The 100,943-nt window shown below is 60.8% G+C and overlaps 11 protein-coding genes across 22 annotated transcripts; 7 read left to right on the top strand and 4 right to left on the bottom strand.

Moving 5' to 3' along the window:
* Positions 1–4,725: 4,725 nt before the first annotated feature.
* SLC2A4 (solute carrier family 2 member 4) lies at positions 4,726–10,723 on the top strand. The gene is given in 13 exon segments (XM_053892829.1): positions 4,726–5,002; positions 6,353–6,469; positions 6,586–6,758; positions 6,846–6,885; positions 6,887–6,971; positions 7,090–7,133; positions 7,135–7,206; positions 7,309–7,471; positions 7,618–7,805; positions 7,978–8,082; positions 8,196–8,297; positions 9,005–9,208; positions 9,684–10,723. Coding segments are annotated over 13 exon segments (1,533 nt in total). The 5' UTR covers positions 4,726–4,969; the 3' UTR covers positions 9,891–10,723.
* A 500-nt stretch (positions 10,724–11,223) lies between these two features.
* YBX2 (Y-box binding protein 2) lies at positions 11,224–16,634 on the bottom strand. The gene is made up of 9 exons (XM_053892816.1): positions 16,347–16,634; positions 15,687–15,750; positions 14,281–14,314; positions 13,331–13,420; positions 12,776–13,060; positions 12,522–12,625; positions 12,060–12,240; positions 11,671–11,755; positions 11,224–11,586 (listed from the first exon to the last, which is right to left on the bottom strand). Exons 1-8 carry the CDS (start codon positions 16,609–16,611, stop codon positions 11,705–11,707), a joined length of 1,074 nt encoding a protein of 357 aa, XP_053748791.1. The 5' UTR covers positions 16,612–16,634; the 3' UTR covers positions 11,224–11,586; positions 11,671–11,704.
* A 15,188-nt stretch (positions 16,635–31,822) lies between these two features.
* EIF5A (eukaryotic translation initiation factor 5A) lies at positions 31,823–36,568 on the top strand. Of its 3 annotated transcripts, none has more exons than XM_053893236.1 (6): positions 31,823–31,985; positions 33,882–34,067; positions 35,177–35,281; positions 35,452–35,583; positions 35,674–35,747; positions 35,907–36,568. In XM_053893236.1, exons 2-5 carry the CDS (start codon positions 33,903–33,905, stop codon positions 35,734–35,736), a joined length of 465 nt encoding a protein of 154 aa, XP_053749211.1. In that variant the 5' UTR covers positions 31,823–31,985; positions 33,882–33,902; the 3' UTR covers positions 35,737–35,747; positions 35,907–36,568. The 3 variants fall into 3 exon arrangements, with proteins under 3 accessions (XP_053749211.1, XP_053749213.1, XP_053749212.1); XM_053893238.1 differs by lacking the exon at positions 31,823–31,985 and adding an exon at positions 32,212–32,306; XM_053893237.1 differs by lacking the exon at positions 31,823–31,985 and adding an exon at positions 32,246–32,349.
* Positions 36,569–36,765: 197 nt separating this feature from the next.
* Positions 36,766–39,448, bottom strand: GPS2 (G protein pathway suppressor 2). The gene is made up of 11 exons (XM_019413632.2): positions 39,320–39,448; positions 38,997–39,159; positions 38,530–38,639; positions 38,339–38,451; positions 38,133–38,212; positions 37,959–38,041; positions 37,604–37,757; positions 37,431–37,520; positions 37,263–37,342; positions 37,071–37,166; positions 36,766–36,940 (listed from the first exon to the last, which is right to left on the bottom strand). The coding sequence occupies exons 2-11, from the start codon at positions 39,088–39,090 to the stop codon at positions 36,857–36,859; spliced, it is 984 nt and encodes a 327-aa protein (XP_019269177.1). The 5' UTR covers positions 39,091–39,159; positions 39,320–39,448; the 3' UTR covers positions 36,766–36,856.
* A 121-nt stretch (positions 39,449–39,569) lies between these two features.
* NEURL4 (neuralized E3 ubiquitin protein ligase 4) lies at positions 39,570–52,345 on the bottom strand. 4 transcript variants are annotated; one of them, XM_053893230.1, is made up of 29 exons: positions 51,005–52,345; positions 49,630–50,074; positions 49,329–49,394; positions 48,879–49,177; positions 48,600–48,711; positions 48,427–48,515; positions 47,563–47,635; positions 47,193–47,457; positions 46,748–46,929; positions 46,330–46,415; positions 46,046–46,208; positions 45,752–45,950; positions 45,585–45,661; positions 45,395–45,473; positions 44,914–45,089; positions 44,695–44,826; positions 44,159–44,304; positions 43,826–44,050; positions 43,632–43,730; positions 43,375–43,548; positions 43,016–43,180; positions 42,312–42,470; positions 41,729–41,908; positions 41,536–41,623; positions 41,343–41,450; positions 41,110–41,254; positions 40,837–40,949; positions 40,583–40,748; positions 39,570–40,204 (listed from the first exon to the last, which is right to left on the bottom strand). In XM_053893230.1, exons 1-29 carry the CDS (start codon positions 51,284–51,286, stop codon positions 40,000–40,002), a joined length of 4,698 nt encoding a protein of 1,565 aa, XP_053749205.1. In that variant the 5' UTR covers positions 51,287–52,345; the 3' UTR covers positions 39,570–39,999. The 4 variants fall into 4 exon arrangements, with proteins under 4 accessions (XP_053749205.1, XP_053749206.1, XP_053749207.1 ...); XM_053893231.1 differs by having other exon boundaries at positions 44,920–45,089; XM_053893232.1 differs by lacking the exon at positions 49,329–49,394.
* A 14-nt stretch (positions 52,346–52,359) lies between these two features.
* On the top strand, positions 52,360–54,112 carry LOC109245965 (uncharacterized). Its single transcript, XM_053893235.1, has 5 exons — positions 52,360–52,955; positions 53,329–53,436; positions 53,572–53,643; positions 53,903–53,960; positions 54,058–54,112. The coding sequence occupies exons 1-5, from the start codon at positions 52,465–52,467 to the stop codon at positions 54,073–54,075; spliced, it is 747 nt and encodes a 248-aa protein (XP_053749210.1). The 5' UTR covers positions 52,360–52,464; the 3' UTR covers positions 54,076–54,112.
* Positions 54,113–55,696: 1,584 nt separating this feature from the next.
* Positions 55,697–69,113, top strand: ACAP1 (ArfGAP with coiled-coil, ankyrin repeat and PH domains 1). Its single transcript, XM_053893234.1, is given in 25 exon segments — positions 55,697–56,548; positions 57,097–57,154; positions 61,504–61,623; positions 61,815–61,868; positions 61,966–62,024; positions 62,287–62,470; positions 62,584–62,628; positions 62,746–62,841; positions 62,957–63,031; positions 63,123–63,232; positions 64,771–64,822; positions 64,914–64,979; positions 64,981–65,015; positions 65,373–65,496; positions 65,602–65,813; positions 66,367–66,436; positions 66,579–66,673; positions 66,758–66,848; positions 66,850–66,928; positions 67,364–67,536; positions 67,978–68,013; positions 68,015–68,088; positions 68,171–68,281; positions 68,601–68,650; positions 68,937–69,113. Coding segments are annotated over 25 exon segments (2,223 nt in total). The 5' UTR covers positions 55,697–56,495; the 3' UTR covers positions 69,038–69,113.
* A 1,435-nt stretch (positions 69,114–70,548) lies between these two features.
* KCTD11 (potassium channel tetramerization domain containing 11) lies at positions 70,549–72,525 on the top strand. The gene has a single exon (XM_019413619.2). It carries the CDS (start codon positions 70,606–70,608, stop codon positions 71,302–71,304), a length of 699 nt encoding a protein of 232 aa, XP_019269164.2. The 5' UTR covers positions 70,549–70,605; the 3' UTR covers positions 71,305–72,525.
* A 324-nt stretch (positions 72,526–72,849) lies between these two features.
* TMEM95 (transmembrane protein 95) lies at positions 72,850–74,782 on the top strand. 2 transcript variants are annotated; one of them, XM_019413616.2, is made up of 7 exons: positions 72,850–73,086; positions 73,213–73,269; positions 73,474–73,554; positions 73,657–73,677; positions 73,817–73,897; positions 74,024–74,111; positions 74,245–74,782. In XM_019413616.2, the coding sequence occupies exons 1-7, from the start codon at positions 72,879–72,881 to the stop codon at positions 74,276–74,278; spliced, it is 570 nt and encodes a 189-aa protein (XP_019269161.1). In that variant the 5' UTR covers positions 72,850–72,878; the 3' UTR covers positions 74,279–74,782. The 2 variants fall into 2 exon arrangements, with proteins under 2 accessions (XP_019269161.1, XP_019269163.1); XM_019413618.2 differs by lacking the exon at positions 73,817–73,897 and having other exon boundaries at positions 72,851–73,086.
* Positions 74,783–83,479: 8,697 nt separating this feature from the next.
* On the top strand, positions 83,480–90,405 carry TNK1 (tyrosine kinase non receptor 1). Of its 5 annotated transcripts, none has more exons than XM_053892637.1 (13): positions 83,480–83,559; positions 84,838–85,064; positions 85,240–85,310; positions 85,425–85,619; positions 85,737–85,892; positions 85,985–86,268; positions 86,452–86,725; positions 87,830–87,924; positions 88,269–88,433; positions 88,658–88,737; positions 89,042–89,340; positions 89,422–89,517; positions 89,608–90,405. In XM_053892637.1, the coding sequence occupies exons 2-13, from the start codon at positions 84,902–84,904 to the stop codon at positions 89,719–89,721; spliced, it is 1,992 nt and encodes a 663-aa protein (XP_053748612.1). In that variant the 5' UTR covers positions 83,480–83,559; positions 84,838–84,901; the 3' UTR covers positions 89,722–90,405. The 5 variants fall into 5 exon arrangements, 4 of the variants coding, with proteins under 4 accessions (XP_053748612.1, XP_053748611.1, XP_053748613.1 ...); XR_008418675.1 differs by having other exon boundaries at positions 83,501–83,621; positions 89,184–89,340; positions 89,608–89,635; XM_053892636.1 differs by having other exon boundaries at positions 83,501–83,621.
* On the bottom strand, positions 90,362–95,203 carry PLSCR3 (phospholipid scramblase 3). Of its 2 annotated transcripts, none has more exons than XM_053892641.1 (8): positions 94,661–95,203; positions 94,265–94,445; positions 93,771–94,006; positions 93,622–93,664; positions 93,302–93,522; positions 92,895–93,056; positions 91,209–91,370; positions 90,362–91,012 (listed from the first exon to the last, which is right to left on the bottom strand). In XM_053892641.1, exons 2-8 carry the CDS (start codon positions 94,269–94,271, stop codon positions 90,956–90,958), a joined length of 888 nt encoding a protein of 295 aa, XP_053748616.1. In that variant the 5' UTR covers positions 94,272–94,445; positions 94,661–95,203; the 3' UTR covers positions 90,362–90,955. The 2 variants fall into 2 exon arrangements, with proteins under 2 accessions (XP_053748616.1, XP_053748615.1); XM_053892640.1 differs by having other exon boundaries at positions 94,265–94,441.
* Positions 95,204–100,943: the final 5,740 nt, after the last annotated feature.

Raw genomic sequence — 100,943 nt, 5'->3', positions numbered from 1 at the left:
TTGTTGCGTTTGGGAACCGTAGGTGACATGGGTGTTCACCAGCGGGACCTCGAGCAGCTAACTACACGTGGCGTGAGTGACACCGTGGAGCCCCCACGCAACAGACTTGGTAGTCACAGAGCATGAAGGAGGATTGAAACCATGGTGCTTACAAGGGCACCTGGGGGGCTCAGTCGGTTAAGCATGTGACTCGTCGTTTTGGCTCAGGTCGTCGAGTCCCGAGTGGGGCTCTGCACTGACCGCAGGGAGCCTGCTTGGGATTCTCTCTCTCTCTCTCTCTCTCTCTATCCCTCCCCCACTCGTGTTCTCTCTCTCTCTCTCTCTCACACACACACACACATACACACACACTCTCACAATAAATAAACTAAGAAAAAAAACATAGTGCTCCTGGTCAGTAAGTAGGATCAGAATGAAATATATAACAAGATGCTATTTACATAAATGAGAAATGTTTGCGGGAATGCCAGCTGGTGCAGCCACCCTGGAAAACAGCATGGAGGTTCCTCAAAAAGCTAAAAATAGAACTACCCTACGACCCAGCAATTGCACTGCTAGGCATTTATCCACGGGATACAGGTGTGCTGTTTCGGAGGGACACATGCACCCCATGTTTATACAGCACTATCGACAATAGCCAAAGTGTGGAAAGAGCCCAAAGGTCCATCGATGGATGAATGGATAAAGAAGATGTGGTACATATATGCAATGGAGTATTACTCGGCAATCAAAAAGAAGGAAATCTTGCCATTTGCAACTACGTGCATGGAACTGGAGGGTCTTAGGCTAAGCGAAATTAGTCAGAGAAAGACAAAAATCATCTGACTTCACTCATATGAGGACTTTAAGACACAGGACAGATGAACACAGGGAAGGGAAGCAAAAATAATATAAAAACAGGGAGAGGGGCAAAACAGAAGAGACTCAGAAATATGGAGAACAAACTGAGGGTTGCTGGAGGGGGTGTGTGGGGGGGAATGGGCTAAGTGGGGAGAGGCATGAGGGAATCTACTCCTGAAATCATTGCCGCACCATATGCTAACTACTTTGGATGTAAGTTTAAGAAAATAAAAAATAAAATAAAATAAATAATAAAATAGGATTTGTCAAAAAATAAAAATAAAAATAAAGAAATGTTTGCACAGAAAACAACTGATGTTTTGCAAAAGCACAAACACAAGTGAGCATGAAATGCATTGGAATGGCTGCCTTTTGAGGGAGGACAAAGGGAAATGGGTTGTGAATCCAAAAAAAGTTTTGTTTTCCTTTTTTTTTTTTTTTAAGTAAGCTCTATGCCCAACGGGGGGCTTGAACTCACAACCCTGAGATCAAGAGTCACATATTGTACCAACTGAGCCAGCCAGATGCCCCAAAAGAGAATAGCTTTTAAAATGAAAACAAGACGTATGGGGTGTCTGAGTGGCTCAGTGGGTTGAGCATCCAACTTGGGCTCAGGTCATGATCTCACAGTTCGTGAGTTCGAGCCCCGTGTCAGGCTCTGTGCTGACAGCTCGGAGCCTGGAGCCTGCTTCAGATCCTCTGTTCCCCTCTCTCTCTGCCCCTCCCCTGCTCGAACGCTCTCTCTCTCTCTCAAAAGTAAAGATAAACATTTCAAAATAAAATAAAAACAAGACATCAATCAACACAGATAATGCACCAAGAACTGTGTCATTAATTCAAACCTCTGCACCTCAGACCCTGATCTATAGACAAAATGCAGCGAAGGAGCGAACAGGGGAGACGGCATTGCTGAAGCTCGGGAATCCAGGTTGCCTTCCAGAAACTGGAAGCCAAATGGTCCTGTAAAGTAGGAACAGAAGGTAGTGTGTGTGTGTGTGTGTGTGTGTGTGTGTGTGTGTGTGTGTGTGTGGCGGGGGCGGGGGCGTCCTGGCTTTCTCCTGCCCCCTCCCACCTCCATCGCTTACCCATCACGGGCTGAACCCAGTCAGAAGGCAGTGGTCACAGGAGCTTTGGAAACAAAAGCCTGCAGGGATGAACTCCCCGTGGCAGAGGGCAGAGTTTGGGAAGGGCTACAGCTGTCTGTCAAGAAGCAACACACACACACACACACACACACACACACACACGCACGCACACACGCGCGCGTGTGCACTCCGATGTAAAGCCCCCCCCCCAATGTCATGTGTCTCTCCTCTCCTTCCATCTTCTATCAACAACCCCTTGCTCACCTTCCAGGCCACCTTTCTTTCTCCCCCCCCAGCTCTCCTGACTTCTCTCTTGTCTAGAAGGGTCGCTGAGAAGCATCGGAAACACAGCATCTGAATGAGAGCAGGAATGTGCCCTCGTAGAACAGAGCCCAGAAGCTCACCTGCTACACTGACTTTCCATCTGCCCCCAGTCTGCGCCCCCCTTTAACCCCTCTGTTCTAGGCACCTTGCTTGGCTTTTCCCCTCCTCCCCTTGTAGCATCCCCGAGTCCCCGGTTCCTCATTGGCCCTTCCCTGCTTCCATCAATGACTTCCGCTCCTTTCGGCTCCTAAAGGACTGGTACTCCTCAATGTTGACACTTTAGTTCTTCATCTACGCCCCCTTGGCCAGACAGGTGGAGCCAGTCCCCTGATAGTTCCCTCTTTTGTGCCGGCTCTCCAGCCTGTGCTCTTGGCCATAGGGTCAGACCTTCATTCATTTATCCATTCATTCATTCATTCATTCAACATGTACTGAGTGCCCGTCACTAAGGCTGGGTGCTGGGAGCACAGAGGGAAACAAGGTGAACTTCTATGCTCAAGGCTTAAGTACAGAGGGAAGAAAACAAATGACAATCTACTACGCTGGGGACACGAGGCTTTCTTTCTCTACCCCCGCCCCCCAGAGGAAGGCCAAGAAAGGTTTCAGAGAGGAGGTGGGCATTTTTTGAAGGGTGAACAGAAGTCTTCTGGTTTTCCAGATTGAGAGATTCGTACAGCAAAGGCACTCAGGAAAGAAATGACACCATGTGTTCTGGGTACAAGGAGTCAGGTATCGGGCCCCTGGGTGGCTCAGTGGGTTAAGCGTCCAATTTCGGCTCAGGTCATGATCTCCCGGTCTGTGAGTTCCAGCCCCGCTATGGGCTCTGCACTGACAATTCAGAGCCTGCTTGGGATTCTCTTTCTGCCTCTCTTTCTCTGCCCCTGCCCCACTTGTGCTCACTCTCTCAAAATAAATCAATAAGCTTAAAAACAACCACCACCACCAAGGGGTTAGGTATTGCCTAGAACACGAGGGAAAAGAAGGGAAGGTGAGGCAGAGATAAGAAAAGCAGGAGTTTTCACTCTGAAAGGGGGTTTGAATTTGACGTGGGGGCAACAAGGAACCAGAGAGTTTGGGGGCAGGAGTGATGAGGTTGAACTTTTTTGCCTTGAACGCCGTCCTCCGCGGCAGGGAAAGGAAGGAGCAGGAGGTTAATGGTGGTCTGGACCAAGGCGGCAGCAAGGCAGGTGGAGAAAATCTGATGAATGTGAATTTAGGAGGTCAGCGCACCAAGCTGGTAACGCACTGGATAAAGGCGGGAGGCGGGAAGGGGAGGAGGGGAAGGGGCAAGGGAGGAGGAAGCAAGCAGGACCTCCGGGATTCCCCCAGGAGTGACAGGGTGGCCAACGGGACCATCCACGGGGATGAAGAGGTCAGAAGGAAGAGCGGGTGTGGGCATGCTGATGATGCGAGCCGTCCGGCGCAGGCGGTAGCTGAATGCTGGGGTCCGGAGCTCCCGAAGGAGGCCTGGGCTGGATGTAACGAAGCCTTTCGGGGGCGGACCGGGGGGCCAGAGACGACTGTGCCCGGATCCGCTGCGGATCCTCGCTCGCCCCGCAGGTGGCGCTACAGCCACGCGCTTCGGGGACCCGAGGGCTGCGCCGCGCGTTCCGCTGAACGCGCGGCGCGCCAACACTAGGTCGCGCCCTCCTGGCTGGGGGTTCAGACCCGGAGCGGCCTCTGGAGAGCGTGTCCAAGTCGTCCACGCGGCCGGCACACTGGTGGCGGCTCGGGAACCTCAGGCTGGTGGCGTGACTGGTGTGACCAGCTGTCCCTCAGGCCGCCTCCAGGAGCCAGTGTGCCGAACGGGTGTAGGGGGAGGGCCAGATAGGTGCAGGGGTGCACGGAAGGAGGACCTCCAGGCCCACACACGCCACCCTCTAGGAGCGGAATTTCCTGTCTCCCCCCCCCCCACCCGGGCCGTCCCCGCGTGGTTAGCGCGTCTCGGACCCTTTAAGGCTCCATCTCCCTGCCCTCCCCCGCCCGGGACAGGCCGGGACACCCGGGACCTGACATTTGGCATCTCCCAACGTGGGAGCTAAAAATAGCCGCGGGGGGGGTTACTCCAGGCCATTGCTCCCCAGCCACCCCGCGCGCCACCTCGCGCGCGCTGCGTCGGGCCGCCAGACTTCTCTCCCGGGCCAGCCTACCTGCCGCATCCCCTCCTCCCGGACCCCGCGGTCCCAACCCTCGGCGAAGGGCACCCAAGTCGCCTCTACGGCCCCAACCCCGGCTGAGGGGCGGAGTCTCCGCACGCGGCGGGGCGGGGCCGCTGTGTCCTGGGACCGGGTCTCCAAACTTGCCCGCGGGAGGCGGGCGGGAACCCGCGGGGCGTGTCCCGTCGGGCACGTCGGGGAGGCGTGGTTTCGCCGGCCCCACCCGCTCCCCGGTGCCAAATTCTAAACACTAGGCTTAGGGAGGGGCGTGGCCTTCTGGGGTGTGCGGGCTCCTGGCCAATGGGTGCTGCGAAGGGCGTGGCCCGTGGGGGCTGCGGGGGCTCTTCGGGTCTCTCCCCCCAGCCCCGCTGCGCCAGATCCCGGGGAGCCCGGCCGCTCTCTGCATCCTTGGCTCGCGGCAGTGGGTCCCGCCAGGCTCGCCCTCCGCGCGGTCGCTCCGGGACGCCCGTCGCCCCGCGCCCTCGGCCCGCCAGGCCGGGACCGCCGACCCCCAGTTGCCTCCCCGTTAACTGCTCCTCCTGCGCCTCCGGTTCTTGAGACAAGATGCCGTCGGGTTTCCAACAGATCGGCTCCGAAGTAGGGTTCAGCATGCGGGGGCGGGACGGGGGCACAGGGCCCTCTTTACTCGGGCTGGGGTCGCCTTTGGGGTCAGCTAGGGGGCGGTCCCTGCGCAGGCGCAGGGGGGAGGGTGGGGGGTGGGGGGTGGGGGCCTGGCTATTTATACCCCTGCCGGGCAACCCGTGACTGTGGGATTCCAGTCCTTCCAAGAGGCTGAGTGGGTCTCGGGGACAGTTCGGGGACACGGGCCACCACTGGATTTCCCGAGTCCAGGGTTCGCTCCCTTCTCCAGTACGAGGCGCGCTGCGCCGGGATCGGGGACACCCTGCCCTCGATCCAGCTTGAGAAAGCAGATCCAGGCGAGCCGTGCCCTCCTGGAGCTGTCCGTCTGTCCCGGCTCTCTCGGGAAGTTTTTCGAGGACCGGAGGCTCTCCGTGGGCCCCCACCCCCACCCCTGGCCGTCCTCCAGGACGCTGAACTTTCCCTCAGCCCCACGGTTGGTGGAGGGGCTGAGGGGAGTGTCAGCCCCCCCCTCCCCCAGCTCAGGTTTCCGCCGAGAGACAGTCTGTACCGCCAGCGAGCGGCCACCACCGCCACCGCCCCCATCCCCTGGGCCTGGCTCCCCCAGACAGAAGCCGGGCACGGCCCCCCGCCCTTCGTCGGAGCCTGGAGGGGGAAGGGAGGCCGGGGCGGGGACAGAGAAGGCCACCCCAAGGGCCATATGCGGGGAGGAATGACCGCGATGTCCTTTTTGGAATTGTCTTTTGTTGAGCCTGTTGGGCGCCTCCGGGAGCCCGCTGAGGGAGCCCCCGGAGGGGGAGAGGAAAGAGGGCAGAGGCGGATGATAAGGCCCACTTCGCTTTATCAATCCAGCAGTGTCCGGAATACTGTTAACATTTGACTTTGACTTTCTGACTTTTACTGACAGGTAGGCAAAGCAGGCAACATCACCCCTACCCGCCCCCGCCCCCCAACCCAGTGGAAACCTAGGCTCGGGGTGGGGAAGGGACTCACCCAAGGTCACCCAAATTCCAACTCAAGTCTTAAGGCCAAGCCTGTCCCAAGGTCACAGAGGAATGGTGAGGCCCGAGGTCCTCAAACATTTCTCAGCTTGCTGGACCCAAAGATCCAGTTTTGGTGGTGGTGTTGTTTTTTTTTTTCTTTTTCATGGCTGATCACTGTTGGGTTCTTTCTACTCCTGTTTACACTGAGATCTTTGCTCCATTCCTAATATGGCCCAGTTTCCCTCACCCAACATGTTGGATAGAACCCAGCATCTTAAAGCTCCGGCTGGGCCCGGGCCCCTGGAGGATAGAAAGGAAGCATGATTCTGTGTGACCTGCCTCGTCTCTTCTTCTGCCTACCCAGGACGGGGAGCCCCCACGGCAGCGAGTAACTGGGACCCTGGTCCTCGCCGTGTTCTCTGCTGTGCTTGGCTCCCTCCAGTTTGGCTATAACATTGGGGTCATCAATGCCCCGCAGAAGGTGAGGGGTCTGTGGCTGGCAGAGTGTGGACTGTCTACACAAGGAGGGCAGGGGACAGCAAGGGACAGCAGAGGGAGACGTCTCTGCAGGCAGTCACTCTTACGCTGTCCCCCCAGGTGATTGAACAGAGCTACAATGAGACGTGGCTGGGGAGGCAGGGGCCGGAGGGACCCAGCTCCATCCCGCCAGGCACCCTCACCACCCTCTGGGCTCTGTCCGTGGCCATCTTTTCTGTGGGCGGCATGATCTCCTCTTTCCTCATTGGTGTCGTCTCTCAGTGGCTGGGAAGGTATGGGCCTGGAGGGCAGGGGTGAGGGACAGGACCAGGGGTCACAGCATGGCACCCTAACTTCCAGCCCCACTCTTTGCCCGTCAGGAAGAGGGCCATGCTGGTCAACAACATCCTGGCGGTGCTGGGGGGGCACCCTCATGGGCCTGGCCAATGCTGCTGCGTCCTACGAGATGCTCATTCTGGGACGGTTCCTCATTGGCGCCTACTCAGGTACCGACGGGCGCCACGGCCCTGCCCAGTGCCCGGCTATCTTGTCCGTTCACCATCACTGAACCTGCAGGGGGGAGTGGCCAGCTGCCCTCAGCCCTCTCTTCTTCCCTCTGCCCAGGGCTCACGTCGGGGCTGGTGCCCATGTACGTGGGGGAGATCGCCCCCCACTCACTTGCGGGGCGCCTTGGGGACGCTCAACCAACTGGCCATCGTCATTGGCATTCTGATCGCCCAGGTGACTGGGCCAGGCCTTATGAGTGGCTGGGGGGGGGTGGGGGGCTGGGGGGGGGGGCTCCGGGCTGAATGGCCTGTCCCATTGCCCACCCTCGTTCCTCAGGTGCTGGGCTTGGAGTCCATGCTGGGCACGGCCACCCTGTGGCCACTACTGCTGGGCATCACGGTGCTGCCTGCCCTCCTGCAGCTGGTCCTACTGCCCCTGTGCCCGGAAAGCCCCCGCTACCTCTACATCAGCCGGAACCTGGAGGGGCCGGCCAGAAAGAGTGAGCCTGTGCCCCACCTTGCTCGGCCCGCCCTCCCAGGCCCCCCCCCCCAGGTCCCCTCCCTGCCCTCCCTGGTCCCCTCCCCGCCCTCCCAGACCCCCTCCCCGCCCGCCCTCCCTCTCAGGCCCCACCCTCCTCGCCCCCAGGCCTGAAGCGCCTCACGGGCTGGGCTGACGTGTCTGGAGCGCTGGCTGAGCTGAAGGAGGAGAAGCGGAAGCTGGAGCGGGAGCGGCCGCTGTCCCTGCTCCAGCTCCTGGGCAGCCGCACCCACCGGCAGCCCCTGGCCATCGCTGTCGTGCTGCAGCTGAGTCAGCAGCTCTCGGGCATCAACGCTGTACGCGAGTCGCAGCCTCCGGGAAGGGCAGGGGTCGGGGCCCGGCCCAAGAGGAGGGGAGAAGAAGGGCGCAGGCTCCCTGTGTTCAAACTCGGGTCGGTCGGGCTTGGTGTGGCCACCAGGGGAGGGAGGGACACCCCTGCCATCCCCTTCTCTTCTCCCCCGCTCCTAGGTGTTCTACTATTCAACCAGCATCTTTGAGACAGCAGGGGTAGGACGGCCAGCCTACGCCACCATAGGGGCCGGCGTGGTCAACACGGTCTTCACCTTGGTCTCGGTAACTGTGGGCGCCCACCATCGCCTTCGTGTCCCCCACGAGCCCCCACCCGCCCAGTCCCTCCCGCTCCTGTGCCCGGAGGCCCCCTGCCAAGCCGTGACTCTTCCTCGCAGGTGTTCTTGGTAGAGCGCGCGGGGCGTCGGACCCTCCACCTCCTGGGCCTGGCGGGGATGTGTGGATGTGCCATCTTGATGACCATAGCTTTGCTGCTGCTGGTGAGGCCTGGGGAGGGGGAGGGAGCCAGCGGCCCAGCCCGAGGGCACCGCCCCGAGGAGCTCTGGGGCCAGCCTCGGGCCAGGACCATGGTCCGCGTTCCCCTATGTTCCTGCCCCTCTTCCTGCTCTGGGAGGAAGCTCGGGCAGAACCCTGGCAGCCAGGGAGGAGAGTCACTGTCTAGTTTTAGGAACAACAGTTCCTAAGGACGCAGTTTGAGAACCAAGAGAGAACCAACTAGCTTTTCTTTTTTCTTTCTTTTTTTTTTTTTTTTTTTTTGAGAGAGAGACGGGGAGAGAGCGCAAGCAGGGGAAGGGCAGAGCGAGAGGGAGAGAGAGAATCCCTGGCAGGTTCCACGCTGTCCGTGCAGAGCCCAATGCGGGGCTCGAACCCACAGAACCGTGAGATCACGACCTGGGTCGAAATCAAGAGTCAGACGCTTGACGGACTGAGCCACCCAGGCGCCCGGAGAAGCGACCACCTTGATAGCTGGGAACGTAGAACATTCTCTCTGCCCTGAACGGAGTAGCAGTTGGGCAGCCGGCTGGATGTCAGTGGTCAGAAATGCTCCAAGACCTGTTCTAGCTTAGGGTGGCAGGCTCTTCCGTGAGCTGCTGGGAGGGGTAGATGTCAGCTCTCTGCACTGAGAGCAAAGGAAGATCCAGAAAGACGGGACCTGAATTCCTTCCTCTCCTTGCCCGTCCCCCAGGAGCGGGTTCCAGCCATGAGCTACGTCTCCATCGTGGCCATCTTCGGCTTTGTGGCATTCTTTGAGATTGGCCCTGGGCCCATCCCCTGGTTCATCGTGGCTGAGCTGTTCAGCCAGGGCCCCCGCCCGGCGGCCATGGCCGTGGCTGGTTTCTCCAACTGGACGTGCAACTTCATCATCGGCATGGGTTTCCAGTACATAGCGGTAGGTGCCCTGCCCCCGTCCCGCCTCCTACCCGGTAGGCCAGGGTGGGGCAGGTCCCCGCCAGCCCCCTTGCTTCCTCCAGCCCCCCCGCCCATCCCCGACCCCAGGGTCGCTTTGGTGGACCACGTGGGCCCTGAAGACCACCTGCTCCACCAGAGTCGAAGGAGACGAGGGAGCTGAAGGGGTAACGACAGAAGGGCCTCCGAGCTGTGGTGTAACTGCAGAGTAACGCGCCCAGCTTCACGTCCACACTGCAGGTGGCTGGGGATCCAAGCTGAGCGGAAACGCTCTGGCCCTCACCGTGGTAAAGACGGCGAAAGATTCCGAGAGAGGCTGGGGAACGGAGAATCCTTTCCTCCCTCCATTCTCGTTCCTGGTCGTTGCCCCTGCCCCACGGAGGAACCACCTGCTGTGTGTGTAGCAACCCCCCCCCCCGCCCTCCCCTCCGTCAACACGTCTTCCTCCGCCTGTCCAGGAGGCGATGGGTCCATACGTCTTCCTTCTGTTCGCCGTCCTTCTGCTCTGCTTTTTCACCTTCACCTTCCTAAGAGTGCCTGAGACCCGAGGCCGGACATTTGACCAGATCTCTGCCGACTTCCGCCGGACGCCCTCTCTCTTAGAGCAGGAGGTGAAGCCCAGCACGGAACTGGAGTACTTGGGGCCGGACGATGAGAATGACTGAGGGGCCTGGCAGGGGCGGGAGGGCCGTGCTCTCGCCCACCCCCACCCCCACCCAGACCCCCTCCTTACCTGTGCACTTTAACCCTCTCTTCCCTGTTACTTCCAGGGCGGAGGAGCCCCTGCAGCCTGGGGGGGGGTCGGGAAGCTGGAGGGAAGGGCGGGTCTTGGCAACGCCTCAGTCCCCTCGTGTGACTCGTGGTTTATTGATGTGGTGTGATTAGGCTGTGGCCGTCAGGGTGGGCCGTTCTCCCGTCTCGCCCCCTCCTTCCTCCGTGGCCCACCCCACCCACCCCCCACCCTCAGTTCCAGAAGACGTGGCTCCCTTGCTAGAGAAGGGGGGCTGCAGGGAGGGGAGGCCCGGGGACTGCTTAGTGGGCAGACTGAAGCAGAGAGGACCGGAGCCGTGGCCCCTGCCACCTCGGACTCGCCCTCCTCCTCTGGCACTTGGCTCTGAGCTCTTGCCTCATAGACTCTGGGCCAGGCGGGTCCGGTTTCGACCCCTCCCAGAGGACGCCCCCTCCCAGGGCCTACGCTCCCCTCTCCTGGCAGGCTCAGCCCTCTGGGCCCAACCTTCTGGGGCAAGAGGGGAGCACGGGCCAACGCGCGGGGAGAGGGGGCCCCGCTCTGGTCTCTTCTCCCGTCCCGAAGGGTGTTGCACCCACAAGCTTTTGACCAACTAAGGGAAAGAGGAATTTGAAAGGCGGCCTGTAAACGGGGTGGGAGGAGCCTTTCGATATTTTTGTATATGTTTGGAAAAGGGGCAGGGAGAAGGAACCAAAGGTCTGTTGTACGACGTGTATGTAGGAGACGCAGACATAAAGTCGCCATCCCAGACGCGCGTCCTGTCGTGGGGGTGCCCGAGGACCGGCTGGCAGCGAGCACAGCCCCCCTTCCCCCGCCGTCTCTCTCACCCTGCCTTAGCTCGAGGCCAAAGAATCCTCCATAGGCAGCCATCCGCCCCCACTTCTGTTTCCAGTCATTGTTTTAAAAAACCCAAAACACACACCCGAGGTGGCGACACGGGGACTGAACCCGTGGCCCTGAGATCAAGAGTCACAGGCTCTACACTGAGCCTGCGGGGCGCCCCCAGTCATCGCTCTCATCGGCGGTAAACGAGCAGTAAGCTGGAGCCGAAAGTGCCAGAGCTGCTCTCAGGACTCTCCAGACCGTTCATCCCGCAGGAGACACGCCAGCCCCAGGTTACGGATGGGAAAGGGACTCTCATGGGCCAGAGACGCCAGGAGGAGGGCTCAAGGCCTGGCCCTGCCTCCCCTTCCACGGGGCCCTAGCAGGGATTCTCCACAGAAAAGAGGCAGAGACAAGACCACAGAAAAGCCTGTTTTCGTTTTTACTGGAGGCTCAGGTGGTACACGACGGTTCATAAAATGGCTTCAGAGGGACGGGCTGGAAGGGAGACGAAAAATAAACTGGGTGGGAAAGAAAACAACCAGGAGGAGGGAAGGGCCGGCTGGTTCCTTCTCAGCCTGATTCGGGGGAGGGCGGTGGGGCCTCTGAACAAGAAGGCTGGGTCCCTTCCCTCCACCCACGGTGGGAGGGAGAGAAAGCAAAAGGCGGTCGTTTTGCCCTCCTGAGTCTCAAGGAAAAGGGGAAAGCCGCCGTTTTGATGTCAGGAATTGGGGGAAGGGGGAGGGGGGTACTGGGGGGGGGCAGGGCAGTTGGAAAAACTGGCAGATAACCTGAGAGAGAGAAACGGATAAAGCGTGAGTGGGGACTCCTCAGGCACAGCGCCCCACCGCCCGGCGCCCGGGGCCACCGCTCACCAGATGTTAGCTCTACGTGTCCTTCGAGTGGGGGTCACTCCAGTATGGTGGTGGGGGGCTCCCCACTGTTGATGGGGGCTGAGGTCTAGAGAGAACAGGGGCGGTCAGCCCCCAACCCCAGCCTTCTCGCACCCTTTTTCTTTCCGCTCCTCCCCAGCTCGCACCCACGAGCGGCCGCAGTGGCTCAAGCAGCGCAAGAGAGGGGTCTGCAGGGGCTTGGGCTGGGGGGCACCTGGGCTGCGTGGCCTGGAGGATGGGGGGCCTTGCAGTCTGGGCTCTCTGGTTGAGGTGGGGGGCGGGGCTGGGTGAGCGGGAAGGGGAAGGGGGCGAGTGGGCCCCAGCCTCTTCTCTAACCTGCCCCCCACCCCCCAAGCGGCCCAGGTGCTCACCTCCGGGGCTGTGGGCTGCCTAGGTCCGGGCGGCGGCTGCTGCCGCCGTCGCTGGAAGTAGGGGCGGTTTCGTGGGCGCTGGGGCTCGGGCCGGGACCCGTCCACGGGGCCCTGGCTGGGCTTGGTCTCACCATCCCCACCTTCTGTGGTAGGCTGCTGGGGCGGCCTGGGGCGGAAAGGCCTGGGGAGAGGAGCAGGGGGGCCGTGGGGGGAGCAGGGACCCAATGTGTCCCACCTCCCTCCCTCCCTCCTGGGGCTCCCCCAGCAGAGGGGGACCGTGGTGCCTCCCCATCCGGCGCCCCCGCCCCAGGAGCCAGGCTTCCAACGCTCTCCCCCACCGGGACCCTTATCAGCCATCACGGAGCTGCCAGCCCCTCACCGCCAGCTCCAGATTCTCCTAGAACTTGGCCCTTCCCAATGCCGGACAGCAGAGGGAAGACAGCCCCAGAGAGGGACTCTCACCTTCGGTACCTAGGCCGGAATCTGGGTGGGGGGACCCGCTCGTCTCCCTGCTGTTGGTCCCCCTCCAATGGGGCTGTCTCTTTGGGCTCCACCCCATCGGTGCCCTAGGAACACACGAAGGCCTGGGGGAGCCTGGGGAACGAGGCCGCCCGGCGCCCGGCGTCGGCGGCCCTTCCCAGCCCTCCGGGGGTCTCTGTTCTCGCGGGCGCCCTTCCCGGGGTGGTAGCGGGTTCCACGTCCCCAGGCCCCCTCACCTCTATAGGCTGCTGCTGGTTGGGGGGCCGAGGGCCTCTCACAAAGCGCCGTCGGTAGAAGAAAGGGGGCGGGCGCCGCCGCCTGGGCCTCTGCCCGGAGTCCTCGGCGCGCTCCCCTTCGCTGCCTGGCTCCGTCCCGCCCGACGGGGCCTCGGCCACCATGGGCGGCGGGGCGGCCGGGCGCGGCCGGGGGATGAAGCGGCGGAACCGGCGTCGGTTGGGGGCGTAGCGGCTGCCCTTGACTGGCACGCCCCCCGGCCCAGTTACGTTCGCAGCTTCGGCGCCCTGGGGAGGGGGCGGGGAGCGCGCCGTGAGACCCTGGCCCAGCCACACGCGGTCCCGAACCTCCTTCCCCGCGTCCCGCTTCCCTCCGGCTCCTGCCTCCCCCGCGGAAGGAAAGAGCGGCTCCCGGACCCTCGGGGGTGGGGGCCGGACGACAGACGCCAGCAAGTGCTGGGTGCAGGACGGAGAAGCCCGGAGGTCACCGGGTGCGGGGCAGGGATGCGGTCTGGAGGCCCCGGGCTAACGGGCCCCGCCCCCCGCCGCCGCCCGAACCTTCTCTCCCTCCACGACATCGAACTCCACCGTCTCCCCGTCGCCCACGCTGCGCAGGAACTTCCTGGGGTTGTTTCTTTTAATGGCCGTCTGGGAGGGGAAAGGCCACGGGAAGGTGAGGGCAGCGGGCCCGCGGCCTCCCTCCCCCCTCCCCCCACCCCCGCCGGGTCCGCCACCCCATTTCTCGGTCTTCAGCACCTTCCTTCCTCGTGGCCGGGCCGCAGGGTGAGCGCCGAGGCAGGCCCAGCTTAGTGGGGGAGAAGCCGCGAACTAGGGCCTCCCGGCAGCCCGTGCCCTCAGCACCGCCCCAGGGCGCACTCCCTCCTCCCTTCGCCCCGCAGGGGTTTCCGAAAGGGAGGCCAGACACTAGAACTCAAGGCAGAACACACAGCGGAGGCGCCCGAAGTTGCAAAGTGGGTAAAACGCGCCGCGCCTCTCACCTGGGAGCTCCGGCCGCCTCGGCAGCGGTTCTCAAACTGGGGCCGCATCAGCATCACCTGGAGAGCTCGTTACAACAGGTGCGCGGGCTCCTCCCCGAGCCGGACTGATTGGGCACGTCTGGGGTGGGGCCCGAGAACCTGGCCGCCAGGTGATGCTGCTGCCGCGGGGCCCACACTTTGAGAACCAGCGCACCCCAGTATCGCTAGCCTGTGTCCTTTCCCTCTGAACACTGCCTAGGATTCCTTCTTGTGTCAACGCGTCCCGATGTAGGTAGTGAGCATGCCGTGACCAGAGGGCAACAAGTTGCTTCTCACAAAGACACCCTGACACAAGTGGGGCCCATGGTGGTTAACACAGGCACCTGAGGCGGGTGGAGGGGGACCATTTCCTGCGGGGCACGCTGTGCGAGGGGAAGGCAGGAGAAACGCTGTGTGCCGCTAAGGATTACGGCACGGGCCTTCCAGGAGAGGGTGGGTTCTCCCCCCACCCAAAGACGACCCAGCACTTACCTGGTGAACAAAGACATCCTCCTTGGTGTCATTCCTACAGAACAGGAGGGGTTGTTAGGGGGGGTGACCTTGGTGAGGCCTCCCGAGCTGCCTAGTCCTCAAAGCAGCAGGCCAGCATCCCCTGGCTTCTTGGGGGTACACAGGACCCATGGGGTGACAGGAGCTGGAAGCTCCAAAAACCTCCCTGAAAAGCATGGGCTTTGTAAGGGCGGGGGGGGGGGGTGCAAAGTCACCTTGAAGCAGCTGGGCCAGCTCTTACCTGCCGAGGATGCAACTCTCCACCCCAGGGGCACCATAGGACCTGGCAGGACTGGGTGTAACTGTCCCTGGCCAGCACCCCCTCTGTTCCAACCCCCATCCCGGCTGGAAAATCCCCGTGTCTTCCCTCCTACAGTCAAGGAGGAAGGTGGGGTGCGGGCGGAGAATATGTCTGAGAAGGGGACAACTTGTCAAGAGCCTGCTCTGAACATCCCCAAGACTTTATTCTCGCCCTCAGCCCAGAGGGGAACCCCAGGGTCAGGCCCCCACTCAACACACCCAGGGACCAAGGGTGAGAAACAAGATCATACTCGATCCTTCTCTCTGCCTGCTCGCCAGTTACCCCAGTTTAGCCTAGCATCCCACGGCGGGGAGGGGAGAACGCAAAGGTTTTCCTTCAGAACCTCCCGGGAGTCCTCAGTTTCCAGAATTAGGGAGGGATCCTTCCCTAGATCAAATGTTCTAGCTTTAAAGCACTGGGATCTGTACAAAGGTCAGCCTGCTAAGAGGGAACTGGGGCCTCCCAGGAGGGCTGGGCTGGGCAGGGTGCCCGGGCTGGGGAAGGGCCCGCTGGGGGAGACCTGGCTCTGCTCACAATCAGCCACCACAGTCGCTCCCAGCAGCCCAACCGAAGAGAAGCAGCAGCAGCCGCCTCTGTCTGCGGGGGCTGGCTTCCTGCCTCGGCCCCAGCCCCCAGCCGGCACCGGCCTCCGGCCCGGCCCGTCAGGTGGGGGATTCAAATGAGCCAGCAGCCCTTTCTAAGGGCCGTGAGTCAGGGGACCGTTCTGGGAAACGAGTGAGGACCCCAGCCCCGAGCCCCGAGGCACAGACAGCAGGTACATTCGGCCCCAGAGATGAAGCAAACCAAAGCACAAGGTGAGACAGACGAGCAGCGGGAGGCCCGGAGCCAGGTTGGCCAAGTTCCTAGATCATTAACTCTCTGCCGCCCTTGAAGATTCCGAGGAGGCTCCATCGCGCCCACGTTTGTGCTGTGGTTAAAGACTTTCAAGCAGCGTCAGCTGGACACTGCAACCACGTGCCTCGGCAGGGGGAGAGACGGGGCTGGGAAGGTGTCCAGCCCCACAGGCCAGTCTGGAAAACACCAGTCCCCCCACCCCCCCCCACCCCCACCTGGGGTTCTCAGATACCTGTTGATGAATCCGTAACCGTTCCGGACGTTGAACCATTTGACGGTGCCCAGGACCTGGATGGCTGCCAGGCAGAAGCGCAGTGGGGACAAGAAGATGGGGGGAAGAGAGAGAGTTGGACTCAGTTTGGAGGCACTCCAGATCCAACCCACCTCGCCATGACCTATGAAGCTCCACTTGAAGCCACCAGTTTCGCCCGGTGGCTTCGAGGCAATCCTGACCCGGTTCCCCCACATTGAAGCGCCCGTACAGCAGGGCTCAGGCTTTCATGACCCTTCTAACCCTAACCCTAACCCTCGTGAGCTACAAATCCGGGTCCTTCACCTAGAACTAGGTACTCACCAGGCCCACCAAGTTCTGCCCTAGGGGTTCCTAGCGCACCTGCTGCCCGGGCTGAGTCAACCAGGCCAAGTCTCCCGCCGCGGGGACGTGCCCCGGACCCTAGCTGGACCTACCCACCGCGCCCTTGCTGCCAGGGAGGCGCGGCAGGACTTCCCACCAGGGGAACACGCTTGGGTCAGCTGCCCCCAGCCCAGCTAGTCCTTTGAGCCTCCGGGGCCAGGCCCGCCTTCGGCTTTCTGGGTTCCGTGGGCTCCACGACACCCCTCCCCCAGCCCGTCGACACCCGCAGAGCCGCTCTGGCACGCGCCCCCCCCTCACCCAGCACCGGCTTGTCCGCCTGACTCCGGGCCGGGGGCGCGGGGGTCCCCGAGGCTGCCGTCGCCGGGTTGCCCGGGGTGCGGGGACCCTGCGCCGAGGGGGTCCCGGCAGCGGGGCCCGAGGCGGCTCCGACCCCGCCGCCTGCCCCGCCGCCTGCCTTCTGTGGCTCCCCCGCGGGCACCGGTACCACCACCGCCACCACCCCTGCCGCCGTCGCGGGCACCGTCGCCGCGGTCGCCACTGCTGCCGCCTCCGCCTCGCTCATCCCGCCGGGTCCAGTACCGGCCCCCGCCGCCGCCGCCGCCACCGCCACCGCCTCCTCCGCCGCCGCCACCGCCCCGGCCCCTCCCCCCGGCTCGCAAACCCGTCGCCCCGCTCAGTCCTCGCGCCCCGAGCCTCGCCCGCGCGCCGGCAGCGGGCCCCGGGACGAGGCCAATCGCAGCCCGCAGCCGCGGCGCGCGCCGGCCCCGCCTGCCGCCCCCGGGCCAATCCCAGCGGAGCAGCCCCCCGCCCCGGCCCGCACGCCGGCCACGCCTCCCGGGCTTCGCAAGGAGGCCGAGACCCGGGCTCGCCACCTCGTAAGTACACCTGGGCCCCGCCCCGAGGCCGTCACGTGACCTCCCCGCCCCAGCCCATTGGCCGACGGCCCCTTTCCCCTCCCCCTCCGCCCCTTTCCACCGGCCGCGGGAAATCAAACGGGCTGGTCGCGCCCCAACCGCCACCTGGCCTGTGCGCGCAGGGCGGGGCGGGGGGGCGCAGCTTCGGGGTTGCCCCTGACGACCCGGGTGCGCGGCCGGCAGCCTCCGCTCTGGCCGCGCGCCGCACCGCTCATCTCCGCCCTCGAGACGGCACGTGCCCGCACACCGCCACCTCCCGGCCCGGGGGATGCCCCGCACGCCCCGGGCCGGGGTCCCCGCCCGCCGAGCGAGCCTCCAGGCGCCGCGGAAGAACGACTCTCCCAGCTCGCAATTGCTCCCACTTTTATTTTTGAGGTGGGACGCACGGAGAGCGGAATGCACGACTCCGTTGTCCGCGCAGTCAGCGCCCTAAAGGAGAGAGCTCCCCCCGAGCCCTTTCCAGGCATCCCCAGCCTCCCCAAGGACCGTCGCCGCCGCGATGTCCGGGTCCCCGCAGCCTCCCCCGCCTTCCTTCTTTGCCTGCACCTGCGCTTGCCGCCACCTAGAACGCACCTCCGTGATTTGCAGGGCAACCTTTTCAAGTACCGCCTGACCTATCCCTCCTCACCATCACGTCATCCTTTCCTTTCCTCGGGGCGTTTTTGAAAATATGAGCGTACCTCGCCCTGTGCCCCCGCTGCGCTGGACGGAGCTGGTGGGCGTGCCTGACGCCTGCAGCACTGCCTGGCACAACGTGGACGCTCACTTGTTCCTTGAGTAATCGGATGGTCCCCGTTGCACAGATGGGAAGACTGAGGCCCCGGCGCGAAGCTTGCCCCGGGTTTCCCCGGAGCCCGGGTGCTCGGCCCGGAGCTGCGATCTCCCTCCCAGAGTAGTGCGGCTCCAGAGTCGCTCCTCCCGAGGGCCCCGCCCCCGCTGCCGGACCCGGGCAGCGCGTATTTTTAGCCGGGACGGTGCGCGTGGACCAGCCTTCGTGCCCCTACGCGCCGCGGGCCCCAAGCGCGCCTCTCCAGCCCCGGGGTCCGCGCCAGGCTCGGCGGCGGCTCTCCGGCGGCCGTCCTCCAATCCCGGTCCCGGCGCGCCCTCTGCCGGCCGCTCCCGGAGGCGCCGGCGCCGCCTTCCGCGCCGTCCTGTCACCTGCGGCTTACTCCGCCCGCCCCACCCCTCCGGCTCTGTCCGAGGCGACAGTTCTGCGTCCCCGCGCAGCCGGCACCGCGGATAGAAGAAGAGAAAAAAAGCGGGAGAACAATTAAATCAAGAGGCAAGGCCGCGAAGGATGCAGAAATGACCACTCTCCCTCGGACTGTTAAGGACCCGTGTACCTGTGTCCAGCCCCGAGATCGAGGCACGCAGAAGAGGGCAGGGCTGGAGCAAGGCGAGCAGGAGACCTCCCAGTGCCCCAGAGGAAGCACGCAGAAGGTACAGAGAGAGTGCAGGTGTGGCCTGGTTAAACCGTGACAGGAGAGGAAGCTCAGGAAAGATGAGCCCTGTTTGCGGTAAGAGTTTTTAAGAAAAGATGTCAGGAGACCCCTGGGTGAGGGCGCTGAGGGGCAGGCGCCTGGCGACCGGGAACGACGCTTACTCCTACGACAGTAACATCCTCCCTATCCCCACGGGCAGGAATTAGCTGCCACCGAGAGAAGCAGTTAATTTCCCTGTTGAGTTGAAGGGTCTGCACGGGTGATTTTCTGGGGATTTACAGACGTTTAGGGGCTTGAGGTAGCCAGGGCTCTGGGCACCCCGGCAAAAAGGGTCCTCCTTTGTCGCTCTCTCTCCGTTTGCCCCCGTCCACTTGAAGTTCACTGCCTCGCCCGTCTCGTTCTCGGGTGTAAAACCAAACAAAACGCGAAAACCAACGCCTCCTTCACTGTGGCCCTTTGCGGCTCCTGCAGAGAAGAAGATGTGCGGTGTGGAATGGAGACACCGTTTGAAAGATTTAAGAGCCGGTGTCAAATCCGCATGGTGACACACGTCTCCTCGCAGCCCAAACCAGAGCTTCCGCCCTCTCCCCTCTAACACCTGCTCGCTCGCGGTCTCTCTCTCTCTCTCTCTCTCTCTCTCCTCGGCCGCTCCAGAAAGTGCCCCAGACCCCGCGGCCTTCTCTTCGCCCGTCGACTCTTCCGCGGCCTTTGCCTCCCTCTTCCCCTCCTTCCAAGCTCTGCTAGGACTGCCAGATCCTTGACCTTTTCTCCGCCCTCTGCCTGTCTCCTTGTCCCATCTGCCGCATCGGATATTATTTACACGTCCTTCTTGAAACTTCCTCCTTGTCTTGTTGGGTTTTTTTGGTTTTGGGTTTTGTTTTTTTTTTTACCCGAGAGCAGTAAGAGTTGAGATTTTTTTTTTTTTAGCACCTAACTATGTGCGACACACTGTGCTAAGCAGCCTAGGTGACTTCGGTCATTAATTCCTCACGGCAACCCTGGGGAGGGTACTATTGTCATTATACCCACTCTTCAGATAAGGAGACTGAGGCAGAGTGGAGGTAAGCCAGCAGCCCAAGACCACACAGCTCTGGAACCGGCCAAGCGGGGGGTTCAGACGCAGAGCAGCCTGACTCCAGGACCTTTCTTCTGAGTCACCAGCCTCCTGCCACCGCGCTGGGACTACACTTTTCCACCTTCCTCCTCCCCTCTAGTACTTTCCACATGTCAGGCTCTTCCTTCCCAACCAAATGTCTCGAGAGGCCGCCTGCATCACGCAGGCTCTGCTCTTCCCCAGGCCCGGCGTTCGGGACCGGCGTTGACGTCGGTCGCACTACCTCGTTCGACGGACCCTTGCTTGCCCCCGTTCCTTCGCCTCCGTCCACGGGGCAGATGCCCACGGAGACCGTTTGGCTCTCAGATTTCTTCAGGGACTCCTCAGCCTCTCCCTCGCCCCTTCCTCAAGGTCAGAGCCCCCCAGTTCTTCTCTTCTTCTGACTCTGTGACCCCTCCCGTGGAGGCCCCTCCACCCCCACTGCTTCAAATATGACCTGTTAGGAGTCTAAGCATCTTAAGCATCGAGCTTGTGGCATTTCGTTAATGCCACCCCTAGGGAGGCAAAGACAACTCGAACCCAGTGACCCCCCCCAGCCCGTGCCTCCGGCCCGGACCACCTGAGCCCCAGACCCACGATCGCCAGCTGCCAGCGGGAAATCTCCAGGACCCCTGTCTGGGGAAAAGGCTCCACCATATCGGGGCGCAGAGATGTGAACCCCACCGCCCCCACCTGGTTCACACCGTCGGCATCTCTCACCCACATCAGCTCAGTGGCTTCCCCCCTACGTGGTTTCCTCGCCCTCAGAACTGCCCTCTCCAGTCCATTTTGCACAGTGGACCTCACAGCAGCTTAACCTGTCCCACCGCCGTCCCGCTGCCCTGCTTGATTTCCACCGTAGTATTTATTCGTACCTGACATTTGCTTGTTTGTAATTTGTAAGCTTGGGATCTTGTCTGTCTTGTCCACTGCTGTATTCTCAGTGCCTCAAACTGTACCCAACACATAGTAGGTGACCGGTAACTACTTGACTGGGTAAATGAAGGCAGCCAGAAACATCTTTTATTATTATTATTTTAAGTTTTTTTTAAATTTTTTTTAACGTTTATTTATTTTTGAGACAGAGAGAGACAGAGCATGAACGGGGGAGGGGCAGAGAGAGAGGGAGACGCAGAATCGGAAGCAGGCTCCAGGCTCCGAGCCGTCAGCACAGAGCCCGACGCGGGGCTCGAACTCAGGGACTGCGAGAGCGTGACCTGAGCTGAAGTCGGACGCTTAACCGACTGAGCCACCCAGGCGTCCCTTAAGTTTATTTTATTTTGAGAGAGAGAGCACGAGCAGGGAAGGGGCAGAGAGAGGAGGAGAGAGAGAACCCCAAGCTGGCTCTGCTCTGTCGGCACAGAGCCCGATGCGGGGCTCGAACCCACCAACCGGAAGATCGTGCGTGACCTGAGCGGAAGCCGAGAGGCAGACGCTTAACTGACTGAGCCACCCTGGCGCCCTCCGAAACATCTTTCTGAAATGCATTTTGGTTTTCGCGATGCTCAGGCACCTTCCACGTGCACATTGTCAATGGCCAGCACCTCATCCGCGGGGCACACGACACAAAGAGATTCCTTTCCTGGAAACGGGGAGGCCCCCCGGGCGTCCGTCGCCGGGCGCGTGCTGGGTAAAACGTGGTAGTTGTCCGCCCGGAGTGTCATGCAGCACTGAGAAGTGACCCCGGGACAGGCTCCGTGCTCTGTGACAACACGGACGGACCCTCACAACACGGCCCTTAGAGAAAAAAGAATAGGAAACCAAACGAGAAAGACCGCAGTCTCACTTACTTAAGAAAAACACAGCCCCACAAACAACAAGTCACATCTGGTCAGAATACGTAAAAACCAGAAGGGAGGGGCGCCTCGGTGGCTCAGTCGGTTGAGCGTCCGCCTCTCGATTTCGGCTCAGGTCATGATCTCCCGGTTCGCGGGACCGAGCCCCACATCAGGCTCTGCACTGACAGCGTGGAGCCTGCCTGGGATTCTCTCTCTCTCTCTCTCTCTCTCTCTCTCTCTCTCTCTCTCTCTCTGCTTCTCCCCTGCTTGCGCCCTCTCTCTCTTATAATAAACTTTAAAGAGATATACAACGGCACGATTCCCTACAGAAAGGCAGGGTAGAAGGGGGTGAGAGGTTAACAAAATAACCAAGCAAACTTACGAACGAATGAATGAAATACTCTATTCTGCCGTGACTTCTCATTAAAGGCTCACGGGTGACATTCAAACACCCACCACCATCCAGCCCTCTCTCTTCCTGTTGCCAATGAGTCTCTACTCACCCCGGCCCCTCACCCCCTCCTGACGGGTCCTCCCATTGTCTGAATGGGCCGATACAGCAGCCACTAGCGACCTGTGGCCATTTGAGTCCAGTTAAAATGAAATGAAATACGAAATCCACATTCGGCTCGGGGACAGGGACGGAACACGGCTGCGGAACACTTCTGTCGTCACGGAGAGTTCTAGCAGGCAACGCGGCTGCACGTGCTTCTCTGTACATCGCAGCTTCCGTGACGCTAAATCTGTCCCCAAAGCCCAGGGATTCCTGCCTTAATTTCACGGACACTTACGGACTACCTTCCTCCGGCCGCATAGCCAGGGAGGCAAGGGCACTAGCAGCTGTAACGGCGACCACTCTGCAAATCTCCTGAAGACGTCAGGTGGTTTACGGTCAAATGTGCCTCTTCATTTACGTCTTCCAAACAAACGTTTGTGGCGCACCTACTGTGTGCCAGGAGCTATAAAAAAATAAATAAAAGGTGCTGCGGATACAGTAGTGGATAAGACACGCGCGTTCCCTGCCCCCAGACAGCTCACGTTCTAGAAGGCCCCACGATGAAATAAGGAAATGGATGCACACGATAATTACAGATATGATAACAAGCCATGAAGGAAAGGCACAGACTGGTGTGATAGAGAGTAAGATGTGGGGGGGCGAATCTGGAATCAGGCCACCAGGCCCCCACCGCCAGGGGAGGTGTCACAGTCTATGCGCTGACCCGAAGCATGGGAAGAAGAGAGCCGAAGGAAAGGATGAGGGAAAGAGGGTTCCGGGCGCTTGAAGCCGCTAGTGCAAAGGCCCTGAGGCAGAAAAGCTTGAGCCCATTGGACGAAAAAGTTTAGTGGACAAAGAGGAGGGTGAGAAAGGCAAGGCCTGGGCAACCAAAGCTTTGGAAACTGGATTTTATTCCAGAAGTTATAGGAAGCGTTTGAGGGTTTTAAAAGGGGGAGTGAGTCATATGGCCTGATTTATTTATGTGTTTTTTAAATAGGGGCGCCTGGGTGGCTTAGTCGGTTAAGCATCTGACTCTTGATTTCGGCTAAGGCATGATCTCCCCGTTCGTGAGTTCGAGCCTCACGTCAGGCTCTGCGCTTACAGCGTGGAGCCTGCTTGGGAGTCTCTGTCTCCCTCTCTTCGTGCCTATCCCCTGCTTATGATCTCTCTCTCTCAAAAATGAACAAACGTTAATTTTTTTTAATAAAAAAATTGTATTTTTTAAAGATTTTATTTATTGTTTGCTTGTTTTTTATTTATTTTTGAGAGAGAAAGACACAGAAGGTGAGCGGGGGAGGGGCAAAGAGAGGGAGACAGAATCCAAAGCAGGGTCCAGGCTGTGAGCTGTCAGCACAGAGCCCGATGAGGGGCTCACACTCACCAACCATGAGATCATGACCTGAGCTGAAGTCCGACACTTAGCCGACTGAGCCCCCAGGTGGAGCCCCTGCTCCATCTGTTTTTAAAACATCGTCTGGCTCCCCTGTGGGACATAGAGCGGCCAGAGGCAGAGGTGATGGGGGTGCGGATTCGAGTGGCGTGGCGGCAGCGAGCGGGGAGGAACGGGGGCCGGTATGAGATACGTTTTGGCAACAGTGTCTGCAGGACTTGGTGAAAGGCTGGATGTGGGGGTGAGGGGAAAGGAATCAAGAAATCTGGGTTTTTCGCTTCCCCCCACTCCCACCGTGGGTGATGATGCTGATTTCACTGAGCAGTCCCGGGGAGGCGCAGACAGGCAGGGGCTTGGTTTGGGGCTTGTTGGAGACCCCGGCCAGGAGAGCAGGGGTTGGGTGGTTGGAGGAGAGTCGAGTCAGGCTGGGGACAATTCCGGCCAGAGGCATCCACCTGGGAATCTGCACACACACACACACACACACACACACACACACGCGCGGGCAGGGTCACGTGAGCTCTTTAGGAGGTAGAGGGTTCCTCTCTCTATTGTCATAGCTGAGGAAGCCGCCCTCAGTGAGTGACCCAGGAGCAGGGAAGACGTGACGCGGGCTGTGGGAGGTGCAGGGGGCCTGCACGCGCCCTGTAGGGAAGCGGTGGGCTGGGTAGGGCCCGAATCCAGGCGGGAACTTGTCCTCCACCGACCGAGCCGGCCCCTGAATGGTGATCTAAAGCCCTTCACTGGGCTCTTGGTTGAATCGAACGGTCCCAGAGGACTGACACCACTGATGGGGATGTAGGCCTTGCCGCCAGGCGCCAGGCTCCGGAAGGCACCGAGGTAGAGCAAACTCTGACATTACACCTCGGGCTGGGAGGCCAGGGGAGCCCTGTAGGGAAGCGGTGGGCTGGGTAGGGCCCGATGCGGAGCTCGAACCCACGAACCCTGAGCCGAAATCAAGAGTCAGATGCTCAAGCGACTGAGCCCCCCCAGGCGCCCCAAGAATCTGGCATTCTAGGCTGGGTCGCACATCCTGAACAGGAGAGGAGGCAGCCCGGGAAGGAGAAGGGATTCAGAACCCACCACATGCCAGATCCGTCTGTCGCAGTCCGGCAGGCTAGACGGCCACGCGCTCTGTGGGACAGGTGCCGGGTAGAGGTGAGCACGGGGGTGGTGAAGCAGGCGAGATGCGAGATGCCGTCGAAGTCAGCCCGGCGGGGGCAGGAGGCGGAGCCAGATCCCAGCTCTGGCCAGGAGGCGAGAGGGTAGCCAGGAATGGGATTGGCATCGTGTTGCATCCACACGACTCCTGAAACAGAATGCTACGGGCACCAGTGACAGTCACAACAAAGTTTATTACAATGAGAGGCAAGGCCGACCGATCGGGACCAACACTCTTGATAAGCGTGCGGCCTCGAACAGCCGGGGGACAGAGTTTTTATAACCGATCACATGGTTTTATCATCACCTGGGAACAGAACAAAGAAACAGGTTCCAGATGAGTTAGAAACAGTTGCCTAATGAGGTGTTTACTTTAGACTTTCTGCCTCTAAGTTGCAACCAGTGGATCTCCTTGACCCTGCCTCTGATGCTCTTTTCTTTGAACTTTTGTTGCCTTAATTGGTGAAGCCTAATTTACAAGGGTATGAGGCGTAGTTTACCAGAGCAAAGCAAGGCTGTTATCTCTTAACCTTCAGTGTCAACACAAAGCTGTTATTTTTCAAGCTAAGCATTAGCTCTACACTACAATTTAACCCTTACAATCGGGGTTGGGGGCAGGTGAACAGGCCTGGGACGCGAGATCAGCACGCGAGTCCCTGTCGGAGGTGAGGCCCCCGTCTGCCCTTGGACCTTTCTTCTCTTAACACGGATGTCATCGCCCCCTCACCTCCTCTCTCACATCTTGAGATATTCTTTTCTTGGGTCTAGACCAGCCAAGAAACTGGTCTATCGACGCCAAGAAGCGTTGGTACCCAGCTAAGCTTTCTTTATCCCCTGTCCCCAGAACTCGTAGACCCTCCCTCATCCTGCTGAGGGCCGGCTTCCCTCACGTTCCTCGGCTCTGGCTTCTCTGTTGCCAAAAGACCGGCTTCTGGGCTGGGTTCGGCCCGGTCCTGCCGCTCACGTTCCCCGCATTTGGTCCCCCGTCTACGGCATTTTCCAACTTCTCTCTCTAGCACCCAGGTTCAGCAAGGCCTCTGAGAATGGGGGATGAGGAGGGCTTTTGAGTAGGGCTTCTCCTCCGGGCCCAGAACCAGGCGTCTTCCGCACCTCCACTCTCTTCTTCTCAGCTTCCAAAGAGGCGAGGTCAAAGTCACAAAGATCCCTGTGGTATCTTCTTCTCAGGAGCTCCTCTGACTCTCCTAACTGCCATTCATAAGCCCATCGCTCACTGGTGGTAGACAGGTGGCCTGAACACTCGTTACATGTTATATATTTTGTTGATTCTCGATTGTTTTCCTCCCTCCCAGCTGTGGGGAAGGGGCCATACTGCTAAGGTCACCACCCCTGTGTCTCCAGTATCTGGCACCTAACAGACGCAGATATTTAAAAAAAAATTTTTTTTATGTTTATTTATTTTTGAGAGAGAGAGAGAGGGAGACAGAGCGCAAGGCGGGGAGGGTTCGAGAGAGAGGGAAACACAGAATCCAAAGCAGGCTCCAGGCTCCGAGCCATCAGCCCAGAGCCTGATGGCGGGGCTCGAACTCACAGACCACGAAATCCTGTCGTGAGGCCCCCCCCCCAGATGTATCTTTTTTTTCCCCCAGTATTTTGTTTCAGATGTATCTTTTAAAAGGCATAGAAAAAAGTTTGTAGGCAAATATGGTAAAACATTAATAGTAGCTGCCTCTGGGTCCTGGGGGTTATGTTTTTGTTTTTCTTTCTTTTCTGATTTTCCCAAATGTTTTCACAAAGACTTGTATTTTCATGATAAAGAAAACTTGACAGAGTCTTTGTTATCACGTAAAACCATTCCTCTTGATATGCCTGGAGCCCCTTTCCTGTCTGTGAGGGTCAGTTCTACTAAAAACAGCGGCCTTGTCCTCAACCCCAGTCCTACCCACCTTCCCAAGTCCAGCTCTGCTCGCGACTGGCTTGCACACCCCATCGCTCTGATGGCTTCCCAAGACTCTCAGAATCCTGGAATCCTTTATTTTTTAAACATTTATTTATTTTCTTTGAGAGACAGAGCACCAGCAGGGGAGGGGCGGGGGGGGGGTGCACCGAATCCGAAGCAGGCCCGACACCAGGCTCGAACTCAAACCGTGAGATCACGACCTGAGCCCAAGTCAGACGCTTAACCGACTGAGCCACCCAGGAGCCCCTAGTGTTAGACTAGCTTGACCTAACACTACTTTCTATATGTCAGAACCTCCTTCCCAATCAGTGCCTGCTGCTAAATGTTACCAACCAGCTCTGGGAGATGGAAAACAACATCTGCCAATTTCCGTGATGTAAACACTTCCACTGTGGTCAATTTCAAGCTTTCAGGAAGACATTATTGAATGTGCTGTTAGGAGGAGGTGTGCACAATTGCTTCTTACAAACCTACACATGCAGCCTCCACCGCACTGTTGGTTCCCATCCAAAGCCTCACTGCTGCTGCGGTGCCCGGGGGGCTCAGTGGGTTAAGCGTCCGACTTCGGCTCAGGTCAGGATCTCACAGTTTGTGAGTTTGAGAGCCCGTGTCGGGCTCTGTGCTAACAGCCCGGAGCCTGGAGCCTGCTTCAGATTCTGTGTCTCCCTCTCTCTGTCTGCCTCAGACCCACTCGCCCTCTGCCTCTGTCTCTCAATAATAAACATTAAAAATAAATAAATGAGCATTTAAAAACTTCAAACACACACACACACACACACACACACACACACACACACACACAAAACCTCACTGGTATTCCTTAAAGTATTTTTCATAGCACTGTTGCGAGTCTTCTGCATAGCAAAAACTATTCCAAAATAGAAGGTTTGGAAAGTCTACCAGAAGAGATACAAACTTACTTGGCAAACTTCTTTCTCAGCAGAACGCTAAACTCTTACCCTCTGAGAAAGAAATGAGAAAATAATGAATCAGATGGATTGCCAGGACAGTATCCAAAGGCATTGAAAATCTATAGATGGGTAGCTGGAGAGTTCTCCCCGAATATCTGAATTTTAATCTTGGTGAGTGGGTGTAACCACAGAAGGTGGGAAAGAAATGCCATCTTAAGATAGAATCTGATCAAGTGCATTCAAATCAGTTCTCAAGAAAGAAATTTCTATGTGACCTAAAGGGGGTTGCTTGGTATGTAAATCATATAAAAAAAAAAAAAAAAAAAAAGACAGAGAGGTTCTCCAATGATTTTCAGGGGAGTTCTGATCCAAGATCATCACTATTCCAGGATTCTTTTTTTTTTTTTAAAGGATTTTTAAAAATATTTATTTATTTTGAGAGAGACAGTGAGCTGAGGAGGGACAGAGACAGACCGACAGATGCAAAGCAGATTCTAGACCCTGAGCTGTCAGCGCAGAGCCCAACGCAGGGCTCGAACCCACGATCTGTGAGATCATGACCTGAGCCAAAGTTGGATGCCTAACTGAGCCACCCAGGCTCCCTTTCCAGGATTCTTTTTGAAGGGGAGACAGACTGGCCTTTTCGCAATGAGGACAGATGCACTGTGTTCTTCTGTTCTTAGAGCTGTGTGGTACCAAACGTTGGAGGACACGTAGCTAATTCCCTTGTCCGATGTCAAGGTTCCTTGACTAGATTTTGTCTTTCTACTTACATTTCCTTATAGAAAAGAACGGAGAGTTGGACCAGCCAAAATAGACGTTCTGTTGCCCTTCCCCATTTCAGTTCATTTATAGAGAAGCTGAGATTCCCACTTTTTGGTCAATCTATCGTGAGTCTGATTAGCCAGAGCCCGGTGTACCTTTCCTCCACGGTCAATTAGGATCGATAGCGTACCGTGTATTTGCCAGGCACGATCCTAGTTGCTGGGAACACAATAACGAACCAGACAGGTTCCCAACCCTACATAGGTTATATTCCAGTGGAGAAAGCCAGACGTGAGTAGAACAATTAAACAAATAAATGGATGTCACCAGTATGTGACAGGCTCTATGTCTGCTGTGAGGGCACATAACATGAGAAGCCCACTTAGTCTTGTAGCTCAGGAAAGGTGTCCCTCGAGAAGTGATCTGACCGGCCACGTAAACTGGGAGGGCTCCCAAAGCTGAGGACTCTGCCCTGGACTGTAGGGACTGCAGGCAAGCAATGCAGTGGTGCTTCGGCCGGGTACCAGGTACCTCATCACCCCGCAATACTGAACAGTATTTTGCCCCTTTCTTCCTCTGAGTATGTAGAACTCTGTCTTTTGTCAAGGTTATCTGTGCCTTTTGGGGTGCCCAGATGGCTCGGTCTGTTAAGCGTCTACCTCTTGGTTCCTGCTCCAGGCATGATCTCATGGTTTGAGAAGTTCGAGCCCTGCATCAGGCTCTGCCCTGGCAGCACAGAGCCTGCTTGGGATTCTCTCTCTCTCTCTCTCTCTCTCTCTCTCTGTGCACCCCACCCCCCACCTGCACAGTGTCTTGTCTCTCTCAAAATAGATAAACTTAAAAAACAAAATTTGCTTTATTCATTTTTTTTTTTTACATTTATTTCTGAGAGACAGAGACAGAGACAGAGCACGAGCAGGGGAGGGGCAGAGAGAGAGGGAGACACAGAATCCGAAGCAGACTCCAGGCTCTGAGCTGTCAGCACAGAGCCGGACGCGGGGCTCGAACTCACAAACTGTGAGATCATGACAACCAAAGTCAGACACTTAACCGACTGAGCCACCCAGGCGCCCCCAAAAAACAAATTTAAGATTATCTGTGCCTTTTTTGAGTTTTGGATGGAAGTTGGCGAGGGTCGTTATCACTCAGTGCCCTTGTCATATCATGGAGTCTGTGCTTTAGGTCAGTGAGGACACTTCACCAATGTCTCAGCGAAATGAATCAATTAAGACTGGCACATGACACACGGGAGGTACAGTCACACAAAGACGACAGCACTTTTTTTTAAGGAATAACTTGATTGAGATATAATTCACATATCATCCAATTCAATTATTTAAAGTGTACAATTCAGTGTTTTTTAATATCTGAAGAATGGGACCATAGCTCCAATCAGTGTTAGAACATTTTCTTCAGCACAAAAGCCATACTCTGCCCCTCCCCTGTACTCTTTAGCAGTCCCTCTCTGGGTCCCCATTTCCCTCTAACTTCTCAACACTAGGTGTCTACTGATCTATTTTCTGTCTCCATGGATTTACCTATTGTGGACATGTCATGTAAGTGGAACTCTATACTATGTGGTCTTTTGTGACCGACTTTCGTTTAACACGTTTCAATTTACCCGGTACTCCATCCTTTTTTATTGCCGTGTAATATTTCGTTGCATGGATACACCATATTCTATTTATCTATTCATCAGTTGATGGGCTCCAGGAGTTTCTGCTTTTTGGGCTATGATGAATAACTGCTTTGAACATTCCTGTACAAGTTTTGGTAACTGAAGTGAAATTCACATGGCATAACACTAACCATTTTTATTTTTTTGTTTTGTTTTTTAACGTTTATTTATTTTTGAGACAGAGAGAGAGAGAGCATGAACGGGGGAGGGTCAGAGAGAGGGAGACACAGAATCGGAAGCAGGCTCCAGGCTCTGAGCTGTCAGCACAGAGCCCCACGCGGGGCTTGACCGCAGGGACCGCGAGATCATGACCTGAGCCAATGTCGGCTGCTTAACTGAACGAGCCACCCAGGCGCCCCAACACTAACCATTTTTAGATGAATGAAGTGCCAGTTAGTGCATCGGGTGTTGTGCAACCCCCACCTTCACCTAATTCTGAAACGCTTCATCATTCCAAAATAAAACCCCCTGCCCATTAACCCCACTCCCTGGTCCCCTCATCCCCCAGCACCTGGCAACCCCCAATCTACTTTCTCCTTCTGGGATTTACCTATTCTGGATAGTTCTTGCCATTCAAATCATAGGGTATGTGACCTTTTTTGTCTGACTTCTTTTACTTAGCATAATATTTTTGAAGTTCATCTAGTCGAAGCAGGTATTAGTACTTCATTCCTGTTTTGTGACTGAATAATATTCCATTGTACACCCCCCCCCCCCCTTATCCATTCCTCTGTTGATGGATACTTGGGTTGTTCCTACCTTCTGACTACTGTGAATAACGCTGTTGTGAATATTTTCCTGCAAAGATTTAAGTAGCTGTTTTTTTTTTTTTTAATGATTTGGGGCATACACCTAGGAGAGTTGTTGGATCATATGGACAAATACATCTGTGAGAAGAGCAGGTTGGGGCTTTAAACAATGCGCCCAGACCCTTACGGGGGGAGGAGGGGAGTGGTGGTTTTGCGTTTTACAAAGGAAAAGGCGGAAACTTCAGAAAGCCGAGTGGAAGGAACGGGGAGTGATAGTGGACCACGCCGCATAAACGTATTAATTCAAGCCGGTGTTTGCGGTACGCATCTACCAGGTCACGGGATTCTAAAACAAAACAAGAGCCAGATCCAGGGTTGGGGACTCCCAGCCCAGGTATGTGGCTGCTCGTCTTCTCTACAGGACTGCTGCCCGCCTGGTTTGCGGAAGCAAAGCAGGTGGCCACGAGGGTAGTGCCGGAAACCTGGAAACTGGAAGAAGACCACAGAGTTGCGGGAAAAGCGGCAGCTTTCTTCCCTAGGAGGAGGGCCAGAGAAATAAACCGCGAGAGACGGGTTGTCCCCTGCTTCGTGGTCGCCTTCCACGACCTGGAGAGCGTCAGCGGACCGTAACACGCCAGTCTGCTTTGGAGTTTTCCCAGGGTGCTCGCAGACATCTGCTGTGGAGCAGCCGGGGGACCGGGATCGGGGAGAAATAAATGCCTTCCGAAGCTCCCTAGAGCTCAGCGGTACGGCAGCCGCCCCGGCGGCCCCGCACCCAGGGAATCGACAAGATGGTGGCCGCGACCCGGGCGCTCTAGCTCCCGGGCGAAACTCTATGGCAGGCCCGAGGCCGGGAGGTGAAGCTGAGATGGGCGGTAACCCGACCACACTAGCGCGCTAGGAAGCGTGAGCGGAAAGAGCTCTTGCGCGCATGCGTGGACGGGGGCGGGGGGGATGGGCTTTGAGACGAGGGGCCCACCCCGCAATGCAAGTTTTCTGAAACGTGTGAGTCGTTTAAGTCCAGTTAAAGCCGAGGTGGGGCGTTCCCAAGACGCATGCGTCCTAGCCGAGCTCAGCGCTACAGTGGCGTGGTCTTTTCAACGCCCGGCGTACAGACGACGTCTGAGGTGGAAGGGGCGGTCAGGATTCCCAACACGCATGCGCTCTGAGGCCGAGGCGTTCCCTTCGGAGGGTGTGGAGTGCAGGGCTCCCTATTGCGCAGGCGCGAGTCCCGTCCGGTAGGGGTAGTGGTCTATCACGGGAAGGGAAGAGGAGGTTGAAGGGCTTAAAAAACCGGGTGCGCCTGCGCACTGCCTACCGGTGGGACGCGCTCTGGGTTGGGGAGGGGCGGGGTCACGCGTACGCGTCATTGGATGGGAAGGTGGGAGGGAGGGTGGAGATCGGGGAGGGTCTGTGCGCTTGCGCAGTGCGGGGGTGGAGGGCGGAGGGGATAGATAGCACGCTTGCGCGGCTGTCACAGGGCTGCTTGGTTGGTCAGTGGGGAGTCGGCGCCTGCGTACTAAGACCCGTGTGCAGCAGCGGCGGCGGCGGTAGAGGCGGCGGCGGCGGCGGCAGCGGGCTCGGAGGCAGCGGTTGGGCTCGCGGCGGGCGGACCGGGTCGAGTCAGTGCGTTCGCGCGAGGTGAGAGCGGGCAGGGCGCGCGTGCGCGGAACCTCGGCTGGGGCTTGGGAGCGGAGATGGAACTGCTCGAGGGTCGGGGAGGGGGCAAAGGGGAGCGGCGGCGGCCGCCGCACAGGGTTCGGTCCGCGAGCGGCGCGAGGTGCGGAGAGGCGCGGGAGCGCGCCCCGGTTGGCGCGCGGGGTGACGGTTGGGGCCGGCCGGGTGACGTTGGAGCGACGCAGGGCGGGGGACGGCGAGCCGCGAGGCCGCCACGCGGGAGAGGCCGCCGGGCGGCCACGCCGGGGCGAGGGCCGGGGGCCAGATCGGCCCGGAAGGGCCAAGGTACCTGGGCCGTTGAGAACCGGGCGCCGCGCGGCCACGTGAGGTGGGGGAGGGGGCTATTCGGTGAGAGGGCATGTGGGGGGGGCTGGCGGCCGGCCGGAGAGGGGGGGAGGGGAGGCGGCGTGGCTCCGGCCTGGCGCGGCCTTTGAGGAGGGGGTGGCGGCGGCACCGGAAGTGTCCCCCCTACCGGAGGCTGCCCTCTGGGTCGGAGGCCGCATGGCCGAACGTGGACGGGGGCCGCATGGCAGCGCGGGGACCCCTCCCCCCAGATCCCGGCCACCGGAAGCCCCGGGAGGCCACATGGTGGGCGGGAGCCGGCAACCCCCAGCGCGGAGAGGGGTGGTCGGTCCTCGCGGGCGCCCAGGGTAGCTTGGAATTTTGGGGAGGGGGCGAAGGCCGAGGCCCGCACCTGATCTCCCCGGAGAGCCCGCTGCGGACATATGTTAGCGTGCCCCCACCCCATGGGCCCCTGGCGCGCTACCCCCCCCCGCCCCGACTCCCCTGGGAAGTGAGGCGGCCAGCCAGGTGCGAGCAGCGCTCTCCCGTGCTGGGTGGCCGGAGAGACGGGGAGACTGAGGGCGATTGGACGGGAGCCCAGCTCTTTTCGGCCGCGCCGACAGCGCCTTAAAGTCCCGAGCAGAGGAGCTCCCCGCTGTGATAGGTGCTCTTCACCTTGTCACGGTCTTCCTCCTTGTGTCTGATTTGCGGGCTCCTGCTTTCAGAGCCCCAACTCTGCCGGCCTAACAGAACTTCTGCTACTCACTACTCCCGGCGTTTTGCTTTCATTTTATTGTCATTCACGCTGCCCACTCCTCCACTTTCCACTGAGCGCACAGGCCCGGCCTGAAAAGCCGACAGGACCGGTGCATCCTGGGAAAAGGGGGAGGGCCCTCGAGGAGAGGCCGGGTTCCCGGGTTCCCTTTGGGAAACGAGATGGAGGTGTTTGGCAGGGGGAGAAGTTAGAGAACAGCTTTACTTTCTCTCCCTCGGCTGTGTCGGAAAAGGCCTGTTGGAGAGGCGGGAATCCCCCAAAGAGGCCTTGTGGTTTCCTGTACCAGTGACTGGCGCGTGTGGATCGGGTGGGGGGTGTAACAGACGGGTGGGGCCCTGTCCTCCGGTCTCCACCCTCCCCTCTCCCCGCTATGGTAGCCCCGCCCTTTTGCTGGCTCGCGGCTGCTCACCTAATTATAGCCCTGCTCTGTGTGGGGAAGAGGGGTGGTTGGTTTCAGCGGCCAGTAACACCTGAGTCTCCCCCCGCCTCCCAGGAATTAGGCGTTTGCCCGTCTTGGAGATTCGGCGTCCGAACTCCCCAGAGCCTTCTGTTCCCGGGCCGCCCCTTTAGCTTTCAGTTGGGCTAGGGGTCCGGCTTGTGTTCCCTCCACTTCATACACACGCCCCATCTTAAGGGTTTGTGGTCCCAACTCCGGATTTAACCTGGGCACTTTGACTTTCATTTAGGCGGGTGATGGAACGGAGGGCTGGGGAAACCTGAAGCCTGTTTCCAGAGAGCAGTGGGGCGGATGGAGAGCTCTGTCGACCTCTACCTCTACTGACTCCGCTTCTCTTTGACTCTAGTTGGAATCGAAGCCTCTTAAAATGGCAGATGATTTGGACTTCGAGACAGGAGATGCAGGGGCCTCAGCCACCTTCCCGATGCAGTGCTCAGCATTACGTAAGAATGGCTTTGTGGTGCTCAAAGGCCGGCCCTGTAAGATCGTGGAGATGTCTACCTCCAAGACTGGCAAGCACGGCCATGCCAAGGTTAGAATTGGATCTCTCCATCTCTCGCCTTCCCCACACTTCCCTCATCCGTGGGGCTCCCGGCAGCAAGGTGCCCTCAGTCCTAGCCCTCTCCGTTCCCGGAGCTCTCTTTTTACCCCCCAGTTCCTTGTGTAGTGCTCAGCCCTGGCTACCTTCCACCTTCCCCCGGCCTTCAGCCTTTCGTTACCTCCTGTGCCCCGTCATTGCCTTGTGCCCGGTCCTCTTCCCCACTGGTGTGAGTCTAACTTTGCTAGGTGGTCTGGTCAGCAGCTCCTTCCTTCTTGGCTTTCACTTGTGGTTTTTCTTGCCTGGGGTTCTAGTTCCCAGGCTTTCTCTAGTCCCACTATAGAGCAGCCTTCCCTGGAGGGGGCCAGCGTACCTTGAGCTTCCAGATCCCCTCCCGCCCCACGCCCCCGATCTCCGACGCAGGGTCACACTGTGTCTCCACCTGCCCCTCTCCCGGAGTTTCCTGAGCCCCTGCCTCGCTCTCTTGGATCTGAACACTGTTGCTAGTGCTTGTCAGTTTTTCCTGCCCTCCCAAATCTCGACCTGACTCATCCTTGCTGGAGTTCTTGTGGTTTTGTTCCCTGGTTGGTTTGTCTTCCGTTGGCTCGGGGTTCACCCTGGGTCACCCCCAACGTCTACGTCCTTGTCTGTGTTCTTTTGTGGCGTTTATTCCCTTTGCATAATTTTCTGTCCCCAAAGCCTTTTCTTTTCAGCGCTCTTCCTTTCTTGTTGCTTCCTGTTTTCCCAAGTTCACCTTTTATGCTGATGTCCAGATGCTTTTCCAAATGTTCTGCCTAGAGTCCTCCCAGTCCCCTGGGCACATCGGTCAGTGTTCTGGTAGCTCAGGGTAACTGGCTGCTTGGAGCCTGCCCTCCTGTTTTCTTTGTGCTGTCAACCCCAAAGTCAAGGGCAGTCTTTCTGCCTCCCGTTCTTAAAGGCTTTAGTGCTGCTCCTTTGGGCCGATTGGTTTAGTTCCAACTCCCCTGGTCTTTTCCCTGATAACCTCGTCGCACTTCCCTCACCAGTCAGGAGCACCTCGAGCCTTTCTCTTTTCCATCCTAGAGCTTGGTCGGGTTTCTCTTTCATGTGATGCATACATACAGGTCCACCTGGTTGGTATTGACATCTTTACTGGCAAGAAATACGAAGATATCTGCCCGTCGACTCATAATATGGATGTCCCCAACATCAAAAGGAATGATTTCCAGGTATGTAGGTGGGTTAGTGGTTTGTCGGTGGCCATAGACTGAGCGGGAGAGAGGGGAACGGCCGGAGAAGGGGTTTGGTGTTAGAGGTTTGGCACCAGTTTGTCCTCAGACCCTTTATCCTCCCCCCCTACCGGGGCCAACCTGCAGCTTCCTTCCTCCTCTGCCCCCAGCTGATTGGCATCCAGGATGGGTATCTATCGCTGCTCCAGGACAGCGGGGAGGTGCGAGAGGACCTTCGTCTGCCCGAGGGAGACCTCGGCAAGGAGATTGAGCAGAAGTATGACTGCGGAGAAGAGATCCTGGTATGCCCTCCCCCCCCCGCCTTATGCCCAGCCCCTCTCCTCCTCGCACTGCTTCCTCTGACCTCATGTCTGACCTCCCCACCCCCCCAGATCACGGTGCTGTCTGCCATGACAGAGGAGGCAGCAGTTGCAATCAAGGCCATGGCGAAATAACTGGCTCCCAGGTGAGTGTGCCGGCTGCCCGTCCCCAGCCCCTGCGCGTGCTCCGCGTCCCAGACAAAACCTGCCTCAGTCCTGTTCCAGGTTTCCCTTCCTGCCCCAGCAGGGTCGCCCCCCACCATGGACAGGACAGTCCAGTCTCACCAGGTGTCTCTCCTCCCCAGGGTGGCGGTGGCGGAAGCAGTGATCCTCCAGCCTGCAGAGGCCCCCTTCCCCAGCCTGGCCCAGCTCCGGCCCGGCCCCGGGCTGGACTCCTCCTACACAATTTATTTGACGTTTTATTTTGGTTTCCCCCACACCCCCTCAATCTGTCGGGGAGCCCCTGCCCTTCATCCTGCTCCCTTGGCCAGGAGTGAGTGACCCATGGCCTTGGCGAAACTGTCCTCCTCTTCTCCCCTCGCACTACAGTCCTGGTCGGGGAGAGGGGGCGGGTGCTGCTTGTGGTTTAGTGGGTTTTGTTTGGTTTTTGTTTTCTTTCTTTTTTCTTTTTTTTTTTTTAAATTCAATCTGGAATCAGAAAGCTGTGGATTCTGGCAAATGGTCCTTGTGCCCTTCCCCCACTCATCCCTGCTCTGGTCCCTTGTTCCCCTTGGCCCTTTACCCCAAGCACCACCCCACAGACTGGGGACCAGCCCCCTCTCCTGCCTATGTCTCTCCCCAAATCCCTTTAGCTGGGGAGGGAAGAGGAGGAGAGGGGAGGGGACCTGCCCCCTCCTCAGGCATCTGGGAGGGCCCTGCCCCCACGGGCTTCACCCTTTCCTGTGGGCTCTCTCCCCGACACATTTGTTAAAATCAAACCTGAATAAAACTACAAGTTTAATATGAAGGCCCCAATTCAGTTGCTTCTTTGAATTGAATGGGCATTTGCGGACTGGAGGGGAGATGAGAAATCCTGTCCACCAAACTCGGCCATCCGTTCACGGCAAGCGTTCACTTGCTGTGCATCTGCCGGCCACCCCGCCCCTCCAGAGAGCCCTGGCCGCCTCCGAGTGAGGCCACACAAACAGCAGCAGCAGCCAGGGGCACTGGCAGGTAGATTTTATTGGACCGGGACACACCGGGGACCCTCACACACGGCAGGGGGTGGGGGGAGGCTGAAGATAAAATCTGACGGTCACTTGTGGTAGAATCGCGGGTTCTGGCTGTGCTGGATGAAGGGGAGCCGAGGGCCAGGTTGGCTGGTAGCCGCGAAGCCCGACTGGTGGCAGTGACGAGAGGGGGGCTCGGTCAGCGAGCACCCTCTCCCTCCACGCCCTTGAGCCCGTCCCCCCCCCCCCCACCGAGAGTGGGAAGGTGGGGGTCTGGGCGCACCTGGCTCCCGACCTTACCTTTCCCGCTGGTTGCATCTGCACAGGGAGCTGGGGAGAGGCCAGCAGTCCAGGGGCTGGATGCAGAGCTTGGGGATGCATGGGGCGCAGGGAGGACTGCGGAGAGGAGAGTCAGGACCGGAGGCAGCCGGGGGCTCCCCTGAGCACAGCGCTTCCCCTGAACTCCCAAGACCCCATACTCGCCATACTCACAGAGTCCGAGAAGGCGGTCTGCTGGTTGGCATGCTCCATTGGCTTCTGTAAGGACAGGGCGCCACCCGGCTGCAGGAATCCTGGGGAGGGAAGGAGGGGGGTGTGACGCAGCCACCAGGGGCGGGGGAGGCCGGGAGGGCAGGGTGCTCGCACAGGGGTGTCGGTCACCTGTCTGGGTGGGCTGGAAGTGGCCGTGCACTGCGTAGGGCTGTGGCTGTGGCTGCGACAGGTACTGCACTGCGGGGAACGCCGAAGGTGCTGAGGAAGGGACGACGCATGGCCATCAGAGCCTCCTCATCTGGGTCTTGCCAGAGTCCCCTCCCTCTGGGCCCACCACTCACCTCTGAGCTGCTGGCTAGGGCTATAGGCCGGCTGCGTGGGGCCGTAGTGCGGCGGGGGCTGAGCGGTCCCATAGGCACCGCCGGGGCTGCCTTGGAATTGACCGTGCTCTGGGGTCCCTGCGAAAGCCGCCGCTGAGCCCACGTAGTGCCGAGTCTGAGGAGGGAGGACGAGAGCTGGCCGCTGTGAACTCCGAGGCGGGACCTCAGGGGCCCACCGTGTCCGGCTTTCCCCCACACGCGAAGGGTCCGACGCCAGTGACGCCCATCACTTGAGTGCCGGGTCACTAAGGGCGCCTGGGTGTGGGTAGGAGCGGTCGGGGGAGAACAGGGCCGGACGCCCCATCCTACTCCTTACTGTAAGCACTTGGGGCCCGAACATCTGCTTGGCCCTGTCAGCCGCCATGAGGGTGCCCGGGCGATTGTGTCCTCCAGGGCTCCCTAGGGAGGGACAGGGGCTTCGTGAGGCCGGAAGGGGTGGCTGTGACCCCCAGGAGGGCCCGTTTGGACACGCGGTCTCTCCACTCCTCACCCTGCATGCTGAGGAGGTGCGTTCCCGTGTGGACGGTCAGGCTCTGCTGGTACGCAGCTGATGTCAGAGTGGTCAGGTCACTGGGGCGAAAGGCGGGCGCGTCAGAGTCGGGGACAAGCGCCCCCTTTTGCCACTAGACTCCGGTCGTTGTCACCCGATCCCAGTTACACCCTGCCCCGATTTTATTTTTAGCTCTCCGGTCCCACCTCTGCTCCTTTCGCCTCCGTTTCTCCTCCTCGTGTAAAACTTTCTTGAGCTGCAGGAAAAGCTGGTGCTTCTCCTCTTGTAAGGCCAAAAGCTTCTCCTGCAATTTCAGGATCTGAGAAGCGAGGGGAGCAGAGATGAAGGCAAGAGGGCCAGAGGGAAAGCGCTGTGAGAGATCAGGGGGCTTGCTCACTTGCTCCTTGGTCTCCTCCAGAGACATTCTCTCTTCCATCTCCTTTTTCTTTCTCCTCTCCTGCTCCTCCTTCATCTTCTGTTCCATCATCTTGTCCACCTCTTCCTCTTCTGGAGAGAGAGTCGGGCAGAATGGGAAACCGGCAGGGTGGTTAACAGAGCAGCCTGTTGCGCACCGCGGGCCAGCGAGGCCTGGTCGCCACGATGCCCCTCGTGCCTATCTCGGCAGTGGCTCTTTCCCCGCGGAGGGGGCAGGCGGGTGGGTCCAGGAGGTGCTCTCCAAGGTCCTTCCCGACCCAAGGGTTCTGGAGCGGAGACCCGGCCTCCGGCTTCCACCACCCGCGGGGCTGTCTCATCCTTCCTGCGGCGCGGCCGCGGCGGCGCGCTGCACGGCCCGGGGTGGAGGCCTGCTCCGGGGAAGCGGCGCCGCCCCGGGGCCCTGTGTCCTCCCGCTCGGGCCCGGCTCACCTTGCCGCTTGCGCTCCCGCTCCATCATGATGTGCCGGTGCAACGCCCGGGCCATGGCGTTGGAAAGCTTGGGGCGCTCCAGGAGCGCGGGCATGGTGCCGCCGGGGGCGCTCGGGCCGTGGGCGCCCGGCTCTGTCACTGACTGCCAGACCTCGGACCGGGCCTACCGGGAGGCGGGCGCTCAGGGCGGATCGCGCCCGGCCGGCAGAGGCGGAAGCCCTCCCGCCGCCCCCCTCCGCCCGGCCGGCCCCGGGGGCCCCCGCGTGCGCCGGCGGGCCGGGGTCTCCAGCCTCGGCGCTGCCCGCCCCCCGGCCCCTCCCTACCCGCCTGCTCTGCGCTTTCTCCGCGGCTCCTGCGCGCCTCGGCCGCGCGTCACATCCGGCCGCCGGGCCGACTCCTTCCGGAGCCGGGGCGGCCGCCGGCCTCGCGGGTCGGGCGCAGGGAAGGGCGGAAGCGGCCGCGACGGGTGCCGGCGGCGGTCAAACCCCGTCGCCGCGGCCCGCGCCCCCGGCGGGGCGGGCCCGGGGCTCGCGGGGGCGGTGCGCGCGCGCGAGAAAGAGGCCGAGGCGCGCGCTCCGGGACGGCGTTTATTGGCTGCTTGGAAACCCGCGTCCGTAACAACTGTACAGAGGCCCGCCTTCCCCGCGAGCGCCCTCCCACCGCCCGGAGGCCCGGGAAGCGGCGGCCCGGAGGGGGATCCGGGCCGCTCGGGATTCACAGTAACAGGAACGAAAACGGAAATAAATTAAGTGGTACGGGGGAGGGAGTCCGGGGAGTCGTGCTCCCCAAGTCAGTGCATGAGAGGGGGGCTGTCGGGCCCGGCTCCCGCTCGCCCGCCGCGCGGTCGGGGATGGCTCTGCTGCCGCGGGCGCGGGAGGCAGGACTCGAGCTCCAGGGCCCCCTGCCTGTCCGGGCCCCGCGCGTGCCGGGGCGATCGTCGTCGGTCGTCATTCGGAGTCCCGGGCCCAGGGCCCCGCTGTGCTTGTCATCGCCAGGCCGCCCCTCATTCCACCCGCACCAGCAGGGCATAGAGGAGCGTGGCCCCCTTCTCCTTGGTCACCCACTCGAGTTCGGCTGGGCTGAAGTGAGGGTCCGGAGGTTCTCTGAGGGCGGCCGAGGGGGGCCCGGGGGTGTAGGAGCCGGGGCGCACGCACACCTGGAACGCCACCTGGGCCTGGTGCGTCCGCTGGGATTTGGGGTCCCGGAATCTGTCGGGGGGAGAAGAAATCCGGCCGTGAGGCCTCTGGCCCCTCTCCTCCCCTTGCTAACTGCACGGCCACACAGGCCCTGAGGGGGCACCCCCACCTTGCAGGGGCCTGGCCCTCCCCCCACTCCCCTCCCTACCGCCTTCCCCAACGACTGCGGGGCAGGCTCCCCGGCTTCCGCGTGCAGGCCGCTGCCCACCCTGCTCCCCGCGCCCGCTCCACCCGCACTTCTGACCCACTGCACCCCCCTTTTTGTCACCTTTAAAAATAGTAAATGCTTCTTATATAACAATGTTCTAGAGCGAGAGAAGACCCAAGTGGCACAGGTGAGAGAAGGGAAGGCAAAACGTGGAGACCCCGGGCGTGTCCCCGGGTACTCACTGCACTTTGGATGCCAGGGTCTCGGCCCCAGCGTACTGCAGGGACGGGGAGAGCAGCACCGGAGGGGGCTGCTCCTCCCGGGGAGGGGCGCAGTTCTCGCCGGGCTCCTCAAACCCCACCCCGGGCTCGCCCTTCAGCGGCCGGCAGCTCAGGATAGAGGCAGCGCCTAGGACGAGAGCTGCGTCAGGGCCGCCCTCCAGGGGCCGGGCCCACCCGCCCTGCCCCGCCCTGGCCCGCCCCTGGCGCCCCGGTACCTGCTCCCAGCTCCCCTCGGTCCAGCACCCTCCGCACCGCTGCCACGTGGCTCCCGTGATAGGCCATGTGCCACTTCTTGGTTAGCGTCCCAGCTTCCAGACGGGGATTCACCCTAGGACGTAGACAGGGCAGACCGGACAAAGGTCGCTGGCTCCCCAACACTGTCCCCTCTACGGGAAGTTCTGCCACGTCTTCCATGCACCCCCTGGGAACCTCCTTCCTCTAGGGGAAAAGAACAGTAAGGGAGCCGCGTGACCCTGCCCTGCGCACACCTGAGGTTGAACCTGCACCAGCCGAAGGGCAGGGCATACTCCCGAGGGGGCTCTCCCCGGCGCCTGTGGGCCTCGTCCCCTCGAAGCTTCCGGCAAGACTCACAGTAGCACAGGCTTCGCTTGGGCGGAGGCATAAAGTAATCCTCTGCGGGAAAGCGAGGGGCAGGCTGGGTGCCGAGGTGCCCAGCACTGCCCCGGGGAACGAGGCGGGTCCCGGGGGACCGGGGACTCACCGGGAAGCAACAGCAGTTCTTGGAAGCGGGAGCACAGGGCGTGATACTCGCAGCTCTTGAGAGGGCTGGCGGCAGGCAGCGGCCCCCAGCACACGCTCTCCTTCATACCTGCGCAGGCAGGAGGGGGCACAGGTCACAGGAGCCGGGGCGGCGCGGCACGGTGGGCGGGGCGGGGCTCTGCGGGCCGGCTCACCATCTACCATGTCCGCCTTCTCCATGTCCCCTTGGGTTCCCGCACTCTTGCCACTGGCAGCCCCTGGTTCAGGACTCACGATGGTCACCTGCAGGGGAGGGGGGCGGGAAATCAGCCGGGCGTGCCCCAGCCCCCGGGGCCTGCCCGTGCCCTCACCGGTCGCCCCCTCCACGCTTCCTCCGTTACAGCCGACCTGCTCGCACTGGCCGTAGAGGTCCACCACCGCGTGGCAGGGCTGGGGCACGTCCGGTACGGCCACCCCCTGGTCCAGCCCATTGACGTGGAGGTGCAGCCCCCCAGAGCCGTCCAGCCGCAGTCCCAGGACGGTGCCTTCAGGACACGTGTCCAGGTTTGGCCCAAACTTCTCACAGATCTAGGAGGAAAGACCTACTGTCTTCCCAGAGATCAGACGCCCACAGGCAACAGCCAGGCTCGCCCTTCGCTCTGCTTCCGGTTGCCAGGCCCCAGGCTTGGCCTCCACGCCGGCCTGCTGCCCGGGCTCCACCCCCCTCATCAAACATCAGGAGTCCACCTCCCCGCCAACCCCCCCACTGCCCTCCCCCCCACAACGTGCTCAGTGGCAGGGACCCAGGACAACGTGACAGCCTGAGCGTCCAGATAAGGCCCCCCACACTCTCGCTCACCCACCACGGGGTCCACCCCACCATGGGGCCCCTTTACGCCCGCAGTCCTACTGCCGGAGCCGGGGACCCTTTTGGCCAGACCGTCCCGACTCGAGGCCCCGGCCCTCCCTCTTCTCTCTGCCCCCTACTCACCTTGAGACCGTTGTGGAAGATGCCACGGCCCCGCAGCAGCCAGGCTGCCCGCTTGAGGGCACAGGCAGAAGCGGGGAAGTTGAGCCTCTCGGGCGGGCAGGTGATGACGCCCAGGACCAGGGAGGACGTCCACTGCCGGTTCAGGAAGTCTATCCGCACCTGGGGAAAAGGGCAACCACTCCCCAGTCACGGAAGAGGCCGCCCCCCAGCAGAACCAGGCTCCTCTCCCCCGCTGGGTGGGAGGGGGGGAGCGACAGCACCTCCCACAGCGCGGCCTGGGATGCTGCCCTTCCCTCGCCCGGAGGGACTGCAAACTACAAACCCGTTTCCTTCCCCACGTGAGCCTCGGCGCTGTCGGGACAGTAAGGGTCCCCATGCCCCGCGTTCCTAACTAAATCTCTCCGTTTGTGGCAAACAGCGGAAAGGCCTCCTCCTCGGCAAAGCCGTCCACGCACCCACGCGTAGGGCCGGTGTCTCTCTTGGCCTCCCCCAGCCCCTGCCCGCTGCCGCCGCCCCCACCGGCCGGCAAGTAAGGCTTCCTGATAAGTGACCTACGAACCCCACCGCGGGCACGAGCCCAAGCCCGGGAAGCTCATCCGAGGGGCTTGCCTTCTACCTCGTCCTCAGCTGGAAAGGGGTTCCTCCAGGAGGGCTGGCCCTGGGTCACCCCGAGCCAGAGGAGCGGCGGAGAAGGCGAGGCCCACCTGGACCAGCAGCTGGGGCACCAGGGGCTGGTTGATGACAACGATGCCCTGGTTGTAGCTGGCCACCCGCGTGGCGGTGCGGTTCCCGTTGGACAAGAGGATGTTCTTCCCGTGGTTCTCCAGGAACTCGAGGGCTGTGGGCATAATGGCCACTTGATTCTGGCCCTGGTGTGGAGGAGAGACCGAGCTGCTGGGTTGCCAGTACGAGCCACCCCCCGCGGGCGTTTACACGGGGCTCGCGCACAGGCGACTGGCCACCCGGGGTTGGGTCAGAGAGCCCCAGGACAGCCTGGTGTCCCACGGACCACCGACCCCAGCCGCCCGTTCACGGGCCCCGCCTGCCCCGCGGGGCCTCTTACCCTCGGGCTGTGCTCCTCCCCGTCATCGTCTTCCTCGCCCTCGCCCTCGCCCTCGCTGCCGGTGTCCGAGCTGGGTGAGGGAGGCTGGGTGCCTTCCGACTCCTCCAGCCTCGTGGAGCTGACCACAGACACGCTCCGTACGGGCCCGTACAGGTCCAGCACGGCCCACACGTTCTGTGGGCACACACGACACAGGAGTTGGGGGTCCGCGGAAGGCCTCGAGCCCGCTCCCCAAGCCCAAGGTTCCCCGGGTCTACCTTGGCAACGCCGGTGGCCGCAGGCCCCATGTCCTCTCCGTCTACCAAGATGTGCATCGTGTCGTCCGCCCCCCGGCGGATGCCCACGCGGCTGCCCACCTGGCGCCAAGGTGAGACGGGCTCGAGTGCCTGGCCTCCCTACTCCCGCCGCCCCCGCTCCACCTCCGCCCCGACCCCGGAGCCGGCGGCCTCACCCCCAGCCTCTCCAGGTTCCGGCCGTAGTTCATCCTCTGGAGCTGGCCGTCGCGCCTCACTTCGCAGCTGGACACCATCCAGGTGGTCTTGGTCCGGAGCTCCGGCAGGGAGGGCGGCAGCGCCGGGCCCCCGCCCGTGCCGGGCCCCATGTCCCCAGGCGCCAGCGTGGTCAGTCCCAGGCGCAGGGAGCCCGCCCACTTCTCGTCCAGCTCGTCCACTTTGACCTGAGGGAGACAAAAGGCGGCGGCCGGCGCTAGCCAGGGACAGGGGGACAGCGGTGGCGGGGGGGGGGGGGGGGGCGCCCGCCTCGCTGCGAGGGGCCCGCCGCCCACCTCGAACACCTCCTCCGTCTTGAGCTCCTTGGTGCTGAAGACCAGGCCGTGAGCGTAGCCGGCCGCGCGTACCGCCCTCGTGCCGTCCTCCTCCAGGGTGACGTTCTTGCCACACGTGCTGTGAAAGCGGTGAGCCACGCCAGCCACTGTGGGGAACAGGCGCAGCAGGAGGGGACAGTGGGACAGCGAGCTTCAGAAAGGACACGGAGCAGAGCTCTCGGTCGGGAAGCGGGAAGTTGCCGGAAAGGCCCCGTTTGCCATCAGTCCTCTGTCTGCCATCGGAGAGCCTCCCGCGCCTCTTTCCCCACGAGAGACCCGTTCCCAAAGCGGGCGTGCCCGGCTCCCGGCCTCCCGGTGGCCGAGAAGCGCCTCGGTCGTTCCAGCCAGCCGTGACCTCCTCCCCTCCTCTTGGCCGCCGCCTACCCTGGGCTCATCCCTCCCTTCAGGGGCGAGCCCGTCCTGACCCAGCTCCCTGAGCTGGCAGCGGCCCCCGCAGGCCCACGGTGAGGAAGCAGAGCCCGCCCCGCCGGCCGCACCTGGGGAGTGCAGGGGGAAGGACTTCTCAGTGGCCGTGTTGCTGGTCGCCAGGCTGTTGTCCATGGGGCCGGTGGCGTTGGTGATGGACACTTGGACACACTGGCCGTAGAGATCCACGACCGCGTACACTTCTGGGTGGGAAAGGAAGGGGTCAGGAGTCCGAGAGCCCGCGGGGCACCGGCACGAGGCGGGCGGGCCGAAAGCCACAGCGCAGTCACCTTTACCCGGAGGCAAGCCTGAGCAGGCGGCGCCTTGGTCCTGGCCGTTGATAAAGTAGTGCAGGTCGCCCTTGGCCGTTCGCATCATGCCGATGCGCGCGCCTGTGCCCAGCGCATCGAGGTCGCACCCGTAGTTGTTGCGCATCGTGTTTCCGTCTTGCATGATGGCCGTGCCACTGGAGGGGCGACAGAAGGGGCCGGTGAGTCTCCCGGCTCTTCCCCACACAGGCCCCTGCTCGGTCTCTGCTCGTCAGAACCTCCCAGCGCCTTGGATCGGGATCTCGATCCGGGGTCTGGGACCCGATCCCGTTCCCTATGCCGCCGGGACAGAGAAAAGCGGGAGCTTCCCCGAGAGGAGAGGGGGCCGAGCCGCTGCAGGGTGCGGGGCGACGTGGGAAGGCTGCCCAGGGCCACCGCGGGCCCCAAGCCTCGCTTCCCTCATCCTAGCCGGCCGCACGGCCCGCAAAGCAGGCAATCTGACCTCAGCATCCACGTGTCATAGTCGATATCCGTCATGGTGTTGGGGAACTCAAGGTCTTCTGGCCGGATAGCGGTCACTCCTAGGAGGCAGGGGTAGGTCAGAGCCAAGCCCCCAGCAGTGGGCGGCCGGCGGCCACCACCCCCGCCCCCGGTGCGCGCGCGCGCACGCACGCACACACGGGTGCCCTCACCGGCCTCGATGGAGCCTGACCAGCGGTCCACCATCTTCTGAATGACGATTTCAAATAGCTCCCCGTCGCGCAGGGCCCTGCCAGGGACAGCGGCAATCAGACAGGCCCCGCTCGGTGGCCGAGGCCGGGCAGCGGGAAGCTGGGGGCACGAAGGCCCGGGCACTGACCGATTGGAGATGACGATGGCGTCGTTGAACTCGCTGCGGCAGTTATGGCGGAGCGCGGTGCGGCCCCCGTTGGTGATCACTGCGTTACTGCCGTGTAGCTGGTGGAAACGCAGGTCGGAGCCCCCGGCCCCCGATGACGGGGAGCTCGGGGACACCTGGTTGTTCCCTTCGGGGAGTGGCTCGGGGACTGGGGGCACCTCTGCATGAGTGGTCATCGCCCATTAGGCTCACAGGGGTCTCTGAGGCCCCCCAAGGCCACCCCGACCCCCTGCCCCTGCCCGGTCCGGCCCTCACCCACGTCGTCCACAATGGTGGCCTGGGCCGCCTGGCCGTAGAGGTCCACGACTGCGTAGACACCCGGGGGCACGTTCCAGGCTGCGGGGCCCTGAGTCATCCCGTTGACAAAGAAGTGCAGGGTCCCGTCCTCCCGCCGCACCACGCCCACCGTGTCCCCTGCCTTGGAAGAAGGGAGCCTGGAGTGAGGAGTCAGGCAGAGCTCCCGCCTGGGCTGGTCCTACGGCAGCCCCGCCTTGCCCGCCTCCCGCCGCCGGGCCCCGGCCGGACGCACGCTCTCCCACCTTGAGGCGGTCCAGGTTGTGCCCGTACTCGTCCAGGATGGTCGTCCCGTTGTGCATCACCCCGTTCCCGGTCATCATCCAGGTCCCTAGGGGGACGAGGGGGGGGGACAGAGGACGTGAGCGGGGACCAGGGCTCCTGTCGTGCGGCAGTGCCCGCGTCCGCCCCCCCAAAGCCGCTGGCCGGGCCTGCCTTTTCTGACGGTCGGCTCTCTTCCCAGAGCTGAACAAGAAAACCCTGCACGTCCCAAGCCAGCCACGAGCCCCGTCCACGAGGCGGGCAGGCCTCAGCCACCGGATGAGTCGTCACAAGTGTGACAAGCGGAGAAAACGGCCGGAGCACGAGCATCCCATCCGGGCTCCGGGGGGTGGCTTCCTCCCGAGGACCCTGCCCCGGCCCCGCCCCGCTGGGGGGGCTCACCCGAGCGCAGGTTGGTCATGGTGGAGGGCAACTGGAGGTAGGCAGGGTTGTGGGTGGTGACACCGATCTCGATGGAGCCAGCCCACTTGTCCACCATCTTGTCGATGCGCACCTGGAACACTTCTCCGTCCCGCAGGGCTCTGCTGCTCAGCACCACGCCGTGATTGAAGTCATCGGTGGCACTGAGGGCACAGCACGCGGGGCCTCAGGCACGAGCGCGCGCGCGCTGAGCACGCCGCGCCCCGGCCCGGTCGGTGCCTGCCTGACTCCTGCTGCCCCCAATCCGCCTGCTGACCCTTCGCTGTCCCGGAGGCTCCCCCCTTCCCTGTCACGACGGCCCCGCTCAGAATCCCGCCGCCCCCCCCCCCCCCCCCGCGTCTGCGCCCCTCCCGCAAGCCCGTCAGAGCCCCTTCTGCGGGCTTCTCCCCACCCCCCCGGGCCATACTGGGGCCGCAGGGCGGTGCGCCCCTCGTGGGTGATAGCCGCCTTCTGCCCGCAGTTCGGGTGGAAGAGCAGGCGCTCGGGCTCGGCCTGAGCGGCGGGGGCGGCGCGGCGGAGGGCGCCCTCGGGAGACAGGGCCCGCAGGATGGCATTGTTGCGGCGCAGACGGTCGCTGTGGTTGTTATTATGGACGATGGTCACCTTCACCGCCATCCCGTACAAGTCCACCACTCCATACACGACCGGGGGCGTCAGCGGGGTGGCCACGCCTGTGGGGGTGGAAGGCGAAGGAAGGGGTCAGACCAGCCTCAAAGAGAGGCAGCAGTGTGAGGACCAGACCCCTGCACCGAGCGCCCTGGCCGCGCGGCCCCTACCCTGATCGATGCCGTTGATGAAGAAATGCAGGGCAGAGTTGGACTTCCTCGTGAGACCGATGTGGTCGCCCTCCTGGTCAAAGCAGAAAAGACGAAAGTCTGGAATCTATCCCTGCTCAGGCTCCGGACTTGTCCTGGGGACCCTGGAACAACGCGGTCCTAAAGCCTGCCCGCCAGCCCAGGCCGCAGGGGAACTGCTCCCAAGGTGCCGGAGTCCCAGAGCCCCCCGCCCCCGAACGCTCACTCTGAGGCCAGCGCTGCGTTAAGCCATCTCATAAACATCACCCCCTCTACCTCCCGAAGGAGTCTACAAAATACTAACAGGCTCGCTTTAAACGTTAGAAGGGAAGAAAAAAAAAAAAACCCACCAAACTACCAAAGAGAACGAGTTTGTTGCCTCTGGTCACCACCACAAATAGCCAAACGATTAAGAAAAAGTAAAACTCTGACTCGGAAACCCGAGTGCCTAACTACTGGGCAGCGCTGCCTTCTCAGAAGGAACCTCTAGGCAAAAGCTAACAGGCCTTGGGGCGCCTGGGTGGCTCAGTCAGTGGAGCGTCTGACTTCGGCTCAGGTCACGATCTCACGGTTCGTGAGTTCGAGCCCCACATCAGGCTCTGTGCTGACAGCTCAGAGCCTGGAGCCTGCCTCGGGTTCTGTGTCTCCCTCTCTCTGCCCCTTACCCACTCACGCTCTGCCTCTCTCTAACGTTTAAAGTAAATAAGCGTTAAAAAAAAAACAAGACCTTAAAAAAAGCTAACAGGCCTTGCTCTGGGTCACAGGGGAGACCGTGGTGCACGGGCAGGGGCGCAGGGAAACAGGGCTGCCCCACAGAGGGGCCCAGGCTCCACGCCCCACCCTCACCTGTAGCTCATCCAGACTGAACTCACAGTACTCCCGGCGGGTGCCCTTGCCGTTGGTCAGGATCCCACAGCCACTCATCATGATGGTGCCTGGGGGGGCAGCGGACACCCCGCTCAGGACACGGGCTTCCTCCGCCTTAGGAAGGTGCCCCCCGCCCTGCCCGGGGCTGGTACCTGACTGCAGGTTGGTCATGGTGGCTGGGTACTCCAGGCTGTTGGGGTTGTGGGTGGTGACACCGATCTCAATGGAGCCAGACCACTTATCCACGAGCTTGTCGATGCGGATCTTGGGAGGGGTGACGACAGAAGGGAGAGACGGGGAACGTGAGCATAGAACAGGGCCCCTCAGTCCCCGGCTCTTCCTTGGGCCCCACCCTTCTAACGTCAAGGGTCAAGCCCCGTCTCGAGCCCCCGGAGAGTGACGTGCCAACCAGAGCCCGGGATCTCGCACACCTCAAACATCTCGTTGTCCCGGAGCGGACGGTTGGTCATGACCACGCCGTTGTTGAACTCATCCAGGGGCCGGCGGCGCTCGGCCGTCTTGTTATTGTTGCTGAGTTTGATGAGGGTTCCGCACTTCTCGTGAAAGAGCAGGGCGTCGTTGGAAGTGAGGACAGGCGAGGTGGCCGCGCCGCTGGGCCCCGGTCCTTCCCCGGCCGGGGGGGAGCTCAGGTTCACATTTAGGAGCCCCCCGTTGTAGGCAGACAGGATGGCGTTGCCCACCACCTCCGAGAGCTCCATGCTGGCAAAATCTGCGGCGGCGGGGCGGGGGAGGGAAGCTGGAATGAGGCCGTACCCCCTCTGGCTCGCCACTCGCCCCCTGGCCCTCTCCTGAGGTCCCTCCCCTCGCCTGGGCCACCTCACTTCCCGCTGCCCTTCCCAGAGCCTCCCGGAAGCCCTCACCATTATGCGACTCAAGGCTGTTAGGAAACGTCTCCGGCCGGGCCTGCGCTGGGGACACCATGAAGGCTGGGGACCAGGCGGGATGGGAGGGGAATGAGGGTTCGGCCCCTGCTGCAGGGGCCCACAGCCAGGAGACCCCCTCCTCTAGCCCCTGCTTTCCCCTTCAACAGACTCGGGTGGGGGGGAAAGGGGTCGGAGAGGCCCTGCCCACACCCAGCCTCATTTGTCACTACACGTCACCCACTCCTTCAGCCGGTCCCCCTGCCCCGCCCCTCCACCGCTGCCCGAGCTGTATTCTCACCTTCGTCCCCCGGGGTCCCCTGTTCAGTCAAGGCAGAATCTTCAGGGGGCGCGGAGGGCTCGAGGGGGGGTGTAGGGATGGGAGCAGGGGGGCTGAAACCTGGCTCAGGGGGTAGCACGGTGATCTGCGTGCACTTGCCGTAAAGGTCCACGACGGCCCAGACACGCGCGGGGAGGCCCGTGGCGGCCACCCCGCAGTCCCGCCCGTTCACCCAGAGCCGCAGCTCCCCGGCAACTGTGCGCTCCACGCCCACACGGTCCCCTTCACCGAGCTGGTCCAGGTCCTGACCATACTCCTCCAGCACAGAACGTCCGTCCCTCAGCACTGAGCAGCCCGACACCACCCATGAGCCCCCCTTCAGCCCCGTGGCGCTGCTTGGGAAGTCCAGCACGCTGGGGTCCAGTGCCGTCACCCCAATCTCAATGGAGCCACTCCAGGAGTTGACCTGCGATGAGAGCGGTGGACAGGGACTCAGGAAGGGCCCCCACGGGTCTCCCACCACTAGGAAACCACACTTCACAGACCACCGTGTCCCCCCCCCCTTGCCACGTCTCAGCCAGCTGGCTCTTCTCTCTTGAGACGCGGGACACTAACCCAGAGGTGCGGTCCCACAAGCAACTTCCTGCACTCTGTCTCAGGGACCGTGGGCACCGCTGTCCCCTAGCAACTCTGCTCCCTACTCTGGCGGCTCGGTGTCTCTGACACCATGCCTGTCCCCACCGTCTGGGCTAAATTCCCTGGCTGCAGCCCCCTGCCTCCTCTAAGTGCCTGGTCTCTGTGACTTCTCAACCACCCAGATGCACAGCTCTCCAAGTCGGTTGTCCCTGCTCTTGTACACCGCTCTCCTCCTCCCCTGGCCCATTTCTCTCCTGGGCCCTGGCTCCAGTCAGATTCACTCACTTCCCAAATTCCACCTCTGTGCCCCTGGCCTCGTCACCCAACGACACACAAGAGGCACACCTCCCTCTCCCTGAGAGTCCCTCCCCACCCATCGTTCCGGCCTGAGTTTATCCTCCGATGGTTGTACTTCCCCTGGTTCTCTCTCCTCCTGTCAGGTCCCTGACATCTCTCCGTCCTCCGCCTGCCACAAGCCATTCCAGGAGACCTGTTCCCTAGCCATTCTAGCGGCTGAAGCCCGTGTCCCTTCCCTGCTCCTGGGTCCGGAGGAAATCAAGCTCTCCTTACCCGTTTCCCCTTCAGACTCAATGTTTCTACTTCCCGCTCCCCCCCCCGCCCGTCACCGGGTGCCCATAAGGTCCGTCGGTTCCCTCTCGGTGCCCGGCGATGGGGCTGCCCCGATTGTCCCCCATCCCGCCTCTCGCTCTCCCCCTCCCACCACCCTCCACGTCTCGGTTCCGCGGACCCAGCTCCGCACCTTGCGGTCGATGCGGACGGTGAAGACGCGGCCGTCGCGCAAAGGCTCCCGGCTCAACACCAGCCCGTGGTTAAACTCCTGGCCCGGCTGCTGCCGCCGCGCTGTACGCCCACAGGCCGACAGGCTCACCAAGCGCCCGGTGCGCGGGTGCAGCTCCCCGCCGCTGCCCAGACCCCCGCCGGACCCCGGCCCTGGGCCGCTCCCGCCAGGGCCCCCACCCCCACCCGGCCCCGGCCCGGGGCCTCCCCCAGAGCCCCCGCTCCCACCCGACCCCGCCGCCATCGCCGCTGACACCCGGGCCGCGCGACAGCCGCGCTTGGCGGCACCGTGGCAACCGCGGTGCACACACACCCGGAGGGAATAGGGCTCGGGGCTGGGGCCAGGTATGCTTTACGGCACTGCCGGGCAACGAAGCATCCCGGGCTGGGGAACTAATGACCACCGCGGTGGGAACAGAAGGACGACGGGGTCGGGCAGGCTTGCTTTACGGCACGGCCGGGTGACGGAGTGGCTCGGAGTGGGGTGCAGACTTGGGCGGCGAGCTTTTGCGACAGTAGAAGAAACGACCGCCTCAGGCATCTTTACGACGCAGGGGGTGCTGGCCCCCCACCTTCAGCTTTGCGACAGCGGCCCCAACGACCCCGCCCCCGCCGAGGCAGGCGACGCCTTGAAGTTTTCGCTTTACGGCAACAGAAGGAGGTGTCTTCCCTTCGCGCTGCACCCTTCGACGCCGTAAGAGCGGCGTCTGGAGCATCCAGAGAAGGGAACCGGTAGCTTTATAAATAAAAACCTCTGCCCTCGCACCGAGACCGGATATATTTTGCGACACTGTCGCAGTCCCTCCACTGTGTAGCGCACTTCTCGTGAGAGGCAAAACGCGTCGACTGGGGGGGGGGCAGGGAAGGGGCTCGTGATATTCCTAAACAAGCCCACTTGAACTCCAATCTAGCCAAACCCTTAAATTTTAAAGCCACGGATGAAGAGTCCAATGAAACCCTGGCAGGCAGATTCAAGCAATGGCACTGACGGTGCTGCCCCCAAAACCCCGAACTATCAAGCCCCCCAGCCCAGCTGTCCGAGCTCGCGCTGAGGTTGGAGGACTATGACGTCACAATTAAGGCTTCCGCCCTATGACCGGGACCCCTGACTATGATTGGATAATTCGGATGAAGGCGGTGATGGGGAAGAAGGGCGGGAACAAATCCCAGAGACAAAGAAAGAAGGCCTTTGGGTGGGGCAGCCGGAGGGGCCCCTAGCCCGAGGTCCCCATATAAAGTCTCGAAGCCGGGGCCGCGGCTCCAGGTAGCTGAGCGGGAGGGGACCCGGGCCTCAGTCCGAGCCCCCGACCTCCACGCCCCTCCGCCCAACGCCACGGTGGGGGCGGGGCCTCAGGGCGGGGCTATGAGGAACAAGGAGGCGGGGCGGGGCGGGGCAGCTGAGAGAGGTCCCCGGATGGGGCCATGGAGAAGCCCGAGGCTCTGGGGGCTGCCGGCGGCCGCAGTGGGGAATCCCCGGGAGAGGCGACCAGGGGTGTGTCCGGAGGAATCACGGTCGAGGCAGACGCCGGGCCGCCCTCCAGCGTAGTCCCGTTTCACGGTTCTGGGCCCTCCCTGCACCCCGGGGGAATCGTAACTCGCAGTCCTGAATCTAGCCGGCCCTCCGGGGGCGTAGCAGTCCTCGGTTCCGGACCCAACCAGCACCCTGGGGAGGTTGCGCACCTCGGCACTGGGTCCGGCCCGTACCCAAGCGGATTACATGGCCCCTTCCCTGAAACTAGAGTATCCGGGACCTACAGGCTCGGGTCCGAGGGGTCTGGGGCGTACAACTCCGGACGCAGTCCGCGCTCCAAGTCGACTTGCTTGCACTCCCACAAACCTTGTGAGGACCGGCCCCGGAGCATCCTAAAAAGCAACGGCTCCGTCTTGATGCAGAAATCCCCCATTGCGGAGAAGTAAAGAGTTCAGCTCGGCTGGCACCCGGCTCGGAGCCCGGAGGGAGGGGGTTCGGCACTGGAGGGGGCGGGGCTAGGAGGAAGGGGCGGGGTCCTGAGAACTAGAAGAGAGAGTAGCTGAGGGCTATGGGGTGGGCGGGGGGGGGGGGGGGGGGGGGGGAATCTGAGCTTCCAGGCCTTCGGGAGAGCAGGTACAGGGTAAACGCTGGCTACACCGTGTGTGATTATCATTAGGCGTGACCCCCGCCCTCACTGCTACGCCTCTGAGACTACGAGCGGGTACAAGAAGTTTCTGAATGAAAGAAAGTGGGAGGGCTGTGAGGAGGAGGTCGCTGGAAGTTTTCCTACACCTTTCTGTGTCCTCCTAAGCCAGGAACAAGTCTCAGCGGTGGGACGAAATGAATATCCTAGTCACCTACCACCCTGCTGACAAGGACTATGGATTTATGAAGGTGGATGAACCCAGCACTCCCTACCACAGGTGCTGAGCCCTCAGCCCTAACCTTTTAGCCCAGACCCTTCCTTATTCAAAGGCAGTGGGGGAGGCAGAGAGGCCCCAGGGATTGGATACTTCCAGATGCTTGCCCCTCACCACTGCTTACTCCCTCTTCTGCAGGCTGCAGGACAGTGATGAGGACCTGCCTGGGGCATCCTCTCCCTCGGTGACTCCGGAGGTGCTGGCCAAGAGGTGAGAGTCCTGCCAGAGGTCAGTAGGGATGTGGGGCCTCTTCCTCCCTCCACCCCTGAGCTCTGAGGTCTGAGCCAGGCCTGCTTTTTGGCCACCAAAATGGGAGGCACTACAATTCCCATCTGGACTGACCAAGGCCAAGGTGGGGGAATTAGCCAGCTACATCTACCACCTGCCCCTCCTCGTTCTCTCTGTTTGGTGCCCGCAACCAGTCTCCCTCCTCTTCAGGTTGGCAAAAATGGACAATCTCTATCCCAAGGTCCTCCAGTATGGTGATACCAGAAGTTTGGGAGCTCCGGACCACTTTTCCAAGACACGTGAGATGAGGGGTCGGGATTGAGCAGAAAAGGGAGGCAGAGTGAACCGTCAGCGAGAGCCTGGCCGGAAAGCCAAGCTGTTTACAATGGCCCACAGACTCCAGTGACTTCGTAAACCGCCGAAAGACACATTACGATGAAGGAAAGGTCTTCGAGACTCAGAAAAGTTTTTCCTTCGACGATAATAAGCACAACAACAAAGGAGGCCGTGCCAATACAGGCAGTGACAGTCGGGGCATGATGCTGGACCCAGAGCCCAGGCCTGTGGAGAGAGGCTGGACAGGAGGGCTGGCCAGAGGAGTCAATGATGAGATTGGCCTGGTCACCAGGAACCACATCCGAGAAGCCAAGGGTTAGCTATGGTGGAGCCCCAGGGATTTGTGGGAATTGTAGTCCAGAGTCTTTGCCATACCCTATCTTTCTCAGTGGCCATTGGCCCAGGGCCTTGCTACCTGGGAGGGAGGTAATGGCAGGTGACCCCCAGGGAAGACGGAAGGCGGGTGGGGTGGGGGCCTCATCAGAATAGTCCTCAGGAAGCCCAAGAGAACCGTGGGGGATGGAGAGGTCACTGGGATTTTCTAATACGGGAAGAGGCCGGAGAAGTGAGATGAAAACCCAGGGCTGGAACTTCTCCCCTGTGGAGGGGGCCATAATGGACACCTGGGGGTCCTGGATACCCTAGGTGGCCATAAGACCCAGATGGACTTGGATGATTCGGCAGATTCCCCTGCCTTCAGAAATCAGTGCCGAGCTTCAGCCACCGTCAGGTCAGGCCAGGAAAGTGGTCTGCAACAACGAAAGGAGTATTACATCAAAGGAAGATACCTGAGGAGCTCCCCCCACCCCGAGCTCGAGGAGGACACAGAAGATGAGCGAGAGGAGCAGGACAGTGAGAGCTGGGCCGGGTCAGCCTGGGGCGGGGGCGGAGGGGGGGATGCTGACAACCCCAGACCGATGGGTGCCCCGGCCTTGACCCTGTGGTGTCTCCAGGCTCTGCAAACTTGAGCTGGGTGATGGAGAATCCCATAAGCACTGAGGTCCGTCTGCTGGGCCACCCAGGAAGCCCCATTCAGGATCACAAGGCCACCAAGGACCGCCTGAAAGTGACAGTGACAAAATCGCAACCTGGTGAGGGCACCAGGCCCCAATAGCTGGCTCTTGACAAGCTCCCCTCCCCCCACCCCCCTTCTTTGCATACCAGCGTACCTTCAACAGATGCTAAGAGCGGCCTCGGGCATCCTGGCGTGCAGGCCCACGTTGTACAGAGAGGAACGAGGGAGGCTCAGAAGGGGTTGGGACCCCCTCCAGCTTGGCACTAGCTGTTGGTCCCGCGCCTCCCCCTGATTCCCCTTTGCCCCCACCCCCCTCCAGGTACCGCCCTGTCCTCCAAAGACAATGGGTCCAGATCAGAGTCAGGCTGGTGTCAGTGCCTGGCACCCAAGGGGCTCACCTGGCAAAGGCCAGAAAGCTTGGAGAGGCAGCCTGGCAGCCACCGGAAGTCCCCAAACCAAAACCAAAGCAGACGTGAGCCTGGGCGGGTGGGGGGCAAGGGGGCGGCCTGAACCGGCCCCGGAGAGAGGGCCCGAATGGGTGGGTTCTAGGGAGTTTCAGGGTCACGCGGGCCGGATCTCCTGCCTCCTGCAAGGAAGCCAGTAACCCAGTCATTTCTCCCCAGATGAAACCCTGCGTCTTCAATGGACACAAGAGGGGGAAGCCAAACAATGGAAAACGTAGCCAGCTGGGGATGGGGTGGGTCCCCGCCTCCCCCTGCCCACCGTCCTCGAGGTGGACAATAAAGAAAAGCGCAGGAGTCTGGGTGCTCCGAGTCTGTGGCCCTGCATGGGCCTGCTCAGCCACAGAGGAGAGGGGCGGAGGGAAGGGACGTCTGCATACAGGAAACCACAGCAGGCAGAGGAGCGGAGAAGAAAGCTTGGAACAGCCTGGGGCACTGGACTCAGGGAGGGCCTGGGAGGCCCAGAAGGCCCCCCCACTGCAGCAGGGGGACGGTGGTTGGTGGGACCCCAAAACCACGAATGTACCAATGTCCTCTTTAATTCCTACGACATCTCTGGGCGGGGCGGGTTGGGGGGGGGGGGAGGTTGTCATGCCCATCTTCCAGATGAGGAAACTGAGGAATCAGAGAGCTTGCCCAGGGTCCCACAGTCTCTGAGTGACAGAATCAGGGCTGGAGCCTGTATCTGCCAGTCACCCCCAGCCCCCGGCCCCGCTAAAGGAGAAAAAAGCGGGGAAGGGGACTCTGGTAAGAAGGGGACTGCAGATAGTCTGTGTGGGTGGGGCTGTGGCTTTTCCGCCTGGCCCCGCCTCTGCCCCTCCCAGTACTGCCTGCAAGTGTGAGGTGAGAGCTCCTCCTTGCACATCCCTAACCCTTAGGGAAGGGATTGAGCCCCCTCCCCCCCCCCCAGGCTCTCCCCAGGAGAGGACCCCCCCCCCTCCTCCTCACCAACCCCTCCTGGGGCAGGGAGCGCTTCCCCCTGCAGCCCCCGCCCGTCTGACCCCCCCGTGCAGCGCAGCAAGATGACGGTCAAGCTGGATTTCGAGGAGTGTCTCAAAGACTCACCCCGCTTCCGGTAAGTGTGCGCAGGTCTGGGTGGCAGAGGGGGTGAGGTCCGACCCCCATCCCCAATGGACACACACACGCACACACCCTTCCCCAGGCCAGATGTCCTTCCAGGGAATGAGTCTCAACGGGACAAGATGGAGCTTCTAGGCCATTCGGAGGACATAGTAGCACCTTTCCTATGAACCCCCCAGACTCTGATGCTCTCTGCCCCCTTCACATGCAGAGGGGGCCTCTCTAGCCCCTCTTACCCCCAGAGCGGACACTACCTCCTCGGCTCCTGGTACCCCCCGCCCCTCCCCCAGCACCTGCTGGGGCGGTTAGCAACTTCCTGCCCTCGCCACATCCACCCTCCTTCTGCCCTTCCTGCTCTGGCCTGGGCCCTACTAGCTTTCAGACTACGCGGAGTGAGGGAGGAGGCCAGGGCTTGCGGACAGGTCCCCGACCCCATCAGCCTTTCCTGTCTACGCCCTTACCCCCTCACCCCAGCCCCAGCCCTCCGGGGGTGCACAGACCAGATGGGCCCAAGCTCTGTTCCCGTGACCCCTCTTTTCCCAGAGCCTCTATCGAGCTGGTGGAAGCCGAGGTGTCAGAACTGGAGACCCGGCTGGAAAAGGTGACATGGGCAGGGGACCCAGGATGGGGTAAATATGAGAGGGGCGAGGCCAGGGAGAAAATCGGAGACCACGAAGGAGTTCCAGGGATTTGTGAATGCTAACCGTGCGGGGTCAATACTTTGGGGGCTATAGAGAAGCAGATGGAAGTTCCGCACCCTCAAAGAGCTCGAGGTCCTGGAAGACAAGACTCACTTGGGGGCTTTGCCGGGTCAGCTGTGAGCCCGGGCCTCAGGACCGCAAGACCGCTCTGCCCCCAGGGAGCTCACAGCAGCTTTTGGGAGACAAAGCAGTGAGACACTTAAACACGGGACAGTAGGGCCCTCCGTGGCTACTCTTGATAAAACGTGCACACGCACGTGTGAACACTCCCCGCCCCCTTAGCGGGTTTGGTTTTTCTCCGTAGCATTTACCCCAGTCTCACGTGTTACATACGTATTGGTGCGTGAGCTTTCTACCGCCTGCGTAACAAGTTATGCCGAATTTAGCGACTTAAAACAACACACGTTTGTTGGCGTAGTTTCTGTAGGTCAGGAGTTGGGCGCGGCTCAGGGTCCCACGGGCTGCAGTCCCATCTGAGGCTCAGGGTTTCCTTCCAAGCTCGAGTGGTTGTTGGCCGACGTCAGCTCCTTGCTGCTGCGGGACTGAGACCTTCACCTCCTCGAAGCTGCCCGGTGCCCTGTCATGTGGCCCTGCCCCTAGACAGCTTGCTTCCTCAAGGCCAGCTGGAGGAGCTTTCTAACTTTTTTTTTCATTTTATTTATTTGACAGAGAGAGAGAGAAACACAAGTGGGAGAGAGGGGCAGAGGGAGGGAGAGAGACAAACTCAAGCAGGCTCCACACTCAGTCCAGAGCCCGTGGAGGGGCTTGATCCCGTGACACTGGGATCATGACCTGAGCTGAAATCAAAGAGTCAGAAGCTTAACCGACTGAGCCACCCAGGCACCCCAGTGACAAATTAACATATATTTTTTAATTAAACTGTTGTCCTTTGAGTTAATTGCAGACTCACAAGAAGTCACAAGATGATAGAGGTCCCATGTACCCATCGCCCAGCTTCCCCCAATGGTGGCATTTGGGGTAATGCTGGTACTTTACCAAAAAGCAGGAAATTGACGTGGTCATGGTACAATGACTGTCTGTGGACCTTACCTGGATTTTACCTGTTTTGCATATACAGTTGACTTTTGAACAACATGAACATTAGGGGCACTGACCCCCCCCCCCAGCACAGTCGAAAATTTACATATAATTCTTAAATCCCCAAAGACTTTACTGATAGCCTGCCACCGACCAGAAGCCTTACCGATAACGTAAACGGTTAATTCACACGTATTTTATGTGATATGTGTATCGTATGCTGTCTATACAATAAAGGGAGCTAAAAGAAAGAAAGTGTTATTAGGAAAATCATAAGGGGGCTCCTGGGTGGCTCAGTCGGTTAAGCGTCTGACTTGGGCTCAGGTCATGATCTCACAGTTCATGAGTTCGATCCCCACGTCGGGCCCTGTGCTGACAGCTCAGAGCCTGGAGCCTGCTTCAGGTTCTGTGTCTCCCTCCCTCCCTCTCTCTCTCTCTCTGCCCCTCCTCCACTCACACTCTGTCTCTCTCTTTCTCTCAAAAATAAATAAACATTAAAAAAAAATACTCATAAGGAAGAGGGACACCTGGCTGGTTCAGTCACTGGAGTGCGTGACTCTTAATCTCAGGGTCATGAGTTCAAGCTCCACGTTGGGTGTAGAGTTAAATACGTACATACATACATAATTAAATTTTTAAAAAATCAGGGGTGCCTGGATGGCTCAGTTAGGTAAGTGTCCAACCCTGAATTTGGCTCAGGTCATGATCCCAGGGTCATGGGATCGAGCCCCCATGCCGGGCTCAGACCTAAATGTGGAGCCTGCTTGAGATTCTCTCTCACCGTCTCCGCCCCTCCCTCCCTCCCTCACACACCCGGACACGCACGCACTCTCTGTGTCTAAAAGAAAGAAAAAAAAGCACAAGCGAGAGAAGATAACATTTACTGTACTGTATTTATCACAAAAAGTCCACTTCTTCATGGACCAGCGCGGTTCAAACCCCTGCTGTGCGAGGGTCGACTGTCCTTTTTTTTCAAAACAAAACAAAACAAAGTCTGTGTGTGCCATTCAACGGCGCTCTGTCACATGCCAGCATCTCGTTCAAGCCCTTAAACTCACCGCAAGGAGCTCTTGAGATTCCCTCCCCTGCCTGCTCTGATCCGCTCATCCGTTCTCCTTCTCCGGACGTTTGTCATTGCTACAATGTTACTTGAAGCCATACGCTGTGTGACCTCTCAAGATTAGCCTTTTTTGTCCTTGTTCTCTCTCGGAATAACGCCCCTGAAGTTCGTTCGGTTTGCTACACGTTAGTACAAGTAGTTCACGTGTGGATAGTTCCTCCCTGGCGCGGCTCAGTGCTACTCCATTGCATGGACCCCCGATGAGGCTGAGTTGTGGTTAGTTTCCTGATGGTGGCTGACCCTGTCAGTCACCTTCAGGTGAAGCCATACCTCCTGCAGCCTTCGCGAGCCCTAGGAAGTGTTTTCCAGTTTTCAAAAACCCACTGAGAACCCACGCGGCCCAAGTTCTCTTGAGCCCCCTCTGCCCAGGATTTTTCCACAGAGGTTCCCTGGTGGTCTCCTGTCCCCGGGGCCTGACCTGAGGGGCTCCACAGACACTTGTTCCATCCCTGCTGGGGTGACTCAGGCCAGAGCCGAGTCGTGTCACCTCAGGATGTAATGCGGTGACTGGTGACCGAAGATAACAAGGGCCAGAGGTCAGGAGATCTCACTTTGGTTTCTGACTCAGCCACCTGGCCCTACCAGAGGGACCCTGCTCAGGCCTGTCAGCTGTCCCCTTGTTTCTTTTATTTATGTATTTAATTAATTGATTAATTTTAACATTTGTTTATTTTGGGGAGACAGAGCATGAGCGGGGGAGGGGGCAGAGAGGGACAGAGACACAGACTCTGAAGCAGGCTCCGGGCTCTGAGCCACCAGCACAGAGGCCGATGCTCAAACTTGTGAACCATGAGATCATGACCTGAGCGGAAGTCGGAGGCTCAACCGACTGAGCCCCCCCCCCCCCAGGCGCCCCAACTGTCCCTTGTTTCTCAAGCCTCCTCAGTTTGTCAGTCGAAGGCGCCAGACAAAATGGGCCCTGGGAACACCCCAACGTGCTATCCTTGTCCTGGTCTGTTCCTGTTCATGAGGAAATTGCTCAGTGAGCCCAGAATGGGAAAACTCCTGACAGTAAAGACTGCTAGAATTTATTTATTTATTTAAAAAAAAATTTTTTTTAATGATTACTTATTTTTTGACAGACAGAGAGACAGAGCATGAGCTGGGGAGGGGCAGAGAGAGTGGGAGACACAGAATCCGAAGCAGGCTCCGGGCTCTGAGCTGTCAGCACAGAGCCCGACGCGGGGCCCCGGACCCACAAACCGCGAGATCATGGCCTGAGCCGAAGTCGGACGCTTAACCGACTGAGCCACCCAGGCGCCCTTAGACTGCTAGAATTTTTTTTTTTTTTTAATTTTTTTTCAACGTTTTTTATTTATTTTTGGGACAGAGAGAGACAGAGCATGAACGGGGGAGGGGCAGAGAGAGAGGGAGACACAGAATCGGAAACAGGCTCCAGGCTCCGAGCCATCAGCCCAGAGCCCGACGCGGGGCTCGAACTCACAGACCGCGAGATCGTGACCTGGCCGAAGTCGGACGCTTAACCGACTGCGCCACCCAGGCGCCCCTAGAATTTTTTTTTTTTAATTTTTTTTTTTAACGTTTATTTATTTTTGAGACAGAGAGAGAGAGAGACAGAGCATGAACGGGGGAGGGGCAGAGAGAGGGAGACACAGAATCGGAAGCAGGCTCCAGGCTCCCAGCCATCAGCCCAGAGCCCGACGTGGGGCTCGAAGTCCCCGACCGCGAGATCGTGACCAGGCGCCCCAAGACTGCTAGAACTTAAGGCCACCCAGGCAGCACGTTCACCCTGTGAGGCAGACAGTTGCATGAGGAACTGGAGTTTCTGGAAAGCTCTGGATCCAGGCAGCCAGGTCAGGGCAGGGAGGGATATGTGGAAGTGGACGCAGAAAGACGGGTTGGAGCCAGCTGACACTGGCTTCGGTGACAGGCCGGGAGGACTTTTCTTCCAGGCACAGAGCAGTGCGAGCAAAGCAGCAGAGGTGAGAAAGCGGCAGCTGTGTGTTCGCAACTGGAAGTACTGGGCTGGGCCGCAGAGTTGCTTGGGCGAGGCTGGGAAGGAAGGGAGAGGGAGGGGGGGCTGCTGTGAGGGGGTCACACAACTCCCTGCTCCCCCCTGTTGCTTCTTAGCTCCTCAAGCTGGGTAACGGCCTTCTGGAAAGTGGCCGCCATTACCTTGCGGCCGGCCGCACCTTCATTGCTGGCATTTGTGACCTGGCCCGTCTGGGTCCTCCCGAGCCCATGATGGCGGTATGTAGGGGGCCCCCTCCTGCCCCCCGGAGCAGGCTGGGTGGGGGGCCTGGAATGCAGAGATCCTCTGGGAGGGGAGGGGAGGGGAGGGTCGGCCTGGGGTCTGCAGGGCCTGGGCCAGAGCGGGGCTCGTCCGGAGATGGCGGCCCAGCTGCCCCACGCCTGCTCTCTCTCTGACTCTCCGTGCCCAGGAGTGTCTGGACAAATTCACCGAGAGCCTCAGCCACAAGCTGGACAGCCATGCGGTGAGCGGAAGCGGGTGGGGCTGGGGCTGGGCTGGGGGAGCCCTGGGCTGTCTGCGGCCTGACCCTCACCTGCCAGTGTCTGCTCCCCTCCCCGCAGGAGCTGTTGGACGCTACCCAGCACACCCTGCAGCAGCAAATCCAAACCCTGGTCAAGGAGTGAGTGTGGGGGGGGACCCGGTCCTCCGTCCCTCGTCCCGTTACCACGGGGGCCTCCTTCGAGGCAGGAGCCGTGCGGTTGGGGGTTTCGGGTGGCCTGACAGCTGTCCCCCATCCCGACACCTCCTCGGAGGCCCGTCCGGAAGGCCGCGAGCGGGCCTCCACCGGGAACTACTCCGCCGGGGACCATTCTGCTGGGCCGGGGTTGGGGGGGGGTCCAGGAGGGGTACCCGTGGTTGTGTGTTGTCCTTCCATCCCGCAGGGGTCTCCGGGCTTTCCGAGAGGCTCGCCGGGATTTCTGGAAGGGGGCTGAGAGCCTGGAGGCTGCTCTCATCCACAATGCCGAGGTCCCCCGGCGCCGGGCCCAGGAGGCCGAAGAGGCCGGAGCCGCTTTGAAGACTGCGCGGGCCGGGTACCGGGGACGAGCACTGGACTACGCCCTGCAGGTGACCGCCCGGCCTGTCCCGCAGGACCCCTCGGGGCTGGAGAGGCCCCGGTGGGCGGTGGGCGGGGGCGCTGTGTTTTCGAGACTCACCTGACGTCTTTCGGGGGCCCTCAGATCAACGTGATCGAGGACAAGAGGAAGTTTGACATCATGGAGTTTGTGAGTTGGGGGGGGGGCGGCAAGTGCCACGTGACGAGGAGCCTGCTGGGCGGAGGGAAGAGGGAAAGACAGGAGGGTCCCTCGTCACCTCTGCGCCCGGCCCACCCTGTCGCCCAGGTGCTGCGTCTGGTGGAGGCCCAGGCTACCCATTTCCAGCAGGGCCACGAGGAGCTGGGCAGGCTGGCCCAGTATCGCAGGGACCTGGGTGCCCAGGTGGGGCTGCGGAGAGCGGGCGGTAGCGGAGGGAGGGGGGCGCTCCAAGATGCCTCTCCTGGCCCGGTTCAGGAGAGGGGGCTGGGGACATCTGAAACGCCCCTCCCGTGCCCAGTTGCACCAGCTGGTCCTGAATTCGGCTCGCGAGAGGAGGGACATGGAACAGAGGCACGTGCTGCTGAAGCAGAAGGTGAGGGTCCCCCCGCCCGCAGGGGGGTGCGCGGGGCCCTGCGCCCCAGCCTCTGCCTGTCAGCTGCCCGGGGACCCTCCTGTGCCCCCAGGAGCTGGGCGGGGAGGAGCCAGAACCCAGCCTAAAGGAGGGGCCTGGCGGCCTGGTCATGGAAGGACACCTCTTCAAACGGGCCAGCAACGCATTTAAGACGTGGAGCAGGTGAGGAGAGGACCCCCAGTCACCCACACCCGCTCAGGTAAATGTTTCCTGAGTGGTTTGGTGTGCTAAGCGCAGTGAGAAAACAGACAACACCCGCCGCCTTCGGGGAATTTCTGTTCCATCAGCAAAGACACACGGTAAACACGACAGTGAGTTATGTTACGTTACAAGGTGAGAGCGGCATCGGAGAAAAATAATAAAGCAGGGGATGCAGAGAGCTGCGGGAGGTTGCAGTTTTAAATTAAAAAAAAAATTTTTTTTGATGTTTGTATTTGAGAGAGACAGAGCGTGAGCGGGGGAGGGGCAGAGAGCTTGGGAGACACAGAATCCCAAGCAGGCTCCAGGCTCCCAGCCGTCAGCACAGAGCCCGACGCGGGGCTCGAACTCCCAGACCGCGAGATCATGACCTGAGCCGAAGTCGGAAGCTTAACCGACTGAGCCCTCCAGGGGCCCCGGGGTTGCAGTTTTAAAGAGGGTGGTCAGGAAAGGCTTCATGAGAAGGTGACTTCTGAGTGAAGACTTGAAAGGTATCTGGGGGGAGAATGTTCTAGGCGGAAGGAGGAGCCAGTGCGAAGGCCCTTGAAAAGCCCAGGGCATTGGAGAAACAGAGAGGGCACTTGGGCGCGGATGCGGGAGGGAGGAAGAAGCGGTCGGAGGTACATTCGTTGCTCACAGAGACGTGAGCCACGATAGGGCCTTGTCGGCTTCCGTAGGGACTTAGGAGCCGCGACAGGTGTGGGGCAGGGGTGTCACCTGCTCTGACTCCGCTCCTTCCCCTTCCAGGGCCACTGCCAGCCCATGCAGGATATTTGTGCAAAGTAGAAAGTTGAACCCCTTCCGTAAGAAACTTCCATCTGTCAAAAAGTTGTGGCAATAGACTTGGGGCGCCTGGCCGGCTCAGTCAGTAGAGCACGCAACCCTTGGTCTCTGGGGTTGTGAGTTCCAGCCCCATGCTGGGTGTAGCGACTATTTAAAAATATATTGCAGAGGAGCCTGGGGGGGCTCAGTCGGTTAAGCATCCGGGTTCAGCTCAGGTCATGATCTCACGGTTCAGGGGTTCGAGCCCCATGTCAGGCTCTGTGCTGACGGCTCAGAGCCTGGAGCCTGCTTTGGATTCCGTGTCTCCCTCTCTCTCTGCCCCTCCCCTGCTCTCTCTCTTTCTCTCTCTCAAAACAAATAAGCTTAAAAGTATATATAGAAATATATATACCGTACACATTTTAAAAATTGGCACATTTTAAAAATTGGAGCCGTAGACCAGTTTTATTGGAAAAGCATTTTACTGCCATCTGCTGGAAAGTTGTCTTCCCAAATGTATCCAATCTGGGTTGTTGGAGATGTGAACAGCCCCGCCCTTCTGGGTCCTGACCTGCACGGCTTCCGCGGCCCTGTTCTGGAGCATCTGACTGGATGGGACGGTCAGCCCAACCCTCCCAGCCGGATCCTTACGGGGCAGAGGGTGCAGCCTCTGTGCTGTTTCTGTCTCGAGCTCGTCCCAGGGCTGCCCGTGTCCACAACTCTCTTTCCACCTCCTTCAGACGCTGGTTCACTATTCAGAGCAACCAACTGGTTTATCAGAAGAAGTACAAGGTAGGGAGACGCGTCCTGGCTGCCCCGGGCCCAGGGACGCTCCGCCCTGGCTGCAGCCGGCTGGCTGGCCCTCACCACCGTCCCGTTCCAGGACCCTGTGACTGTGGTGGTTGACGACCTTCGTCTCTGCACCGTGAAGCTCTGCCCTGACTCGGAAAAGGCGGTTTTGCTTTGAGGTGGTGTCCCCGAGCAAGTGAGTGCAGACGTGGGGGGTGATGCCCCTGATGCAGCTAAACCTTTACCGACAGGAAGGCAGGCCAATCGCAGGGCGTCTTGGGGGCCCCTGTGTAGCACCAGGCATTAACGCTTTGGTGGCTGGATTGGGGGGCAGCCTGGGGGGGGGAGGGCGCCTTTAGGGCAGGGGATGGGGTGACCGGGGATATTTAGAAAGATGGGACCAACTGGTGCCCAATCTCTATCCGGCTGGTATCTCGTATCTCTTTACGGCGGGTACCAGTTGAATGGCAGGTGAACATCAGCCCGCCTGTCCCCCCACGCGGCTCCCCCGGCCTCAGAAGCCTCCCCCGCCCCACTCTCCCCTCCTGCCCAGGTCCTGCTTCCTGCAGGCCGACTCGGAGCGCCTCCTGCAGCTGTGGGTCAACGCCGTGCAGAGCAGTATAGCCACGGCCTTCAGCCAGGCCCGCCTCGACGACGGCCCCTGGGGGCCAGGCCAGGTGCCTTAACAGGAGGGTGCGGGGGCCCGGCTGCCCAGGGAGACGAGGCACCCCTTCCCCAGGCCCCATGGCCACTCTGTCTCCCCCCGCCCCCGTCTCCCCCAGGGCTCAGGACCCCTGGCCGTGGGCTCCTCCGCCACGCTGGGCTGTGGAGGAACCGCCAGGGGACGGGAATCCGGCGGTGCTGGGCACGTGGCAGCCCAGGTGCAGAGCGTGGACGGCAACGCCCAGTGCTGTGACTGCCGAGAGCCAGCCCCCGAGTGGGCCAGCATCAACCTTGGTGTCACCCTCTGCATCCAGTGCTCCGGCATCCACAGGTCACTACCCATGACCCGAGCGCCGGGGGCTGCTCTCCTTCTGGCTGCGGGTGGTGGGGGGGTTGGAAGGGGGGGGTTGGAAGGGGGGGGGTTGGGAGGGGGCGGGATTGAGCCCATCACACAGACCCCTCCCTCCCACCCTGTCCCGGCTTCCTTTCTTAGATCCTGGCCGGCCCTGGGCACAGGGTCCTGGTCTGGCCAGAGATGCTTAGTGGCTTGACCGTGGGGTCAGAGGTCTTGAGGGTAGGGGAGCCGCTGGAGAGCAGAGAGAGAAGAGGTCACTAGGCCCCAGCAAGTCTATGAGGCCCTCCGCCCGGGTCAGCCTGGCGGAAGGAGGGGAGCGGCAGGGCGAGAGGAGGGAAACTGAAGGCCCTGAACGTGAAATGTAGGAGGGCGAAGCGGGACGGTGAGCAGAGCAAGGCCACGTGGCCCGCTGCCCTGCCCCCACCTGGCCAGCACCTCTGCTGCAGGGGGGCCCTGCCTCCAAGTCCTCCTGGGGAGCCGCGGCTGCTGCCACCCCACAAGGGGCCTGACCCCCGCTCTGGCCCTCCAGGAGCCTTGGAGTTCATTTCTCCAAAGTCCGGTCCCTGACCCTTGACTCGTGGGAACCAGAGCTGGTGAAGGTGACTGGGGGGGGGGGGGGCTCCTGATGGGAAGGGGGACTGGGGGGGGGCTGAGTCCAGGGGCTGCAGGGCCCTGAGGACTCAGACACTCACCCCTCCCCTCCACCTGTCTGTCTCCGCCTCTGCCTGGGCCCACCCGAAGCTCATGTGCGAGCTGGGGAACGTGGTCGTCAACCGGATCTATGAGGCCCGGGTGGAGGCCATGGCCGTGAAGAAACCCGGGCCCAGCTGCTCCCGGTGAGGTTGGGGTGTGTGTGGGGGGCTGCCCGCTGTGGGGAAGGAGGGAAGACGGTCCCCTCCTTCCCCACCACACTCTCACAGGCAGGAGAAGGAGGCCTGGATTCATGCCAAATACGTGGAAAAGAAGTTCCTGACCAAGCTTCCGGAGATTCGAGGGCGGAGAGGTGGCCGGGGGCCCCCCCAGGGGGCAGCCTCCCGTGCCCCCAAAGCCTTCCGTCCGGCCCCAGCCCGGGAGCTTCAGATCCAGGCCAGGTAGAGGGCTGCTGGGGCATCGACTGAGCCCGGCCGTGTGCCCCGTGAGGAGGGCAGAGTACGGAGGCCCGAGCCTTCCCCCCGCCAGTACTGGGGGGTGGGGGAGGGGGCAGACCACAGCAGCACTGGTTTTACCAGGCAAGAGTTGGGGGTTAAGGGAAGAATGGGAAGGAGTGTAGGGCTGGGAATAGGCTGCCGAGGGTGAGTGATGCTTGAGCTGGAGGAGGTGGTTGGACAGGGAGAGGCGAGGGACGCTGTCGATCCCCCCTGCCCTAGGGACCCCACACACACGTGCACCTCCCACCCCGCACCATCCCGCCTGCACCTCCTACCGAAGTCCCCAGCGTCCTGAAGGCCCTCCCAGAACTGAGAAAGGACCTGTCCCATTAGAGCACCTGCGAACTGTGCTGAGGGTCTCTTCCCACCCCCTAGCAGAGCCCCCCTCTGATGACCTGGGCGCCCTCCACCCTGGGGCCCTGCTGTTTCGAGCTGCTGGGCATCCTCCCTCCCTGCCCACCATGGCTGATGCCCTTGCCCACGGAGCTGACGTCAACTGGGTCAACGGGGGTCAGGAGAATGCCACTCCGCTGATCCAGGCCACGGCTGCTGTGAGTCCTGCCCACTGCCCCACCCCCACCGTTAGGCTCCTTCTCTCCCATTCCCACGGGGAGTCTGAGCCCTGCTCCTACCCCTCCTCCCACCCTGGAGAGAGTGATAATGATAACCCACAGACACTGGGTTGCGAAGGGTGTGTGATTTGGGGGCAGACAACCTGGGTTTGAATCTAAGCTCCCACCGCTTACAATTGTGAACCTCTCTGCGCCTCAGTTTGCCCACCTGCGAAATAGGGATAGCATACCTCATGTGAGGCTGGACTGCGGCTTTAACACATGACCTACTGTAAAAAGCTAGGGCAGAGCCTGACCCAGCCGAACCCTTACACTCCTGGCTCCCCTACCCCACCCTCTCAGCTGATCCCATCCTGAAGTATCTTTGGCCTGCTTCTGAAGATGCCACCTTCTCTCCCCGCTTGCAACTTCTCGCTGCAGAATTCTCTTCTGGCCTGTGAGTTTCTCCTCCAGAACGGGTGCGAACGTGAACCAAACGGACAACCACGGCCGGGGGCCGCTTCACCATGCGACCATTCTCGGCCACACGGGGTAGGGGCCGCGGGGATGACGGCTGTGGCAAAGAAGGCTCGGGTAGGCAGAGTGGCCGGCTGACCCTCGCTGTCCTTTCTAGGCTGGCCTGCCTGTTCCTGAAACGGGGGGCCGACCTGGGAGCCCTGGACTCAGAAGGCAAGGACCCGCTGACCATCGCCATGGAAACAGCCAACGCTGACATCGTCACCCTGTGAGGAGGCCTGCGGGGTGGGGCTGGAGCTTGCCCAGCCCACTCGGGGCTAACGCCCGGACGGCCTGGGCCAGCTAGCTCCGGGACTCTGCTGGAGAAGTGCCCCCAGCGTAGATTGGGGCGTGGAGTAGGAAGGGGGCCGGGTAGGGTCCAGGGATGGTGAGTTCGTCCTGAGTGAGGGACGTCGATGTTGTTGAACGCCTTTAAGCACTGGACCCTGGGGCAGCAGATGAATTAAACCACCCAGCTTACACGATGGGAAGTCCCAGTGGGGGGAGCGAAGCAAAAGTCATTCATACGTTCATTGCTTCCCCTTCAGGCTACGATTGGCAAAGATGAGGGAGGCCGAAGCGGCTCAGGGCCAGGCAGGTAACGTGCCCCCCCGCCCCCGCCCCACACTGTAATTCTGGGCTTCTGGCCCCCGAAGCCCGGTCCCCGTCGCGCCCAGCTGCACTGATTAATGTCATACTTTTGCAACAAATCTGTGGGGGGCGCAGCTGGTGCGCCGGGTCCTCGGAACAAAACGGAGAACCCGCGAGGGCGCTGCGCGTCGGCGCTGCTGTCCCTCCGGCCACGCCGCCAGCGCGCCCGCGGGTCCCCTCACCCCCACCCCGCGCTCGGCCGCGCCCGCCCAGCCCTCCCTCCCCCCACCCAGGAGACGAGACGTATCTGGACATCTTCCGCGACTTCTCCCTCATGGCGTCGGACGACCCGGAGAAGCTGAGCCGGCGTAGCCACGACCTCCACACTCTTTGATCCCAGGCCTTCGTGGGCCCGCGCCCCCAGTCCCCTCTCCCCGGCCCCTCGGTCAATAAAGCCGCCGTGCTTTGCGCTTCCCGTCGTGGTTCTTTGGCAGGGCGCCGCCTTCGGGCCGGGCCGGGGACTGGGCGCCGCGGCTGCCAGGGTGCGCGGGCGGTTGGGGTTTGCGAGCTCGAGTCACGCGAGGGGCGCCTTCCGGACAAACCAGTGGTAGCTTCGGCCGCAGCCCTGGCGCCGGGCGGCTCCGAGGCGGGGCTCTCGGGCTCGGGCGACGTGGCCAGACGAGTCCGGCCGGGGAGAGGCCGCCCGCGTGGGCTGGGGGCCGGCCTTCCGTAGGGGGGGGTAGCTGGCGTCGGGCCGGGACGGAGAGGCTGGCCTCGGCCACCCCGGCTAGGAGGCATCCCCGGAATGCGGCGGCTCAGCACCCGCCCCCTCGGGAATTCCCTGCGGGAGCGAGCGGGGAGGGCACCGCCTCCAAGCCGGGGACCGCCGGGCCTGGGGGCCCTCGGCGAGCTGCGGACGTGAGGCCCGGCACATCTGCGGGGCCTGCGGGGCGGACGCGGCCGCATCCGGAGCGACGCACCTGAGTCACCCTGCGGACCCCACCCCCGCCCGCGTCCGCCCGCGTCCGCCCGTGTCCGCTCGTCCAGCCCGTCCGCCCCGTCTCTCCGGTTCCAGACTCTCGGCTCCCACCTCCGCCCGGGCCGCGCGAGCCGGGCGGGGGCGGGGGGCGGGGCGCCAAGGGGGCGGGGCTGTCTCTTAAAGGGCTCCCAGCCCGCTGCCCTTAGGCCACTTCCTGGGGGCGGAGAGGACTTCGGCGGCTGCGGCGACACCCGTGCAGGCGGCGGCGCCCGGGTCCCGAGAGCACCGGGCGGCTTCCCTCAGAGTCCTCCGGCGCGCCCGGCTCGCTCTGAGCGTGCGCCCTCGCTCCCCAGCGGATCCGGAGCCGCTCCGCCGCCAGCTGCGTTCAGCCCCGCCTCCGTCGCCAGAGACCCGCGCCGAAGCCAGGCCCTGCCGGGCCTCCGACTGGCCCCCGGCGCCGTGCGCGGACTCGCCCGCGGCGACAGCCATCGACCCGAGAACTCGGAGGCTGGGTCCTTCCGAGGGTGGGCCCGTGCTCGCCACCGTCACCTGCTGGCTGGACTCCGGAAACCCGCTGTCTGAAGACCGCAGAAGAGATTTGCCGACCCACCGCCCTGCATCGAATGCGTCTGGGCCGAAAGCTCCCTTCCCTCTCTGGCTTCTGTTCCTTTCGGCCGGCCGTGTCTGTGCCCGGAAACCATCCCCCACTACCAACGTAGCTGGGGTGAGCCCTAAATCTTCCTGCCTTGTGTTCCGACCCGTGCATCCAACCCCGAGAGAGTCTGAACGAACCTTAGGACCCAGTTCTGCCCACGCCCGCGGTGTTTGCGTTTTCTTCTCTGTCGGTGTCTCCTGTACTCCCCAAAATTTCGCCTCCTCCTGTGCCCTCTTCGCCCCCCTCTTTTGGGGGCCCTGTGACCCTGAATGTGGGGGGCACACTCTATTCCACCACTTTGGAGACCCTGACTCGCTTCCCAGACTCCATGCTGGGGGCCATGTTTAGGGCGGGCACCCCCATCCCCCCCAACCTCAACCCCCAGGGAGGTGGCCACTACTTCATCGACAGAGATGGCAAGGCCTTCCGGCACATCCTCAATTTCCTGCGGCTGGGCCGCCTGGACCTGCCCCGTGGCTATGGGGAGACGGCCCTGCTCAGGGCAGAGGCGGACTTCTACCAGATCCAGCCCCTCCTGGATGCCCTGCGGGAACTGGAGGCCTCTCGGGGGACCCCCGTGCCCACAGCTGCCCTGCTCCATGCCGATGTAGACGCCAGCCCCCGCCTGGTGCACTTCTCCGCTCGCCGGGGCCCACACCACTATGAGCTGAGCTCTGTGCAGGTGGACACGTTCCGAGCCAACATCTTCTGCACCGACCCCGAGTGCCTGGGCGCCATGCGGGCCCGATTTGGTGTGGCCGGTGAGGACAGGGCAGAGGGAGGCCCTCACTTTCGTCTGGAGTGGGCCCCCTGTCCCGCAGAGCTCCCTGAGGTGGAGTATAGGAGACTGGGGCTACAGCCTCTGTGGACTGGGGGGCCGGGGGAGCTGCGGGAGGTGGTGGGCACGCCGGGCTTCCTGGAGGAGGTGCTGCGGGTGGCTCTGGAGCACGGCTTCCGCCTAGACTCCGTCTTCCCTGACCCCGAGGACCTGCTCAACTCCCGATCTCTGCGCTTTGTGAGGCACTGAAAACGCGGCCCTCCCGTCTGCCTGGGAGGGGGAGAGAACGGACAGCAAAGAGAATGAGAGACTCCCCCGCCACCACCACCACCTCCGAAGCCTCTTCTTAGCTCTGCCTCTGGAGCTGTGAGGGTCAGGGCTGCACCTTGACTGGAGCCCAGATGTGGGCAGGAGCTCCCGAACCTGAGCCGTGCAAAGGGTCTGGCTCGGTGCTAATCCTGGGAGGGGCGGGGAAGATCCCCTGGCTTGCTCTTGCCCGAGGCTGGGGGCCTGCAGTGTCTCCCCGTTGGAGCTCAGGATTCAAGGGTCTAGAGAAATAGGGACACCTCTCTGCCCAGGCTAGGCCTCGCAGAACCCTGGGGGGGACTGAAGAGTGGGAGAAAGGAGGACTTTGAACTGCTCTGATGTGGTCTCCTGGACCGTGGCTTCTCCTGCGGCTGGATGGCCTGGCCAGGCCTGACCGAAGACAGACCGGAACATTCTGGAATATGGGAAGGGGGATCCTTTGCTCTGTCTCAAGTCACCTCCTGAGGGAGACAGAAAGGCCACACCCCACCCCACGGTGGCCTAAGGGAGCTAGGAGAATCCCCATTTGCTATGGGGCTGGAGCCCCACACTCTAGAAAGCCAAGTTTTTAAAGGACCCTCCATTGGTGGTGGAGCTGGCCTTTGGGAAGAGGGTGGCATCTTCTTGGGCCTTGGCCTTACTGCCTTCATGTGTGCACGCGTGTCAGCCAGAGTGTCTGAGCGACGTCTGGGCCTCTCACATCCAGGCTCCCGTCCGTGTGACAGTCTCCCCGTGGTCTCTGCCTGTGCAGGCCTGTTTGGGGTTGCCCAGCAACTGCTTTGGCGCTGGGTACGTCTGCCGTATGGGTGTGAGTAGATTGAGAATTAGTAGTTGAATCACGAGGGGGGGTGTGTGTGTGCGTGCACACACGTGTGTTCGCCTCCCCGCGTAGGCACGAGGGGCCTGTGGAGGCCTGGGTCGCCAGGGGCTTCCTGGTGAAAGGTAAGAGAAGTCACTGGGCCCCGCCGGCCCTTGGAGGCCTGTGTAGAACTCTTGGTTGCTAAGGCAACCGTGGGCAGGTTGCTAGGAGAGAGCTGGGAAGGCCCAAGGCGGCCCAGGGCAGAGGGGAGATGAACAGAGGAGGCCGGGAGGGTTGGGTGGGGGAGGATGTGGTTTCTGGGTCCCCGAGGGATGGGATCCTCACGCACGAGTTCTTCATGGCGGGAGGCGAGGGGGGGGGGGGGGCGGACTCACTCGCTGTTTATCGCGGGTCACAAACTTACAAGAAGAAAAATAAAATTGCTTTTTGGAACCTCAAACTTGTAAAGGCTGCTGCTGAGGGCCAGGGTGGGGGTGGGGGGCACTGCCCCCTTTGCAGCAGAAGCCCTGCGTTCTCTGCCCAGTCTTCTTCTGGCCCCCAGTTCCTTGGGCCCCTGCTTTGCCCTAGCCAGAGATGGAGCGGTGGTGCTGTTCCAGAATGCTCTAGAACCCCGAACCCCGGCTGTCCGGAACAGTCTAGAACCTCCGGGCAAAGGGTTGGATCCAGGATCGAAGCATTCCAGGCCTTCCCAGCCTACATGGGGCCAGCCTCCCTGTGCCACCCGCTAGCGGGCCTCATGTGGACGCTGGCACTAGGTGGGGTCTTCCTGGCAACCGCCCAGGCCTGTGTCCTCTGTCACCTCTCAGACCGTGACCTGTCGGGCCGCCTGGCTCGACTCTGCAACCAGGTGGAGGCTCGGTGGGAGACCTGTGAGGCCTCCTGGACCTTCCCGGCCTTTGCCTTAGGTAGGATCAGACATCCAGGGCCCGGCCCGGCAGCATGTGGCTTCCCAGCTGAGCCCCTCGGCCACCACCTGAGTCCCCAGCACTGGGAAAGTCAGGAAAGTCACAGGTCCTTGCCTGTCTCCACAGATGAGGTGTCCACGAACAAAGTCATAGAGAAGACTCACAGAGTCCTGAGGGTCATGGGTGAGATCAAGGGCGAAGGCATGACCTAGGGGCTTGGATGGGCACCAGGGAGGGGGATAGGAGGAGGGGCCTGGGGAGGCAGGGAAGGGTGCAAGGCAGGTGGAGATGACAGGAAGGTGTAGCGGGGAGGTGCTGGGTGAAGCGTGGGAGGTGCGCCTGCCCTGGGGAGGCCCTGGGCAATACAGCTGCCCTCTGTCTCCCCAGAGATCAAAGGGTCTCCCTCCTCACTCCCTTTATATTGGCAATGGCTGCAAAAGGTCAAGTTTCCCGAATACACCAGGGAAGGTACTGACGCGGGCAGGGACCAGGTACACCCGGGCTGTCCGGTGAAGGGGTGTGTGGCTGAGTGTCTCCTCTCCCCCCACCCCTCCTTGTCTCTGGTTTCAGCTTTCTGTGCTCCCGCCTGCCGTGAGTAGAAAAGGGAAGGGGTAGGTGAGGACGGGGGACCCGAGGAGAGCCTGGCGGTGGTCCCGGAGGGAGTGGGGTACTCTGGAAGGTGGGAGCCGGGACTCCCCCGCCCCAGCTCTGGCCCGGCTGTCTCCTGCAGGGGGCAGCACCGTCCTGTACAACTGTTCCACCTGCCAGGGCTTTGCCGTGCACTGCTGGCCTCTAAAGCGCTGCCTCCCAGGTTCGGCTCCCCGCCCTCGCCTCACCCCTGCTCAGATCTCTGAGCTCGGGCTCCCCCCCGCCCCGCCCCGCCACAAGGACAAGCGAGGTCCCCAGGATCACTCACTGCTTCCTGGGTTCCCTGCAGGAAGTCACGATCTTCGGGAAGCCAGGATTCTGCTCCTCTCTGTGTTCATAACTGTCCTGCTCCTGGGCGTTCTGAGCCTCGTGGTGGAGTGAGTGGGCAGATGGCGGGTGTGGCCTCGCCACCCTTGACCCCCCAGCACCTTCTACCACCGTCCCTGTGCCCTCTCCTCCCGGCTGCCTGCCCTGCCCCTCTCAGGCCCCCCATTCTCTGTGTCCCCTCAGGTCCAGACACTTCAAAGCAAAAAGTGACATGTGAAGACAGCCTCCCAGCCCCCACATCCTTTGGAAGGGACCCGCCAGCCCCTCACTTCCAATCCCAAAGGCTCAGCCTTCCAGACCCTAAACCCAGCCGCCTCCGTGATCCCAGTGCAGATGTCCTCCAGGGGCCCAGGCACCCACAGCTGGAAAGTTCCTCCCCTCCGGCCCTCAACTAATCAGCCAGAAGCAGTCACTGATTCCAGGAAAATGGCTACAGGAGGAAAGAACCCCTTACACACACACACACACACCGCCGCCCCCACACCCCCTTCTGCCTGTTCTCGGAAAGCGGGGGCTGTTTGCCCCAGAAGCTGCTCTTGGCCCTCCTCTGACTGATTGGGAATCCGGGAAGGAGGGTTCTGGAAAACTCCCTCCCTTTAGAGTGGCGACCACATCAGTCAGCCTGCTGGCATGCTATCCCTCCATTTAACATTGTGAAGCCTTGGCCTCCCACAGAGGCCTCCCTCCTGCCAAGATCAAGTAAACCTGCTTTTCAGTGGCCTCCGCCCGGGCCTGGCCTCTGTCTACAACTGGGCGGAGGGGGCACGGGAGACTCGGTGTAGCACAACAGTTCTCAACTGGGTGGGGCGTGGATGTCACACCCCAAGAGACGTTCGGCAACATCTGGAGACATTTTCTATTGCTTCGATCGGGGGATGTGCTACTGACATTTAGTGGGTACACACGAGCACCTTATGATGCTGCCGGCACCTTATGATGAACGTGGGCGTCCTCTGCGACACAGAGGTGATCTGCCCGACACCTCCGTCGTGTGTGGTTCAGAGACCCTGGCGCTTAGTCCGCTGGCTATCAGGAGCTTGGGGTTGGGTAGATGGACGAGGAAACATAAAGAGAGGCCTGTCGCCAACCCCAAGTCTCCGTCGGAGGGGCTGGGCCTGGAAGGGATCCTGACACACACCTAGCCCGGTGGTTTTCAAACTGGGTATCTAGAGGCTCCAGGGCAAAGGTTCTCATCCGGCTGCACATCGAAGTCACCTGGGCCTTAGGTCCAGAGATTGTGAATTTAGTGGTGTGAAGGGGGGCCTCAGTGAATCTAACTTGCAACCAGCCAGGGCTAGAACCATTGTTTTTGGGGTGTCCATAAGGGTCCTGGGGATGGGGAGGGTGCCTACTCCTTCTAGGAAAGTACGTTCGATATTATTTTACACATTCTCGTCCAATCCTTTCATTTTATACCAAAAGGAAGGAAGAAAAGGAGGAGGGAGGACGGAAGGAGGGAGGAAGGAAGGAGGGAAGGAAAGAAGAAGGAAGGAAGGAAGGACAAAGGAAGGAAGGAGGAAGGAAGGAAGGAAGGAAGGAAGGATGAAGGAAGGAAAGAAGGAAGGAAGGACGAAGGAAGGAGGAAGGAAGGAAGGAGGGAGGAAGGAAGGAGGGAAGGAAAGAGGAAGGAAGGAAGGAAGGAAGGACAAAGGAAGGAAGGGGGAAGGAAGGAAGGAAGGAAGGAAGGAAGGATGAAGGAAGGAAAGAAGGAAGGAAGGACGAAGGAAGGAGGAAGGAAGGAAGGAGGGAGGAAGGAAGGAGGGAAGGAAAGAGGAAGGAAGGAAGGAAGGAAGGAAGGACAAAGGAAGGAAGGAGGAAGGAAGGAAGGAAGGAAGGGGGAAGGAAGGAGGAAGGAAGGAAGGAAGGAAGGAAGAAGGAAGGAAGGAAGGAAGGAAGAAGGAAGGACAAAGGAAGGAAGGAGGAAGGAAGGAAGGGGGAAGGAAGGAAGGAAGGATGAAGGAAGGAAAGAAGGAAGGAAGGACGAAGGAAGGACGAAGGAAGGAAGGAGGGAGGAAGGAAGGAGGGAAGGAAAGAGGAAGGAAAGAAGGACAAAGGAAGGAAGGAGGAAGGAAGGAAGGGGGAAGGAAGGAGGGAGGAAGGAAGGAAGGGGGAAGGAAGGAAGGAAGGAAGGGGGAAGGAAGGAGGGAGGAAGGAAGGAAGGGGGAAGGAAGGAAGGAAGAAGGAAGGAAGGAAGGACAAAGGAAGGAAGGAGGAAGGAAGGAAGGGGGAAGGAAGGAAGGACGAAGGAAGGAAAGAAGGAAGGAAGGATGAAGGAAGGAGGAAGGAAGGAAGCAAGGAAAAAGACCCGAAGATCATATGCCAAGTTCTTACAACCTGCCCAAGATCATACAACAAGTCACGTCCGTCCACCTGACGGACGCTTAGCGAGTACGCGTCGGGCGCCAGGCAGCGTCACTGCCCAGCCTGGGGTGAGAAGCCACGACTGCCGACCGCCCGGGCACCACGGCCCCCTCTGGTCTGCAGCAGCCCTTCCCTAGCCCTTCTTGCCTGTGGAATACAGTAGGCCTGGCCCTTGACCCTGACTTTCAAGACTCTCCATCAGCAGCTCCCCACGTCTTGGTCCTCGTGCCAGAGCTCACCGATCTTGGCTCTAAGTGGAATCTCCACCCGAACGCCCCACAAGCCTGTCGGAGTCCACGAGTCCAAACCCACCTTCCTCCCCGACCCCGCCTCCTCCTCGTGATCTCCCTCTGGGCTAATGGCGGTGCCAGGAGGAAGGGACATCCCCCTCCTCTCCCCGCCGCATGCCTGCTTCTCATCAGTAAGCCGTCCACCTTCGTAATCCTTTTTGGAATCTGGCCCCCATGTGTCCCCGGAGCTTTATCTCAGCTCTGCCCGCCCCGCAGCCCCGCTGAATCACTTGCCCAAACACTTTGTTTTCTCATGGCTCCTTGCCTCTGCCCCGGCTTGTTCCTGTACCCGGGATGCCCTTCTCCTTTGGCTCCGACATCACCTCTTCTGAGAAGCCTTCTCGGAGCTCCTGAGGCAGAGTAGAATGTCCCTTCTCCAGACATCTGTCATGGGGCGCCAACGTCAGGTGGCGGGGTGGGGGGTTCCTTAAAAATCTTCCCTCTCGACCATGCGCTACCCTATAAAGCCGCTACCTGAGGTTTTGTCTCTGCTTCCCCAGAACCGGGCCCGCGGTGACAGCAGGAAGCATCTCTGGCCATCTTGATCCCTCCTCTTCTGAACCTTGGTGACACCCCCCCCCCCCCCGCACATGAGTTTTTCATGAACTTGTGACACAGGAGGCCGGCGGGGCTGGTGTTTTCTGTGCAGGGAAGGCCGACGGCCTGCCAGGGCAAGGCTGGTTCTTCTGAGCCCCTCACAAAATAAGAGGGGCCACGAGGGCTCTGGCAGTTTTAAACCACGGACCCTAAAGCCTTTGACATGCCTCCTCCATCAAGAGGTAGGGTCTCTGTAGCCTTCCCTTGAACGTGGGCTCTACGACGGGTTGACCAACCGAATGAGGCAAAGTGAACTGGGCCACTCCCTGGGCCAAGGCCTTGAGAAACTGGCAACTTCCGCCCTCTGCCTCTGAGGACATTCACTCTGAAACCCAGTGACCATGCTGTGACGATGTGCAGGCTACAGGGAGAGTCCACCCTGTGGCGGACGGGGGGGGCGGGTTTCAGTCAAAAGGCAATACCTTCTGCTACCACGGGAGCGATAATACAGCCCCCAGCTGTCAGGCCACCTGCAGACTTCGCGTTTTTCCAACGATGGCCCCAGACCCAGTAGGGCAGAGAACTTGTCCCCACCTTGTCCTCTTGGAGTTCCAGACTCTCAGAGCCCAGGAGCGTGATCAAGTGGTTGGTTTAGGCCACTAGATATCACTACTCAGCAGTCGAGGACAGTGGGGACAGAAGAAAGGAGCCTGGGACTGGGCACCTAAGGGCCTCACGACACAACTGGCTGTGTCACCATCTAGCTACGTGCAGGAGAAACATCACTCACCAGCTTCAGCCTTAGTCTTCCTACCAGTGCGGAGCCCGATGCAGGGCTTGAACTCATGAACTGTGAGTTCATGACCCGAGTGGAAACCAAGAGTCGGCTGCTTAACTCTTGAGCCACCTGGGCGCCCCCCTACCTGCAAAGTCAATGTTAATGGTGGCTAATGTATGGAGACGATGTGTCGGACACAGCCATTTAGCTAAAGCTGTGTAACAAATGATGCCAAAGGTTAATTGTCTAAGGCAATACACATCATCTCATAGTTTCTGTGGGTCAGAAATTCGGGAGAAGCTTCCCCGGCTGGTTCTGGGTCATGGTTTCCCATGAGGGTGCTTCAAGACGTCCATCAGGGTTGCGGAAGTCTAGGGTTTGACCGGGGCCGGAGGATCATCTCTCAAGATGTCTCACTCACGTGCCTGGCAGGTTGGCGTTGGCTTGTTGGCAAGAGGCCTCGGTCCTTTGACTCGTGGAGCCCCTCCACAGGGCTCCTTGAGCGTCCTCATGACCTGGTGCCTCGGTTCCCCCAGAGCGAGGGGTCCAAGAGAGCAGGGCAGAATCCTCGCGGTCTCGTACGAGCTCACACCATCCTTTCTGCGACATCCCTCTGATGACACAGAGGAGCCCTCGTCACTGTGGGAAGGCACCGTATTCAACAGTGCTGGTGCCGGGAAGGAGTTTCATCGGCAGCCACTTGGCTACCGGCTGGCGACCACCCAGCTGTGTAGACACAGCTAATTCTCCAATGACACCGAAGGTACGTACTGCTAACAGATGCAGCTCGAAGAGGAGGGCACAGAGGCCCAGAAATGGGAAGTGACTTGCTCAGATTCACAGGGGGGTAAGTGACAGAGTCACAGGATGCCAACTCAGGTGGTCAGGCTCCCAAGGTGGGGTCTAAGCTACCATGACCCTGAAGACAGACCTTCAGCTCCTCTGTGGCCCGGAAGGCACAGGGTGGATTCAGGACCGCTTCCACTCCGGAAAGCCAACCGACAGACGCGTACAGGGTGGTGGGCTGGTGACTCCAAAAACTAGCAAGACAAATGCAGCCTGGGAAGGATGGGACCTGGGGATGGGGTGATGGGACGGGAGGGTTTCACCCAAGGGTCTAGGGAGAGCCAAACTTGGGGGCCCAAACAGTGAGGAAGCAGGGACGGGTTGACCAGAGAATGCTTACGGTGAGGTCTGGGCACTCCTGTCCCCATCACTACCAGCAAAGGAGCTCTTGGCGTCAAAAAGTCTCCTTGGCCTCACCCTACCCAGATGGCATTGTCTCACCCACTTGTTCAACAAAGGTTACTGAGCGCTTATCGTACGAGCCAGGCACAGGACTGGGCAAGAGGGACGCAGCAAGACCCAGGCGAGGTAAAGTCCTTTTCTACCTGGAGCTTGGAATCTAGCAAGGGAGACAGACAAGTTACCGGCAAATTCTACAAGAACAACGAGTGCGATGATGGGAAGGCGCAGGGATCTTGGGGTTTGGGGGAAGGGAGCAGATCAGGGAGGGACAGGCTTCCTGCGCTCAGCCAGATTGGGATAAGGGTGGGAGGACTTCCAAGCAGAGGGAAGAGCCACACAAAGGCTCTGAAGAGAGGTGATTTCCCTCGTTGAGAGGTTGGCGTGGGTAAGGCGGAAGGGGAGAGCCCAGTGACTTCAGAGATCAGGGCAGGAAAGTGGGAGCTAAGGGGGAACGAACGTGGTTCCCCAAAGGAGAGGGGAGTTTTCCGCAGAGCGATGGGCCCTACCCCCGACCCGAACCCAAGGCCGTAGATGGGGAGGACCCCAGCAGGCCTCTCTGCTTCCCCTTCTGGTTCCCTGGCCTGTGGGGAAAGACTTGGCCGGTGGTGCCAATGTGCTCATCCTTCCCGGATACAGAGCCCGTGGGGCAGGGCAGAGGTTGGGGAAAAGCAGACGAAGCGGGAGTGATGCCAGATCTGGGCCTCCAGGTTTAAGGGTGAGCAGGACCCCCCATCGTGGCTTAGAAGGGGCGCCCCTGAGGGTGGTCGGACAGTGCTTCCCCACACAGGTGCGGATGACAGAAGCTTAACTCCAAAAGTAAGAGATGAATAGGGACAAGGGGAGGAATAAAGAGGCCTCTCTGATTCCCTGGGTTTTGTCCAAGCCCAAGATGAAGGTGGGGCTGAGCCTCTGTGTCTGGTTTCCTGCTGGGGCAGAGGACCTGGGCCCGGAGTCCAGTCAATAACGCCCCCTCTCTTCACCGCCTCTCCATCCCGTCGCCAAGGCCGAAGCAGGGCCAGTCTCTGTCTCCGGAACCAATGGGAAGAGCCCCTTCCCTGAACTCCCTGCTCCTTCTCCCTCACCTTTGCGCAGCCCCTTCCTGCGCTAGGCTGGTTCTGTCACTCCTCTGTTCAAACCTTTCAGTGGTTATCAGGGCCCTCAGGCGAGGCCCAAGCTCCTGACCATGTTCTCCAAAGCGTTGCGGAAATCCAACCAGGGCCATGGTCGTGGCTGCTTGTCCACTCGGGTCCCCAAAACCTGGCATGGTGCAAGCTTGCTGAGGGGGGTGAACTGATGCCCGGTCTGGCTTCCACCAACCTCTCTGGCTGCACCTGCCTTCATATACCCCCAAGCGCGCTTCACGCACACGTTCAACTCCCAGAGGACCCCAAGGCACTGGACTCAGAGAAAACTCAGGCGTTACACGCTCTTCCTCGAAGAAGCTCACGGAGCCACGTGTTTCCCACCAAGAACTTGGGCGACATCAAGACGAATCTCAAAAGCGCGTTGAGTCAAAGAAGCCAAGTGCAATTATAAACAGTGTGTGACTCCGTTGATAAGAAGGTTGGGAGCAAGCAACAGTGATCTTCGCTCTATAGAAATCAGAATAGTAGTTGCCTCCGGGAAGTGCAATTGACAAAAAACTGGCACGAGGCAAGTTTCTGGGATCGTTGGAATGTTCCGAGTCTTTTTGTACATTGGCTGACGTGCATTGCGCCACGTGGTTAAATCTGGGCATGTTACTGAATGTGAGTTATACCTCAATAAAGGACTGTCAGTATACAAAGTACGGTAACGTTCGCACGAATATGACAATAACGAAAGACCCTCCGTGTCCGGATTAAAGAGCACATCAGATGTAAGCAAAGAGAGAACAATGAGCTGGAAGATGGACCCAAGGAGATTATCTAGATGGCAACACAGTGACACAAAGATTGAAAGATACAGAAGGGAGGCAGATTACATGGAGGACGGGTTGAAAAGGTCTAGCATACTTTTTTTTTAAATTTATTTTGAGAGAGAGAGAGACAGAGAGCGAGTGGAGGAGGGGCAGAGAGAGAGAGAGAGAGAGAGAGAGAGAGGGAGAGAGAGAATCCCAAGCAGACTCCATGCTGTCAGCACGGAGCCCAGCATGGGGCTTGAACTCACAAACTATGAGATCATGACCTGAACCGAAATCAAGAGGTGGCCGCTTACCCGAGAGTCACCCAGGCGCCCCTAAAGGGTCTAGCATATTTCTAGCCATAGTCCCCAAAGGACCAAAGAATGGACGAAAAAGAATATTTGAGGAGATACTAGCTGAGAATTTCTCCAAACTGATGAAAGGTATGAATTCACAGATACAGGAAATACAAAATACTAAGAGAATAAATTAAAAAAGAATCTCTTCCTGGATACTTTGTAAAGAACTACAAAATACCAACGATAGCTCTTTTTTTTTTCTTTTTTTTTTTTTTTAGAAATGTTGACACTTTTTAAAAAAAGTTTATTTATTTCGAGAGAGAGAGAGCGAGCACAAGCAGGGTAGGGGCAGAGAGAGGGAGAGAGAGAGAGAATCCCCAAGCAGGCTCTGCACAGTGTGGAGCCTGACGTGGGGCTCGAACTCACGAGCTGTGAGATCATGACCGGAGCCCAAACCAAGAGTCAGACGCTTAACTCCCTGAGACACCCAGGTGCCCCACCAATGGTATCTCGAAAGCAGGGAGAAGAAGGCAGATCACCCGCAAAGGAATGACAAGGTGACTGAGCAGACGTCTTCCCCAACAATATGCACCTGTTATATGCCCACACTGTCCCAGGTGCTAAGAACGTTAGGGTGAACAAGACAGCCCCGGCCCCTACCACGCGGAGCCCACGGCATATCAGGAACAACAGACGTGGAGGAAGCAATTACAGCGTGATGAGCTGGCCTGGCTGGAGGGCACGAGAATTGGCAGAAACATCAAACAGGTAGGTCTGTGAACTGGGAAAAATTTCTCATCGGTGCCGCAATACCCTGTGTGTTTATCGAGATGGGGTAGGTTTTTTTCCTCCACGGGACTCTCGGGGCAGCTCACACATCCTTCCGAAGACCTGGTGACTTCCTCCCTGGACCCCTGGAGGAAAGGGAGAGGGCTGGTCCTCTTCAGACCCTTCTTCAAAGTCCTAGACTTTCTCCTGTGGCCACAGTCCAGGTAGCAGCGCGCAGAGGCTACGTGGGGGGAAGGAGGGTTATGCCAGAATGAGGCCACTTAAATGCCAGTGATGGGGAGGGGTGTCCCATGGGATGGGGCTTAGGAGCCCACTCCCAACTTCTCCCCACCCTGCACCCACACACAAGACCTTCCACATGCTCCCCAAAAGGTCCCTTTCAGGGGCAGCACACTGGACCCAGGTTCAGAGCTGGGAAACGGACAATCCCTCCAATTTTAGACTCTGTCTAGGCTGGGGGTTGACTTCCTGCACCATCAACACCTCTCTGGCCTGGCTCCATTTGTTTTTTTAAAAAAACTTTTAATGTTTATTTATTTTTGAGAGAGAGAGAGAGAGAGAGAGAGAGAGCGAGCGAGCGGGCACAACTGGGGGAGGGACAGGGAGAGAGGGAGACACAGAATCCCAAGCAGGCTCCAGGCTCTGAGCGGTCAGCACAGAGCCTGACGCGGGGCTCGAACCCGCAAACCGTGATCATGGCCTGAGCCAAAGTCGGATGCTTAACGGAGTGAGCCCCCACACACCCCGCCGCCCCCCAGGCGCCCCTGCCCTGGCTCCATTTCAAAGCACCTGTGCACCTTGCCTTTCTCCACGCGGGGGCTAGGAAGCTCTCTCCCCTGCTGGGACCCGGGGACTTTGTCCTGTTTAGCCTTATACTCCCGGCGCCCGGGCCCGTTATCTCCATCTGAGGCCGATTCCTTCGAAGGGGGGGCTCTGGCTGAGAGAGGTGATCTGGGGAGAGGGGAGCATGGGGGACAGGACACCGAGGACGGAGTCTGGGAACCTGGGCGAAAGGTTCTTTGAAAGGGGCTGGAAAGAGGGTGTGCAGCAGGGGAGAGGGAAAGGACGGAGAAGGGCTTCTCGGGGTCTGGCCTGGCCGAGGAGGGGCCCCCAGCCCGCGGTCGCGGGGCTCCAGGAGTCGGGCCCGGGGACCCGGGCGTGGCGTGGGCTGGCCGGGACCCGCGCCAGGCCCCGCCCCCTCGGTCCCAGGCCCCGCCCCCACAGGCCCCGCCCCGCCGCCTCGGCCCCGCCCTCCCCGGGATTTAGCGCTGGCGGCCTGGGCGGCTCCGCAGCCGCCGTTTCCGCTTTCTCCAGGTGAGGGTCCGGAGGAGCCGGGACGCCCCGCGCAGGGGCTGGCGGAGCCGCCGTCACTTGGGGTGCGTCCGCGGGTGCCCTGTTCGCCTTCCCTCCTCCCCCTCTCCTTCCCCCCACCGCGGCCGCGTTTCCCCCGGTCCCCCTTCCCGTGCTTTCTCCCTCTCACCTGGCAGGTGGTCCCGGGTCTCTCAGTGTCGTGGCCTCTCCCCCCCCCCCCCCGCCCCTCCTCGCGCCCAGTTCCTCGTTCAACCCTTCCTCCAGGTCTCCCTCGCGTGGGGGGACGGAGAGGTCCCGGCGTGTGTCAGGGAGAGCGCTGTGCAGGCAGCGGGCGCCCGGAGCACCGGGCCTTAGCGAGCAAAGTTTGGTGGAGTTGGGTTGGTGACGCTCAAGGTGGCTTGAGTGACTCAGGGGTGCGGGCCGGGCGCTACCTGGAGCTGAGCTCAGGTGGGTGTGGAAGGGACTGTGCACCTGGCAGCACCTGCCTCTGAAGGCAGCGCCCGAGCTCAGCGGGCCTGCACCTGACCGCCAATCACAGACGCCCAGCGCGATTTCAAGCGTTGCCGCCTCCGGTGTAGGAAAGGCAGTGACCCTGGGCTTCTGTGGGCGGAGGGGCGGGATGCCCGAATGATTCAGGCCTGCGCGCCCAGCGTGCCCTGGCGTCCCCGTGGGTTGTGGCTTTACGGGGACCTTCACGTCTCGGACACGTGGACGGCCGTATCTCCCAGGCCGGGTCACAAGTAGGCACAGCAGGGAGGGTATGTGGCAGTATGAGCTGCGTTTCATGGCAGCGTCCCGAAGTGTCTCAGATCCGCGAGGCCACCTACCTGGGTGGCTCAGACAACCCTCTGCAGCATGTTGTAGATCTCTGTGCGTGTGGCAGTGTTTTGAGTGTGGGAGGCATTGTACCTGTGTGTGTGTGTGTGGTTAGCATATCTGGGCATGTCTGGTAGGTCCCTGGTCCCTGGGCGTCTGGTCTGGGTGCACTAAGCATACGCAGGCTGGGTGCCTTCACAGCTCAGGAGTGAGCAGAGGAACGTGCCTGGGGTCTCCAGGGTGCTCAGCTCTCAGGTGTGAGGAGGGCGGGTTTCTCACTGCTGAGGGGGGTAGGGTAGTGGATCTCAGGCATGGGGGGCGCTCTCCCTGGGGTTTGTGGGAGCGGCGGGATTCCTGGCTGCTGCGGGTGTGTCCCTCCCTCGGCCCCCCCCCCCCCCCCGAGCGTTTCTGATGGGTGGAGGGTGGAGGCGCCTGGCGAGCGTGTTTCTGGGGTCTCGGTCTCAGGTGCCTTCCTTGGGCTATGTGTCTGGAGGTGACTGCATCATCCTGAGGGGTTCCTTCTCCAGACATGCTCCCTGAGGCCAGCTCGCTGTGGCTGCTGCGCCTGCTCCGGGACATCCAGCTGGCCCAGTTCTACCGACCCATCCTCGAGGAACTTAATGTTACTCGGCCGGAGCATTTCGACTTTGTAAAGCCTGAGGACCTGGACGGCATCGGCATGGGCCGGCCCGGTAAGGGGCCCCTGCGCAGAGGTCCTGCTCTCTTGGTCCCCAGCCTCGTAGTTTCGAACCCCCTCTGCCCCCCCCCTCCCGACACACCAGCCCTCTTCTTTGCCTGTAAATCCTTCTGCAACCTCCACCCCCACCCCCACGTACCACCAAGTCCTCTGATTCTGACCTTCCCCAGCCCAGCGCAGACTGGCCGAAGCCCTGAAGAGACACCGTTCCGGGCTTAAGTCTAAGAACTGGGTCTACAAGGTGTGCATTTACCGGTGGGGGCCGTGGACTTAAAGGGCCAGCTTAGGCCCGGGAATGGGGTGGGTTGAGTGTCAGGGGGGAGGGCACCCACTTAATTTCCCACCCCTGCTTCAGATCCTTGGGGGCTTTGTACCTGAGCAGAAGGAGACCACCCCCCCTTCAGACAGCCCCCTGTTGTCCCTCCCTGAGCCCGAGGGGGGACTCAAGTGTCTGATCCCGGATGGTGCTGTGTGCAGAGGGGAGCTGCTGGGCTCTGGCTGCTTTGGAGTGGTGCACCGAGGGTTATGGACACTGCCCAGCGGTCAGAGTGTGAGTACCCGGGGAACCCAGTGCATTCTGAGTGCTGGGGCCGGCCGCCCCTCTGTGCTCTGGCCCCCACGTAGCTGTTCCCTAAGCGTCCTTCCCACTCACCCCCACTCCTCCCAGGTCCCAGTGGCTGTCAAGTCCCTCCGCGTGGGTCCTGAAGGCCCCGTGGGCACCGAGCTGGGGGACTTCCTTCGAGAGGTGTCCATCATGATGAACCTGGAGCACCCACACGTGCTGCGTCTGCACGGCCTCGTCCTGGGCCAGCCTCTGCAGATGGTGAGCAGACCCGGACAGCGGCTCCCAGGGCAGGTGGGCGGCTGGGTCCCCTGGGGCGGGACCTCTGCTCACGCGGCGCCGGGCTCCCGCAGGTGATGGAGCTGGCGCCACTGGGCTCCCTGCACGCGCGCCTGGCCGCCCCGGCCCCCACGCCCCCGCTGCCCGTGGCCCTGCTCTGCCTCTTCCTGCGGCAGCTGGCGGGGGCCATGGCGTATCTGGGGGCCCGGGGGCTGGTGCACCGAGACCTCGCCACGCGCAACCTGCTGCTGGCCTCCCCGCGCACGATCAAGGTGGCCGACTTCGGGCTGGTGCGGCCGCTGCGCGGCGCCCGGGGCCGCTACGTCATGGGCGGACCCCGCCCCATCCCCTACGCCTGGTGAGGGCGCGGAGCCGGGATCCCCGGGCACTAGAGGGCTCTAGAGGGCTGGGGCGGTGTGGACGGCTCCCTCCGGGGGAGGCTGGGACGAGGATTCTGGGAGGGCCCCCCGGAAGTCCTCGAGAAGATCACCCAGCTCCTCCGGGAGGGACCCGTGCGGCCCGTTCAGCTGCATTTCCACAGGTGCGCCCCAGAGAGCCTGCGCCACGGGGCCTTCTCTTCTGCGTCTGACGTGTGGATGTTTGGGGTGACGCTGTGGGAGATGTTCTCTGGGGGCGAGGAGCCCTGGGCCGGCGTCCCGCCGTACCTCATCCTGCAGCGGCTGGAGAAGGACCGAGCCCGGCTGCCTCGGCCTCCCCTCTGCCCCAGGGCTCTCTACGCCCTCGCCTTTCGCTGCTGGGCCCCCCACCCGGCCGACCGGCCCAGCTTTCCCCACCTGGAGGGGCTGCTCCAAGAGGTGGGAGCCCCCACCTCCCCAGATGCACCCGGTCTCTGGTTTCTCCCAGAGCTCCGCGCACAGGAGTGACAGATACTCCTGGGCTGGGGTCGGGGACCGGCTCTGGATAACCCGGATTCAGTGTCTACCTGCAGCGGGGCCCGGAGCCCTGGGGAGACAGCTGAGGGCTGGGGGACGGAGCACAGAACAGAGAGCAGTAGGTTTGACAGGCAGAGGGAAGAAAGGTCTGCGTGCGACTGGGAAATACAGCTAAGGCGGCCCCAGCATCTCAGGTGCCCCGTGGACGGCTATGTGAGGAATGATACGTAACCAGGGCCAGCCCTGGGCCCTGGGAGATACCGGGCTAAGTGCTTCACAGGTCTCCTTCTTGCACGTTGGCCCGCTTCATCCTCACAACAACCCCGTAAGGCCATTATTATCTGGAGTTTACAGATGGGGGCACTTAAGGCAGTTAAGGCAGTGACAGTTTAAGTGGAGGAGTTGGGATTTGAAGCAGTCAATCGACCCAAGAGCGGCGTCCCCTAAATCGGTACACTGCGTTGTTGAAGACTCTGTCTTTACCCTGAAGGCACCTGGGAGCCATGGAGGGATTTTGAGCAGGGGAGTTCCCAGTCACTTTGCATGTTCTTCTCACTCTGGCTTGGAGCAAGGAGGGATGAGAGGAAGGAGACTGAACAAGGGAAGAGCAGGTGGCTGACAGGGCTCATGAAGCAGAAATGAAAGGATGTCTGCGGTCAGGGTCAAGGCAGCGGGGCTGGGAAGAAAAGGAAAACATTTCCAGAGACGCTGGGAGGCAGAGCGGTGCGTGGAGTAAAAGCAGTGCGTGGGAGGACCCTCCCTTGGTTCTCCTGGGCAGAGACAGCCCCCCCCCCCTTTGTTGCTTCCTGACCCCTGGGGTACGTCCGGCTTGGTGTGGAACCCAGATCTGCCACCCCCTACTGGGGGATAGGGACAGTCCCCCCTGGGCCCGGGACAGAGAACATACCTGGTATGGGTTTGATGGGTGGGTACGTAAACAGGAGTCTCCTTCCTCTCCTGCTCACGTGATCTTGCCCTTCTGACTCAGGCCACAAGCCCTGCCACCCTTTCTTCCTGTCTCTGCAGGCGTGGCCTCCTGAGGCACATTGTGTGAGGGAGGTCACAGAGCCAGGCGCCCTAAGGATGGAGACTGGTGACCCCATCACCATCATCGAGGGCAGGTGACAGCCTCGGGCCTCCCGAACGTCCCCAAGGAGGAGGACTCCCACCCGACCTGCCTGACCCTGGTCCCAATCTGCTGCCCCCCCCGCCCAGCTCCCTAAACCCTGACCCTCTGCCTCCTCCCTTCCCCGCTGGGCCCCGGGAGCGCCACTAAAGTCGTGGCTCCCACTGGAGCCACCAAGCCCGTAGAGCCCTTTTGTGTTAGGGAGAAAAGAGCCTCCCTTCTTCCAGGCAGCTGCCGCTGCAGGCACACAGCTTGCGAGCTGAATGTGGGCCGGAGCCCAGCCCCCCCCTCCCCCTCCCCCTCCCCCTCCGTCCCCTCTAACAGTGCCTCTTCCCACAGCCCGGACTCCACGACCTGGAAAGGCCAGAATGGCCGCACATTCAAAGTGGGCAGCTTCCCAGCCTCAGCAGTGACACTGGCAGACTCGGGGGGCTCGCCAGCCACCCGTCCGGTCCACAGAGTGTCCCCTGCCCGGGGCGAGCTGCACCAGGGAAGCACAGATGGGTGAGTGGGGGACACAAGCCCAGCAATGCCTCTGGAAGGGAAGCTTGGGAAGGGGGTCGGGGGGGGGGGGGCGGGCAGCTGGAGGGAAGGCTGGACTTGCCTCCCAGCCGGGGCTTCCACTCTGGGGCTCAGCCTGCCTGGGAGCGCCCCCCTCCGAGTTTCCGGTGGGGGGGTGCACACTGATGTGCCCGGTGGGGAGAATGAACCGGATTGCTCTCCAACAGGGACAGAGGGAAGGCCAAGCTTCGGGATTTGCCTCCGGCACGGGGCCACAGAAGGAACGTGCCCCTGCAGAGGGCGAGAGGTGGGTGTGGTGCCAGGGACCCGGCTTCTCGCAATCCTGCCCCCGCTCTGAGTCCTGACCTTGGTGTCGGCGACGTGACGGCCCCCCATCTGCCCTCTCTAGCGCCGTGCATCTCCCCCTGCAGCACCCGCCCTCTCTGTTCTCTGGGGCCTCAGCTGCCTGGGCTGGGGTGTCTGTTTCGCACACCTGTCTTCCTGTCCCCCTAACCAAGGGCCCCCCACGAGCACGGCACAGACACAACGGGGAGAAGGCGGGGCCCAGCATCTGGGCCTCCTCTCAGGTCGATTATTTCTCAACTGTGCAGTCATTTCCAAGAGCCTGGAGTCTGTTCTGTCCCTGGGCCCCCGCCCCACAGGGGGTGGTTCCAGCCCCCCCGAACTTCGCCATGCCAGAGCCGTGACCCGGGGACCCCCTGGCCTGCCATCCTGCCCTCCCTTTGCCTCCAGTCCTTCGCAGCCCAGCCAGCCCCCCAGGGAGCGGCCTCCGTGGCCCAGAAGAGAACCCCTCCCCAGCCACCCCCCGGGAAAACCTGGAGCCGGCAAAGCCACCGTTCCCTCCGGAGGCCTCTTGCCCGACCCCGAGTTGCAGAGGAGGGTTATGGAGGTGAGAACTCCCTGAGGCGGCCCGGCGGCCTGAGGGGCTACAGGTGGGACCGTGGCCCAAGCCGGACTTCGTGCCCCGTAGGTGGAGCTGAGCGTTCACGGAGTCACCCACCAGGAGTGCCAGGCGGCGCTGAGGGCCACCGGGGGAGACGTGGTTTCTGCCATCCGGAATCTCAAGGTAAAGCCAGACCCTTCTCTCGGGTTCCCACCCCTCCCGCGCCTGCCCTGCGGCAGCCACCGCCCTCCCTCCTCCCTCCTGCCTCCGCAGGTAGACCAGCTCTTCCATCTGAGCAGCCGGTCCAGGGCCGACTGCCGACGCATCCTGGAGCATCACCAGTGGGACCTCTCGGCCGCCAGCCGCTACGTCCTGGCCCGGCCCTGAGCTCCGCTCCCTTGGGTGCGGATGCTAGCCTGGATCAAGGGCCTGGCCACGTGGGACCAGGCAGAACCCGGACAGGTCCCATCAGGGCAGAACTTCCCACCCGGGGAGATCACCCAGGTACGGGAGGAGCCCGGGGTCGGGCACCGCTGAACGTCTCCTCCCGCCCTGCCCCTTGGCCTCTGAGGGCTCACGCTCCCTCGGCTGGTTCATAGAAGGATCTCCTCCGCTCTGCCTCCCACATCGCCAACCACGAGGAGAACCTGGAGGGACACAGCTGCCACACGTCGCACCCACAGGAAGCTTCCACTTGCTACAGAGAGCGGTCCAGTGGCCATCCTGGGCCTCGGGAGAACAGCCATCCCGAACTGCCGTCAGCTGCCACACGGGTCTCTGTGGGAGCAGTCATCTCGGACGACGGAAGCGATCCCGCTGACTTGGGCTACGTGGCCCAGACTGCCTTGGCTTGGTCCGGGGCCATAATGGACGATGAAGTCGCCCTCTTGAACTCAGAGACGCTGGATCTTGGCAGCACGGATCGTGAAACGGGCCGGCCCCCACCCAGCCCGGCCGTCCTATTGCCCATCGTGTCTTCCCATACCAACTCCCTTCTCCTCTCTCCCATCACATACATCTTCCGAAATCCAAAAAGTTACAAAGTTTATATGAATAGAACATACAAAGATACAGCCTCCTTCCTAAGGCAAAGGGCAGGATGGGGTGCTTAAGGCTCCGGAGGAAGCTGCGCGAAGCACCGGCTGTGGGCGGGGCCTGGGGGAGGCGGGGATCCCCTCAGAGCGCCACGGTCTGAGGTTGAACCGACTGGCCAAGCTGATGCGGGGCGAGAGCGGTCACGCCTGCCATCTTTGGTGCTGCAAACCCTTGCCCGCCCCAGCTCCTGCCAGAAAGCCCGAGGGCCCTGGATTCCCAAGGCCGGATCTGGAGCACAGGCCCCGGAAGGGGGCCGGGGGAAGGGAGGAGAAAGCTGACATGCCTGTGTGCCAAGGGCTTGGAGAGACAGCGGTGCGAGGGAGAAGGGTTCTCCTACATACCCTTCCCCAGGGGCCAAGGCGAAGGAGGCCAGGGGACCGGGGCAGGGGTAGGGCGCCGTGGCCCCTAGACTCTCGGGCATCCCCGTCTGTCCCCTGCGGCAAACGTCGCGGAAAGCGGCCGCCTCTGACAGGTGGCCATCCTGGATTCTGGTTGAGGTGATGGTCCCCTCGCCCTGCGGTGGCCTCTAACTGGTGACGGCAGAGGGCCCAGCGCCTCCTCGCTTCTCGAAGAACATGTAGTCCTGACGGGAGGGCACGGTCAACGGGGCTGGCAGGGCCGGCCCGGCTCAGCTCTCACAACCCAGGTCCGGAACCTGCACCCGCCCCCCGCCCCCCGCCCCCACAGAGCGTGTCTCTAATCTAGCAGGAGGCCAAGATGCGCACAGAGCCTTGATGGAGAGCGGGGTGGTGGGAGGGGAGGCGGGGCAGCCGACTCACAATGAGGAACGTGGCTCCCAGCAGCACCGCCTTCACCCTCACATCCAGATCCAGAGGGAACTGCAGGCCGAAGTCGTCCGCATCGGTGAGGGCTTCTTGGAGCAGCCCCCCCCACTGCTTGCTGATCCGGCCCACGCTGCGTGATTCATCCGGAGTCTTCACCTGTCGGGAAGGCAGGAGCCAACTGGGGGGGGACGCGGCTGACCTCCCCTGCCGCCAGGCCCCCCCTCCCACCGTCGCCGCGTATGAGCGGCGCCGGCTCTGTCCTTAGCGAATCCTTCCGGCGGGTTTCCCGGTGGCATCCGGGGAAACCAGGTCACCCTCGGTCACACTGCGTGTGTATAGTGCAAATCTGAGTTCAGACTCCCGTCTGTTGCTCCTGAAAGGCCATACGCGAAAACCGAACCTAAGCAGCGGCAGGGACGGAAGCACCGAGTACTCGTCTCCGTGTAGGGCTGCTTCCCAGGTTTGTTTTGGTCACCAAAGTACCTGGCGCCCATAGCTGTTGAGTGGCCTGGTCCAAGAGGGCTAGGGGGCTGCGCTCGACCAGCCAGCCAGGCGCCTAGAAGGCTGTGCCTGCCCAAAGAGGTGCCTTTACCCCGCAAAGTAGCGAGGGCCCTGTCCAAGCTTCATCCAGAGGGGATCCAAGCCCGTCTGGTGGGGGAGGGGCAGCAGTAAGTGGCCTCTGAGGACCAGGATTTCCACCGGCCTCTCCGGGCCCAAGAACAACAGGCCCTGGTGACGGAGGAGGTAATTCACTGCGATTTCCTGATCGTTTCCTATGCTTATTTTCAGGGGCTAGAACTGAAGTGATTGCCTTCTGTGCCCTCCCGGTCCCCTTCCCCCACTGACAGCTCTGGGGCACTTCCTGCAGACCAGTCTCCGGCTGGGCAGGGCCTCTCCCAGCCAGCCCTGCCATCCCCAGTGCGGCCCCAAAGAAGGGCTGCTCATAACTACGGAAAAGGGAGCCTGGGTCTCCCAGGGCCCCACGGGCTGCACGTTCCCATGCAGAGGTCACCCAGTCATCTTTCTATCACTGAGCCTCCACCCAGCTCCCAAGGTGACTCGATTTGTAAAAGCAGGCTTAGGTAGGACACCTCATCGGAAGCCTTGGAAAGTCTACGGGCTTCTCCCTGTGATTTCTCCCTTATCTGCCCTGGTGATTATCCCTTAAAGAACCACAGTGTCGGGGAGGTGCCTCTGTCTTCTAGAAACGAAAGCGCTTCCCAGGCCTCACCCCTGGCAATGTTACCACTTGGGTTCTGATGACGAGGACATAGATCACCCGTGGGGGTGGGGGTGGGGGGCAAGCCGCAGGATGCTGACAAGTGACACCGGTGCTGGCTCCAGGGCCCGGGCTCACACACTCACGCATAGCAGCTAGCCTGCAGCAGACCCAGTGGTCATCCTGTGTCCCAAACCAAGCCTGGCCTTAGCTTGTTTCCCCCTCAACACGGGGCGGCAGGTGACAGCGTTGGTCCTTCAGAGGAAAGCCTCCCCGCCAAGCTTTCAGAAGGCCACCGGGCCACCCCCTTCTGCATGGAGAACACTGGAGATGTGCTAGGAGCCTCAGTGAACTTGGATCAGTGAGCTCAGGGTCTTGACCTTAGTGTTGGCCATCGTGCCTCACAGAAGCTGCCATCTTGGTTTATGAAGCTCCCAGGAATCTCCCCTTCTTCCTGGTACCTCAAAGTTGGTGTCTGTGCCACAGCCACAGGTCCAGCAGGGCCCCACCACGCGCAGGAGGGTCCGGCGATCGGCATCCTGGATGGACAACTTGGGGATGAAGGGATGCCAGGTCTGTAGCACGTGGCCAATGGTGGTGCCGGGAGGGGCCTGTACTTCCATCTGGAGCCAGGGGCAGGCAGGGTCACTGCCGAGCCAGGGCACCCTGGCCCAAGCCCTCAGCTCCCGGGGCTACCGCCCGCCCCGCTCCCCACTAGATCTCCCATCCCGCCTGCCACCCCCACCCGAGCTAAGCTTCATCCCAGGCCTCTTCACGAGCGGACCACGTTCCATCCCCGGTCCTCCCCATTCCGGCCTGCCCCTCCCCCCACCCAACCCCGTCCCTGGCCCCACCCCGCCCAGCCCACCTCCTGGAGGCCACATGGGCAGCAGCTGCAGCCACAGTGCAGGGGGCGGAGCAGACGCAGCACCTCTCGATCACTGGGGTCCACCACGCGGACACGCAGGGGCCGGCGGGCGCCACAGCACAGGCGCGCGCAGCAGTGGCTCTCTTCCGCCGCCTGCCCCAGGGGCTGTCCGGCCCCCGAGCGCAGTTCATACCGGTTACATGTCTCCCAGCCCAGGAGCGCTGCCAAGGGGGACACGCTGAGGCTCAGGCCCCGCCACCTGCCCAAGAGCCCCCTGTCTCTGCCCTCGTCACGAGGCCCAGCCTACTCCTTCCACTCACTTTCCACTCGCTCGGCCTTCTGGTGAATCAAGATCTGATCAATCTGGAAAGGCAGGAAGGTCCGCGCCCGATGTCAGCTGGCTGGTCTGGACGCCAGGGTCCCCTCCTCGTCACTCTCCCCGGTCCCCACCCCGCGCCCTCCCACTCACCTGCACCAGGAATTCGAGGCCGGAAGGCACCCCGGGCAGTGGCAAGAACGGGGCAGCAGGCCCTGGGGCCCCGGGGCCGGGCGAAGGGAAAAGAGAGAAGCCGGGCGCAGGGGCAGGCATGTGGGGGGGCACTGGTGCCTGCCCGGTCCCGGGGTGCAGCGCCGGCTCCGGGTACCCAGCCGTCACAGGGTAGGGAGGAGGGGGTGAAGGGGCGTGGCCCTTGGGGGGCAAGTAGCCTGTTGGTGGGGGGACAGGGGTAGATTAGACGGGGACCCGCGGCCACATCCCCTCTCCCCTTGGGCCGCGAGGCTGCAGGGCGATGAGATGGGAAGAGAATGAGGACGACGGGGCGGGGGAGCAGGGCGGCGGCTCCCCGGGAGGAAGGGAGGGGCCCCACACGGCCAGTCGGAGCACATTCCCGCAGGGTGTGCTCGACGCCCAGCTCCCGAGTCCGTGGGGGGATAACGGAGACCCTCAGCCTCGCGCCCACTTACCTGCCATGGGAAAGGGGCGAGAGTTCGCCGGTGTCAGTGTCCGGGAGGCTTAGTTTTGGAGGTGGTGGCAAGTTCGGACACAGCCAGACAGACACAGAGACAGACACAAAGACGGACAGGCAAACGCGGAGAGGCGGCCGCGCGCGGCGCGGGCCCAGGGTCTCTTGGGCGGCGCCTCTGACTCAGGGAGAAACCGAAAGTGTCAGCGGGCAGGGCGGGTACCTGGGACCCTGGATTCCCTCGGGGGCCCCAGAACCGCCCCCTCCCTTTGTTCTCCCATTCTCCGCGGAGGCGGCGGCTGGCAGACGGCCGGAAGGATGGACCCGCGGTCCGAGCGACGGCCCGGCCTCGAGGGAGGCCTCCCGGGCCCCCTGCGCCCCAGTCCCCCCCGCTCACCTGAAGCCCCTAGAAGAGCTGGCGTGCCCAGCGCTCGGCGGCTCGCAGGAGCTCGGGGAGGCGGGCCCGGGCCCCGACCCCGCCCCTCGACCCGTCCAGGCCCCGCCCCTCCCGGCCCGGGCGGCGCGCGTGCGCACAAAGGAAGCCGGCTCTCCGGCGGGGCCGCGAGCCGTGCGCCGGGGAGCTCGCTGGCGTGGCCGGCGTCCCCGCCCGCTCCGCCCCGCCGCTCGACACCAGAGGAGGCCCGCCTGGGGAGGGCCGCCGGCCCAGACCTAGCCCGGCGACCCCCGCCGGGTCTGCGGGCGCAGAGCGCTCGGTGTCCCCGGTTGGGAAGCCAGGGCGGCTGGCGCGGCGCTGGACCCCAGGCTCCTCCTCCCGAGGGCGGTTCGGGCCTCGCTGACGCAGCGGAACACCCTCCACACTCCTTCTTTGGCTTCTAGGACTGGCCCCCCGGCTCCCTTTCCACCTCCCCGGGGGGCTGCCCCCGCGGCTGCTCGCCGTGACGCTGCGGTCATCCACACAGACACCTTGCTACGACAGTACGTCTTCCAGGAGCCCCCGGCCACGTGGGTGACAGGCCGCCAAACGGTGGCAACAGTGAGCGTGCGCGCAGTGAGGTCCGGGGGTGGCCAGAGGACGCGGCGCGGTTAGCAGGAAAGCCCCCCCCCCCCCCCCCCCCCCCGTCCCCACTGCCAGAGGAGTCGCTTCTTCTGGGTCCTGAGCAGAGAGGCCCGCAGGTGTAAGGAGGTGCTGAGCCTGGGGGCCCTGTAGGCAGAGCAACGAGAGAAGAGTTGAGAGAGGGAGGCCACCCACCTACCTGCACGGAAGGCCTGGTGGCAGCTGGGACTTGGCCCCAGGGGCAGCGGGGGGCCCACCGAAAGATGTGAAGACCCAAAGAGAAGGTCGAATTTGGGTTTTAGAAAGACACATCTAAACCACAAGGTGGAGAACCACGAGGGCGCCCGGGCTGGGTGGTGGACGGCCGCCGGAGGAGCGGGTGCTTGTGCTAGGTGCAGACAGGAGTGGTAGATCGGGGAGATGCTGACACAGCAAATCTAGAGCTTGTTTGAGGGGTGACATGTGGAGGTGAGGCGTTCCGGATGACCCCAGGTACCTGTCTGGTGACCACGCAGGTGGAGGGGTCACCCACCAAGATGAACATGCAGGGAGGGGCGGCGGCTGGGTGGCTCAGTCGGTTGAGTGTCTGTCTTTGGCTCAGGTCACCATCTCCCGGTTTGTGAGTTCAAGCCCCGAATTGGGGTGTCTGCTGTTAGAGCCCACTTCCGATCCTCTGTCGCCCTCTCAACGCCCCTCCCCTGCTTGTGTGCGCGCTCTCTCTCAAAAATAAATAAATATTAAAAAAATATATATATATGAACATAGAAGCAGGTTTTCAGAGATGGGTCCAAGTTCTTCTGGGCTGGTCAGCTGCTCCCACAGCTTCAGCCATCATCAGCTTCGGACCCAAGTGCCTGACCTCTCCCCCGGGGGGGGGGCTTAAGTACCCCAGATCCTACGTGGCCCAAACCATGCACCGGCATCCACCAGAACATCAACATACAGAAACTCAGTTACTCAACAAAGATTTAGTGAGCGCCTACTATATGTCAGCTTTTGAGAGGAATATACAGCAGTTTTTTAAAAAATTAACCAAAATTGCTGATCTCCTGGGGCTTCCGTTCTAGCAGAGAAGAGACAGATAATGTAAAATATACTAGAAGTCAGAGGGTAACAAGTGCTATGGAGAAAAATTGAGCAAGATGAGGACAGAGAGTGGTGGGCAAGGGTTGCAGTTTTGCAGAGGATGAACTTGGAAGGTATCACCAAGAAGGTGGTAGTTGAGCCGAGACCTGACTGTAGGAGGTCAAGGACGGAACCAGGCCGGCCTCTGGCATAAAAAAAAAAAAAAAAAAAAAAAGTTTCAGACAGTGCGAACAAGAAAGGCAAAGTGCACCTTAGTCATTCAGTGAACAAAAGTGACCCCAGTGTGGCTGGACTGGAACGAACCAGGCAGAAGGAATGGAGATCCCAGGAGCCCAGATCACATACAGCCTTGCAGACCACTGGATTATACTGAGCGAGACAGGAAGTGTTGCAAGGTTCGGATAGAGACGTGAGCCTTACACACGCGGTGGTCCTCAGCTCTGGCCACAAGATAGAATCATCTGGGTGCTTCACAAAATACCTCTGCACGGGCCCCGTGTCGTATCAACAATTGAATTAGAGTATCTGGGGTAAGGTGCAGCTATCAGAACTTTCTGGGAATTTCTCCAAAGACTTTAATGTGCAGCTAAGGCTGAAGATCACTGTTACAGGGTCTCTCTCTCTCTCTCTCTCTCTCAGGCTGCTTTGTCTAGAGCAGGCTGTAGTTAGGCAAGGGCAGAAGGACATTCTTGCAAAAAGCGAGGGGGGATGTGATGGTGACTTTGACCAGGGGCCGGAGCGGTAGCAATGGAGGTGGTGGGAAATGGTCAGATTCTGGTTATGCATTCAGCCAATGACGTGTTGACTTGATAATGGCTTGGATACAGGATGTGAGGAAAAGGGCAAAGTTGACTCAGGCTTGGCCCAGGAGGCCATTCCCAGCGGGCCCTGCTCTTCCTGTTTGGTCATTTCCTGTCTGCCCGCTCCATCCTGAGCTCCAGGCACTTCTGCTGTCTCTCTTGTCACCAGTATGGTGTGTCCCTTTTCTTCTGGCGAACGAGTCACGCTGAAAGCTGGCAGATGGACAGAAGTCTGTACCAGGCTCCAAAAACCAAAGGAGCTCACCTGGGCTGTACCAAACTATCTCTTGAAAGGATCGGTCTTCGCTGCGGAAGATTGGAGTTTCTTGGTGCTCACAGGAAGGAAAGAGCTTAGCTCTGGGAATTGGACAGAGGAGAGTTTGAACCCCAGGCCACGCTGGTCCCAACTACGATACAGAACAAGTCACTTCACCTCCGTGAGCTTGAGTTCCCACGCAGGACTATCGAGAAGATTGGACACAGTGCGCAGTAATAATAGGGACCGATTATCAAGCAGGCCTTATTTATCCTGGTTCCTCAAGAGCCCCGCTCACGGGCAGGGTCAAAGCTAAGGGATCACATTACACGGAGGGTGGCCATTCCAGATGTTGGCGCCTCCCCCACCTGGAGGTTTCCCCTGAGGCTGTATTTCAGTCATCACTACAATGAAATATTGTGATCTACTAATATACCTCAAATCATGCCTCCTCCCTGGATACAAATGCTTCAGTGGCTCCCCATTGCCCTCAGAAGAGAGTCCAACATCTCAGCCCAAGGCCCTCCATCATTTGCCCCTGCTATCTGCCATTTTTCCCTACGACCCTCTCAAGGTCTTTCAAGCCAGCCACCAGGAATTTTTTGACGTCTCAAATGCCCCGGGCTCTCTTTGGCTTCAGGGCTGCCCGGATAGCTCTTGCCTGGGGTCTGGAACACACCCCTTCCCCTTCTGCATCACCGAACTCCTTCAAGGTCTCCACTGAACATTCTGGCACCCAGCAGCTGCTCCGAGGCTCTGGAGCTCAGTAGGGACTAGTTGGAGGGGAGACAGAAATTCTAGTATCCCTCTCATTTACAGAAATGGTCCATTTTTTTTTTTAATTTATTTCTGAGACAGAGACAGAGCATGAGTGGGGGAGGGGCAGAGAGAGAGAGGGAGACACAGAATCGGAAGCAGGCTCCAGGCTCTGAGCCATCAGCCCAGAGCCTGACGCGGGGCTCGAACTCGCGGACCGCAAGATCATGACCTGAGCCAAAGCTGGACGCTCAACCGACTGAGCCACCCAGGCGCCCCTGGTCCGTGCTTTTTTGAATGCAACTTTCTGAAAAGTTAAGCATGCACCTCTGATATATCACACAGATATGAACTTTATGAGACGTACACAAAAATGAAAAGTAAAAAGACGGAAGTTAAAATTTGTGTACATAGGGGCGCCTGGGTGGCTCAGTTGGTTGAGCATCTGACCTCGGCTCAGGTCACGATCTCATAGTTTGTGGGTTCGAGCCCCACGTCGGGCTCTGTGCTGACAGCTCAGAGCCTGGAACCTGCTTCGGATACTGTGTCTCCCTCTCTCTGCCCCTCCCCTCTCTCAAAAATAAACACACATTAAAAAAAAAATTGTGTACTGGGGCGCCTGGGTGGCTCAGTCGGTTGAGTGTCTGACTTCACTCAGGTCATGATCTCACAGTTGATGGGTTCGAGCCCCCACATCAGGCTCTGTGCTGACAGCTCGGAGCCTGGAATCTGGTTCAGATTCTGTCTCCCTCTCTCTGCCCCTCCCCTGCTCACACTCTATCTCTCTCTCTCTCAAAAATACACACTAAAATTTTTTTTAAAAATTTGTGTACTTAGGAGCTCTAACTTTTTTCCATTAAAATTTGAAAACCATTGATTTCAAGTGGATAGAGAAGCCAGCCAGGCAGTCACAGCCAGAGGGAAAACCAGGAGGGGTGTCCTAGAAACAACAGGATGTATTTTAAGGACACTGTGGCCAACTGTGTCAAATGCTGCAGAGGCTAAAGACAAGATTAAGTCAACCATTGAGGGCACCAGCCTGGCTCAGTCGGTACAGCGTGGGACGCTTGATCTCAGGGTTGTGAGTTCAAGCCCCACATTGAGCATGGAACCTACTTAGAAAAAAAAAAAAAAAGGGAGGTGCCTGGATGGCTCAGTTGATTGGGGTCCAATTCTTGATTTCAGCTCAGGTCTTGATCTTGGGGTCCTGTAATCAAGCCCCTGTTGGGTTTCATGCCCAGCGTGGAGCCTAATTTTAAAAAAGAAAGAAAAAAAAAAAGAAAGAAAATCATCCGTTGGATCGGGCAACCAAGACCTCTAAGCGATCCATGGATCCTTCCGAGGGCATTTGTGGGGAAGAGAGGGGATGGGAGACCGGCCAGAAGAGGGGTGCTGAGTAAACCTGAGTCCAGATCTTTCCCAAGCCCCCACACTTCCCCGAGCTCCCCAACAACCTACTTGGATGTGTCCCAGCCATTTCAGAAGCAACCTGCCCCGAACTGACTGCCTCCCCCTCATCTTCCCCCTCCTTCCGTTCTTCTCATCTGAGTAACAGCACCTCCAACCACTGGGTGTATCAACAGGAAGCCTCCTGCTCATTTCACCCTTACATCCAATCCATTAGCAGTTCCTATCGGTACGACCCTCAAAATATATCCTGGATCGGACCCTTTCCACCACCTCTTCCACCCTAAGCCAAGCCACCACCATCATCTCATCCCTGGCCTTCCTGACTGGCCTGTGGCCACCCTGGCTTCCTCCAGATCTTTTAAGCGCCCTGGGTTAAGTGGGTCGAGCATCCAACTCTTGGTTTTGGCTCAGATCATGATCTCATGGTTTCATGAGTTCGAGCCCCAAGTCAGGATTCCCTCTCTCTCTCTCTCTGCACCTCCTCCTGTCTCTAAATAGATAAATCCGTAAAAATTACATGTATAAAAGGGCCTAGCCTTCTCTTACTTGAAACCTTTCAACAACTCACTGTTGCTCTACAGACAGATTTCAAGCGCTTTACTACTCCCTGCAAGGCCTGCAAGGAGTACCTGGGGGCCCTCATCGCTACCCATCAGCCACATGGTTTTTGCTCTGTCTCCAACCACCCTCCCCCCTGCCTGATTTTCTCCTGCCTCAATGATTTTGGACTGCTCCTTTCTAGCCCGTTTCACCAGCTTGTCTTTCCACCTAGGACATGCTTCCCCTCCAACTCTGTACCTGGTTAGCTCCAGCTTCAATGGAACCTCCTCTGTGAGGCCTTCCCATCGGAGGGGGGGACACACCCTCCACGACCCCACTGTCCCGCTGCCTCCCTGCTCTTTTCCTGCGCGTTCAGAGCACAACTCACAACCATCCATTTGTATGCTGAGCTGTTAAAGCCCGTTTTTACTACTTTGAAACTCGGCCCACACAGATCGTGGAGCCCCACTCTGCCCCCCCCTTCCCCACCTCTGTCTCTGTTCATGGTCTCCTCCACAACAGAGTCTTCTTGTTAAGTTTATTTAAAAAAATTTTTGTTAATGTTTATTTTTGAGAGAGAGAGTGCACGAGCGCGAGCAGGGGAGGGGCAGAGGGAGAGGAAGTCACAGAATCAGAAGCAGGCTATTGGCTCTGAGCTGTTAGCACAGAGCCTGACGTGGGGCTCAAACTCACAGACCGCGAGTTCATGACCTGAGCCGAAATAGGGCGCTTCACCGACTAAGCCACCCAGGTGCCCCTAAGTTTACTTATTTTTTGGGGGGGGAGGGGCAGAGAGAGAGAGAGGAAGACACAGAAT

Source organism: Panthera pardus, unplaced genomic scaffold, assembly GCF_024362965.1.
Source record: "Panthera pardus isolate Hobbes unplaced genomic scaffold, ASM2436296v1 HiC_scaffold_3, whole genome shotgun sequence".
In the NCBI taxonomy this organism is placed as follows: Eukaryota; Metazoa; Chordata; class Mammalia; order Carnivora; family Felidae; genus Panthera; species Panthera pardus.
This window is presented reverse-complemented; position numbering and strand designations above follow the sequence as displayed.

Bases quoted from the DNA above. Each gene is read 5' to 3' on its own strand.
- YBX2 (XM_053892816.1), bottom strand. From the start codon at position 16,611: ATGAGCGAGGCGGAGGCGGCAGCAGTGGCGACCGCGGCGACGGTGCCC. The intron at 14,315-15,686 runs GTATCTGAGAAC...CCTGTTCTGTAG, and splicing joins GGTTACGGATTCATCAACAG to GAATGACACCAAGGAGGATG. The intron at 13,421-14,280 runs GTAAGTGCTGGG...TTCCCCTCCCAG, and splicing joins AGGATGTCTTTGTTCACCAG to ACGGCCATTAAAAGAAACAA.
- EIF5A (XM_053893236.1), top strand. From the start codon at position 33,903: ATGGCAGATGATTTGGACTTCGAGACAGGAGATGCAGGGGCCTCAGCC. The intron at 34,068-35,176 runs GTTAGAATTGGA...GCATACATACAG, and splicing joins GCAAGCACGGCCATGCCAAG to GTCCACCTGGTTGGTATTGA. The intron at 35,584-35,673 runs GTATGCCCTCCC...CCACCCCCCCAG, and splicing joins ACTGCGGAGAAGAGATCCTG to ATCACGGTGCTGTCTGCCAT.
- GPS2 (XM_019413632.2), bottom strand. From the start codon at position 39,090: ATGCCCGCGCTCCTGGAGCGCCCCAAGCTTTCCAACGCCATGGCCCGG. The intron at 38,640-38,996 runs GTGAGCCGGGCC...CTCTCTCTCCAG, and splicing joins GCGGGAGCGCAAGCGGCAAG to AAGAGGAAGAGGTGGACAAG. The intron at 37,343-37,430 runs GTGACCGACACC...TTCCCTCCCCAG, and splicing joins CTTCCAGCCCACCCAGACAG to GATTCCTGCAGCCGGGTGGC.
- NEURL4 (XM_053893230.1), bottom strand. From the start codon at position 51,286: ATGGCGGCGGGGTCGGGTGGGAGCGGGGGCTCTGGGGGAGGCCCCGGG. The intron at 46,930-47,192 runs GTATGGCCCGGG...CTGTGCCCTCAG, and splicing joins CGCACCGCCCTGCGGCCCCA to TGCCACCGATGACTTCAATC. The intron at 43,181-43,374 runs GTAAGAGGCCCC...CCTCCACACCAG, and splicing joins GGGAGGAGCACAGCCCGAGG to GGCCAGAATCAAGTGGCCAT.
- LOC109245965 (XM_053893235.1), top strand. From the start codon at position 52,465: ATGGAGAAGCCCGAGGCTCTGGGGGCTGCCGGCGGCCGCAGTGGGGAA. The intron at 52,956-53,328 runs GTAAAGAGTTCA...CTCCTAAGCCAG, and splicing joins AAATCCCCCATTGCGGAGAA to GAACAAGTCTCAGCGGTGGG. The intron at 53,644-53,902 runs GTGAGAGTCCTG...CTCTATCCCAAG, and splicing joins CCGGAGGTGCTGGCCAAGAG to GTCCTCCAGTATGGTGATAC.
- KCTD11 (XM_019413619.2), top strand. From the start codon at position 70,606: ATGCTGGGGGCCATGTTTAGGGCGGGCACCCCCATCCCCCCCAACCTC.
- TMEM95 (XM_019413616.2), top strand. From the start codon at position 72,879: ATGGGGCCAGCCTCCCTGTGCCACCCGCTAGCGGGCCTCATGTGGACG. The intron at 73,270-73,473 runs GTGAGATCAAGG...CTGTCTCCCCAG, and splicing joins CAGAGTCCTGAGGGTCATGG to AGATCAAAGGGTCTCCCTCC. The intron at 73,898-74,023 runs GTTCGGCTCCCC...GGTTCCCTGCAG, and splicing joins TCTAAAGCGCTGCCTCCCAG to GAAGTCACGATCTTCGGGAA.
- TNK1 (XM_053892637.1), top strand. From the start codon at position 84,902: ATGCTCCCTGAGGCCAGCTCGCTGTGGCTGCTGCGCCTGCTCCGGGAC. The intron at 85,893-85,984 runs GTGAGCAGACCC...GGGCTCCCGCAG, and splicing joins TGGGCCAGCCTCTGCAGATG to GTGATGGAGCTGGCGCCACT. The intron at 89,518-89,607 runs GTAAAGCCAGAC...CTGCCTCCGCAG, and splicing joins CTGCCATCCGGAATCTCAAG to GTAGACCAGCTCTTCCATCT.
- PLSCR3 (XM_053892641.1), bottom strand. The intron at 91,371-92,894 runs GTACCAGGAAGA...CCTTCCCGACAG, and splicing joins GCACAGACACCAACTTTGAG to GTGAAGACTCCGGATGAATC. The intron at 91,013-91,208 runs GTGAGTCGGCTG...CCCTCCCGTCAG, and splicing joins TGGGAGCCACGTTCCTCATT to GACTACATGTTCTTCGAGAA.